This window comes from Mesoplodon bidens, assembly GCF_964165515.1.
Source record: "Mesoplodon bidens genome assembly, chromosome: 19".
Classification (NCBI taxonomy): Eukaryota; Metazoa; Chordata; class Mammalia; order Artiodactyla; family Ziphiidae; genus Mesoplodon; species Mesoplodon bidens.
In genome coordinates this window covers 52,308,956-52,447,443 of record NC_138179.1, presented here as the reverse complement: position 1 = coordinate 52,447,443, position 138,488 = coordinate 52,308,956, and the positions used below count along the sequence as shown (strand labels likewise).

Genomic DNA, 138,488 nt, shown 5'->3' with positions numbered 1-138,488 from the left:
CTGTCTGCACAGAGTGTCCCGTTGTGGAGAAGATCTCAAAGTGTGTGGTAGGAGTCCTTCTTGACTTTGGTTTTTAGAATTCTGGGCCTCCATCAGTCTATGTACTCTGGTAGACTTCAGTTCTCTACTAAGGGCAAAGTCTCAACAGTGGGGAGAGATGGCAAACTAGATGCTTTAGTGAGAAAGGGAGGGTGGAGTGAGACCCTTTGCACCTTAGGGGTGTGTATTCACACAGTCCTCAGGGCTCAGTCTTGGAGGTAAGTGGAATTAGAGGGCTCTGCTTTTCTTTACATCCTTTCTACCACACCCCTTCCAGTTGCTGTGGACCAATGCATCTCTCTAGAGGCAGATATCACCCAGCCAGCGGTCTTCCCTGTCCTTCGCAATTGCTCTTCTCCATGTCTTTCCTGCTACAAGTGTTTTAGATGTTACTACCTTGTTTTCCCTAAGTTTTGCTCCTGTCCTTGCAGACAGAGGACACCACACCTGGGCCTAAAGCCTAAGGAAGCCGGTCACTTTTCAGGGCAAGGGCTCCTCCCTCCTTTCCTTCTTATCTATGGCGCTGAACCACTCCCCTGCCGCCTCTTTGGAAGAGATTCCTGTTACTGCAGCACTTGTGACTGCCAGGGGTAACTTGGCCATTGTCCCTGTCCTTCTACAGAACCTGAGGGAGAAGGTGGCAGCTGTGTCTCTCCCCAAGTAATGTCACTAATTCTGTTCCTTCTCTTCAGCAGCTGGCTTAACCACTCTGAGTCACAGGGGTGGGAGGGGAAAGAGGCACTCAAGCTGTAACCCCCAAGGAGGAAACAACTAAGAGATTGTTTCAGGGGTGGCTGATGGTTGTGCCTTTTGTAGGCTGTTCCCTTTGCCTTAAACCTGAAGATGTCTCCTCAAGCCAGTGGGCCACAGCCCAGATTCCCAGACCTTAAGACACTGTGACAGTTGTCTGTGTTGGTCCACTGTGTTTTGTTGCAAGAGTTTCTCCATGTATATTGTTCTTGTTTGTTACTGTTTTAAAGGGTGCACATATGTGATTGGCATTGTGACTTGGAGAAAATAAAATTTAGACATGTAAACTTGGCTCCTTTGCCAGTGTTTTGCATGAGTCTTGACTTGGGAGGGAGGGAAGGGGACCCCCTGATCCCCTAGAGTCACAGTCCCAGCTTGAGCCAACTCAGAATTGTGAAATGGAAGCCCAGAGAGGTGAGGACCCCTATGAGGCCACAAGTGACTGTACTCCCTATTAATTTTCTTAACCCCATTGCCACATAGACACCAGGATGTGCAGTCTCTTAGATTGGAAGCGCAAGGGACAAAAACTAGTGAGATGTTGTTTTACCTACACGAACAGCTAGTAACCCTCATGCCTGCCTTTGTGCTTGGCAAGTAAGTTTCCCAGGGTGATGCCCCACATGTCAATACAACTGTACCAGATCTTGGATGAGGGGAAGATGCAAATAGCTAGCTGTCCTCTTGAAAATTTGCGCTGGCACTGAAGTATCAAGGACCACAGTCTAAGAGAGAGGCTCCCATCAGTACAAGTAAAGAAGAGGGGCAATTGAAAGGCCAACTCTGGCCCATGCTCCCAGTTACCTAGGCCACTGGGTAGCTAGCTTTGAGTGGACTATTTCCTCCTCCAGATCCTCCAGATCCTCGGTGGTGTGGAAGTCGACTACAGAGGCTACCCCTGGTGTGGGGAAGCGGTTGGCTTCAGTGTGGAGCTGGCAGCATCTGTCCTTGGGTCCCACACGCCTTCACGTCTGTACACTGGGGACGTGGGCATCGCGGTGCATCTCAAGGTGACCGTTGGGACCCCCTCCTGTACCCTTCGGCGCCGCTGCCACAGCCGGAGAGCCGTGGGCTCTTCTGACCCTCAGCCCTAATTCCTCTTCGATTCGTGTCAGTTTACTTACCTTCTCCCCTGCAGAGTGATGGGTAACTATGGGCCTGATCTCTTGGGGTCATCCAAAGAATGCCAGCCAGCCTTGGGGGTGTCTTGCTGGCAGGAGGAATGAGCATGATATTGCCCCCTCACCCCTGCCTCTTGATTCTCCAGTCCTGCAGTTAGAGCCCATTGCTCTCTCTGTTGCCCTGGTAACCAGCTCAGCAAGAAGAAACTCAAGCTCAGCAAAGCCCCCAGGTTCTCTGCCCTCCCGGCCTGCCTCTCAGTGGGCAGAAAGAAGGCGAGTGTTAAGGGGCAGACGGATCAGCCTTAGGTAACCCTGCCCTATCCCCTTCCAGAAGTCCATGGGCTGGGTTCTCACAGTTTTTTGCCTCCGTCTCCTCACAGGTGTTAATATACCACCCTCTCTCCCTCTATTTCTTCATGGAGTGTAGATGCCCTGCCAACAATCCTCCCCACAAGGTCGACGCACAGGCCTTGTGGGAGACTCAGAAGAGCCAAGGACGTAGAATCCCCAAGTTGTCTCCCAGCATCTGCAGCCCACTTAGGTTGGGTTGTCCCTCTAGGGCAGTGAGTTTCAACCCTAGCTATATGAATCACTTGGGGATCTTTTAAAAAAATACCATAAACCTTGGCCCTACCTCAGAGATCTGATTTAATTGATTTGAGGTGTGGCCTGGGGAACAGTATTTTTGAAAAGTTCCCTGGATTACAGTGTGCAATTGGGGTGAGAACCACTGCTGTTCTAGGAGGACCATAACTCGATGCTGGTTTTCCTCTCTGATTCAAGGTCTTGAACTTAGTCTATGTCTGACATCCTTGAGTAGTTGGAGGGTGCTGAGGTCCTGTTTCCCCACATTCCAGTTTCCAGAAGTCTCTTTGACCCTTTTATTTGCAGCCCCTACACCCTCCACACTGCCCAATTCTTCCCCCTTCCTAGCCGACAATCCCAAATCCTGCCCAGAGAGGACGTTACCAAGGCAACCAGTTTAATCTGGTAACTGTGGCATGTGCTGGGAGTGGAGCCCTCCCCTCTTCTTACTTGGTTCATAAAATGCCTGGGGAGCGCCAAGCCACTCCAGCCAGTTTCCCCTCTTAACCCCAGGGATATTAGGGTATCCAATAAAGTGGGTCCAGGAAACTGATACTTTGATCTTTATTCTAGCTTCTTAGCCAAAACTGTGCTCTCTCTTTTTTTTTCCTGTTCCTTTTTGCAAATCCACAAACAGATGGGTGTGCAAAGCTTTATTTCTGTGAACACATGCTCTTGTACACGTAGGACCAGATAAGCACACACAGTGACACATGTGTAATACACACCCTATTCAGTTCTACCACCACTCCCAGCCTTTAGCATTCCTGTCCCTGCCTGGTCCGTGCACGGTAAACAGAGGTGGGGCACTGTCCAAGGAGCCTCGACCCGTCTGTTGCCTGGTGCTACTCTCCCACCTTGTTACCTTAACCTTGTGCTTACACTGCGCGTGTCTCTATACACCCCTCCTCCTGGGACAGTGTACCCTTAGGGACAGAATGCTCTGGGCCTAGGATCAGAATAAGGATTATTTGGAGTGCAAATTCGGTACCACTTTCCCCACTCCATGGTTATGTCACCTCTGGAGGGGCTCTCTATGCCTGATGCTGTTGGATGGCAGTTCTAGAGCTTGTCACCCATCTCCAGGGCTCTGCTTTCTCCTGCTGCCAGTAGGCTCAGGTGCCCTTGTGCCCCTGGTCTCCTCCTCCACCTGCCTACCATCTCTTCTCTTCACCCTAATTAGACCTGCCACAACCTGCTGCTCCCTGCCCGGCTCCTACCTGCCTGCCAGTACCTGCCTCTCATAGGCCAGGCCCTCACCACCTATGGTGCCCTACCAGAAAGGGCAGATAGGTACCGCCCCCAGTTCCAATGCCAATCCACCCGAGGCCTTCCCATCCCTTCTTACAGAAGCAAGGTAAAGACCACATATTCCAGTGAGTATGGCAGCAGAGCACACAATCGAGATCGAGACTGACGGACACCCAATCAGCAATTTTTGTAGGCCTCACCTGAATACAGGTAGGTGAGTCAAGGTTCAGCCTGGTTCTTTGCAATGATACCAAGAGTCCTCGTAAGCCTCGAGCCAGGAACCCCCTCTCCATTGGTAAATTACTCCCTCACCCTTGTCCTTAATGTCTGCGTCTGCTCTGAACCCAATGCCAGTCAGCCCTTACTGCTTTCCTCGCGGTCAGCCCCAAGTTGAAGCCTGGCGCGGCCCAGGGGGCGGGTCCATCTAGGGTAGGGGAGGGGACTGGGCGGGGACTGGAGGAGGGGGCGCGGTCTCAGTTCTGCCACCTTCCTCCGGGCCGGGAGCGCAGCCGCCGCCGCCGCCGCCGCCGCCGCCGCCGCCGCCGCCGCCGCCGCCGCCGCCGCCGCCGCCGCTGCGTCCTCTCAGCCTTGCACTCCGCCCGCTGCCTCCGCCGCCGCAGCCCGGCCCAGGAGCGCAGAGCCTTGGGCACCGGCCCCGCAGCCTAACCACCCTTCGGGCCGCGTGCGCTGCGGCCAGCATGGGGGGCCACTAAGAGCGGGCACTCCTTCCCTCTGGCACCTCCCCCGGTCCCTGGCCACTGGACTCCGGCCAGGGCACCTCGGGCACCTCTGGCCCCCAGTCCGGCGCCTGGCACGGCCCTCCGCTCTGACCCTCTGGCTCTGAGCACCGTGTCCCCACCCCCCCGCCTGTGCCTGGGACACCTGGGTCCCCCGGCGGCCCCGAACAGAGGGGCGGGGGGGGGGCATGAAGCCGCTGGAGAAATTTCTGAAGAAGCAGACGTCGCAGCTGGCGGGGCGAACGGTGGCGGGAGGTCCCGGCGGGGGTCCGGGGAGCTGCGGCGGGCCTGGAGGGGGTGGGGGACCTGGCGGGGGCGGCGGTCTAGCTGGGGGACCGCGGCCGCTGCAGCGGCGTCAGAGCGTGTCTCGTCTACTGCTCCCAGCTTTCCTCCGGGAGCCCCTCGCCGAGCCGGGTCTGGAGCCGCCCCCAGAGGAGGACGGAGGAGAGCCGGCGGGGGTCGCGGAGGATCTCGGCAGCGGGGGGCCCTGTTGGCTGCAGCTGGAGGAGGTGCCGGGGCCCGGGCCTCTCGGGGGAGGGGGTCCCCTGCGCTCCCCTTCCTCATACTCCTCAGACGAGCTGTCCCCGGGCGAGCCTCTGACTTCCCCACCCTGGGCCCCCCTGGGCGCCCCCGAGCGGCCGGAGCATCTTCTGAACCGGGTTCTGGAGCGGCTGGCCGGAGGGGCCACCAGGGACAGCGCCGCCTCAGGTAAGGGGTGGCTGGCTCATCCATCCCGGAGTAGGGGGTTGCCACCTGGTTCCTCTTCCTTTGCCCTTGGACGGTGGGTGGGGGTTGCCCTATGCCGAGCCTCGGCGTGGCGGGGGCGGGGGGGTTGAGTGGTCAGCTGGGGGCCTATGGGAGGAACAGACCTTTCTGCAGCAGAGAAGTGGCAGTGCCACCTTCCTCCCTATAGCAGCCTCATCCACGGCTGCAGAAGAAGCTGACCCCCTTTCTCTCCTTAAGCCACCCTTCCTCTCACCTGGACATTTCATCTAGACCCTCATGGGTCCCTGATGCTGACTACCTCCTTCTGTGGCCCAAAATTAAGGCCTGATACACTAAGATGGAAGCCGCCCAGACCAGTCAGTGCAGCCCCCTAGAGGTGGCCAAGCCCCACAAGACCTTCCAGGAGTCCCCGATTCCATTTAGAAGCCCCAGAGCAGAGGGCTGGCCCACTCAGTGGGGCAGTGCCAGACAGGCACACGGCCCAAGCTGCCTTTTGGGCTCCGGCAAAGGGATGCATTGTCCTTAGCAGCTTGGGGGGAGGGAGGTATTCTAGTTGGGGGCTGACTCAGAAGATATTTGTTGGGGGAGAGGCAGCTAGGCAGACATCAGGGCCCTGCAGCATCCCGGGGGGTCTGAACCTCTCTGACTCCCACCCTTCCGGTGGCAGGCCTCAGCACATGGCCTCTTTAAAAAATAACCGCACCCTGAGAGGCTTATTCCCTGAATGATGATGCTATTTTGCCACTCCCCACCAGCACCCCTACTAAGGGGATTCTGAGGAAACTGAGGCCTCAGATTGCTGGTTAGTGGCTGAGGTAGAAGACCGGAGGGTCTTTAGGGCTAGCTCTCGGCATTTCACTAAGCCCAGCAGGGTCTGAGGATTGGGAGCTCTGGTTGAGGGCCTAAAGATGGGGTTTCATGCTTTACTCCCAGACCTTTGCAGAGAGTCCTAACCCAGGTGTGTGGAATGGGGCTCCACTCCCCTAGATTTTTCTCAACACCCAGCTACTCTCCTTGGCTCAGGTTGTAGTTGCCCTGGGGAGCTGACACCTTTTGGATTTAATTAGAAAAATATCAGACACACACAGCTCTCTTAACCATAACTTCCCGCCTACACCACACACCCTATGTCTCTATGACACATTCCCTGGGGAGGCTGTACATTGGCCCAGAGCCTGCCTTGGAAGAGACAGACGCCAAACTGTAGCCCCCATAGCAGCATCTCCCCCACTCTGCCCCCATGTTCCTCTTCCTTTGCTCTGTTTAGCTCTCCTGTGAGATAAAGAGTAGAGGAAAGATTTTGGGCATCCCTATTCCTCGTCGCCAGCCCTGGAGCTGAGGGTCAGGGCTGGGGGGCTCAGACTCACTTTAAAAACTGGGCAGAGAGGAAAAGGGAAAAACTGTCTTTCCCCTTCCGCAGGGGCGGGGGCCTGGTGCCACAGACGCTGCTCAGTCTCCCCCGGGGAAGGACTCTTGAACTGCTTGTCACCGTATTATCTGGACTGGCAGGCTGGATCCCCAGATTAACTGCTTTGGGGAACCCCAAAGCAGTCCCAGAGTGAATGAGAATCAGCTTAACCTGCCACTCTGATATTCTCCAATATAACCAATGTTCTTAAGCCATCTCGGTTCCCTCCCAGGGCGTGTGGGCGGAGGGGGCTTACAGAAGGTACCCCAAACTAACCAAAGGCTCTCAAACGGCGAAGCAGCCCCACCTGCCCACTGCACTCTGACGCTCTGCTCGCCTCAGGCATGGTGAGAAAAGAACAAAGACTCAGGAGTCTGGGTTCTTCCTCCAGCTCCAGGCAGGTCCCTCCCAGCTCTGGGCCTCAGTTTCTCATTTGTGAAATGAAGTAGTTGAAGTAGGGGATCTTGTGTTCATTCTCCGGCTCCACCTTCATGGCTGGACTTGGAGGCCAGGGGATGGTGAGCCGGGGGCCATCAGAAGCCTTGGTTTTGCCCTGGGACAGTACCTGGGGACCTGGCCCTAACCTGTCCTGGTGAGGACACCTGGCTCCCTCCCCGAACCCTGCCTGTCTGTGTGTGCCAGGCTGCCCTGCCCCACCCCAGGGCTGGCTGCAAGTCAGGGCGACCTTGTACCTGGCTGACTGGCTGAGCCAGGCCCAGATGGGGATGTGGAGGGGGAAAGGGTGGTGTAAGGAACCACTCCCCTCCACCCTTCCATCATTAACTCTTCCATCCCTGGGCATCCGGAGGACACAGGCTTTCTATTTAAAGGCTTTGGGATCAAAGAGATGGCAGTTGCTCCCTCTCCCTTTGAATGGGGCTGGTTCTCACCTGCCTAGTTGGAACTCAGATCTGTTAGGTAGGGAGTGAGGAGGGGCGGAGGAACACACATACACACACACACACACACACACACACACGCGCGCGCGCACACACACACACACACACACACACGCTGACCCTAACCTCTGTGCTTAAAAGTTCTCTTTGTCTAGAGACACTTCTGGGGGCTACCTCTTCCTCTTTTTTTCAGGCAGATCTCAAGCTTGGTGTCTTAACTGACCAGCTTCCCACACACATTGGAGAGAAGTGGGCGTGGCCATGCAAGCACGCCCCCTCCTTCTCTCCAGCCGCCTTGGCAGCTGGCAACCCCACTCCCGCAGGGGCTGCCCAGAACCTTCACATGTGTGTGTGTGCGCGCACGTGTGTGTGCAGAGCGTGACTGGGCAGGTGGCTGGGGCTCCAGCCTGGCTAAAGAGAATTTGCCCTCGGAGGCAAGAGAGGGGGCGGTGAGTGTCAAATTGGGTCCTGGAAGTGCCCTCCCGACATCAGTGGTGGCAATTGCTCTCTACAGATATCCTGCTGGATGACATCGTCCTCACCCATTCTCTCTTCCTTCCCACGGAGAAGTTTCTGCAGGAGCTACACCAGTAATATCCTTTTGTGGAGTTTGCAAAAGGGGAGGTCAGGAGGGAGCCACCCCCCTCACCCGACATGTGATGTGAGGGTCTAAGCTCTTCCCTAGAAAACACACCTGGGTTTCAATTCCAGGTTATTCATTCACTCACCAGCTGTGTGACCTTGGGCAGCTCACCTAACCTCCTGGGGCCTCAGTTTCCTCTTCTGTAAAACAGGGGTAAATAGCACCTGCCCTGCCTCTCTATGGGGCTGCTGTGGAGACCATTCTGACAGCAGATGTGGGAGTGCTCTGGAGACTGCAGAGCCCTGTATAGATGTAAGGTGTTATTACTCTATGAAGAGTGCCTCTCTCCCCACTGAATTATTGCTCTAAACATCTGGTTGCCCAGTGAGTTATTACAGGGTCTGATGTAAACATCAGGTCATGGCCGTGCTTCAGTAGGGTCTACTAGAGACAAGCCACTGGCTGGGCTGTTCATAGGGCCTCTCACCAAGTTATTCTCGGACCTAATTGTAAACGTCAGACCAGTGAGTAGAATATCATAGGCTCTCTTAGAAACACCAGGCCTTACACTGAAGTATGGTCAGGCTTGTGCTTAGCACCATTGGCCTTTATCAGCCTGCTGTATGCTCCAGGCTGTGGGCTGATCAGGGGTTGGGTGGGTCCAGGCAGAGTAGCTGCTAGTGAATTTTCTCAGGTGAAATTCAAACAGGCAGGGGCAGGAGCTGGATGTGGTCAAGTGAGTGCCATCCCTACCTACTCTGGCAAAAACCTGGGCTGGGGCATGAGGTGGTCTTGGTTCCAAGGGCCCTTGGAGCCCCTTTCTCCGTGGCCCCAAACCTAGAGAATTTTTAGGGGTAGCCTTGCCTCCCATTGCCTCCCATACCCCTTTCCCGCGTCCTCAGGTCTGCCTGCCCAGGGCTTTTTCTTAACTTAGGGGTCAGCTTTGTTTGGGCAGGAGGCATGGAGGGCCCCGAGGGGCTTGGCCGGAAGCAGGCCTGTCTAGCCATGCTCCTTCATTTCTTGGACACCTACCAGGGGCTGCTGCAGGAGGAAGAGGGGGCTGGCCGCATCATCAAGGTGGGCCTGGGATGAGAAGGTGGGTGAGCAGGCTGTTTGCTCTGGAAGGGGGCCCCTTTGAAGGAACCATACTTCTCAAGCTGGGTACCTGGAAGGAAATGATGCCAGTGAGCCTTAGCATGTACGGTTCTTCTGTGCTCGAAGGCATGGAGACCCTGCCCCGCCCTTGCAGAGAGTGATGCTTGAGACCCCTGCCCTCACCTTCTCTCTCCTCATCTCTGCAGGATCTGTACCTGCTGATTATGAAGGATGAGTCCCTTTACCAGGACCTGCGAGAGGACACACTGAGGCTGCACCAGCTTGTGGAAACAGTGGAGCTAAAGTGAGGGGAATAGGCTGGGGGAGGGGACAGGAAAGAAATCCCCCTTGTTCCTCTATTACAGGGCTGGGTGCCTGTGGCCTTTGGGCTCCAAGATGCTTTTATTTCATTCCCTTTCTCTTACTGGAGAGTAGCACAAAGCACTGTCTCCAGTCATTTTTGGGGTCCATTCTCCCATCCATTTATTTGTCAATCCAATGGTGTACTGATAAATATTGAACAATCAGCTCTTCAGGAAAAAGAGCCCTGGTTTATAGCTTTTGCTGATTCCCATGGTGTAAATTCTCTCACTGTGGTTGATTCCACGCTACCAGTATGACATCACTGAATGTGAAGTTGGGAACAGATGTGCCGTAGCAGGCCATTAGGTACTATCTTCACCATATAAGTCCAACAGACGTTTGGATTTGTTTATTAACCTGAAGAGCATAGATAAGAGTGAAAGGTAGTGAAACAACTAGGAAACTACTTTTTGGGTAATAATTTGGCCGTAAGTTTATAAAACATATATATATATATATATGTTTATATATAATTATATATTTTATATATATGTAAGTTTACATATCTATGTATAATTAATTTTTGAATGGCTATGTTTAAAACCAGTTGGCAAAACTCCCCCAAATTTAACCATCTGCTTTCATGAACCAATGTGAGCTGGCTTCAGGACACTACTGCATCCATCCCTCCATCTTTTCAGCCCTTTCAGCTTCTCTCTGCTCCATCCCACCATCATAACCCTCATTTAGGCGTCATTATCTCTCACCTGGATTATCGCCACAGCCTCCCATCCAGGGCTTCAGCTTATGGTTTTGCGTCTTTCTTATGCTGACCCCAGAGAGAGCTTTCAAACTTGACAACATTGTGCTTCCGTTCCAAAAATATCCACAGCCCCCCATTGCCTACAAGATAAAGTTGCAACATCCTAGACTCTCTCTTTCTGCCTCCTGGTCATCCTTCCCATCTCATCTCCCACAACCCCCTTCACCCGTGACACTCCCTATACGCCCCACCATTCCATGAACACCTTTGTGTTCCCAACTTCCTGCTGTCATTTATGTGGTTCACCCCAGCGTGCCCTCCTCCCACCCCCTTCTCTTCCTGTTGTCCTTCAAGGTCCACGTCAAATGCCATCCTCCCAGTGAAGGCATCTTTTAGCAGTAGCTGTCCCTCCCCCATACCAACGTAACTCTTCTCGTACCTTTATTATATCGCCTAACACCTCCTGCCTCGTGTTAGATGTAGCTGTATGCACGTCTGTCTCCCTCCCAGACTGTGAAGTTCTTTTTTTTTTTTTAATTTATTTTATTCTTGGCCGCGTTGGGTCTTCATTGCTGCGCGCGGGCTTTCTCTAGTTGCAGCGAGCGGGGGCTGCTCTTTGTTGAGGTGCATGAGCCTCTCATTGCAGTGGCTTCTCTTGTTGCAGAGCACAGGCTCTAGGCGCACGGGCTTCAGTAGTTGTGGCACACGGGCTCAGCAGTTGTGGCTCGTAGGCTCTAGAGTGCAGCCTCAGTAGTTGTGGAGCACAGGCTTAGTTGCTCTGTGGCATGTGAGATCTTCCCGGACCAGGGCTTGAACCGTGTTCCCTGCACTGGCAGACGGATTCTTAACCACTGCACCACTGGGGAAGTCCCCCAGACTGTGAAGTTCTTGTTGGCAAAATTCAGCAAACAGCTGATGACCTACACCTACCATGTGCCAGGCAGTGTGCTAGACCTGTAGGATGAAAATAAAATTCAGTCAGCTCTCAATCTTGTAAAAGAGATAAGACATTAGCCCAATGTCCTACAGCTATTAAGACAAAATGGTGACCTCTCCTGGTGGGTGGGATGGATAGAGAAGAATTCACGGAAGAGGTGGCATTTGATTTGGGTCATTCAGACAGTTGTCCCATGCTGGCCATTGTCCTCTCTTCTTACCCCCTTCACCACTCTCTGAACCTGATGCCGGGGCATCCTTGACCAGTTCTGATATCCCCGATGGATGTTGCCTGCCTTGCATGCAGTATGCCTGGCAGGACTTCCTGATGCCCAGCTGTGTCCACACCAGGATCCCGGACGAGAGCCAGCTGCCCAGCAAGCAGGTGAAGCCACTCTTCCGCCACTTCCGTCGGATAGACTCCTGTCTGCAGACCCGCGTGGCCTTCCGGGGCTCCGATGAGAGTGAGTGTGGACCGTAGGAGGGGCAGGGCTTCCTTAGTGGCTCCAGGGGCCCTGAGGGGTCTCCGGATCTCGGGCACCCTCTGTGGAGTCTCCCTGTGTCATAGGACCAGTCCTTTGCACAGCATATTTTTCAGAGGCCAACCAATTTCAGGTTGGGGTGGGGTGGGGAACAGGGGTGCCCAGGAGGGAACTGTGCTGATGCTGCCGTTCTGCCCACTGGTGAAAATCCACCTCCCGGTCTCTATCCAGTCTTCTGCCGGGTCTATATGCCTGACCACTCCTACGTGACCATACGCAGCCGCCTCTCAGCATCTGTGCAGGACATTCTGGGCTCTGTGACGGAGAAATTGCAGTACTCAGAGGAGCCTGCGGGGCGTGAGGATTCCCTCATCCTGGTAGCTGTGGCCTCCTCAGGAGGTGAGGGTCGGAAGGAGCTGGGCTGGGGAGCGGGGGGCACAAGAAAAGAAACTCACAAGCCCAGTGCCTTGGGGCAGGAGTAAAGACTGAATTCTAGGCCCTGGCTGCTACTCCAAGTGTGGTCCTGGGACCAGACACATGAGCATCACCTGGGAGCTTGCTAAAAATGCAGTATCTCAGACCCCACTCCAGACCTGCAGAATCAGAATGTGCGTTTTAACAAGATCCCCGGTTGATTCCTATGCACGTTAAAGTTGGGGAAGCAGTGGTCCAGGACACTTGGATGCTCCCCTGGGTGCTTGCCTCTTACTCACATTGGGATCTTGTCCTTTAACTTCCACGAGCATCTAAGGATGCTACGTTTTTGAGGCCAAAGACACAGGGTGGGCCTCCAATCCCGGTAGGAAGGCAAAAGCCCTGCAATGTAGTCATAGCCTTATTTTCCTCTAATTCAGAAAAAAAAATTCCTGCTTTCCCAGTGTCACAGGGATGATAGACTAAGAGAAGAGCTATAAAGAAGGTTGGGAGCCAAAAGGAGGTTATAAATGCAAGAGAACTCATTTTTTGAAAAATGTCAGATAAATATGGCATAATCTGGTGATGATATGAGTGAGTCCTGTTAGTCTAGAACATGTCTGGGCAGGATTAGGAGTTTCTGGAGGGGACAGCGGTGGTGGCTGGGGTGTGTGAGGGTACAGGGGCCGGGGCTGAGGCAAGGCAGCTCGTTCTCCTGCAGAGAAGGTCCTTCTCCAGCCGACGGAAGACTGTGTCTTCACCACGCTGGGCATCAACAGCCACCTGTTCGCCTGTACCCGAGACAGCTATGAGGCCCTGGTAAGAACTCCTTCACAAGCCTTGGCTGAGAGGGAGGGCTGAGAGGGGCCGGGAGCAGAAATTCAGAAGCCCAGCCCCATGTCCCTGCCTGCCACCAGGTGCCCCTCCCCGAGGAGATCCAGGTCTCCCCTGGAGACACAGAGATCCACCGAGGGGAGCCTGAGGACGTCGCCAACCATCTTACTGCCTTCCACTGGGAGCTGTTCCGCTGTGTGCACGAGGTGGGGATTGAGGCCGGAGCTGGGCTGAGGGTCCGGAGGGACGGAGGGAGGCAGCCTCTGGGCTGAAAGTTCTGGTTAGGAACGCTCCCTTGCAGCATGCCCCGGGGCAATGTGCCACCAGAACCTCTCTAAGCCTTTGTTCCCTTTATCTTAAAAAAAAAAAAAAAAAAAAAAAAAGCAAAGAGAGAGGAAACACCCTGCCTTACCCGCCCCCCTCCCTGGGTGGTTGAGGATCCAATTGCTGCTTACACAGAACCTGACCCACGGTTAGAATTTGTAAAATATTCACTATTAGAAAATAAGGTAAGGACAGTAATGTCGATCAGATGGTTCAGGCGCCTGGCGCCGGGTAAGTGTTCAGTAGATGGTAGAGCGTTAATAACGTTGGTTGTCTTTTCTCCACCCTCTCCGTTGCATCCTGTCCTGTCCCGGTTTCCTTCTATTTTCCACCCCTCCCGCCCCCGTCCTCCTGCCTTACCCTGCTCACCGCGCCTCGACGGCCCTCTTCCCACCCGCACTCTCCACGCCCTGGCGGCCCCTCCTGCCACCGCGGGTGCAGCTGGAGTTCGTGGACTACGTGTTCCACGGGGAGCGCGGCCGCCGGGAAACGGCCAACCTGGAGCTGTTGCTGCAGCGCTGCAGCGAGGTCACGCACTGGGTGGCCACCGAGGTGCTGCTCTGCGAGGCCCCGGGCAAGCGCGCGCAGCTGCTCAAGAAGTTCATCAAGATCGCGGCCATGTGAGTGCGGCGGCCGCGGAGGGGGAGGCCACGGCCAGCCGCCCCCCGCCCCCCGCTGACCCCGCCTCCTGCCCCCGCAGCTGCAAGCAGAACCAGGACCTGCTGTCCTTCTATGCCTTGGTCATGGGGCTGGACAACGCCGCGGTCAGCCGCCTGAGGCTCACCTGGGAGGTGATGAGACCTCTTCCCTTTCCTCTCCTCCCACCTGTGCTGGCCCACCTCGGGGGTCTTGGCCTCCACCCTCAGTCTTGACATCCCGGGCTCACCCCAAAGCGGCCTCCCGGGACCGCTGCTCGCCTCTGGGGAGCCTTTGTGCCGATTGGAAGGAGGCGCCCTCTTCTGGCAAATACAGCCCCGGGGCACACAGCAGGGCTGAGGGACCCGGTTCCAGGGCAGATTAGTAGAGGCGGATTCCCCTGGGGGTGGGGGGGGTGGGGTGGGAGGGGGCAGTCCCGGCCAGGTCGCAGCCTTGGCTCTTGGATTTCAGACAGCACCCAGTGAGGCCTTGTACGTGGCACGTGCAGCTGCAGAGGCCTCCATTTCTCCAGAATAACTCATTCCTCTGGGCCGCTTCAAGCTCCCCAGACCCAGCCCAGGGCTGGTTCTACTTCCCCGCCGGCCAGCTTCCCAGCCCCCTGGGAGACACTCAGGCCCTTTCCCCCTCTAACACCTGGGGATTAGTCAGGAGATCCCATGAAACCCAAGGAGCTCCGGACTCTGACTGACATCTCTTCTTCCTTCAAACTGCAGAAGCTGCCAGGGAAATTCAAGAACTTGTTCCGCAAATTTGAGAACCTGACAGTGAGTGGGTTTGGCTCTTGTATCTGCCCCTGGACTGGCACCCCAGAGAATTTCTGTGCCCATAAACCTTTTACCTCAAGCTTCCCTTTCAAGGTTTTTAGTGCCTGGGTCCCCCCACCCCTGGCCGCCCTTGCCCACCACGCTGGGAGGGAAGATGGGAGGATTGCTGCTCTGTTATCCCTGGGGGAGAGGGGAGAGCAGTTGAGCCCCAAGCAAGACGCCCAAACACACCCCTATCTGATTGGAGATATTTCTAGGGCCGGGGCTGAGGGAGGGAGTGGGGGATGACTTTGGGGTACACTGGGCCTGTCTGTCCCTTTATCCCTCTTCTGTGGCATGCTAGGACCCCTGCAGGAACCACAAAAGCTACCGAGAAGTGATCTCCAAGATGAAACCCCCTGTGATTCCTTTCGTGCCTCTGATCCTCAAAGGTAAGAGTCACTTCCAAGCTACGTTCTTCTCTCCACACCCTCCATGCCCCATTCTGACCCTGCGTCCCCTCTGAACTCAGCTCTGTGTGTGCCCACCTAGAGAGGAGTGGCCCCAGATGGAGTGCGGTCGGGGGGAGGGGAAAGGCCCTTCGGACCTCCTCTCTTACCCATTTGCTTCTCTCCCCATCCCTAGACCTGACTTTCCTGCACGAGGGGAGTAAGACCCTTGTAGATGGTTTGGTGAACATTGAGAAGCTGGTGAGTGGCACTGCCAACCTCAGTCCCATGAGTGGGGGAGGGCTGGCATCCTCACCCTCTCCTGGAATCCCCCCTAAAGGCGACAGCCTTCCTCATGGCGCCCAGCTTGCCTGACAGACTCCTGTCTCCCTGGGGGTGTCACTGTGACAACCTGCCCACGGGTGGTAAGACTGACAGGCAGCTCGGGGTGGGGGGGCAACTCTGCCTTCCCCTCACCTGGCACCCTATTGTACCCCTTCTTTGGTCCTTTAGAGACCCTCCAGAGCTGGGGACTGGAGGGAGTTAAACCAAGAGAGTTGGAGATTGGAGGAGGGAGAGCGTTAGAAGGGGGAGCATCTTTCTGTGCCCTTTTCAGGACTCATTCCTTGTCATCTCCCAGCATTCAGTGGCCGAAAAAGTGAGGACCGTCCGCAAATACCGGAGCCGGCCCCTTTGTGAGTAACCCGCGGCGTTTTGAGAGCGTTGCAGGTAGAGCTTTGACTGAGCCGGGAGGGTTCCTGGGAGAAGTCCCCACTCAAATGTTTATTTCCTTAGATGGGTCATTCCTCCATTCTCTCCCTGGCCTGCCCGGGGGCCCTCCTGCCCAACACCTGTCCCAATCCACACCTTCTCCTCTGGCTGGTATGTGTGTAGAGGAAGAAGGGTGGCCAGCACCCTGACTGCCTCCCTGTCCTCACACCCCCAGGCCTTGACATGGAGGCCTCCCCACATCACCTGCAGACCAAGGCCTACGTGCGCCAGTTCCAGGTCATCGACAACCAGAACCTCCTTTTCGAGCTCTCCTACAAGCTGGAGGCCAATAGTCAGTAAGAACGGAGGTTCTGGCTGGCCTTTCACCAGGGTCCTCGGGCACCTGGCCCTCAAGCACTTTGCACGACGTCCCAACCCACGGCTGACCTCTGTCCCCGGGAGCAGGAAAGGGTTGGGTGGACTTAGCCCTGGACTCATAAGCCTGTTCCTCCTGCTGAAGTCCTCTCCGCCTCGCTCCTTCAAGCCCAGACCACACTCTGCTGGTGCCTGCCCTCCCAGGGAAGGTGGGCAGAGGGCTCCTTCCCCAGCCCCTCCCACAGAGGTCTGTTCCGGAGATGCGGTTCCCAGCCTCCTCTTCCCAAGCAGGCAGGAAAGCTGCCCCCCTTCCCATCTCGCAGGCTGGAGTTACGGGAGGGATTGGCGTCCTTCCTCTCCACCGCCTGCCAGGCTTCTCCATGGTCTCGCTGTGACCCCCTAGCTGGACCCCCGAATATTATATTTACCTTGTGTCCGTGTGGGTGTGTGCGTGCGTGTGGGTGTGGGTGTGTGCGCCCCCTCTGAAGGAGCAGGAGTGCGTCTAGTAGTTGAGGGAGGGTGTTGTGTGTGCCGGGGAGGGGGTCCTTCTGTTTGGTGCTACCCTTGTCTACTCTGCCACTGGGACAGTGGGGGGTGCTTTCGCCGCCCCACCACTCCCTGCCCAGCTCCTCTGCTGCCCTGCATGTCCAGGCTTGTGGGTGAAGCTGCTCGGGAGGGCAAGGAGAAGCGGCAGACGGGAGGGTTACCCATCAGCCCTTAGGATTTCCCCCCCTCAGGCCTCCCAAAGGTCCCTGGGTGGGCTCCCATGAGAGGGTAAAAGATGCTCAGGGAAACACTGGCCTAAGCTGCCTATTGGACCCTCCGTCTGCACTGCAGTGGGGTGAGGTGTGGCAGCGTCAGGGTTGGGGTGCCTGCTGTCCATACTCCTGCTGTTAGGGTGTCTCACTGCTAAGCAGGGAGTTGTCATCTCCCTTCTGGCTCTTCTGGGGGATACCAACACATGGTCTCATCGTCCTCCCTGTCTTGACTCCCCCTTGGTCCTACCCATCAGAGCTGGGGGGGGTGGAACCCTGTACCTGGGGCAGGCAGCCCCCCAACGTGGGGAAGGAAACGGCAGAGACTGGACAGGCAAAACCGGGCTCTGGCGACGCCTTTATTACCTGTCCGTCTCCCCTCCGTCTCGCATCACGGGCCTCCAGGGCTGAGAGGTGCAGGGCTCCCGGCAGCTACGGTGTGAGGTTTCCCGGTGCAGCCTCGCCCTCCTTTCTGGCACCACCTCTTTCCCTTCCGAAGGGGCAGCGGCCACAGCAGCCACAGCAGCTGCCGTTCCTGTTCTGAGTGTATATATTTTTTACCAAAAGCTCGGGTATTGTACATTTATTTTTTAAAACTCAAAGAGGGAAAGAGCCTTGTATCATATGTACACAGTGTATCATAGGTTATGTTGTACAGTCCCTTTTATACAGCGGTCTGTCTTGCTCCTGCCCCCCCACCACATGTCTATAGACGCCCCACCCCCAGCACATTCACAGGCGCTGTGTCCCGCCCCCTCCAGCCCTCACAGACGGGGACGTCTGTCTGTCCACTCCTCCCTGCTCCTGCTGAGGTGCCCTCCTCTCCCTGCAGCCTCCCTTCCTCCCGTTCCTCCCGACCCCCCTCAGCAGCCTTGTCACTCCAGCTCTCCTCCTCCTCCCCAAACCCTGGGGCCCACTGGTCCAGTCTCGGCTGCCGCCTGCCCCTAGCCTGGACGCCTGCCCTGCTGCTGCCCAGGGGCCTCCGGGATGCCTTCCTGTGCCCCACAGCTTTACCAGAGTGAAACGTGTGTACTGTACGCGCTCGGTTGTCATTGCAGAAACCTCCCGGTGGAGTAAAAGCTGATAAAAGTCTATGAATCAACCCGCCTGCTGTTCTCCATTCTGTTTCTTTGAGCCTGGGGAAGGAAAGGCCGAGGGAGGGGAGAGGGAACCACCTCTCGGGGCTCTGGGCTGTTCTGGAGTGGGTGAGAGGAAAAGGCGCTAACCTTGGGAGGAATGCCACCTAGCGCCTGGGACTTGCAAGAGTGAATGTTTTCGTTCTTCCGCGTTCCAGGTGCCATGGAAATGTGACCCCATTTAATTCTACACTGTGAGGTGGAAGCTGGAAGCTGGGCAGTCCCAGCATAAGGTCCAAGTTACAGGGCGAGCGAGGGGGCAGAACGGGGCCCCTAACCCAGATCTGTCCACTGTAGACAGCATGCACGTTCTCTAGCCCAGGGGTCCTCAACCCCCAGGCGGCGGACCGGTGGTGGTCCGCGGCCTGTTGGGAACCGGGCTGCACAGCAGGAGGTGAGCGGTGGGCGAGCTAGCGAAGCTTCATCTGCCGCTCCCCATCACTTGCATTACCGCCTGAACCATACCACCCCCCTTCCATGGAAAAATTGTCTTCCACGAAACCGGTCCCGGGTGCCAAATAGGTTGGGGACCACTGCTCTAGCCGCTACCCAGACAGCATGCACTCTGCACACAACCAGTACCTACCAGTTATACTAAGATGTGGAGAATCTAGAGCCTCTAATGAGAGCCTGAGCTCCACGAGACATCATATACTCAAAGAGCTACACGTGAGCCCTTGACCGTCCCTCATCCTGCGTCAGTTACTCCCTCAGTCTTCTGCATCTCAGAAAATGGTCCTCTCATCCACCCAAGTTTTCCAGGCAAGAATCTTAGACTCACCCTCGATGCCTCTTTCCCTCATCCCTCACTCATGTCATCGGCCCGGCCCGGCGGCTACAACTCCAGAACACAACCTGATCAGTCCACTTCTCTACGATTTCTCTATTACCACCCAGTCCAGACACTTTCATGTCTTCCCTGGACGACTGCACTAGCCTCCGACCTGGGCTCTCGGTTTCCTCTCTCCAACCTGCTCTTAACCCCACCAGCTGGGTCTCCACCCTGCAGCCAAGGCGCTCTTTTACAAACCTAAATCAGATAATGTATGGCTAAACTTAAAGAGCAGCGATACCAGGTGTCAGTGAGGATGCGGAGCAACTGGCACTTTTATACATTGCTGGCGGGAGTCTAAATTGGTACAACCAGTTTGGAATACTGTTTGGTCATATCTACTAAAATTAAATGTACACCACACCTGTGACCTAGCATTTCCATTCCTAGGTGTATATTCATGATAAAGAAGTTGGAAAAAACCCAAGTATCCTTCAACAGGTGAATGGACAAATCAATTGTAGTATATTCTTATAATGGAATATTACATAGCAATAAAAAGGAACAAATGACTACTACCTGTGTAAATGAATCTCATAGACATAATAATGAGTAAACAAAGCCAGACATATAGACTACACACTGTATAATTCTGTTTAGAGAAGTTAAAAGACAGGCAAAATTATGGGGACTGGAGTGAAAATAGTGGTTACTCATGGGGTGGGAGAGAGTACTGAAGGGGTGTGAAGAAGCCCTCTGTGGTGATAATAGTGTTCTGTGTCAGGGACTTCCCTGGTGGTCCAGTGGTTAAGGATCCGCCTTCCAATGCAGGGGATGAGGGTTCGATCCCTGGTGAGGGAACTAAGATCCCACATATTCTGCGGGCCAACTAAGCCCTTGTGCCACAACTAGAGAGCCCGCGTGCTGCAACTAAGACTCGACACAGCCAGATAAATTAATAAATTAATTTAAAAAAATATGCCCTGGGAAATTCCCTGGTTTAAAAAAAAAGTTCTGTATTTTTTTTTTTTTTTTGCGGTACGCGGGCCTCCCACCGTTGCGGCCTCTCCCGTTGCGGAGCACAGGCTCCGGACGCGCAGGCTCAGCGGCCATGGCTCACAGGCCTAACCACTCCGCGGCATGTGGGATCTTCCCGGACCGGGGCACGAACCCGTGTCCCCTGCATCGGCAGGCGGACTCACAACCACTGCGCCACCAGGGAAGCCCTGTATTTTTTTTTTATTGAATCATAGTTGATTTACAATGTCGTGTTTAGTTTCAGGTGTACAGCAAAGTGATTCAGTTATATATATACACACATACATATATACATATACATATATGTACGTATACATATGTATATATATATGTGTATATATATATATATATATACTTTTCCATTATAGGTTATTAAAGATATTGAATATAGTTCCTTGTGCTATACTGTAGGTCCTTGTTGTTTATCTATTTTATATATAGTAGTGTATATCTGTTAATCCCAAACTCCTACTTTATTTCTCCCCCACTTTCCCCCTTGGTAGCCATAAGTTTGTTTTCTATGTCTGTGAGTCTATTTTTGTTTCGTAAATAAGTTGCTTTGTATCATTTTTTTAGATTCTACATATAAGTGATATCATATGATATTTGTCTTTGTCTAACTTACTTCACTTAGTATGATAATCTCAGGTCCATCCATGTTGCTGCAAATGGCAATATTTCATTATTTTTTTATGGCTGAGTAGTATTCCATTGTATATATGTACCACATCTTCTTTATCCATTCATCGGTTGATGGACATTTAGGTTGCTTCTATGTCTTGGCTACTGCAAATAGTGCTGCTATGAGCATAATGTTCTGCATCTTGACCTGGATGTGGTTACACCTGTGTGTGTGTGTGTGTGTGTGTCCATTGAGATTTATACATTTCACTGTAATGTTACAGTTCAACTAAAACAATTCCGATTATTATAACGCTCCTCTGTTTTTGATAACACTTAGATGAAAAATCAAAATTCTCTCTCTCTGATCTCACCTCCTCTCCCTTCTCTCACTCATCCCACTCCAGCCACGCTGACTGCCTTACTGTTCCTAAAACACATAACACTCATTCTTGTCTCAGGGATTTTACCTTTGCTCTCCCCTGAGCCTTTCCTGACTATTCTGATCCCACCCCCGCACACCCCCCACTCTCTCTCCCCTAATCCTCCTGTGTTTTCTTCAAGGCTCTCATTGCTACCTGACGTCATCTACTCTTCTTTGTGTATTTGCTCCTCCAGCCCCCAGAATGTTAGCTCCATGAGTCTCTCTTGTTCACTCTTCAGAACCTAGAACAGTACTTGGCACCAAGAAGACACTCAATATGTATTTGCTGAATGAGTAAATTAGGTTGTTTGAAATAGGAGCCGTAAGAGGGGGACAAGACACAGGATGATAAATGCTCTAGGAGTTCAGCCAAGGAGATTCACTACTCGTCTGGGGATAGGGGGGTGGGGGACAATAAGAGAAAACTCCTTGGGGGACTTCCCTGGCGGTCCAGTGGTTAAGACTCCATGCTTCCAGGGACTTCCCTGGTGGCACAGTGGTTATGAATCCGCCAGCCAATGCAGGGGACACGGGTTCGAGCCCTGGCCCTGGAAGATCCCACATGCCGCAGAGCAACTAAGCCCGTGCGCCACAACTACTGAGCCTGCGCTCTAGAGCCCGTGAGCCACAATTACTGAAGCCCGCGTGCCTAGAGCCCGTGCTCCACAACAAGAGAAGCCACCGCAATGAGAAGCCCGCGCACCGCAACGAAGAGTAGCCCCCGCTCACCACAACTAGAGAAAGCCCGTGCACAGCAACGAAGACCCAGTGCAACCAAAATAAAAAACAGACTCCGTGCTTCCAATGCAGGGGGTGTGGGTTCAATCCCTGGTCTGAGCACTAAGATCCCACATGCTGTGGGGTGTGGCCAAAAAGTACACACACACACACACACACACAAAAAAAAAAACAGAGAGAGAAAACTTCTTGAGAGAGATGACCCAGTCCTTGAAGCAGGCAAAGGGTTTGATGGGCAAAGTGTGGACATGGGAGCATCATTGCTCAGCGCTGAGAGCTGCCCCTCATGACACGAGGTGGTCAGAGAGCCCTGTGGGCTGTATGGGGAGAGGATGAGCTTACTTAATAATGTTTCACCTCCTAGGCTGGCTTAGCAGTGAAAAAAAAGTGGAAATAATTTAGCGTGTAATAAATAAGATGTAATAAGATGCTCTCTGGATCTGGTGTACAGTGAAGAATTTAAGCAGTGCCCCTTGAATCCACTAGGTGTCGCCACCAAGATTATGTCTCACCACGCTTGGGAATAGGGAGGAGGCCTGGGACGGGGAGAGCTGGGTAGAATCTTGAATCTCTCAGAGGGTCTATCTCCAGGCATGAGAAATTTGACCAGAATAAACCATATCTTTCATTCCCTGCCTTTCTACTGGCTCTTTCCCATTACGCGTTTAAACCCCTCTCAACTCTCCATTTTTACAAACTTTTTTTTTGTGTGTGGGGGATCTCAGTTCCCTGACCAGGGATTGGACTCAGGCCACGGCAGTGAAAGTCCAGAATCCTAACCACTAGGCCACCAGGGAACTCCCTACAAACGCTTTCCTTCACCCGACATACCCGCTCTAGCTTCTGTACCCCCTTACTTCCAGTTCTAGGCCAAAGTTCCTGAAAGGGTTTTCTCTACCTCCTCATGTCCCATTCATTCCTTTTTTACTTTGCCTTGTTTCCCCAACTTTTCATCATGAAAGATTTCAAACACAGAAAAGTTGAAAGATTAGTACAATGAATACTTAGATCTTTCTAGACTCTATGATTAACATTTTGCTAAATTTGCTTTTTTTCTGTCCACACACACACACATTTTCTTTTGCCAAAGCTACTTGAAAGTAAGTTGCAAACATTAATATCATTTCATTCCTAAAAGCCTCAGCAGAAATCTCCTAAGAATAAGGATGTTCCCTTACAGGTCTACCACACCATTATCACACCTAAGAAAATCAACAGTTGTTCCATGATATCAGCTAATATTCAGTCTATATTTAATTTTCCCAGGTTGCCTCAAAAATATCTTTAAGAAAACTTTAAAAAATCCGGATTTAATCAAGGTCCATGCGTTGCATTCGGCTGTTATATTTCTTTAGCCTCTTAATCTAGAACAGCTTCTTTTCTTTTCGATGACAATGACTTTTCAAAGTCTAGGACAGATGTCTTGTAAATTCTTGACTTGTCTGATTGTTTCCCCATGCTCTTGTTTACTTGCATCTCCATCCCCTCTATAGAGTATAAGCTATTAGTTCTGTCTAGAGAGGAGTGTCCAATACAAATATAATGTGAGCCATATCTGTAATTAAAATTTTTCTAGTAGTCACATTAAAGAAGAAACAAGTAAGTTAATACTTTATTTAACTCAATATATCCAAAATAATATCATTTCAACATGTAATCAATATAAAAATATTGAGACATTTTACATTCTTTTTTTTGTATTAAGTCACTGAAATCTGGTATGCATGTTATACCCACAGCATATGTCAATTCAGACTAATAACTTTTTAAAAATTTATTTTTTATTGACGTATAGTTGATTTACAATGTTGTGTTAATTTCTGCTGTGCAGCAAAGTAACTCAGTTATACACATATATACGTTCTTTTTTTAAATAAATTTATATATTTATTTATTTTCTTTTTTGGCTGTGTTGGGTCTTCGTTGCTGTGCGCGGGCTCTCTCCAGTTTCGGCGAGCGGGGGCTACTCTTGGTTGCGGTGTGTGGGCTTCTCATTGCGGTGGCTTCTCTTGTTGCGGAGCACGGGCTTCAGTAGTTGTGGCACGTGGGCTCAGTAGTTGTGACACATGGGCTTAGTTGCTCCGCGGCATGTGGGATCTTCCTGGACCAGGGCTCGAACCCATGTCCCCTGCATTGGCAGGCGGACTCTTAACCACTACGCCACCAGGGAAGCCCTACGTTTTTTTTTTTTTTTTGCGGTACGCGGGCCTCTCACTGTTGTGGCCTCTCCCGTTGCGGAGCACAGGCTCTGGACGCGCAGGCTCAGCGGCCATGGCTCACGGGCCCAGCCGCTCCGCGGCATGTGGGATCTTCCTGGACCGGGGCACAAACCCGTGTCCCCTGCATCGGCTGGCGGACTCTCAACCACTGCGCCACCAGGGAAGCCCATGTGTCTTTTTTTTTTAACTACGCTATTATATTTATTTTATTTTATTATTTTAATTTTGGTTGCCCTGGGTCTGTTGCAACACGTGGGCTTCTCTAGCTGTGGTGCACGGGCTCAGTAGTTGTGGCGTGTGGGCTTAGTTGCCCCGCGGCATGTGGGATCTTAGTTCCCTGACCAGGGATCAAACCCGTGTTCCCTGCATTGGAAGGTGGATTCTTAACCACGGGACCACCAGGGAAGTCCCTGTATGTATGTGCTTTTGGACAAGATAGTTAACTTTCCTGTGTCTCAGTTTCTTTATCTGTAAAATGGAGGTAACAATACCTACTTCAGAAAGTTATCGTGAGGATAAATGAGTTATGACATGTGAAGTTATGACAGTGCCTGGCGCATGGCAAGTATTGATAAATGTCAGATGTTATGATTACTTCTTCGATCAAATTTCTTGCCTCTCCCATAAGTTCCTGCTCTAACTACATCAAAATGCTTTCAGTTTTTGGAATGGGCCATGATTCTTCCTGTTTTGTTTGTATCCTCCCTCTGCCCTGGAATGCTTTTCCTTACCCTCTGTGCCTGGCCAATTCCTATTTACCCATCAGGTCTCACTCAGATACTACTTTCTTTATGAAGCCTACACCTATTTCTCCAAGTCTAGGTGAGATGTTCCTGTATTGCACCCCAGCGGATGCTCTTATCATGGAGTAATGTGATAAAAAATGGAGGGCTTCCATTAGCTATGGTGGGCAAGGAAGGAATGCCCTCTGAGGAGGGGACATTTGAGCTAAAGCCTGAAAAATGAGGAACAGGCAGAGCTCAACCAACACAAAGGCCTGGAGGAAGCACTTGGTGCGTTGCAGCGCTAGAAAGCGGGTCTGGGGACTTCCCTGGTGGTGCAATGGATAAGAATCCACCTGCCAATGCAGGGGACATGGGTTTGAGCCCTGGTCCGGGAAGATCCCACATATCGCGGAGCAACTGGGCCTGTGAGCCACAACTACTGAACCTGCATGCCACAACTACTGAAGCCCTCGCACCTAGAGCCCGTGCTCCACAGCAAGAGAAGCCCCCACTCGCCGCAACTAGAGAAAGCCTGCGCACAGCAACAGAGACCCAACACAGCCAAAAATTAATTAATTCATTAATTAAAAAAAAAAAGACGTGGGTCTGCACAGTGTATAGTGAGCGAGGAGGGGACAGAATGGAGATGAGGTGAAGAGCTGGGAGTTTAAATCTACCGTGTGTCCCTGGTCCAGTCACCCCGCCTTCAGGCATATAGGACTACATACCTGAAAATCTTTATCTCTGCACCTACTGATCCCTATGCCTGGAATGTGTTCCCCACCTTCTCTGATTAGCAATAAAATTCTACTTCTCCTTCAGGCTGAGTTCAAACCATTTATGAAATCTTCTCCCATTCTTTAGCAGAAAATAAGCACTCCCTTGTCTGAGGTCTCACAGCCCATATGTCCCCATGGTACTCATCACATGCTGACTTGTATCTCAGCCAGCTGTTTACATGCCAGTCTGCCCACCACCCAGTGAGTTCCCTGAGGGCAGAGGCTCTGTCTTCATCACCACTGTAGCCATCGTCTGATGCCTAGCTCAGTGCCTGGTCCACAGCAGGCACTCAGTGAATGTTGTGACATTTACTTGACTAGTGGGTGGTGCAGAACAGAAAAAAAAACAAAAATAATAATGACGTATGGTTTATCACGTGCTTTCCTATTCATTACCTCATTTGAGCCTTCCAACAACCCTATGAAACAGCTGGGACAGGCATTATTATGTAGACCCATTTTACAGATAGGGTAGCTGCGGCCCAAGGCCACGCAGTAAGTAGTGAGAACTAAGTCCCAATTCTATCCCCTTACTTCGGATTCAGCGGAAATAAGGATGATGGAGAGACCCAAAGGACATTGTGAAGATATAAGACAATGGGGTTGACTGCAACGTAAAAGCATTTTTGTGGGTGGACTAGGGAGGGATCCTTAGTCAGCTGGGACCGAGTTAACAGCAGCCCCACCAGGGAGGGCACAGGATTCCTCTCCCTGACCGAAGCAGCTGGGAGTCCGCAGCACCAACCCCCAGCTCTGGAAACTGAGGAAGCCCAGGCCCGGTAAAGAGGAGACGGATGTTCACAGGTGTTCGAGTCAGGCAGCTAAGATGCCGTTAAGGATAACTTGTTAACAAGGCCTGCCTCTGTTGCCGTGACAACCGGAGCTTGACTACTGAGCCCTTGCAAGGTTGACTGGGGCGGGTTCTTCGTTAACTCGAAATTAGGAAAGGACATTTATGGGGGGGGGGGTGTGCGCGCAAAAAAAAAAAAAAAAAGATGAAAAAGATATTCAAAAAGATGTTCAGCTCAGTGATTCTCCACCTCCGCAACATGTTAGAACCACTTTCGCAATTTTAAAAGTTCCGATGCCTAGCCATACACAAGACCAATTAAATCAGAATCTCTGGGGTTGGAACTCAAGTATCACTATTTAGTCAAGTCTTACCAGGTGATTCTAATCGCAGCCAAAGTTGCGCTCCCTGCTTTTAGCTGCTAAACCAAATTCCTGCGACCTTCTCCAGATGGCGGCCACCCGCCCACTTCCGCCTTTACGTGCCCTGGCAAGGGGCGGGCTTTCCAGGGGCGCATGCGTGTAGCATCTCTTCGCGCTCTGCTCCCTCCTCCTTTTTCCCCCTCCTCCATTTTGTTCGCGGACGCTGGGGACAGTGGGAGCAGATCCATTTCCGGGTTGGCAAAAGGGGCGGCGGCGGCGAGAAAGGGAGCTTGCCGGGGGGCGAGCAGGACGGGACGGAGCCGGAGCGGAGGTGGCGGAGGATTCGCTCCCGGAGCCGCTGTGCCCAGGTCGGGAAGAGGCCGGGGAGGGTGGGTCCGTCGCTGAAATGACCTGAGGACCTGAATGGGAGGGAGAGCCGGGGGAGGGGCGATTGGGGCGGGGCTTGAGGAGAGAGGGGGACTTTGGAGGAGGGGCCTGTGGGAGAGAGGGGTCCTGGGGGCGGGACCTGAGGGGAGGGCGAGTGGGGGCTGGGTCTGAAGAACCTGGAGAAGTGGGGCGTGGGGAATCTAAGTAGGGAGGAGTGGTCGGGAATTGGTGTGGGGCGAGCGCTGACTGTGAAAAGGGGAGAAAGGTTATTGAGAGTAAGGGATCCTGAGGGTTGGGTAAGGTGAGTAAGACGACAACTCAGGGTGAGGAACGAGGTAACCGTGCGCAAAAAGGGAGACGGGGAGGGAGGACCTGTTGGGAACAGGTAATTAACAGGATGCTCCGGGTGAGGAGGCCGCCGTGACGTTTTGGGAGTTGATGAGTGAAAACCAGTGGTTGAAGGGGTAACTGAGGAAATTGCTTACACTAGAGGGAATCTGGAGAACGTTAGTTGAAAAGGAATCAGATTTGAGTTAAAGGTTGGATTGAGAAACGTTGGGGTTCGCATGGGATCAACCTGCAGTTGAGGGTTCAGGTTGGAGTGATGTGAAGTCTTAGTTCTGGGCACCTCCAGGATCCACCTCCTTTTTCATGGTGTTATTTTTGCCCTATGTTTGTTTCTGAATGACTTATGGCATGTTTTGGGTGACTTTTTTCTCCTTTTACAAACCAGAACAGAACCTCAGGGAACAAGGACTCCTAAGGATTTACTAAGTAACTTTGAGGCAAATCATTAAACTGTCTCATTTTTTCCCCTTGGAAATGTAGGTTTGATCCCTCTCTGCTTCTAAAAGATTGTGTTAACCAAATGGGATCTTTAAAGTGGTTGCAAAGAAGTGATCCCCGAAAATTGGATTGAGATATTGATATTTAGAAGACATGTCTTTCCCAGTTTCTTCCTCTCAGCCTTGCACATTTGTGTGTGTGTGTGTGTGCCAGGGAAGAGTTGGTTTTGATTTGATACATGTCCAATTTTTAAACTTTTCTCAGTGTCAACTTTTAGTAGCCACAAATTTCATATTGTTGTGTTACATTATATTGGCTGCCATCAAGACCGAGATGGGGAAGTTAGAATTGGGAATAAATAAGGTTGGTTGATGGAGAATGTGGCAGAATGCAGTATTTTATTTCTATTTTATTGTCTTTGAGAATTCACTGAAAAATAGTGTTGTAGACAGTTGAGCCTTTTGCTTTGGTCCAGTCACTTTGGCCCTTTTTGCCAGTTGTTGGGGAAGCAGTGCGCTCGTGGACAATTTTAGCTTCTTTATTCTTAATCCTTTAGCATCTTGACTGTTCTAGCTTTTTCTTTGGGCATAATACTCTATAAACACTTTGGCCTTAGGTGAATTTGTTTAGCTTAGGAGTGTTCCTGAAGGTCTTGGCGTTTCTGAAGTCTGATGTGGATTTGCTTAAGACGGGGCAGGTTCTAACTCACACTTGATATCAGAGTAGTGTTTACCTTCGTTGGTACTGATTAGTTAGGTGATGTCAGCACAAAGGTGAAATGCAGAGGAAAGTGGAAGGTGTTGAGAACTGTGCAGTCTTCTGGCTTTACTGATGGCTTTTAAGAAGGGAAGGAACGAGTCCCGTTTCTTTTGAAGAGAAAATTCTCGGATGTTCTTTCTTGACTTCTTGGGCTCTTTGATTGAGAGAGTAACCTGGTGGACTTGAACCTGTGTTCCTATTGTTCGGAAGTAATTCTGAAAACCGTGGGCTGCTGATTCAGGCTGTTTCAGCAACCCAACCCCAGGAAGAACTGCAGGTGTGAAGGGTATACAGGTGGTCCCTGACTTACCGTGGTTCGATTAAAGATTTTTCAACTTCACAGTGGTGTGTGAGTGATATGCATTCAGTGGAAGATGTACTTCAAATTTTTAATTTTTTTTTTTTTTCCCGGTGCGCGGGCCTCTCACTGTTGTGGCCTCTCCCGCTGCGGAGCACAGGCTCCGGACGCGCAGGCTCAGCGGCCACGGCTCACGGGCCCAGCCGCTCCGCGGCATGTGGGATCTTCCCGGACCGGGGCACGAACCCGCGTCCCCTGCATCGGCAGGCGGACTCTCAACCACTGCGCCACCAGGGAAGCCCCGAATTTTAAGTTTTGATCTTTCCCTGATTTGGCACCATACTCTCTTGTGGTGCTGAGCAGAGGCAGACAGCCGCAGCTCCCAGTCAGCCACACCAACTGATACACTTACAACCATTCTGTGCCCATACAACCATTCTGTCTTTCAGTACAGTATTCAGTAAATGATGTGAGATATTCAACACTTATATATTATAAGATAGGCTTTGTATTAGATGATTTTGCCCCACTGTAGGCTAATGTAAGTGTTCTGAGCGCATTTAAGGTAGGCTAGGCTAAGCTATGATGTTCCGTAGGTTAGGTGTATTAAATGTCTTTTCGAATTAACAGTGTTTTCAGTTTACAGTGGGTTTATCAGGATGTAACCCACCTGTACACTTATTTGGGGGTAAAAACTTGCTTAATATTTTGCTGTCATTTCAACCTACAGTGTGTCTTTTTGGTTTGCTTTTAAGGTATTGAAATAAGTTGTGGAGGCTCAGAGCTCTGGGCAGACTTTTGGTACAGCCTGCTTCTTTCACAGAATGGTTTTCCATTTTTCCTCTCCTGTCATGCGTTTCCATTGCTCTACTGGAGCCAGTCCCAAGTGGAAAACGGCAAATTGCACACTTTCTTCCTCCTTTTCAGTCTCTGGTGGACATCTTGTCTGTGTCACAGTTTGATACCACCAAATTGAAAGGATTTTTGACCGCTTCAGATGGGGAGGGTGGGCAGAAGCTGAGCTGGGTTTGCTGGGCCAGAGAATGGCCTCTGTCAAAGCAAAGAATAGTTGCAGAAACACAAACCAGGACCTTGAAGCTGTGACTAACGTTTTGGCAACATGCTTCCCTTTGCCAAGTAACTTCTTTTCTTCTTGAGTGTGATTGTTGATCTCCTTCTCAAAGTAGGCTCTTGTTGCTACTGTTCTTTACACAGCTCCCGAGCAGAAGTTGGCAGAGTTCCGGTTGACTGTCTCTTGAGGGATGTGGCCCGGATTAGAGTGGATGGGGTGTTTCATGTCAAAGTGAGGTTTATTGGCAGATCCTGAGAGCTGCTCTGCAAGGAAATGGAGGCGGTACTCTTTACTGAATGTCCTTACACGCCTTCATGTTTCTCCTAAATTCAAATCTGTTACTTATTCATCTGGTGATTAAATGCAGAATCATTGCCTTTGCCTAGCTTTGAAAGTCCAAGGCATTGCGGAAGAGAGAAGGAGTGTTTCCCACTTTTTTTTTCTGCCTCACTCTCACTCCCAAGCCTTTTGAGCCTGGGGAGCCACAGGCTAAACTCACGAGCACGTCTTGGTATTATTATCGAGGGGTATTTGAAAATGCTGAATAGAACTTTATGGAGAAAAACAATGTGAGTAGGGAAAGAAGGTGATACATTTGCTAATGTCTGTGTCAGTCTTAGATCTCTTAATATTTTGGCTTACCATGCCTGTGGAGGCAAATAGGTTATCAAATAGGGGAGCCAGGAATTGGCTTCTAACTTGCCATTTAGGCTTGGCAAAGTTACAACAATTTAGTATGACTACATTGAAAACTTTTTTTTTTTTTTGAAGATTGGGGATAGAAGTTTATTTATTTATTTATTTATTTTTGCTGTGTTGGGTCTTCGTTTCTGTGCGAGGGCTTTCTCCAGTTGTGGCAAGCGGGGGCCACTCTTCATTGCGGTGCGCGGGCCTCTCACTATCGCGGCCTCTCTTGTTGCGGAGCACAGGCTCCAGACGCGCAGGCTCAGCGGCCATGGCTCACGGGCCCAGTTGCTCCGCGGCATGTGGGATCCTCCCAGACCAGGGCTCGAACCCGTGTCCCCTGCATTAGCAGGCAGATTCTCAACCACTGCGCCACCAGGGAAGCCCTACACTAAATACTTAATGCTACTTAGTAAGTGTCCTTTTCAATGTGTTCTACTTAGTGAATACCCCGCTTTTAAAAAAAATATTTATCTATTTATTTGGTTGTCCCGGGTCTTAGTTGCTGCATGTGGGCTTCTTAGTTGTGGCATGCGAACTGTTAGTTGCTCCACAGCATGTGGGATCTAGTTCCCTGGCCAGGGATCGAACTCGGACCCCCTGCATTGGGAGCGCGGAGTCTTAGCCACTGCGCCACCAGGGAAGTCCCTACCCTTTTGTTTTTCAGGGGATAATTATTTGAAGATAAACTGTGTCTCCATTAGGTCTTGGAATGGATTATGAAGATCATTTCTTGCAGTGTGTGACAGTGGCCCTTGTAACATTGGAGATAACCCCAAAACAAATCCTCTTCTTGGTGGCCCTGGATTCACCTTTCTCTTGTCATCGTTAGTCCAGAGTATTCTGTTCCTGATATGCAGGTTCAGAGCCAAAGCTTTTGACTCTGGTCCAGGGCTTTGATTGTGGCAACAAATATGATTATTGGAGTTGTGTTCAGCCTAGTCTCAGGTCTTTCTTTCCTGAAGCGCGTCTTGAAGTTTGGCACATCTGTATATCCAAGGAACATGTGTAGATGTCCGCCCCATTTTAATAATTGGTTTTCAAAAAACTTTTAGTTTCTTAAACTTCGTGGATTCATATTAAGCTCCATTTAGATTGAGGCCCCTGAGGGAAAGTAATTTGTTTTTAGTTGGTATTTATGATAATTCTTTGGTACAAATTCATAAACTGGCTTTCTGTGCTTATAGAAATGCTGAATCCAATAATCCCTTTTTTTTTCCTCCCAATAATCCCTCTGACTGTGAAACATTCTCCATAAGTCCAGATTGGAACAACTGGTTGTTTAAAAAAGAAAAAAAGGCACTTTCTAAAGTGGTACAGTCTACTATGGGACAAGCTGCTGAGATTTGTAGCTAGTGAGTTTTCCTTCTTTCTACTTCTACCTTCCCTGTGCTCAGATGTAGGCAGGGTGTTTGTCATCAAAGATCCAGGTATGAGATTAATTTAAACTCTTGCTATCACTGTCTTATAGGGACAGGACTGTCTTTAACAAATATTATTCTTTTTTAAAGTACTTTATTTATTTATTTGGCTGCGCCAGGTCTTCATTGCAGCACACGGGATCTTCGTTACTGCGTGTGGGCTCTTTAGTTGCAGCATTCGAACTGTTGGTTGCGGCATGCATTTTGGATCTAGTTCCCTGACCAGGAATTGAACCTGGGTCCCCTGCATTGGGAGCATGGAGTCTTAGCCACAGGACCACCAGGGAAGTCCTCACAAATATTATTCTTTTAAATAGATAATACACTCACGTGGCCCAAAATTTGAAAGGTAAACAAAACAGTATACAGTCAGTCGTCTGCCCTCCACCCTTGTCTACTCTTCATTCCAGTTTGTCTTCCCAGAGTCAGCTAATATTATCAGTTTCTTGAGATCCTTCCCAGACATACTGTACATGTAAAGCAAATACATACATTTCTTGCTTTTTTTTTTTTTTTTTTTGCGGAACGCGGGCCTCTCACTGTTGTGGCCTCTCCCGTTGCGGAGCACAGGCTCCGGACGCGCAGGCTCAGCGGCCATGGCTCACGGGCCCAGCCGCTCCGCGGCATGTGGGATCTTCCCAGACTGGGGCACGAACCCGTGTCCCCTGCATTGGCAGGCAGACTCTCAACCACTGCGCCACCAGGGAAGCCCCATTTCTTGCATTTTTTTAAACGAGTGTAGCACACTGCTAATTCTGTCTGCAGTTTTTAAGAAACTTATTTTGACCATCATTCCACATGAGCAGTAAAGAGAGTGGGCACCTGCCCTATCCTGGTAGATATTTAATGTTTCCAGTCTTTTGCTGTTACAAACTGTGCTCCAGTGAATAACTATATGTATTTGGTCCTTTGCATGTGTGACTATATCTGTAGGGTAAATTATAAATAGAATTGCTGAAGCTGCTTTTTTTGGGCCCTGTCATTCACTTATGTGACAATTTTTGAGCTCCTGCTGTGTGCCAAGTACTGTGGTAGGTGCTGGAGATACAGCAGTGAACAAAACTGACTCAGACCTTGCACTCATGCGGTTATGGTCTAGTGGGGGAAACATCCATTAAACAAATAATTAATTACTCTTGCTATAAGTGCTGTGGAGAGAGCTAATGGGAAGCCTAACCCTGGTTCATTGGGAAGGCAGGCACTCAGGGAAGGTCCCTGAGGAATTGACTTCTAAAGCTGAAACCTAAAGGATGAGGGGAGGAAATGGCATAGGTGAAGGTCCTGAGGAGGGAAAGAACTTGGCCGTTTTGAAGAATTGAAGGAAGCTCCAGTGTGTCTGGAGCTTAGGGAGTGAGAAGTAGAGAGATAGGAGGCAAGGCTTCAGAGAGTGTAAGCTCTCCAAAGATACAGATAAATGGCATAGTGAATTTTGAGCTCAACCTTTACAGTAGACACTTTTTCCTGCCACTTCTTTCCACATGTAGTAGTTGACCAGTGTTGATGCTGAAACCATCAATATCATAAAGAAGTATGATGCCTGTACAGTGGAACTTGTTTTCTAAAAACTTTCCTGGGTAAAGCCTATTCTTTCAATCTTGATTTCTTTTAGGTCCTGCAAATTAAACTTGCGTGGCTGGATTAGGACTTAAAATTTTGGGCTCTCGAGAACTGGTTTGGAGATTGTTGGGGAGCAATTCTTATATGGGGGATGATGGGATTGTTAGTTTGCCAGACCTGCTTATTTAGGAAACAGAAAACCTCTTCACTTCTGGAGACTATTGACTGTTTTTTTGGGGTTTTTTTTGTTTGTTTGTTTGTTTGTTTGTTTTTTTTGCGGTACGCGGGCCTCTCACTGCTGTGGCCTCTCTCATTGCGGAGCACAGGCTCAGCGGCCATGGCCCACGGGCCCAGCCGCTCCGCGGCATGTGGGATCTTCCCAGACCGGGGCACGAACCCGCGTCCCCTGCATCGGCAGGCGGACTTTCAACCACTGCGCCACCAGGGAAGCCCTGACTGTTTTTTTTGTAAGCCTCATGGGGCTGGAGAGAGAACACAGATGTTCTTATTGTGAACTACTGAATATAATTTGTCATACCCATCATCTAGGCCATATGTCTTAACATGATGCCTACGACTTATTGGACATGCAAATGAATCAGTAGCTCAAGGGCCATTATAACTCTGAATACATGAAAACATTTTTATCTGCTATATCTGCTGTATATATATTTTTTGTTTGTTTTTTGGGTTTTTTTTTTGCTGTACGTGGGCCTCTCACTGTTGTGGCCTCTCCCGTTGCGGAGCACAGGCTCCAGACGCGCAGGCTCAGTGGCCATGGCTCACGGGCCCAGCCGCTCCGTGGCATGTAGGATCTTCCTGGACCGGGGCACGAACCCGTGTCCCCTGCATCAGCAGGCGGACTCTCAACCACTGCACCACCAGGGAAGCCCTGCTGTATATTTTATATTGGTGTTTGTTCAGGAATCACAGTACTCTTCCCCAAAGCCCAGGTGGTCCTGTTTGATTTAGTACCTTTCTTGTGTAATTGGATCAGCTTGCCCTGTTTTCATAGCTCAAAGTAGACTCTTGGTTTAGCAGACCATCACTAGTGATCAAGGAATGAAAATGTGCAAATTTTTCTAGCATTTCAGCAAGGAGCATATATGTATCTGATGGCTTAAGGGTGTTACAGCGAAAGAGACTCTTCAGTGAAAGTCATAGCTTTGTTATAAGATTATCTGTGGTGAGTTGGGACTTAATATATTATCTTTGAAATGAGGCATGACACTTCTCTCCATGTTGAGTCTGGATCAACGTTTTATGGAGCATCTGCTTAAATTTTCTTTCAGGCCTTTTTTAAAAAAATTAATTTATTTTTGGCTGTGTTGGGTCTTCATTGCTGCATGCGGGCTTTCTCTAGTTGTGGCGAATGGGGGCTACTCTATTGTTTGCAGGCTTCTCATTATGGTGGCTTCTCTGGTTGCAGAGCACAGGCTCTAGGCGCGCGGGCTTCAGTAGTTGCGGCACATGGGCTCAGTAGTTGTGGTTCGCGGGCCCTAGAGCACAGGCTCAGTAGTTGTGGTGCATGGGCTTAGTTGCTCCACAGCATGTGGGATCTTCCTGGGCTCGAACCCGTGTCGCCTGCATTGGCAGGCGGATTCTTAACCACTGCGCCACCAGGGAAGCCCAGGCCTTTTCTTAATGGAGACTGTCATCACTGATTTTCCTTACTTCTGACTGTTCTGTGTATAAGCTTTCTACTTTTATGTTTGGGGTGTGCAAATGAAGGAAGGCACACAGAAGTTGAGGGCTGGTACTATGAGATGGCCAACCTAGAGTGAGAAGAGCTGTTTTTTGTCGTCAGTGACTAGGTTTCAGCCTACCTGGTAACAGTCTTTTAATCTCATTAACAGTTTCTTAGAACTTCTAAAGATATTTTGACAACAGATGGTTATTTTTGTTTTTCAATTAGTTGCATTAAATTGAGGAGAAGACCTTTTAAAAAGGGGGCTAAGGTAATTGATTTTAAGATTTATCCCTCTATTTTTGTGCTTACCTTTGCAGTTAAATTTTGGTCACGAATTCTCATAGTGGCCTGGAAGTTCCTCCCATATTTGACCTGTGGTGCAGTGAACTCTGGGGTGGTGAACATTGTTTGGTTACACTCAGGCTGTGCCAGAGATTCGGGTTGCATTAGGCAGCCTGCTTCCATTACAGTTGAGTGAGACACGGGTTATTTTGGTTTGTTTGGGATTTTCTACTCTCTTTAACTGCATTGGTAACAGATCCAGTACTGACCTCATTTTTTGAAATTTTGGTCAGTCTGAAGCTTGGTTTTGCTTATACGGTATTAGATTTTTTTGATTTTTAGTAATTAAATTTAAAAAATCAATATAGTAAGAATACATCATTTAAAGAGTCAAATAGTACTATAAGTCTTACAATTTAAAAAGCTGCTCCATTTCTCCTTATTTGTCCTCAATCACTTTGAATACTTCTGGTATTTTTTTCCTGATGTATATTACCTTCATGTTTCTACATAGTATACTCACACTGTTATGTCTTGGTTTTTTAATTCTTAGATATTATCTATTGAATTTCTACTGTGGACACTGAACTTTGCATTCTTATGCTGCTTTTCAATTTTGCATTCTTACGCTGCTTTTCACGCTCAACCCTTCCTGCTATCTGCCTAATAGAGATATATCACAATCTTAATTAAATCAATATTTTGTATATTTTTGTGTTATATATCAGGATTCAAATAGAAAAACCAACCATTCTTGATATTTCACAGATTACCAAATCATTGGAAGGCCAGGGGAGCATAGGTCAGGGAAAGCCACTTGCGGGGATTGTAAGAAACTGCAGCCATTAATAATCTTGGCTGCCTTAAACACCAAAGCAGGCAATTTACAGAATATTGAAAACTGCTGCAAACCACATGTCTGTCATCTGTTGGAGGCCACACACCTGCTCATTGCTCCTGGAAGGTCAGTAATAGCATCTACCTTCCTTCCATCTTCCAGATCTTGAGTGAATGAGTTGTGTCAGTGGAATTTAAACCACAGCCCCGTTGACAGGGGATTCTAGGAAAAGTAGTTCCCAGACCTCCAGCCTCCCTCCTCTCCCATGAATCCAGAAGGGAGAAGATGTGACTGTTATCAAAAGAAGGGAAAAAAAAGGGCTTCCGTGGTGGCGCAGTGGCTGAGAGTCCCCCTGCCGATGCAGGGGTCGCAGGTTCGTGCCCCGGTCCGGGAAGATCCCACATGCCGCAGAGCGGCTGGGCCCGTGAGCCATGGCCGCTGAGCCTGCGCGTCCGGAGCCTGTGCTCCGCAATGGGAGAGGCCACAACAGTGAGAGGCCCGCGTACTGCAAAAAAAAAAAAAAAGAAGGAAAAAAAAAAGCATCCAGTATATTGACTGTGTACTATGATTATATTTCCTTCTTTATACTTTTTTTCCCTAAGTATAATAATTGCCTTTTTTCTTTCTTTTTTTTTTTTGCTTGATTTTCTGAGTGTCAATCATTAATTCGTCCCTAAACTCGGATGAAAGTTTCTCTTTTCAGTACACTCGAACACGTTAGTAGAATCTCTTCCGGGTTTATGAAAAAAGGTCTATAGGAGGGGGTGCATTTTTTGAGGTCTTGCATGTCTGAATCATCTCTTTTCTACCCTCACGCTGGTTGGTAGTGTGATTAGATGTAAAATATTATGTTGGGGATCATATTTCTTTGGAAATTTTAAGCCTTTGTGGTTTTCTAACTTTCAAAAATCATATTGTGAAGTTTGATGCTATTCTGATTCTAGATTCTTTGTGTGGGATCTGTTTTTTCTCTGAGAGATTTTAGCGTCTTGTCTTTACCTGCACCCCCTGGAAGACTCTGCAGCGGAAGCGCAGAGTCTGAATCACTGGACTGCCAAGGAAGTCCCATTTAGGGTCTTGTCTTTATCCCTGGTATTCTGAAATGCAGTGATGTGCCTTGGGATGGTTATTAGAATTCATCATGCTTGGGAATTCCCTGGTGGTCCAGTGGTTAGGACTCCACGCTTCCACTGCTGGGGGCCCAGGTTTGATCCCTGGCCAGGGAACTAAGATCCCACAAGCCCAGTGGTGCGGCCAAAAAAAAAAAAATCATCATGGTTGACCTTCAGTGGGTGTTTTCAGTCTGCAACTTATTTCCATCTGTCTTGGGAAGTTTTCTTGTATTAACATCTTTTATAATATATTCTCTCTCTGATAATTATTTCTCTCTTCTCTCTTTCTGGGAACCCCTTTCTGGGAATCCAGATGGTGAAACTCCTAGAATGGCCCTGTAATTCTTTTTCCCTTGTGAATTTTTTTTTTCATTCAATTTTCAGATAGCCTTAGTTTTTTCTTCCAACTCTTCTATTGTATTTTTAATATTTGCTATCGATTAAAAAATTATTTATTTATTGGCTGCGTTGGGTCTTTGTTGCTGCATGCGGGCTTTCTCTAGTTGCGGTGGCGAGTGGGGGCTACTCTTGGTTGCGGTGGCGAGTGGGGGCTACTCTTGGTTGCGGTGTCCGGGCTTCTCATTGTGGTGGCTTCTCTTGTTGTGAAGCACGGGCTCTAGGTGCACGGGCTTCAGTAGTTGTAGCACACGGGCTCAGTAGTTGTGGCTCGCAGGCTCAGTAGTTGTGGTACGCGGGCTTAGTTGGTCCACAACATGTGGGATCTTCCCGGACCAGGGCCCAAACCCCTGTCCCTTGCATTGGCAGGTGGATTCTTAACCACTGCACCACCAGGGAAGTCCTTGCTATCAGTTTTTTTAATTTCCAGGAAATTTCTTTGGAATTTTATATATAAATATTTTTGCATGTTGTCAGGAATTGTGTTTTGTTTGCTTTGATTCCTGTCTTTCATGTTAGAGGTTTTCTTGAAATGTCTGATAATTCTTGGCTATCTATGTCTATTCATTTTTAAGGATGAGGCACTAAAAAGCTGAGTGTGGAGCCCTGGCTCGTCAAGTGGTGGGCACCATTTTAGGGTGAATTGGCACTGGTCACTTTCCTCAGAGAGGGCTGCTCCAGTCTTCTGCCTAGAGAGTATAAGCCCAGCAGCAGGTGTTTTTGGAGCCAAGTGGGAGAAGAGAGCTGGGGATGGGGGAAGAGGTCTCATTGTTGAGTACAAATTAGACTTTCACTTGATCCCTCTGTTTTCATTATGGCTCTGCTACCCTTAGCTGTGACTGGTCCCTTGGTTCAAGAGGCCCTCTGGTTCAACTTCTCTCATCTTCTGCCAGGCATCATGGGGGGAGGGGACAGAGAGGATGGAAGAATCTTATTTCTTATACAGACTTTCAACCAATTCTGTTTTAGCCCCTCCTACACTCCTTTATCCAGAGGTATTAGGTGCCTCCAATTTCTGAGCCTTTTCTGAGATTCTGTGGTAGGAACCTGCTTGCTTCTTACTGCTGCAAGCATTTAGCTTTTTCCTTTCTGTGAAGTTATTTATCACTAGTGCATCTGCTTTCCAGCTTCCAAAATTTTGTTGACATCTCTCTTTTTTTTTTTTTTTTTTTTGCTGTACGCGGGCCTCTCACTGCTGTGGCCTCTCCCGTTGTGGAGCACAGGCTCCGGACACACAGGCTCCGCGGCCATGGCTCGCGGGCCCAGCCGCTGCGCGGCATGTGGGATCTTCCGGGATAGGGGCACGAACCCGTGTCCCCTGCATCGGCAGGCGGACTCTCAACCACTGCGCCACCAGGGAAGCCCGACATCTCTCTTTATGTTGTCTCCTTTCCCGTTTTTTTTTTTCTTTTTTGAAGTTTATGCCTTAAAAAATTCCTTTGCTTGGGCTTCCCTGGTGGCGCAGTGGATGAGAGTCCGCCCGCCGATGCAGGGGACACGGGTTCCTGCCCCGGTCTGGGAAGATCCCACATGCCGCGCGGAGCGGCTGGGCCCGTGATCCATGGCCGCTGAGCCTGCGCGTCCGGAGCCTGTGCTCCGCAGCGGGAGAGGCCACAACAGTGAGAGGCCCGCGTACCGCAAAAAAAAAAAAAAAAAAAAAAAAAAAATCCCTTTGCTGTAATTTTGATGGTGTTTATGTGTGATAAATGCACAGACATATTCATGTTTAACCAGCGTATTCATCACCTTTTCTTCACTGAAACCCATTCAGATAGCAGTTGATTGCTAATGCTCCTTTAGAGCACTGTTTTCCAGACTTCCCTAACACCAAGAATACTTAAGGTGCTCATTGAAAATACAGATTCCCAGATCTCTCTCCTGCCAAATTTCTGATTTTAGTAGGTCTGGATTAGGGCCCAGCAATCTTTTTTGTGTTTGATTTTTAAACAAATGCCCTAGGATGTGTCTTATCTTCAGACAAGTTTGGAAGCTCTGTTTTAGAAGGATCTTCTAAACCATTTATTGCTATCTTAAGTTGCTTTTGTATTCCGACTATGTTTTAGTCTGTCTAGCTTTGGTCTGGATTTCTAAATTAGAATGTGTGTCCTTCATCTGATTAACTCCTCTCTTCTGTAGTTAAATGCTGGCTAATGGTAATAACTTTGGCCTTGTATGACTCCATTTTTTTAGCCAACATTTGTAAACCCACTGGTTCCTGGGATATGTGGGTGGGGAGGAAATATTAGTTATGAACATTGAGCTTCTCTGCATCATTTCACTATCCAAATCCAGGAATCTGTTTTTTGTATTTGAAATGGAAAATTGACTCAGGCTTTAAAAACAAATATACTAATTATCTGCCTTAGATTTATGCAGCATCATTTTTGGAGATGTTAAAGCACTGTGATTTGAAGTTTGTTTTTAACTTTGACAATATGAGAGGGCACATTCTCTTCTTTTTGTGTTGTAGACCCCTAGGCCTTGGAAGGAAAAACAGTTATCTTTTATTGTTGGTATGTAAAACACCTAGAAATGAGGTGTTTGCCGCTGCTCCTTGGTTGCTGTGAGTCGCCTGGAGATCAGGAGCTAAATAGTACCTGTCCTAGCTATGTTGTAGAGGCCAAGTGTAGTACCCTAGTACTCAGGTGTTGGAAGTCTTGCTGTTATTAGCTAAAATGCAGCCTGAGGAAGCCATGTCGGCTCTGACATAGATTTACATTCTAAGATGAACAGCTCTATCAAAACAGCTCTAGTAGAATTTTACAGGTTTCATTGAAACAGTTTAGCTGAATGAAGTCACAAAAAGTGCTAAATCTAAAGTGTTATTGTCTTGGGAGTTCCCTGGTGGCTTAGTGGTTAGGATTCCAGGCTTTCACTGCCATGGCCTGGGTTCAGTCCCTGCTCGGGGAACTGAGATCTCGCACGCCGCACGGCCAAAAAATAAAACTAAAGTGTTATTGTGTCATTGACTATGAATCACTGGCTATGTTTTGAAGCACTGCAGCACTCTGAACTATTACTGATTTACTGCAGTTGACTATTTTCTATATATGTTCCCCCACCTTCCCAATACTTCAGTGCTTTCAGGATAGTAGGATTTTCTCTTTGCTTTGAGGGCTGTGGTAGGGGCCAGGGATGTTTGGTGAGGTCATTCCCTGATCTCTGTTTAGGACGATTTTCAGGTACTATGTTTACAGTTGCTCTTGCATTAGTTATCTCTAGCCGTCTTTTTAATGAAGCCGTTTTTCACAGATGTGGTTATTTGATTGCACACAAGAGTAGACTTCTCATTGATTTGTGATCATTTTAGATGAGAGGACTTGGCTGCTGGGTTGCCCTGTAACTGGGAATCATAACCTGTGGTACCTAATATTTACCACATCAAGTCGTCTATGAGTATGTAGGCTTCTGAGTTTATGTTTTTCGGGCTTTTGAAAAATAATCTGAGACAAGAGGAAAGAGTCATATTAGGGGGAAAAGCTGCGTTTGGGGATGTATACTTATGCTCTTATTAGGAAAATTATATTTGAAAGGATTTCATCATATGATTTCATCATATCTTTCTTTTGCCTCTATCCTTTTCTCTTCTAGGGTTGTGTTCTGCTTGTAACAGTGAAAAATCATTGAGGTAAAGAGTAAAACATCCAGGTTTAGTTGTAGAAGTCTAGGACTTTCAGTTTGAATTATCATGGTGTGCGTGTGATTTTTTAAAAATTAGTTTACTTATTATTTATTTTTGGCTGCGTTGGGTCTTTGTCGCTGCGCGTGGGCTTTCTCTGCTTGCGGCGAGTGGGGGCCACTCTTCGTTGCGGTGCGCGGGCTTCTCATTGCAGTGGCTTCTCTTGTTGTGGAGCACGAGCTCTAGGCGCGCGGGCTTCAGTAGTTGTGGCTCGCGGGCTCGGTAGTTGTGGCACGCGGGCTCTAGAGCACAGGCTCAGTAATTGTGGCTCACAGGTCCAGTTGCTCCGCAACATGTGGGATCTTCCCGGACCAGGGCTCGAACCCGTGTCCCCTGCATTGGCAGGCGGATTCTTAACCTCTGTGCCACCAGGGAGGTCCCTTTGTGATTTTTTAAAAAATTACTTGTTGGATCAATCAGATTTGCTGCAGAGTTGAATTTCCATGATGGAATATGCGTGCAGTTGGAAAAGTGATTTTTTTTCCCTTCATGGAGTAACCTTGGAATTTTAATTAATTCCATTTCTACATGTGATAGAAATCTGTTTCACCAGGTTTGACTGAATTGAATTTCAAGGGGGAGGGAGCACCTTTTCCATTGAGAGACGAGGGCTGTAGATTATTTTCAGACTATATAAAGCTTTTTTGTGGGGGGGAAGGGTGGTAAAATATGAATAACAAGAATGTTACTCTAGTCTGTTTCCTTGTATTTTAGAGAAACCAAAAATGCTTTAGTGGAAACTCTCTGCTGTATTCTGTCCTAGAACGCGTGGAGGCGTGTTCATAGTTCAGTGTTGACATCAGTTCCTCTGTAATTATAGGAACCTGTTTGGCTCCTGCTGGTCGTTAGTCTCCTGCAGTGGCATGCGAATACTCTTAGGCAGTAGCCCCTGGCTGTTCTCCCATGTGGGGTTCTGTGACTTAGGAACTGGATGCCATTATGCCACTGTGGTAACGAGCCCCTCCTTCCCCATACTGTGCTGCTTTTCAGGAGCAAGGTTGACGGGCAGGTGGACAGGTAGGCAGACTGCCATCAGGGGACTTTTAACCCTGGAAGGCTTCCAGTTAGTACCTAGGTCCCTAGCTGTACTCAAGCCAACGAGAGATGAGGTACAGTCTGTGGGATTAGTGAACGAGATAACTGATGGAACTTGTTTACTTTGGGTGTGAAGCTGTTGGTTTGTTTAGACTTCTTTGGTATAATAGGCATATTGGATGGAGAAGGATACTACTTTTGGGTTTGGAGGATGGCCTACAGAGGCCTCAGATTTCATCTCCTCTCACTCTTCACCTCACCCTGTTCTAGTTACTCTGGCTTTTTCACTAGTTCTCTAACATATCAAGCTCATTACTACCTCAGGGTTTTTTTTCCCTTTGATGTTTGTGAATTCTTTTTGGAATGCTCTTTCCCCAGATGTTTCTAGGGCTTGGCTGTTCATGCAGAGACTTCTTTGGAGAGCCAGCCCCCGGCCCCCAGACCTCTCCTCATCTAAGAGAACACTATACCCTACTCCTGCACTCTCCCTTTATGATTCTCTTTTTTTCATTCTTTTTGTCAGTAATGGAAATGTTGAGATTATATTTGTTTCCTTGTTTATCTTTTCCTCTAGAATATAGGCCCGAAGATTGTAAAAAATTGTCTAGTTCAGCCTCTAGAACAGGGTTTATCAACCTCAGCATTATTGACATTTTTGGACGGGAAAACTCTTTGTTGTGGGAGGTTGCCCTGTGCACTGTAGAGTGTTTAGCAGCATGCTTGTTTTCTGTCTCCTAGATGCCCGCAGCACCTCCTAGTCATGACAGTCAAAAATGTCTCCAGACATTGCCAGCTGTCTCCTGGGGGACAAAATCACCCCGCTTGGGAACCATTGTTATAGAACAATGCCTTGGCACCTAGTGGGTGCTCAGTAAATGTTTGTTATATGACAGATGGATTAATGAATGAATAAATTCAGCAAGTTAAGCAAGTTAAGATTTTTTGGAACACTGAACTACACATGTGTATATAGCCTTGTGTTTCTTCCTTACCTCTTTTCTTGTCTTTTCCATTTCTGGCACATTGATCCATCCTTCACTGCTTTTTTCCTTCAACTCAGACTTGCTTGCTCTTTCAGACAATGCTACTTTTAAATTTGGTTCGGTTCAACAAGTGACAGATGAGCCCCTACTCTGTGCTGTAAAATAATAGGAAAGAGCTATAGAAGGATACGGTGCTGTCTGTGCTTAAGAGCTCATTGGGTAAAATGGACACAGATACATGAAATGTTCCTCTAAAGTTTCTTAGTTCAGGGTAATGTCTAAACTGGTACCAGGGCCATTATAGGGTTCTTTGAGGAATAGTTGTTAAATGAAACGCTTATCAGAATGGGGTGATTGCTGTTGAATTTCGAATCCAGTTTTAACAAAAACCTACCCATTCAGGGAATTCCTTGGTGGTCCAGTGGTTAGGACTCTGCACTCTCACTGCCAAGGGCCCAGCTTCGATCCCTGGTCGGGGAACTAAGATCCTGCATGCCGCACGGTGTGGCCAAAAAAAACCTACCTAATCATTTTCTACTTATTTTCATTGTTGCAGTTACCCTTGGTTTCTTGCTATTGATTCTGTGAGTAACATGGTTGAGAAATATGAAAAATGGGCTTGCTCATTTTGCACTTGTTTGATGGGAATGTTTCTAGGGTTGGTTATTTTGGTAGTGAACAGCTGATTCATCAATGGTTCTTTTTTTTTAATATCCGTAAAACCTTTTTTAAAAAATTATTTATTTACTTATTTATATTTATTTTGGCTGCGCCGGGTCTTAGTTGCAGCACATGGGATCTTCGTTGTGGCATGTGGACTTCTTTAGTTGTGGCATTTGGACTTCTGAGTTGCGGCATGTGGACTCCTAGTTGCGGCATGCATATGGGATGTAGTTCCCCGACCAGGGATTGAACCCAGGCCCCCTGCATTGGGAGCTTGGAGTCTTACCCACTGGACCACCAGGGAAGTCCCATCAGTGAGTTTTTAAACGAACGTCCTTGCTTGGAAAATCTTGCCACCTCTATCCACCTGGTATGAAAATTCACCAAACAAAAACCCCATTGTCTGTTATGTGACTTTTCTTTGTCCTAGAGCAACTGATTTTTCTCTTTCTGCTGACTATTTATGTTCCATTTCTCATACTGTGAGAGAGGTGTTTTGTTTTGTTTGTTTGTTTGTTTGTTTGTTTTTTGAACTATGGGGTCAGAAGAATTCCATTGGGGGAACATTTGGAACCTTTTCCTCTTGAAGACACAACTGTCTTCTCTTTAGATGATCTGGAGACAGAGTAAGTAGACAGAGCTAAATGCTCTTTCAGTGAGAATCTTGAAACGTCTCTTTTAACTGTTTCTCTGGTTCTTTATATTACGAAGGGGTTTAATATGATATTAAAGAATTGAACATGTATTTAACAAAGGAGAGAGAGTTTTCTTGTTGACATCCCAAATGCCTATCCATATGACTGAGTCTTGTAAGATAGAACTAAGGCCCTTGAGACTTTGCTGAGGGAGATGGCCTACTTAAAAATGTTCAAGGTCAGGGGGGTTTTTTTGTTTTTCTTTTTCCCCCTGTGGGATTTTGTTGGGTACTTTGGTACAAAAACTGTAATTTACTCTGTAATCAAAGCTGAGATCAAAGGAGAGTGCTGTTACCTGAGGTCACTCAGCATGAAAGTGGATGTCATTAAGATTTAGATTTAAAATAAAAATTTTTTTCTTTGTAAAATAACTTGGTATTGAAACCTGAGTTTTATAACAGCAGAATACCATTTGAGTGAAGCCCTCAAATTGTAATGGTAAGTGGAATACCTCTTAGATCTTTTAAAATATATGATAAAAAGCAACAACTAAATTGGATGCTTCATTTAATCAAATGTAAAAGGAAGTCGTTTCTGTCTTTGTCCTCAGGAGGTTTCCTGCTCCTAAAGTGTAGGAATATTTGAAAATTGAATAGAAAAATAGGTTTTGTCTTCTGAGGAATAGAAGAAAGCACTTTTTTTTTTTTTTTGCATTACGTGGGCCTCTCACTGTTGTGGCCTCTCCCGTTGCGGAGCACTGGCTCCGGACGCGCAGGCTCAGCGGCCATGGCTCACGGGCCCAGCTGCTCCGCGGCATGTGGGATCCTCCCGGACCAGGGCACGAACCCGTGTCCCCCGCATCGGCTGGCGGACTCGCAACCACTGCGCCACCAGGGAAGCCCAGAAAGCACTTTTTAAAAGTGCATTGCTTGAGTTTTATGGAGACTTATCTCTGAATTCTGTGATAAATTTGACATTAAGAAGACTTGAAATAATGCTCTCTGATCTTTATTTCAGAGAAACTGACTCCTGAGGATGTGAAAAGCTATCATGGTTTTTAAGTGGAAAGGCTTAAGAAGGGAATGAGAATTTTTCTGAAAATCAGGGACTCTGAAGAACACAGATGGTGAGGTTTGTAGTTCTAATTTAATAGATCAGAAAGGAAAGACTTAATTCCATGATGAACCCTCTTTTTTCCTTTTTTTAGTTTAATCTCAGGTTTAACTTCAGGGATGTTAGATTCTTTTTTTAAAAAATAAATTTATTTATTTTATTTATTTTTATTTTTGGCTGTGTTGGGTCTTCGTTGCTGCGCATGGGCTTCTTCTAGTTGCGGCGATCGGGGGCTACTCTTCATTGCTGTGCGCGGGCTTCTCATTGTGGTGGCTTCTCTTGTTGCAGAGCATGGGCTCTAGGTGCGTGGGCTTCAGTAGTTGTGGCACGTGGGCTCAGTAGTTGTGGCTCGCGGGCCCTAGAGCGCAGGCTCAGTAGTTGTGGCACACGGGCTTAGTTGCTCTGCGGCATGTGGGATCTTCCCAGACCAGGGCTTAAACCTGTGTCCCCTGCACTGGCAGGTGGATTCTTAACTACTGCACCACCAAGGAAGCCCACTTCATTTGTTCTTAACCGAAAGCAGTTCTCAAAGCAGACCCTCTGCATTGGGTTAGTGCTTGTAGTGCCGATCCTGAATTGGTTTGAATAAAGCTTCTTTTAGGGAACCTTCAGGGCAAGGAAAGTTGTGTTAATTTAAATAAATTGGTTTGCCCTTGGAAAATATATAGAGAGATCTGTTTGTATTCCATCACTAAGATAGGAATTTGGAGTGGGTTAAGTTTTCATTTAGGAAAAATAGTAGAAAATTGCTAAACCCAACCAACTTGCAGGGGAGATTTTTTTCATAGTGATTGGTGAAATAGAAAGGGATCAGGAGACCAGAGTTTGAGTCCTAACTCTGCAGTTTACTCCTGAGTGATCTGGGGGGTCACGCTTAGCTCAGTCAGTCTGCCTCTCTCCCTAGTGTGCATACACGTAACCCCACTCCTCGAGCTTCAGAGTCCTCACCTGTAAAATGGGAGTGAGAATACTCTACTGTAGTGTATCATTGTTTGCTCAGTGTCCCTGGTAGGAGGGTGTCATGCCTGCAGTCTTTGTGGAGACAGAAGAAAAGTTGAGAGCCACTGCTGGTAGTCAACCATGGTGCTGGTAGTGATTTTTTTTTTTTTTTTTCGGTATGCGGGCCTCTCACTGTTGTGGCCTCTCCCGTTGCGGAGCACAGGCTCCGGACACGCAGGCCCAGTGGCCATGGCTCACGGGCCCAGCCGCTCCGCGGCATGTGGGATCTTCCCGGACCTGGGCACGAACCCGTGTCCCCTGCATCGGCAGGCGGACTCTGAACCACTGCGCCACCAGAGAAGCCTCTGAGCCTATTTTAAGAAGGCATCTTTAACTGCATAATGTATTAGTGGTCTTCTGCAGTGGGTGACTTTAAAAAAAGATTTGCCTTGCTGGAGAACTACTGCCTTTGCCTAATAAATGACTCTAACTGTCAGACTTATGTTTGTCCCTTTAGGTCATTTCTTACTCCGTAGCATGTAGATTGGGTCAACTGTGGATCTGGAAAGAACTAGGGACTTGTCTGAATCTCTTTTCCGGGTCATTCTAGGAGACCATTTCAACTGTGGCAATGGCCAAAGTAGGTAGAACTGGAAACCCAGAAAAGGTGGGAACTGAAGTGACTGGAATTAGTTGAAAATGTTTGTTTCTGAATAAACTACTATTTTCCTTATTCTTGGGCTGCTAGCTTTAAGACTGCTATGGGGACTTGAGTGGAATGGTCCTAGTGAACCCACAGAATTTAATAGAAGAAAGTTTTTTTCTTCTTCTCCACGTGTTTCTTTCACTTTAACACCCCCCCACGCCCCGAGATAGATGTTCTGCTTATGAGGATTTACTATTTTGATCAGTTTTTCAAGCCTAGTATGTTAGATTCCTGGCAAAGAAAGACTAGACTTAATTTTGAAACCAGAAATGAGAAGGTATTTCCCTTAGAGGGGAGTCAGCTGCTCGTTCCTTGAAGTGAGTTCAGACATCATTCCCTGTGGGAACCACCTAGCCAAAGTACTGTCCAGTTCTTTGTGACTGGAGCAAAAAGCTCTGTTGGCAGCCAGCCTAGAGTGGCATTCCACTGGAAGGAGCTGGGATTTTGAAGATGTTAACGGTCGTGTTTTTGATCAAATTTACTACCTACAAAGGTCCTTGGTCTTATAGAACCTTTGGAATATTTGCCCTTTTATCATTCTCAGGGCACTGAGAGAAGTGTTTAAGTGGTTACTTCTTTATTCACAGAGAGATTTTGATCACCCATGTAAAGAGTTTAGAACCAAACCTCTGCAGTTATTTGGCTTTGACTTTTGTGGGTTCAAGAAGTGGGATTTCCTTGGGGTGACTTTTGGGGGGTATTGTTCTTGAGTTTTAGTTTTATCCTTGCCCCCTGCTTCAATGTCTTATGAAGACGAAAGTTCCCTGGCTTTAGTCTCATTTGTGAAATGAGGATCACTTACAGACTGTAATAAGGAGACAGCTGTATACTTTTTGAGTGTTAAGTATTAAGCCACTGATAACTGGATAAATTCTCACGTGGTATTTACGCTCTTATCAGATTCCAGTGATGTGACTATACCAGGGGTCAGTAAACTGTGGCCCATGAGTCAGATCTGGCCCATGGTCTGTTTTGTATGGCCCAATGACTAAGAATGGTTTTTACAACTTTCCTTAATAAGTTTATTTATTTATTTTTATTTTATTTATTTATTTTTGGCTGCATTGGGTCTTCGTTACTGCACGTGGGCTTACTCTAGTCGTGGTGAGCAGGGGTTGCTCTTTGTTGTGGTGTGTGGGCTTCTCATTGCGGTGGCTTTGTTGTGGAGTTTGAGCTGTAGGCATACTGGCTTCTGTAGTTGTGGTGCACGGGCTTCAGTAGTTGTGGCGCATGGGCTCAGTAGTTGTGGCTCGCGGGCTCTAGAGCGCAGGCTCAGTAGTTGTGGCTCACGGGCTTAGTTGCTCCGTGGCATGTGGGATCTTCCTGGACCAGGGATGGAACCCGTGTCCCCTGCATTGGCAGGCGGATTCTTAACCACTGCGCCACCAAGGAAGTCCCGGTTTTTACGTTTTTTAAATGTAAAAATCAAGGGAATGAGAACACAAGCCACAGACTAAGAGAAAATATTTGCAAAAGATACATCTGATAAAGGACTGTTACCTAAAATGTACAAAGAACTCTTAAAACTCAACAATAAGAAAACAAACAACCCGATTAAAAAGTGAGCAAGAGACCTGAACACACACCTCGCCAAAGAAGATATATAGGGACTTCCCTGGTGGTCCAGTGGTTAAAACTCTGCGCTCCCAATGTAGAGGACCCGGGTTCGATCCCTGTTCGGGGAGTTAAGATCCCACATGCCGCAACTAAGCCTGCGTGCCTCAGTGCAGCCAAAATAAATAAATTAATTAATTTCAAAAAAAGAAGATATATAGATGGCAAGTCAGCATATGAAAATATTCCAACATCATATGTCATTTAGGAATTGCAAATTAAAACAACAGGATACTACTACACACCTGTTGGAATGACCAAAATCCAGAATGCTGGCGAGGATGTGGAGCAGTAGGAACTCTAATTCATTGCTGGTGAGAATGCGAATTGGTACAGCCATTGCGGAAGGTCTTCTGGCAGTTTATTCCAGAACATACTCTTACCATATGGTCCATCGGTCATGCTCCTTGATGTTTACCCAAATGAGTCCAAAACTTATGTCCTCACAAAAACCTGCACAAGGATGTTTATATCAGCGTTATTCATAATTGCTAAAACTTGGAAACATCCCAGATGTCCTTCAGGAGGTGAATGGATAAACAAACTGTGTGGTACATCCAGACAGTGGAATGTTATTCAGTGCTAAAAAGAAATGAGCTATCAAGCCATGAAAAGACGTGGAGGAAACTTAAATGCATATTACCAAGTGAAAGAAGCCAATCAGAAAAGGGTACTGTATGATTCCAACTATACAACATTCTGGAAAAGGCAAAACTATGGAGACATTAAAACGCTCAGTGGTTGCCAGGGGTTCAGGGGTGGGGGCCAGGGAGGGATGAATAGATACAGCATAAGAGATTCTTAGGACAGTGAAACGATTCTATATGATACGACATTGGTGGAGAGTTGTCTGTCGTTAGACATTTGTCCAAACCCATGGAATGTACAACACCAAGAGTGAACCCTAATGTAAACTGTGGATTTCGGGTGATAACGAGGTGTCAGTGTAGGTTCATCAATTGTGACAAATGTATCACTGCAGGGTATAGATAGTGGGGGACTTTGTGTGTTGGGAGGGACAGGGGTTTTAGGGGGACTCTGTACTTTCTGCTCAGTTTTGCTGTGAACCTAAAACTGCTCTAAGAAATAAAGTTTATTAATTTAAAAGGTTGTCAAAACAAAACAGAAGAATAATGTGCGACAGAGGCCATATGGGGTTTACAAAGCCTAAAGTATTTTTTTTAATCTGGCCTTTTACAGAAAAGATTTACCGAGCCCTGGACTATATCACAGTGCGACTAGGAGATGAGTGCCTAGTTTCTCTCTGGTGTCATGCTCAGTCCTCTGGTTCTCCTGGTCCTCAGTGTCTCTCATGGCAAAGTTGTTCTCATGAATTTATTTCTGTTTCACTTGCAGGTATATGAGTGACCTAAAGCTGCAGATTAAAAAGGAAAGAGAGCAGTGCCAACTGCAAACAGGGCAAGGATGCCAATTCCTCCTCCCCCTCCACCACCCCCCGGTCCTCCTCCACCTCCCACTTCTAATCAGGTAGGTAGTCCATCCACCTGGCTATCTCAAGACCTGAATGGATACTTAGGGCTTCCTGGTATAAGACATAGTGTACTCAAAGACATGTGGTGTAGGAAGATGGAGAATAAATAAGTAAAGTCTGTCTTCCTCAATTCGTTCTGATTCCTGAGAAGTCCTCTTAGGACCATAATGGCTTGTCTTGGTTTTTTTTATCCTGGTTCAGTCTAAATGGAGATTTGGGCAGGTGGCATCAGAGTAGGAACTAGTGTGTCTTCCCTAAAACTATTGTAGTATAAAGGTCAATGTGTCCTTTCCCTGCATCTTTGAGAAAAGGGATGGCAATTCCTAGTTGTTGTTTCTTGCTGCCATTTCATTTCCTTCTTTTCTACTCCAAATCAGTTCACTTTAAAGTCAAGTCCATCAGGTCTAAAAGTCCCCGTGCCCCATATCAAGAAAGAAAGGAGTTAATGGAATTAGGAAGAAGACTAAAGGTTCAGTAATGGGAAGAAAAAAAAAAGCAATGTGGCTTCTGAACCAAGGAGACAGCCACTTTTACTATGTCTGAGTTGTGATACCTGGAGTCACATGAGAAAGAAGGAAGCAACCTGGGTGATTCGTCTCGTGTGTGTGTGTGTGTGTGTGTGTGTTGTGTGTGTTGTGTGTGTTGGGTGTTTAACAGATGAGAAATTGTTCCCTAAAAGAGGAAAGGTGACTTAACCTAGCTAATTTGTTTCAGAACTAGGACTAGAGTTCAGGTCTGCCAACTTCTGGTTTTTTTCCTGTAATTTTTGGGGTGTGGTGGGAGCTGAGGCTGGAGGTGTAGGTGGGGGGTTTGGAGTTTTCTCTTGGTCGTGATGGGGAGATGCTGAAGTCTCTTCAGCCGCAGGAGGAACCTGCTTGGGTTTATATTAGGAAAGTTACTCTTCACAGTGTGGACGGTAGGTTGGGAGTTGAGACTACAGACAGGGAGGTTGAGACTGGAGACAGAAGCCTGTGGCAATTGAAAATGAGAGTCTGGACCAAAGCAGTGAGGATGGAGAGTGGAGACAAGAGACAATGACAAAGTAAAATCTTAAGAGTCTGATGACAGATGGAAGAGTGAAGAAGAGGAAGGAGATTGGAATGACTCTAGTTGGGGGATTGATTGAATGCTGGTGCTATTTACAAGAGAAACAGGTTTGTGGGGGAGGATATGAGCTCAATTTTGGACACGCTTAGTGATATTTTTCTCTTTACAAAAGTAATATGTCAAGAAATTTATGAACTGTGGTTAAGCAAAAAGGAGCAGTTACCCATAATCCAACCATTCATAACAGTTTTGTGTCTAGCCTTCCCCTCCCTCCTTCCTCCTTTTGTATCTGTCTACCTTTTTAAAAATAATCATTTATTAATTTATTTATTACTTTATTTATTTTTGGCTGCATTGGGTCTTTGTTGCTGCACACGGGCTTTCTCTAGTTGCAGTGAGTGGGGGCTACTCTTCGTTGCGGTGCGCGGCTTCTCATTTTGGTGGCTTCTCTTGTTGTGGAGCATGGGCTCTAGGCACGTGGGCTTCAGTAGTTGTGACGCGTGGGCTCAGTCGTTGTGGTTCGCGGGCTCTAGAATGCAGGCTCAGTAGCGTGACGCATGGGCTTAGTTGCTCCGCGGCATGTGGGATCTTCCCAGACCAGGACTCGAACCCGTGACCCCTGCATTGGCAGGCAGATTCCTGACCACTGCGCCACCAGGGAAGCCCGTCTACCTTTTTTTTTTTAAAAAAAGGCTGTGCTTTATATACATACTGATTTCTGATTGGCTCTTCTTCCTCATTAATACATCATGAATGGCTTGTCATGTCATTAAATGTTTAGTGATATCATTAAAAATTTTTTTACTGCACTAAAGATCCAGAAAAAACTAGAGAACACCAATAAACATAGAAAATGTTAATCTATAGTTAACCTTTGTTAACATTTTGTATGTTTATTGTAGGTGAACTAGAAAATACAGATAAACATAAATAATTATTACCCCAGATTAACTTTTGCTAGTATCGGTGTATATCCTTCTAGAAATTTTCTGTATGTGTGTACCTTTTTTTTCTTCACAATATAAGCTGGCTACTACTTATTGAACTCTTACTATACACCAGGCACTGTGCTAAGCTCTTAAAAAGTGTTGTCATTTAATTCTCAAAACTACGCTATGAGATAGGTCCTGTTATGACTCCTGTTGAAAACTGGAATCATGCTATATATTGTTCTATAATATTTTTTGCTTGATTGTGTCAGATATTTATTTCCATGAAAAGATGCTTATTACTCCTACATCTTTAAGAGCTTAACTGGCATCCCACTGTATGATTATACCTTCGTTGTTCTTTTCGGTTGACCTTTTAGATTACTTCAGCTTTATGCTATTATAAACTGTTTTTTGCTATTATTATCGTCTTTGGGCACGTCTCCAATTATTTTCTTAAAGTTAATTTCTGGAAGTAGAATTCTTGTGCTAGACTTTTAAAAGGTGTTTGATACATAAATTACTTTCTAGAAAAATCATACCAATCTGTCCTACCACAGGTAGTAGAAAAGAGTACCTGTTTTCCTGGATCCTTAAGATCACCATAGGGCAGTTTTTTATTCTATACATTGTTTTGAACATCTTCAGTGTGCCAGGCACTGTACAGGCAGTGGTCCCTGCCTTCACAAAGCTAGCAGTCTCTTTGTAATTTTAACCTTTACCAGTATCATAGGTAGATAATGATAGTTTTACACTACATTTTTTTTTATTATAGTTGATTTTTTTTTCGTATTTGTTGGCTCTTTTGACTTCTTTTTTGTGGTATGCGGGCCTCTCACTGTTGTGGCCTCTCCCGTTGCGGAGCACAGGCTCTGGACGTGCAGGCTCAGCAGCCATGGCTCACGGGTCCAGCCGCTTCACGGCATGTGGGATCTTCCTGGACCGGGGCACGAACCCGTGTCCCCTGCATCGGCAGGCGGACTCTCAACCATTGCGCCACCAGGGAAGCCCTCTTTTGACTTTTTTATGCAGTGTTGTTCATATCTTTTGCTTATTATCCCACTGATTTCTAAGTCATCTTTATATGTTAATGCTCTATAGATTTAGGCCACTACCTTTCTATCTATCATATGTTACATTTGTCACTGACAATTTTTCTTCCAGTGTGTCATCTGCTTATTTACTTATATTCCTAAGTAAATAAGTTGTAATAAGCAAATCTGTCGATCTTTTCCTGTATTTTGGTTGTCTTGATTAGCAAGTCCTTCCCATTTCCTATATTTTTGCATATAGTACTTCTGTGGTTTTATTTTTTTACACTTAAATTTTATAATTCAGCTAGAATTTATTTGAGAGTAAAGTGCTACGGTAGGTATTTAACTTTATCATTTTTTTCTAAAAATTAACCACTTGTCGGACTTCCCTGGCGGTCCAGTGGTTAAGACTCCACACTTCCGCTGCAGGCGTGTGTGCGATCCCTAGTTGGGGAAGTAAGATCCTACATGCCTCCCGGCATGGCCCAAAACATTAACCACTTGTTATTAACACCTTGTATTTAATAATCTATCCTTTCTGCACTGAAGAAATATACTTTTATTATTTCTATATAGACCTGGGCCTGCTTTATGGATTTTCTGTTTTGTTCCATTTATCTAGCTGTCTGTCCCTATGCTCCTGTTGTTGTTGGTCATAGGAATATTTCAGGATTTAAACAAGATAGTGAAAGTAATGTGCTTATTATTAGCACAACGCCTGGGATATAGTGGGGACTCAATAAACGTTTGCCTTGGTGGTGATGCTACAAATAAAGTGTCCGACACACAAGCCTAGCACATAGGTGCTCAGTAAGTATTGGTGCAGGCCTCTTGTCAGAAGCTTCTGAACAGGAGGAAGACCTATACCCTTCACAGAAGGTACAGCATGAGAGAAAGGTCTAAAGAGGAGGATAATGGACATTGATACTGTCGTTTGGCACATGTATCTTACTAGGTTAGACAAGCATCTCGTGGAATCCAGTTTGGCTTAAGGCATTTATCCCGAGCTTGTGATGAAGGGGATATTGAGGGTGAACTTATGTTTCCCTCTTCCTTCAGGCCAACACTGAGCTGCCCAAGCTGAGTAGAGATGAGCAGCGGGGTCGAGGTGCTCTCTTACAGGACATCTGCAAAGGGACCAAGCTGAAGAAGGTGACCAACATTAATGATCGGAGTGCTCCCATCCTCGAGAGTGAGTCTGAGCTTCATCTCCTGATGAACCGCTGGGATCCCAGGGTTGACTCGGGGACTAGGCTTGGCTGTCTTTTTTTTTTTTTTTTTTTTGCGGTACACGGGCCTCTCACTGTTGCGCCCTCTCCCGTTGTGGAGCACAGGCTCCGAACGCGCAGGCTCAGCGGCCATGGCTCACGGGCCCAGCTGCTCCACGGGACATGGGATCCTCCCGGACCGGGGCATGAACCTGCGTCCCCTGCATCGACAGGCGGACTCTCAAACCACTGCGCCACCAGGGAAGCCCTTGGCTGTCATTTTTATTGTTGGGTCGTGAGTGGGAGAGTTTTGTTTTTTTTTGTTTTTTTTTGCAGTACACGGGACTCTCACTGTTGTGGCCTCTCCTGCCGCGGAGCACAGGCTCCGGACGTGCAGGCCCAGTGGCCATGGCTCACTGGCCCAGCCACTCCGCAGCATGTGAGATCTTCCCAGACTGGGGCATGAACCCGTGTCCCCTGCATCGGCAGGCGGACTCTCAACCACTGCGCCACCAGGGAAGCCCAGTGGGAGAGTTTTGTCTTGGGATGTTCTTTGGCTGTCTTCTCATCTGTTCATTTGAATACCTTAGAAATTTCTTTTTGACCTTTGAGAAGCATTCTCGGGGTCTTAAGCCTCCCATCTCCTACTATAACTAGTGCTTGTTAGGGCATATCCTTGGCTTTTCTCTGAGAAGACCACCACAGTCCTAAAAGCCTGTAAGCTGAAGCCAACGATGATTTTATAATTGCTACAAGTGTTCATTCTGAAAGGCCTCTGGGGGTTTTCTCACACCTGGGTCCCTGAGCCATTAAGCCCCCTCACCATCTGGGACTTGGAGAGGAAAGCCTCGAGAACTCTGTTGAACAGGTCTTCATCCTGGTTACCGCTGTGCCCTAAATAAAGGAAGACTGGCTCCTCGTTCCTTTTGTTTTCTCTCTTTCATCACAGCACAGAGTTTCATCCCCACACCTACATGAAGCTGTGGAGCAGAGAAGCCCAGCTTTCTATTTCAGTGGAAAGGCAAAAGCAGTATCGGTTTGTTTGCAAATTAAAGCCCAGGTAGAGGAGGGGTTTCTCCTCAGGATTGACTTGGTCACCAGCCTCAGAGCATATGAAATGAAAATCCTAATGGTGTGCTTTCCAGAACCCAAAGGAAGCAGTGGTGGTTATGGCTCTGGAGCAGCTGCCCTGCAGCCCAAGGGAGGTCTCTTCCAAGGAGGAGTGCCAAAGCTCCGCCCTGTGGGAGCCAAGGACGGCTCAGGTATGTGATAAGTACTTCCTTAGGATATTTCCCAAGCGCGTTCATTTCTGACTGGTCCCAGGTGGGCCCCCTGGGGTTGAGGAGTGTGGTAGAGATGGGAAGGAGGAGTGGGGGCAGGGCAGGGGTTATAAAGTAGAATAAAGCAAACGCTGGGGGTAAATAAGAGTGCGTTCAACTTGCATCAGTAGTATTTGTTAATGGGCCCTGAGCCTGGAACCAGGTGAAAACCCAGAATCGCACAGGTATTTGCCCTGCTGCCGTGCAGGTTGCACTAAGGAGGCGGGGTGACGTGGAGATACCCAGCAACATAGGTCCAGCTCCGCTGACCCTGTGCTGTCTGGTGTATTTGTAGAGAACCTAGCCGGCAAGCCAGCCCTACAAGTCCCCAGTTCTCGAGCTGTTGCCCCAAGGCCTCCGGGGTCTACAGCCAGCGGGCGTCCTCAGGATGATACAGACAGCAACCGAGCCTCACTCCCAGAACTGCCCCGGACGCAGAGACCCTCGTTACCGGACCTCTCTCGGCCTAACACCACCAGCAGTACAGGCATGAAGCACAGCTCCTCCGCCCCTCCTCCGCCTCCCCCAGGGCGGCGTGCCAACGCCCCCCCTACGCCTCTGCCTGTGCACAGCAGCAAAGCCGCAGCCTACAACAGAGAGAAGCCCCTGCCACCCACACCTGGACAGAGGCTTCACCTTGGTCGAGAGGGACCTCCCGCTCCACCCCCAGTCAAGCCGCCTCCTTCCCCTGTGAATATCAGAACAGGACCAGGCGGCCAGTCTCCAGCTCCTCCGCCGCCGCCTTACCGCCAGCCTCCCGGGGTCCCCAATGGACCCTCCAGTCCCACTAACGAGTCAGCCCCTGAGCTGCCACAGAGACACAATTCTTTGCATAGGAAGACGCCAGGGCCTGTCAGAGGCCTAGCGCCTCCTCCACCCACCTCAGCCTCCCCTTCTTTGCAGAGTAATAGGCCACCTCCCCCAGCCCGAGACCCTCCCAGTCGGGGAGCAGGTAAGTGCCTGGAAGCACCTGATTTTTCCTACCATACTGAGACTGAGTTTATCCTTCCTCTTCACCCTCTTCCCCAAAGCTGTCCTTCAGTGCTTGAAGTGAATACTCATTCAACAGGTTTATTGAATGCCTTTTTACGTGTCAGACTCTGTTGTTAGGAAAACAGCAGTAAATAAAAAAGACAAAAAATCCTGTTCTCCTGGACAGTTAACAAATTAATTAGTAAAATATATATATATATATATATATATATATATGTACATAGTATATAGATGCTGTAGAGAAATACAAAGCAGAGAAAGGGAATGGGATATACTGGAGTGGGGATGAGGTAATATTTTAAATTACAGGGGTGAGGGTAGGGATGGGGTCAGGGAAGGCCTTACTGATAAAGTGACAGTTTGCAAATACCTGAAGGAAGTGAGGGAGTACGCTACGCAGGCATTGAGGGCAGCAAATGCAAAGACCCTGAGACACTGGGGACAACAGGGAGACCATTGTGGCAAGACCAGAATGCGTGAGGGGAAGAGCGGCAGGACGTGGAGGTCAGAAAGCCAGGTGCAACGGGAGGACATCGGAGGACTTGTGAAGACTTTGGGTTTTACTCTGTGTGAGATGGGGAGCCACTGGCGGGGCGCGGGGGGTTGGAACACAGAAGTAGCTTTGATTTACCTTTTGAAAAGGCAGATGGCTGTGTTATTGAGAACCCACCACAGGAGGACAAAGGGGCCAAAGGAGACCACTTAGGGGGCTAGTGCAATAATCTGAGTAGATGGATAGGAGGATCACAGCAGGTTTGGGGGAAGGTGGGTGTTCAGTTTTGGATGTCAAGTTTGAGGTGCCTGTTAGACATCCAAGAGGAAATAACCGATTATCGATTGACTCTCAGACTCTGAAGTTCAGGGGAGTGGTCTTGGCTAGAGAGAGAAATTTGAAGGATATTGAGAACCACATGCTGGGGTGAGATCACCTGGGGAGTGAGTATAGAGAAGAGGAGAGGTCCGAGGCCTGAGGCCTTCCTACATGACAGGCGAGAGTGATGAGAGTACTAAGCAGAGAAAACTGAGAAAGGGCCTCTAGTGAGGAAGAAAGGAGGAATGCCAAGAGAGTAATGGAGAAAGTCCAGGATAGAGTGAGTGAGCAACTGTGGCCTGTTCTGCAGGTGGGTCAGGTAAGTTGAAGACTGAGAATGACATTGGTCTCAGCAACGTGGGAGTCATTTGGGGGACCCCCAAACTACCCTTCTAAGTAGTTTCAGTGGAGTGCTGGAGGGAGCGTGAGGGTGAAAGTCTAATTGGGGTGGGTTCAAGCATGTAGGAATAAGAGAGGACTTGATGAAGATAGCAACAGAGAAACTCTAGGGAGTTTGCTGTAAAGGGGAGTTGGGGGTACAGGTATGTGGAATGGGTGCTCGAGGAGGATGAGAGATTGAGGGTTGGTTCCCCCCGCCCCGCCCCACCCCACCCAAGACGGAAGATATTTCAGCATCTGTTTGTGCGCTGATGGAATGATCCAGTAGAGAGGAGGAAATTGCCTGGATAGTGTCCTTGGGGAGGCAAGAAGGAATGGAACCTGATCCCCAGGTCAAGGGTTGGCCTTAGATAAGAACACAGTTCTTTGTGGTGACGGGAGGGAAGGCAGAGCATATAGGCAAAGAAGCAAGTAGGTAGGTGGGTGTAGCGGTAGGAGCATGTGGAAAGTTTCTTCTAAAATTTTTTTTAAATAAATGTATTTATTTATTTATTTATTTATGGCTGCGTTGGGTCTTCGTTGCTGCGCGCGGGCTTTCTCTAGTTGCGTGGAGCGAGGTCTACTCTTCCTTGCGGTGCACGGGCTTCTCATCGCAGTGACTTCTCTTGTTGCGGAGCACGGGCTCTAGGCACGTGGGCTTCAGTAGTTGTGGCACACAGGCTCAGTAGTTGTGACTCGCGGGCTCTAGAGCGCAGGCTCAGTAGTTGTGGCACATGGGCTTAGCTGCTCCGCAGCATGTGGGATCTTCCCGGCCCAGGGCTCGAACTCGTGTCCCCTGCATTGGCAGGCAGATTCTTTAACCACTGTGCCACCAGGGAAGCCCCTTTTTTTGTTTTTTTTTTTTTTTGCTTCTATATTCTGGGTGAAATTGAAAGCAAGGACATACGCTGTGAATGAGGGTAAGGAAATAGAGGGAGATTTGAGGAGAGAGGAAAGAGGGCACAAAATGGCCATCTGGGCGTGCAGGAGAATGAGTGGAGGAGAGAAGTGTGCTAGGATGACCAGCATCACGGAAGGCGCGCTCGAGCTTAGGGGCCACACACTTCAAGTGAGATTCCTCAGCTCGGTGTGTGTTCAGCTGTGCCTCTGCAGGTACTGAGTTGGAGGAGAGTTGTATTTCACCAGGTTAGCGTGTTTTAGGCACGTGCGACTGTAACGGAGAGCAGGGCAAGGGAGTTACGGGCGTGTGTAAGGGAGTGCTCGTAACAAGGGACCATGGTCCTGAACTGGGTAAGGAGGGAATTAAGGAACCTTCAAAAAGGTGGGAGAGGTTGTGTCATCCTACAAAATAGCCTGACTGAAAGTAGAGAGTGAACGAGGCCATGCTGGGGCCTTCTCAGACCCAGGAATTTTGGCTCCTGTATTCTCTTGTTTCACTGGGCTTTGAGCCGCAGCCTCCACAAATGGCTTTTGAACTTTGATTTTAAACAGTCCCTGCAGGTATAGATGAGATCATCGATTAAGCAGGTATGTCATCGGGAAGCATGTATTAAAGGCCCATAAACTGGTACTGCTGCTTGATTAGGTCCAGAGACTTGTATTCTAGGAGCTGGCGGTAACATCAGGCGGTCACACGGGAGCCTGGTATGTGGCCGACCCTGTATTTCCCTGGCTGTAGCCATAAGGATGTAGTCCTAACGTGACCTTTGACTCTACAAAGTTTAGGTTAAAAAGAAAAAATTTTTTTTAACTTAGGGATTTTTTAAAATGACCCTTTATCTGAGCAGAGCCCATATCTTTCTGAAGCCAACCAGGAATAGAAGCGGAGAAAAATGTAATTTCTGTGGGTTGAACTGAGTCGTTTTAAATGCCTGCAGACTTCTTGCTTCCCACTTCTCAGTTCTTTTTTTGTGATTTCTTTAGAAAAATGTGAAGTTATGAGCCTTGTTCTTCTGTCTACAGCCATCACCAACTTCGAGGCCTGACATAGGCCTCAGCCTGCTTTCTGTATCAGTAACCAGAGCAGCAGTTCTCAAGAGTGACACTCTGAAAAAAAATTGAGATACTTTAGTCAGAGATCTTTCAAGTATTGGCTCCACTTGTTCTGTGACATTGGGCAGATGACTCTGATTCTCTGAGTTTGTTTCCTCGTCCAGAAAATGGTGTTCACAGTACTTTTCAGAGGTGGTTATAAAGAAAATAATGTGTAAAAGCGCTTTATAAACTGTGGTGTGCTGACGAATTTAGTGGTTTTATGCAGAGGACTTCTAGGCAGTTTTCATGGTCTTATCTCTGTTAATAAATCATATGGTGTGATAACATGGGATAATTTACTTTTGTTTCTTTATGAATTATTTACATTTGAATGAGTATGTAGTCTTTTACCCTCCCCAGGGTGCTCAGAGACCGAAAAGTCCCTTATTATTGGTCCATAAGGTTTGTTTTCTGAATTTTTCCTTTGCAGAGTAAAACACTATTAAAAAATATATATATATATATACACACATATATATATATATTTATTTATTTATTTTATTTTGGCTGTGCTGGGTCTTAGTTGCGGCATGAGGGATCTAGTTCCTTGACCAGAGATCAAACCCAGTCCCCCTGCATTGGGAGCACGGAGTCTTAACCACTGGACCACCAGGGAAGTCCCTAAAACACTATTTTTTTAAGAGAATTTTTTTCTTTTTAAAAGAGTTGAGGATGGAGTGGGAGGTTGGGTTTAGCAGATGTAAGTGATTATATATAGAATGAATAAACAACAAGGTCCTACTGTATAGCACAGGGAACTATATTCAATATCCTACGATAAACCATAATGGAAAACAATATAAAAAAAGAGTATGTATAACTGAATCACTTTGCTGTACAGCAGAAAGTAACGCAACACTGTAAATCAACTATACTTCAATTAAAAAAAATAACATCATGCTTTCTTTAATACAGGTTTATCTTGGATTACAGAAGTCAGTCTTCCTACCCCAGGGTTTCTTTTGCACACTGCTTGTTTCTTGGGGTCCTTGGGTTCTGGCTCTGTCACTTGAAAGTCTTAAAACTGGATGTGACAAAGAGCTCAGAAACTTCTTAGAGATGGCAGAATCTGGTCAGGATGACCGGCCCTGAGGGAGGGTGCTGAGGGAGCCCAGCAGGTAGCTCTTGGTCCTGCTCCGTTTTGCCCATCCAGGGTGGCCCTCATCACTGCCTCCCGCTCAGAGTCTAGCTGGTGTCCTTTTGAGCCTGACGGACCCTCTACCTTACTCTCCCTGGTCCCGCCCTCACAGTAGATGCAGACTCTCAGGGCCCTGAGAAATCTGAGTTTTAGGGAAATATTTTGAGGATGACCTGAAAGAGCTTCGGTTTGGGCAGATTTGGAGTGAAAACAAGGTTCAGGGATCTGCTGGGAGGAGTTAAGGAGATTTCTCTTTAATTATGACCTCTAATGTCCCCGTCCATACTTATACAGACCTTGGAGAGTGAGGGAGAGTTGACATTCTGAGTGTGTTTTATGGGAAGCTAAAACTAACATTTACTGGGCCTATGGTGCCAGACTTCTTGTCTCTAAGCATCATCCCAGGGACTTCCCTGGTAGTCCAGCGGTTAAGACTCCACGCTCCCAGTGCAGGGGGCCCAGATTCTATCCCTGGTCAGAGAACTAGATCCCTCATGGCACAACTAAGAGTCTGCATGCCACAACTATAAGATCCCACACGCCACAGCGAAGATCCCTTGTGCTGCAACTAAAGACCCGGTGCAGCCAAATAAATATTTAATAAAAACAAAAACAAAACAAAATCATCCCATTACTGTTTCATTCTTAACTATGGTTACTCTATAGAAATTCTGACAGTAATTCAGGAGGAATGATATATACTCTTATTACTAAGACAGTGTTGTCTGTTAAGCCGTGTAGTCTCCATGTACTGTTTGGTAACATGGCCCAGGTACCAAAAGACACATTGCCATCTCACTGGGTTATACATTTGTTCGGGAGATATTTAATACTTGAGGTTGTTGTGAAAAGCATTGTGTAGCAGTTTTCTTACTATGGAAGAGCAGACGTATGCTGGGTCTGTTAGATCTGTGACCTTAGACAAATAGCCTGAGTCCCAGTTTCCTCATTTGTGAAATGGGGATAATGTCTCATACTTGTGCAGGGGTGGCTACAAGAATTTTTAAAGATTTAATGCATATAAAGTGCCCGGGACAGTGCCTGGAACATGATGGATATCAAATAAATGGTAGCTGCTAGTATTCTTAGTGCAAAGCATAGAAATAATCTAACTTAAACACATTCGAACCTATTCCAGTGATGTCCAGCATGCTTTTTTTTTTTTTTGCGCGGTACGCGGGCCTCTCACTGTTGCGGCCTCTCCCGTTGCGGAGCACAGGCTCCGGACGCGCAGGCTCAGCGGCCACGGCTCACGGGCCCAGCCGCTCTGCGGTATGTGGGATCCTCCCCCCCGTACCCGTGGTCCCCTGCATCGGCAGGCGGACTCTCAACCACTGCGCCACCAGGGAAGCCCCAGCATGCTTTTTATTTATTTATTTTTATTTATTGGCTGCGTTGGGTCTTCATTGCTGCACGCAGGCTTTCTCTTAGTTGCGGCGAGCAGCGGCTACTCTTCTTTGCGGTGCTCGGGCTTTTCCTTGCAGTGGCTTCTCTTGTGGAGTACAGGCTCTAGGCGTGCGGACTTCAGTAGTTGTGGCACGTGAGCTCAGTAGTTGTGGCTCGTGGGCTCTAGAGCACAGGCTCAGTAGTTGTGGCACATGGGCTTAGTTGCTCCGCGGCATGTGGGATCTTCCTGGACCAGGGCTCGAACCCATGTCCCCTGCACTGGCAGGTGGATTCTTAACCACTACGCCACCAGGGAAGTCCCCCAACGTGCTTTTTTTTTAAAATTTATTTATTTTTGGCTGCATTGGGTCTTCGTTGCTGCGCGTGGGCTTTCTCTAGTTGTGGCAAGTGGGGGCTACTCTTCGTTGTGGTGCACGGGCTTCTTATTGCGGTGGCTTCTCTTGTTGCAGAGCACAGGCTCTAGGCACGCGGGCTCCGTAGTTGTGGCTCGTGGGCTCTAGAGCGCAGACTCATAGTTGTGGCACCCGGGCTTAGTTGCTCCGCGGCATGTGGGATCTCTCCCCGGACCAGGGCTCGAACCTGTGTCCCCTGCATTGGCAGGCAGATTCTTAACCACTGTGCCACCAGGAAATTCCCCCCCCAACATGCTTTTGACATACCTTATGCTTGGTGGCAAATTTTGTCTTTTTTTTTTTTTTTGCGGTACGCGGGCCTCTCACTGTTGTGGCCTCTCCCGCTGCGGAGCACAGGCTCCGGACGCGCAGGCTCAGCGGCCATGGCTCACGGGCCCAGCCACTCCGCGGCTTGTGTGATCTTCCCGGACCAGGGCTCGAACCCGTGTCCTCTGCACTGGCAGGCAGATTCTTAACCACTGCGCCACCGGGGAATTCCCCCCAACATGCTTTTGACATTACCTTATGCTTGGTGGCAAATTTTGTCTTTTAAGGTGAATTTGATTTTCGAAAATGGCCAGAAATCAGAGTCCGACGTCGGTATGACTTTCTTTGGTGGTGATGCAACCTCAGACATGAGCGGTGACCGTCATATGGTTATATTTACGGGTCTGTCTGGCAACCCGGGTTTGGAGGCAATTCCAAAAGAGGTGTTCCCGATTTCTTTTGAGCAATGAGTCTATCATTGGAAACATGTAACTTCTGCAGATGAAATTATTATACATAATTTGAACATCACTCAGTCCGTACTACTAAGTGTTAGAATAAGTGACATAACCTGTAAATGCTGTGGGAGAGCAAAGGAGGGAATCAGATTAGAGTGGATTGCTTTGGAAAAGCCTTGAGAAGATGGGACTTGAGTTGAACCTTAAAGAAAAGTAGGATTTGATAGTAAGGGATGAGGGGTGGTATTTCTGAATATTTTGGGGGAGTCACAAGAGCAAAGCATATGGAATTTGGTTTATTTAGCACGTATTGATTGAAGACCTACCATGTGCCGAGCTTGGGAACTCAGATGAACGGACACTGCTCTGACTTTAAGAAATATACAGTACCCTCGGCAAGAAGCACGTGTAATACAACATAGTAGTGGTAGAGAGAGACAGAGTGGACAGGCAGGACAGAAGAGTGGTACCTAATCCAGTGTAGGAATCGAGGAAGAAAAGAAGGTGCGATCAGGCTGACTGATGTGGTAGGGTACTGTGTAAGAAAGGAAAAGGATTGGGTGAGACCCAGTCAGTGTGGAAGCTAAGCATTTGAAACTTCACGATATGGGAAATGCAAAGCCCTTGGAAAAGTTTGAGCTAGTATTTTGGGGAGATTAGTGAGTTGGTGGTATGCAGAATGGATTGAAAGGCTAAGAGATTAGAAGCAAGGAAAACATTTGAGAGGCTTTTCTCAGTAGAACAAGATAAAAATGAGAAAGCCCTGACTTAGAATTGTGGAGGAAGGCATGTGAAAGCAGAGAAAAAAATCATCAAGGATAAGTGGAATTCTTGACTGACTTGTCACGGGAAATGAAAAAGGGTCATAAATTTATTCTGAACTTCGGTATTGAGAAGAATGGTGATGTTGTTAAAGAAATAGGGATGAGGGGAGGGTGAGTATGATATTTAACATGATGCCCAGTGGTTCACAGGGTCTGGTTCTTTGGGAAAGCACCGAGCACTCTTTTGGCCCATGCCTCTCAAATCCCTCCGTCCATCACCGTCTCTACGTCCAAACCTAACTGCTTTGAACTTTAATTGCAGCTCCTCCACCCCCGCCACCCATGATCCGAAATGGTGCCAGGGATGCCCCCCCTCCCCCACCACCGTACCGAATGCATGGGTCAGAACCCCTGAGCCGAGGAAGGCCCCCACCTCCGCCCTCAAGGACGCCAGCTGGGCCCCCCCCGCCGCCTCCACCCCCCCTGAGGAATGGCCACAGAGATTCTATTACCACCGTCCCATCTTTCTTGGGTGAGTAGCAATAGCTGTTTTAGTCTCATAGTTCCAGCGGTGACTTCACTAATTCCAGTGGCCGCTGTAGAGTGGCAGTGGTTGCTTGGTGTCCTCTGTTCACTGCAGTTCCTCTCCTGACCTTCGCTCAGACTCCTGGGTCCCATCCATGGCCATCTCCTTCCTTAGGCAAATTCTAGGCACGATTCCTTTGGAATAGATGGGAGTAAAATCAGCAGGTGTTTTGCTAACTCTAAAGCCAATCTCTTGCTCCCCAAGGCTCATTATTTGTGGTTAGCTTTCAGGTCAAAGACTGGATCCTCTTCAGGATTATTTTATTTATTTATTTATCTTTTGCGGTACGCGGGCCTCTCACTGTTGTGGCCTCTCCCGTTGCGGAGCACAGGCTCCGGACGCGCAGGCTCAGCGGCCATGGCTCACGGGCCCAGCCGCTCCGTGGCATGTGGGATCTTCCCGGACCGGGGCACGAACCCGTGTCCCCTGCATCGGCAGGCGGACTCTCAACCACTGCGCCACCAGGGAAGCCCTCTTCAGGATTATTGAGACAGGAATTACGTATCCTCCTAGGAAGAAGAGCTCCTTTCTGGACCTTTGAAAACAAAACAACACTGTGTACACAACTTTTATCTAGTAATCCAAAGCCACTGACTAGTTGTGTTACTTTGAAGAAGTCACTTCAGTTTTTTGGACCTCACTTCCCTTATCTGTGAAACAAGGAGACTGACTAGCTCAAGAGTGTATCGGATTAACTTTTCCAAGTTTATAAATGAATCTTAGACCCCACCTAAGAGATTCTAATTCATTAGGTCTGGGATGGAGCACCAAGTAAAGATTGTCCAGCAGGTATTGTTACACCCTCTGTTGAGGAAGTCTGGAAGGATCTGCACGGTCCCTTTTAGCCTGAACACTGTAGATTCTTTAATGGTTGACCCTTCTCTGGCCCTGCTCTAGTCTGTTCCTGTTAAGTGGACCAGTATTTTTGCTTGGAGGATATGCCCTTTGGAATGTGATCGAGCCACACCCATAGAACATTTGAGCCTTCTTGTAGAGGGGCCATGGAAAGTGGGAGTGGGAGCCATGACATGGCCATCCCGACTGTGTTGTAGAGCTCAGTGAGGGGAGCCTGGGCCAAAAGGGAATCTTCTGGTCAGATCGTTCCCTAGCTGGTGGCATATAGTCCCATTTTAGATTAATTTCTACCAATTTGTGGATTCAGTTCAGTTGGTTTCCCATAGTGATAGTCTCTAACATGCCTATGTTACCGAAACACCGAACTATATTTCCTTCTCCTGCCGTGCAAACAGCTGGGCTCCTTTCCTGGTATGTGCCCGGTTTGGGGTGGAAGGATTTAAAGAACCAGTTCAAAGGCTCATTCCTTAACGTAAAGAGCCTTTGAACACACTCTGTGTGTACGAGGCGCGGAGAGTAATGCTGTTGCTGCCCTCACGAACCTTGCTTTAGAGGGCAAGGCAGGCCCTCATGGTACACGAGGAAGCCCAGGAGACTAGTATGGGGAGGGTCCGAAGTGGCAGAGAGGTGTGGGAGCATGAGGAGGGGTGATGTGAATGAATATTGTTCCTTTTGCAGATGATTTTGAGTCAAAGTATTCTTTCCATCCAGTAGAAGACTTTCCTGCTCCAGAAGAATATAAACACTTTCAGAGAATATATCCCAGCAAAACAAACCGAGGTGAGAGAAGAGAATCATGGAAGGTCTTCCATAATTGCATAAGCTGTAGCATCGGTGTGTGCTTTTCTTAGCTTAATATTTGCTTCTCCTTGTCTGCATTTTCTTAAAGAGACAACGAAGCCTTGTCCCAGATTTTAAAGGTTAGCTTGAAGAGCCTGTCTGTCTCTCATTTTAGGAATGTTTGGGTTATTCAGGGTCTGGTGGGTGACCTCGCGTATGTGGTTTTTATTTATTTTTTTCAGCTGCCCGTGGAGCCCCACCTCTGCCACCCATTCTCAGGTGAAGCCTGGCTTGGTCCTGTTCCTCAGGAAAAGGATGGACCCTCTCCTCTTCTCAGATGGTCCCTTCCATTCTCCCTGAAACCTGCATGACAGCTCCTAACGTGTTTCTCCAGTGCAACCAACCTCGAGACTCCAAGCGTCCACCCAGCTCACCTCCATCTATGCATCTCGTCTCTGGACTTGGTGACCGGACTCTTTACATTGACAGTAGGGTCTCAAACCCTGCATCCATCCCTCCTCTTGCAAGCCCTGCTGGCCAGATGAGGAAAAAGATTCCGTGTCTCCTGCTTTCCTCTGGGGAAAGGTGCCTTGTTGTGATGAATGAACTCATTGTCGGGGCGGGGTGGAGAGTGGTACTCCTACCTTCTCCTACCCACTGTGGGGGGAGCTTGGTGGGTATATTATATTTCATCATTTTAGGAGGCTGGCATGGCCAGGACTTCTGGGGGTGGGCATTTTTAGTGAAATGGGAAAGGAGTTTGCAGAGAAGTGATCTGTTTTAAAGGTCAAGTTTAGAGCATGGGCAAGGAAATGGGTCTGCTTTATTTTTCGGGGTATTTTGGTTTTGCCCTCACCCCACCCCACGCTCATACCCAGAAGTAGGTTGGATATAAACACTAAATACTAATCAGTTGAACTAAACATCTACTAAAAAGAGAGGGTGAAGTAAACTGGGGGTCCTTTTAGAGCTAGTCAGTTCCTCTGCGGCACAGGGACCAGGAGCCATGTGAGCCCTCTGGGGCTCCCTGCTCCGTTTCTTCAGGTGCTGAGGCTGAGGGATGTTTTTCCTCCTCTCACCACCTATCCCCTCAAGAGAAAAGTCCCTTTCATTCATTCATTATGAATTCAGAAACCCCCAAAACCTCTAGTGAGAGATAGGAAGATAGGACCTTGGCCTTGGCCTTAACCTTGACCTTGAGGCTGCCTCAGTCTTCTCTGCTTGGCCCTGAAGGCCACTGGCCCTTGCAGCCCTGTTCAAAAACTTCAACCCCTGATGGGTGCTCCAGGATGACGAAGAAGGGAAGGGTGAAGCACCTTGTGGAAGGGACCAGCTCTGCGGGCTGTGAATGGCTTTAACTGAGGCCCGCTCGTTGTGAAGTTCATAGCCCGTCTAAGTGAGCAGGCTCTTCCTGTTCAACCCCAAGACTGCAGGGGTTAACACAGCAGAGTAGAGAAGGGTGAGGAAGCTTATGGGGGTAGTCAAAGATTCCTCTGCCAAAAGCACAAAGACTTTGGTGCGGTGTGCCTCAGTCCAGTTGATCTTCCCTGGCAGCCAGCAACATGTTGTTTCGTCTTCCAGGTCCTAGTTAAAGAGCACAGAGAAAATGGAGGTTCCCAATCTAGGTAGGAACTGAGCTTGGATCATGGTGTAGGGACTTCCCCTTCTCCAACAGCATGATGGAGCTCCTGGGCTCCACATCCAGCTGGTTTGGTTTGCTAAAGCTCTTGTCAAGTGCAGAGGCTGCTCAGAGCTTGAAGTGAGAGCAAAGGAGCTTTCATCAGATACATCACAGGATTAAACTGCCCTAGCGACCTTTCCTATCTGTTGGATCACAGACGAAGGATCTGTACATGGTGCCCAGTGAAACCCAAGTCTTCCCAGTGCTAGATGAAAGAGCTCTCGACTTGGGTTATTTATCTGGGGTCTGCGATCCTTTGCCATCCCCTGGACCATATTGACTGTTGGGGCAAACCATGATTAGGTCTGTGACCACGCTTTTTCTAATCATTCTTTATTTATCATTCTTATTTTCAAATCTGTTAGCAGTTACCTCCCGGCAGTATCCCCCCAGCATCCTGAAGCCAGTGGAGCTTAGAGAGAGGATGCTAGTGGAGGGAAAAGGAGAAAGTACAAGACTTGATACTGCAGCAGAGTTCTGGGGTAGATGCTGACCCCAGTTACTGAACTTGGACTGTGAAGTCTTCCCATTTATTTTTGAAATGGGAGTTGATGCCTTTTGTACAATGTTATCAAAGCGTATCTCTTTTCCCCTCACTACTCAAACATAGAGCATTGAACTGAGCATCACACGTAAAAGCCAAACCCCAGCTTTTCATTGGGGCCACTGTCTTCCTCCCGTATGACCTGCCCCTCATATTCCCCAGCATTTGGACTGTGTCACGTGGGTATTGACTGTATTTTCATTTTCTTGGCCTCATGGAAAAAGGCTTGGGGCTAGATGTAGTCAGATGGATTTTCTTCTTCAGAGCATGTTGATGACACAGTACCTATTTAAATGTCTTTGCCTTATACCTTATTTGGTCCCTGTGTTAATAACAGATTTATTATCATGTATATTTACTATTGATGAATGGGAATGTGAGCCTCATAGTTATTGATCTATTTTGTATGCTGTAAAAAGCTTGTAATATAGGTTTGAGGTGGGCTGGCTACAAGAGCACTAAAACTTCTCACCTTTTAAACTGCTCTTTTTATCTGCTTGTGGGAATGTCATCTCTTCAGCGGAAGATTGGGTGGTCTCATGTTGAGGCTGTTGCCCAGTCCCATTAACCCCCTTATCCCTTCCCAGAAGGAAGAGACATTGCCCAACTAGGCATCAGGAAGCTGTGTTAAAAGCCCTTGTGTGGGTTTGGTTTTATGATGTTTTTCTCGGGTGGGAAAAACTTCATAGTTGTTTCTTACCGCCCTTTCTGGGAAGCAGGCCAGTGGTCTGCAGGTTTTTAAATGAGCTAGATGCCCCTCTCCACCTCTCCTCTGGTCCCCAGACCTGGATCGTAGCACTGTGGTGCTCCAGGTGTGGTTTGCTCTATCGGGGGGTGGGGGGGGGTTTCCTCCAGCTGCAGAGGCCCAGCGTTTTCCCAGCTGGGCCTGCAGAGCGAGAGCACTTAGGGGCTATCCCACCCAACGGACAGGAGGCTCCTGTCTCCAGAAATTCATCCCAGCCCTCCGAACTGGCAAAGGCAAGGAGACTAGCCACTGACCATTGCCCTGGGGGCATCCCCTCACCCCATAGCTTCCCCTCTTGAAACCTAAATTTACCTCCAGGGAGAGGTGAGATAAAATTGTAAATAGACTTGCTACAGAGCAACTCAGGGTTGGGGTGTGTTTTAATTCTCCTGATCACTTGAAATAATCTGTAGGCTGAGTGCTTATGGGAGTGGGGGTGAAGTGTGACTCCAGGGTCCTTCCCTTCTGCAAAGCTCTGGGGGTGGAGTAGCGGGCATCTGAGGCCCTTTGATGGCACTACACTGAGCTGTCTGTTCTTCTGGAAACCCAACCTACAATCTACTGCAAATCAGATGCCTCACATTCCAGTTGTAGTCTTTCCCTGTTGAATCTCAGCCCCTGGCTGTGCGTGGTCAAGGTGGCTTTCTGTGAGCCACCCTAATTTAGGGAATGGGAGGCACTACAACTCTGCCTTCAAGACTCGTCTCTTAAAAGCAAAAAGAAGCAAAACTACAACCACCTTCAAAATACATACAAAGAAAAAAGGATAATTTTAATCGAAGGGTTTGATTCCATTCAACTCCACATTCATTGTGCCTTTACTTGTGTTAGATTTCTGTGCTTTCTTCCTCTCTCCCTCTTTGAAGCAATTAAAATCTTCCTTGATAACTGCTGTTTCCTTCTTTCTACTCTCGTCTGGCAACTTAGTGGGTTCCCTCTCTAATTGTCTTAAATCTCATTCCACTGGTGGCAGAGGGGCCGAGCCTTCTTTTCTCACGTCTAACCCTTGTCCTTTTGCACGGCGACCAGCATGGGAGCCATCGTCAACACTGAATAAAAGACTAGAGTGACGTGTGTGAAGAGTGTATGTATGTATGTGTGCGTCCATCTTTGTCTGCGTGTGGATTGGTTTCTTTTCTTCTAAAAACTAATTTATTGTATGATTTATTTTGGAGTTGTTTCTGATTACAGTGCTCCCTCTCCCAATTAGCATTGATTTCTTTACCCCCTTCTACAGTGTATAATCCGGTCTCAGGTTGGTTTCTTTGGTACATTTCTTTCTTCTGGATGCCGTGCAGTTTAATTAAACCTTGCTTAAAAACAAAAGCAAAAAACCTGAAAACTGTGTAGTCTTGTCTGGAATACCACCACAGGTGGTGGCCTAGAGGGGAGAAAATCTGTTGCCTCCGGTTAGGGTAGTGGTTTGACTCCAGATCCCCCTGAGAAAGTAGAAATACTAACTTGGGCAGAAGCATCTGCAGCTTCCTGAGAGTTTTCTCTCCTCCTCTCCTGCTGTGTTTTGAAAATCACAGTTCCAGTTAGCCAGGCTGACTGGGTGATTCTGATAGAGTTGGTCATTATTTATATTTGCCACCTAACCTCCCCTTTGCCCATGATTCCAGGGAACTCAGGAGACCCACTGGCCTTGTGTCCTTTCCTTATATCCCTAGTGCTTCTTTCCACCTGTGTGTGTGGTAGATTCTCACACTGAAGTGTGAAGAAAAGGTGAGGTCAGAACACACAGACTGTGTCTGTTTTTATGTGGGTGTTGCCTTTTTTTCCTCACTGCTTAAGTTGAAATCTTAGCTGGCTTTCTTGAACTTTGACTATAGACGTCAGAATTGAACCAGACACTCTCTGCTTACTGTGGTCAGCTGACATAATCACCACTAAGATTTAATGAGCTTAACCTACACTTTCATCAGTAGCAAAGGTCTTGCAATTATTTCCCGTACTGGTTCATAATAGGTGTGTGTATGAGTCACTCTCACACAGTTTGATATAAAAACCTATGAGGGTGCGGGAGCGAGGGGAAAAAAGGGCCTCCTTTCATTTTCATCCATATTTGCCAGGTTGGCTGAATTCCTGATTCTTTGACCCATCATTGTTATTAATATGATTAATAAACTACCTATTTATTGATTTAATTGTTCCTCCTGTGACTTTGAATAGCCCTCAAATAGAGCTTGCCTAAATGACCCTCAACTTCCTAACCCTGTAAGCTTTCTCTGTCCTGTTGGGATGGTATTGCTAGTCTGTGTTTGTGTGCACGTGCCCGACAATGCACACGAGCACGCGCACAGACACATAAGGATGCCGGACAGGTTCTTCCTGTGTCATTTCGTTCCTTCCCCCATGACACCGTGTATGGATTAGCAAGTGATAAGGACACTAGTTTGCCCACTTTAATTATTACCAAGACATAGCTGCTTATGGTGAATGTGCCTCTTAAGTATTTTCTGGCCCAGCCCAGCCACTAACTGCAACTTACTGCAAGGAAGCTACCTGTCTCTGACTTCCTATTACTTACTCTGCAGACAGAGGTAAGAGAACTAAAATGTCAACCTCTGGATCCTAACCACCCCAGAGGATAACTATGGGGAAATGCTTCGTCTTTGACATCACTGGAGCCCAGTCTGGATTGTTTTTACACATAATTGAATTCATTCTCCACTCCTAGGTTTAGGGCTGTGAGATTTAAAGGACTGTATGCTGTCTGACCACAAAAAATGTTCAAGCAAAAGATGGATATCCTCCTGGCAGGAATGTCCTTTCCATTCATTCAGCAAGCATTGATTGCGTATTTTACTCTGTGCCAGGCACCGACAATATGAAGACGAATAGGACATGGTCTTTGCCTCCAAGGAGCTCAGAGTCTAGCAGAAGACTTCAGGACAGCCACCAAGGGAAACCTTTGCGGGGCATTAAAGGCTTTATGGTGATTAGCCAGGGCAGGAGGATGGTGACTGGCATTCCAGACGTAGGAAACAGCAAGGACAAGGCACAGAAGCGAGAAACAGTATGATGGTATGCTCATCATGTTATTGGAGTAGTGAAAAGAGAAAACTTCAATTAGGTAACATTTTAGAGAACTTTCAATCTGGACATTCTGTGATTCTCTGCCTGCTTCCACAATAGTTACTTATTCCTGTAGGCTTTTCTTGGACCGGTGCTATATTTCCTGGTGAATGCTTTCATAGGCTCCAATATGCACGTTAAGTACTCATGGCTTCCTCTGCCCCCTGTGTCCCACTGTAACTGAGGTAGTTGTTCACCACCATCCCTTAAAAGCTGGCTGGGCACTTGTTACCATTTCTGGTTATGAAGGACAAGTTTTAGGTGCCCAAGTTATAAAAGTAAATATGAAGAGTGAAAGTTGCTTCTTTCTAGGTTCTGTTCCCCTGTTAAGAGATCAGAAATACCAGCTGGTAAAAAAGTCTCCATTCTGTGGTAACACTTCCTCCATTCGTGGCAGCCTACGCTCTTCACTCTTGTAGTTTTCAGCTCCTAGAAAGCCTTCCCCAGATGTGCTCCTTCGCCATCTCTCCCACTAAAACCTGCATCTGTCTATTCCCCCTCGGTATGTTTAAGTGGTCAGGAGTTTGATCTCCTGTCAGACCCCCTGAGTTTGAATTCCAGTTCTTCCACTTACTAGTTGTGGGACCTTGGGCAGATTTACTGAACCTCTCTATTTCAGTCTTCTCATTTGTGAAATGGAAATAATTCCAACTTCATGGGGGTGCCTGTGGGAATTAATAAGGTGATATAGGTAAAATACCAGAGCTCCGTGCCTGGCACACACACAAGCACTCAGTATTGGCTTTTATCTCCTATATGAATGAACTACAATTAAGTTGATTGTAATATTGTTTCCCTATTTCTCGGCTTGCTCTATTTCATTTGATACTGAAGGATGACAGATACATGCCTACCATCACCTAGAATTGGGTTTGGGTTTTTAGTGGAACCTGGGTTATTAGCATTGGAAGCTGGCCTGTAAATTACTGCTCTAATTTGTATTTTTCATTAAAAGCTCAGATTGCCACTCCATCTGTAGTGGTCTTCTCTGGCCCTGAAATCCTTGTATTTAGCCATAAAAAAAATATTTTAAAATTAAGGGGCCATAAGTCTCTCCACTCCCCACATTGTGTGGATTAATGGGATTAATGATAGGAAGGTGCACAGAATATCGTATTCTTATCTTTAACAAAATAAAAGCAAAGGCCTGGCCCTTTTTCTCACCCTTGAAACACAAATCAGGGAGATACTGTGATGAAGTGCAGTGTATTTATGTATGTATGTAGAACTTTACAAAGAAACATTGCTTTTGGTGTCAGGAAATGGTCCTAGGCCCTTCGAGGCCACCAAAATTCTGTGACCTCTAACTAACCCTCGGCACATTTGCTTTGTGTCTTGCAGTGTTGAGCATTAGATATGTAAAGCGCCTAGCATCATACCTCGCACCTAGAACCGCCCAAATAATGGTAGGTGTTATGTAGTAGCTCTCTGAAAATCTAGCCCATTAGGGTAAGGAAAAAATGGGTACGTGCAGCAGTGAGAAGGGGTATTGAAGGAAGGGCGTGGGAATACAGTCGCGAGCGGCAAAGACTACAGCTCCCGCCGGGCCTCACTCAGTCGGCCCCGGCGCAAGCGCGCGTCTTTCCGCCGAGGCCCCGGATGTAGACTGCCCCTACGGCTCGGTGGGCGTGGCCTCACGGTGGCGCTGAGACCTGAGGCTCTCTTACTGGTTGTGCGCCTTCCCGCTTGATTGGTTGTGAAGGAGGGGGCTGGGGCCAAGGCGTGCGGCGCTCTGGCGACAGCCAATCAGAAACGTGGCCGGGCTTTGGCGGGAGGCGGGAAAGCTGCGGCTGTGCAGATTTGGCGCGAGCGAGTCTGGGCTTTCCGGCTGACGGTGTGGGTTTTGTGCAGGATCCTGTCGTGGGCAGTCCCTTTAGTCTTCTGCGGGAGACGTGAGAAGGCGCCGGCACTGAGGTGACGCAGCACTGTGAAGTGGAAAGGAGAAGAGGCCCGGGTCCTGGGGGGCGGCGGATTTGGGTGAGGGGCTAGGGCGAGGACCGCGGGTTCCGTAAGAGGAGGAGAGCTCAGACCGCGGGAGGGTGAGAAGGTCGGGGTAGGGAAGGGAGACGTGCGCCCTCGGAGTGCTCTGGCAGTTGTGCTGAGTGCGGCAGGAGGGAGACGTTCTCCGAACATCTGGGGCTATGCGGGGCCGAGAGTTGGGTAGAGCGGGGATTGAGTGCGGAGTGAGGGCTTGGGGAAGCCTGTAAATGTGGGAGGCTGCTGGGCTAAGCTGGTGTTAACGATGTACCCCGTGCCTGGAGCCAGGGGAGTAGAAGTACTATGGACGCCAATTAAGATCAACTTGTTATTGCACGTCTCGAGTGGTTAAAAATTTGGGCTCTGGAGCCAGAATGCCTGGTCTTATATCCCGCTTTGCTGTGACGTTGGGCCTCTCTGCCTCTTTTTTTATCAGTAAGATAAGGATAATAGTACCTACCTCTAAGGTGGTTGTAAAACTTAAAGGAGTTAATACCTAAAATGTTTATGACAGCCTTTTACGCGTCGTAGGTGGTGTTCGCTATTGTTGCATAGATTCGGATATGAAGCAGAATTAAATGCTAAAATATTGTTACAACATAATCTACTTATGAAATGAATTTCGATCTTCTGTATAAGTTACATGTTATTTGTTTTTTCTTCACTTTTACATATTGACTGGCTGTCCTGTTCTCTTTTTTGTACACAGCTGTGTTGCCATCATGCCTCAAACCCGCTCCCAGTCACAGGCTGCGATCAGTTTTCCAAAAAAGAAACAGCCTCGGACATTGGACAGATCTAAAAACTCCAGTGACACCAAACTAGAACTGACAAAAGTCCAGGCCATACGCCGTTCTCCTCGTGCAAAAATTCTGCCTCTTAGCCCCAGAAAACGTCTGGGTAAGCTAGCCATTATTTGAGTACAACTTTTTGACTGGTAGCTCTCGACCTCTCTTTCTCAATAATAAGATGCCTTTGAAACAGCTTTCTGAGTTCAGTTAAGACCACTCAGTTCCCTTTGGTTATTTTCAGAATGGTTGCTACGTACTTACTGAACTTCAGAGTTAAGCTACTTATTGAGATCACTTTCTGAACTACCTAATAGGTCTTATCTTCAGTTCCTTAGTACTGAACTTGGTTCTGTCAGTGTTTTAAACGACCTTGCAGTTAGTTATATAGTATTTTGAAACTTGCCTCGTTAGTTGTGAAATTAGTAAAAACAGGTGACAATTCTTGTTTTAGAACAGTGGTTGGTAATCCTTTCTTTTTCTTTCCTTTTTTTTAAAAATTATTTTTTGTTTGTTTTTTCCTTTCTTGTTTTAAATCATCTGTTTTTAATGAGGGGTGATTTGGTAGGATCTGGAGACATTTTTAGTTGTCATAACTGAGGGGGTGATACTGACATAGTGAATAAAGGCTGGGAATGCTGCTCAATATTCTGCAGTGCACAGGACAGTCCCCCACAATGAAAAATCACTTGGTCCAAGATATCAATGGTGCCAAGGTTGGGAAACCCTGTTTTAGAGCAATCCTAGAATTTCATCCCATTAAAAATAGTAAGACTCAGTGGTGCCATCTGGTGGCCACTATTTGCTTCTGGATGAGAGGCATTTTATTTTGGTGGTTCTGACCATGATAGAAATTCATCCCCCTTTTTGGGGGGGGCGGTGCAGAGATCTTTCCAAGTCCTTTTACTGTCCACTGCTATGAATGACCACATTTTGATTTTAATGTTTCAGGTGACGACAACCTGTGTAACACTCCCCGTTTACCTCCCTGTTCTCCACCAAAGCAAAGCAAGAAAGAAAATGGTCCCCCTCACTCACGTACATCCAAGGGGCGCAGATTGGTATTTGACAATCAGCTGACAACTGAATCTCCTAGCAAAAGAGAACAAGCCAGAGTTCACCAAAACAAAATACGTTCCTCGGTTCCAAAAGGTCAAGACATCGCAACAAATTCTGAGCAGAGATGTTCACTGGAGAAAGAATCTGCATGTCTGAGACTTCTCAAGCAAGAAGGTTGGTTCTTACATGGCAGCTGTTAGTGCAGCCTCGTAAACAAGGCTGGTGGTTCCAACTGAAACCTGGTGGGTCTTCTCAGTCACCTCTGTTGTGTCTAATTGTCCTTTCATGTCTGGCACAGGCACTTGCTACCAGCAAGCAAAGCAGGTCCTGACTACAGCTGTCCCAGATCAGCTGCCTGCCAGGGAAAAGGAGATGGATGTGATCAGGAATTTCCTGAGGGAGCACATCTGTGGGAAGAAAGCTGGAAGTCTTTATCTTTCTGGTGCTCCTGGAACTGGAAAAACTGCCTGCTTAAGCCGAATTCTGCAAGACCTCAAGGTACATTGAGAGTCTGAATTATGATGCTCTTGCCAAAATGACACTTGGTTATCAAGGGTTAAGAAAAAGTAGGAGTGCTTAGGGGACTGCAGTTTTCCCCAAAATAAGACATTTTTAATTTCACTGTCTAAATCTTTCCAAATGAAAGTGGACCTTATTCTCTTGTATGCTGTTAACTCTTCAAAGACACTTCAGGTTCCATCAAACCTTTATCTGAGGCCAAAATAACTCGCATGTTTGCATTTTTCTAGAAGGAACTGAAAAGCTTTAAAACTATCATGCTGAATTGCATGTCCTTGAGGAGTGCCCAGGCTGTATTCCCAGCCATTGCTCAGGAGATTTGTCAGGAAGAAGTATCCAGGCCAGCTGGGAAGGACATAATGAGGAAACTGGAAAACCATATGACTGCGGAGAAGGGCCCCATGATGTAAGCACTGCTCTGCTGCATGTTGCTCTGTGAAAATCTTCAGGATCCATTGCCCACAAACTCACATTCTTGTCTCTTGAATTTATCAGTTTGCTCATAAAAAGAACATTTCCTGTATTTTCTCTCTGAGGGGTAGTTACATAAGCTTAAAGGGAGAGAAAAAAGAAAAAACAAAAACCTTCTAATTTTAAATTGGGGGAAAATGTTTTTAAACTAATTACTTGAAAAACCTGTATGTTACTTTCTGGTGATGATGGGGGTATCATCATAACAGTGACTGGAGGTGGGACAGATTATGATCTTCAAACTGGTCTTCGCTGTAGGAATGTGACCTAGCATCAGCCCGGATCAAACAGATTGGAGAGTTAAGGTGAACGTGGATACTAATTGTTTCTCTTTTTTTGTAGTGTGTTGGTGTTGGACGAGATGGATCAGCTGGACAGCAGAGGGCAGGATGTATTGTACACACTGTTTGAATGGCCATGGCTAAGCAATTCTCAGTTGGTGCTGATTGGTTAGTGCTCTGTTGTTGATGTTACATGGTGGTTCTAAAGACCTCTTTTTAATCTCTTCAGTTTATTCATCACGTATTTTGTTTTGTTTTGTTTTTTAGCTGTGCCATGCAGCTTGCGGGATCTTAGTTCCCCGACCAGGGATTTAACCTGGGCCCCAGCAGTGAAAATGCTGAGTCCTAACCACTGGACCACCAGGGAATTCCCTTATCAACTATTATTTGATCTTACACTAGCTTTCTGCTTTCTTACCAAAATAAGAAAGTTACTATAAAATAATAGGAACCTTAATCTAAGTCAAATCAAGTTTGTTAACTCTGGATAGAAATGACATAACGCTGCATTTCAGAGACAGTTGATTTGGGGAGTATCTGATCCTGCTTATAATTGAGCAATTCTAAACCTAACTTGAAAAGAGCATTCTTCGATGATTGTACACATCTTATCTAATGGGTATTGAGGGTGGGGGGCGGGGGAAAGTACGAAGCAACAGTTGGAATGCTGGATTATAACTGGAAGTTTTATTCAGTTTTTTGGTGGGTGTTTTTTTAATATTTATTTATTTGGCTGCGCTGGGTCTTAGTTGCAGCGTGCGGGATCTAGTTCCCTGACCAAGGATCGAACCCGGGCCCCCTGCATTGGGAGCGTGGAGTCTTAACCACTGGACCACCAGGGAAGTCCCTTATTCAGCTTTCAGAGGGTTTAGTTTTCCTTTTACGATGATTTGACCAATGATGCTTAGTGTTATTTATCTCCTCCTCAGGTATTGCTAATACCCTGGATCTCACATACAGAATTCTGCCAAGGCTTCAAGCTAGAGAAAAATGTAAGCCACAGCTCTTGAACTTCCCACCTTATACCAAAAATCAGATAGCCACTATCCTGCAGGATCGACTTAATCACGTGAGTGCCAAGCATTGTACCAAGCTGAGTGTTCCTTGTATCACCTGTGAAGATGGTTCAAAAATATTTTGCTTTGATTGCATTACTAAACAGGGAGTTCCTATAGCCCATTCATTTTTATATGAATTTCTACTCTTGGCTCCATTTTAGATGCCTTAGTGTTGGAGTAAAAAGAGTTAGAGGAGTCACCCAAATGCTTCTCTAATGGCCTTTTAAAATAGGACCTATGGGGACTTCCCTGGTGGCGCAGTGGTTAAGAATCCACCTGCCAATGCAGGGAACACGGGTTCGAGCCCTGGTCTGGGAAGATCCCACATGCCGCGGAGCAACTAAGCCCGAGCGCCACAACTACTGAGCCTATGCTCTAGAGCCCGCGAGCCACAACTACTGAGCCCACGTGCTGCAACTACTGAAGCGTGAGTGCCTAGAGCCCGTGCTCCACAACAAGAGAAGCCACCGCACTGAGAAGCCCGCCCACCGCAACGAAGAGTATCCCCCGCTCGCAGAAACTATAGAAAGCCTGCGAGCAGCAATGAAGACCCAACACAGCCCTAAATAAATAAATAAATCTATAAAATAGGACCTATGAAAATACTTTCTCTATTGAAAATGACCAAATAGATTTTAGCTTAGTTTAGTTTTGCTAATTTAAGTTTCAATTGCTTTTTTTTCCCTTTGTGAACCTCTATCACATTCCTGCAAAATGCTTAAATGTATGAAATCCCCATTTACTTCTAAGCAGAAAAGGCATCTTAGACCCTAAAGGTTGGTCAATCAAGTCTGGGACCTAAATTGCAGAGGGGAAGTCTTATAGTTCAAACTGTCATCTTCTATGTCTTGTTCAAAGGCGTCTAAAGATCAGGTCCTGGACAACGCTGCCATTCAGTTCTGTGCCCGCAAAGTCTCTGCTGTTTCGGGAGATGTTCGCAAAGCGCTAGATGTTTGCAGGTGAGTTATGGCACTGTTGGCTACTTTTATTTAAAAAAAAGAAATGCTGTTAATTGTCTCATGCAACTCAAGTGAATGTGGCTTAAGAGGCTCCATTCTGCCACTTTTTACGCTCAGAAAGGAGGACTTGTTTCTCAGTGGGGAGCTCTGCATTTCCACCGTGTTAATGTCTGAAACATTATCAGTCCATTACCTACAGAGGGAGAAACAAATGAGATGTTGCTGGCACTCCCTGTGGTGATTATAGATTGGTTAATTACATTTGTATTAAAAAAGACTCCAGTTTACTTTTCCATTAGTTGGTCTCAAGCAGGTTTATTTATGGACCTGAACCATCTTTGCCTTTAGACTTTTTTTCCCTTCCTTTGCTTTTGTGAGCACCCCTTCCTCCAGTTGGTGGTCCCCCACAGTTGTACTCCAGACCTCTCTCTCCCTTCCCGTCCCCCGGCCCCTCCTGCTGGGGAAAGCCTCTGTGCTGACTGATGAAATTTCTTCCTTCCCAGTAGGGACACTTGGTCCATTAAAATGATACTTGCTGTGTTGGCCCGCTGGTCCAACTTCCCCCTACTGCGATGCAGAAGATCCAGGTCTGGCTTAGGGCTTCCTGTGGGCAAAGTACTTTGGAGAGAGCAGTGGGAGAGTAAGCTCTTCCTATTGCTAGATGGTGTGATCCTGGATTTGAAAGTTTCCCCTAGTCAGCAAACTACTTGGGTCATATGAACAAGAGTCAAGTAGGCCAGTGTGGTTTTAGCCTACACATATCCTGTGTATAGATAACTGAGGACTCTCCTCTTAGGTCTGGTGTGTATGGGTGGTACTGGCTCTCTTAGTCAAGCACCCACACTGTGTGTCCTCTCTCCCATCCATGACGGGCTTTCCCTGTCCAAAATGTTATCATTGGCTCAGTGTACGATGACTTACTCAGCCTCTGAAATAGGAAACCATGTAGTGTTGAAGTTTCTCAGATTCCCTGGTCCATGAATTATTTCAAGGCAATTAAGTCCCCTGGAGCTGAGACATAACCCAGTTTTGTCTGGGGGCTTTAAAATTATAAAACATGTTGCTTTTTGTTAATGTGCCTGTTTTTGAGCTTGGTGGTTTGGTGTGGTGTTTGGTTTGGCTCAGCCTAAATTAATTTTAGAAATATTTTTTTTTTTTACAGGAGAGCTATTGAAATTGTAGAGTCGGATGTCAAAAGCCAGACTATCCTCAAACCACTGTCTGAATGTGAGTAGTTTATCTCCTTTTTGTCTTCCTTTATAATTGGAAGCTTAACTTCTCTGAGGAAAGAGAGAGCTGAAATGAGCAGAGTTAAATCCACACTCACCCATTTGTGTACGGGTGTCGTGTTTTTCATCAGTTTCATCCACTTTATTTCCATCTTGCCTGCCAGTACTATAATCCATGTGTTACTGGAAATGAGTTCTCCAGGGTGTTACATGAATGGTTGGGACAGAGTCAGTTTTCTTTCCAAGCTCTAGGAATGAAAACTAGACAGTAAGGTTGGATCAGCTTCTCTCTGGGTACTTACGTTGAGTGCACTTTAGGTCTCAACATAGGTGAAAGCAAAGCCTGGGAAGTAAGAGAGTCAGACGGGAAAGAATTGAGTTCAACTTGAGATATCGCAAGCCTTTAAAGAAGTCTAGGAGGATGGAGGTACAAAGATAGTATTGCTACAGTAAAATGCAGCCTTTTACAAAAATGACAAAATTAATTTTCCTTTCCCTCAGCCTTGTTCTCTTAGCTATGGCAGATGTAAAATGGCCATGAACTACATATCTTGTGTTTAATATCCACTCTTAATCTTTAGAAACAGGACAGTCTGATTTGATTGTTTCTTCCTTCACTCCTGCACTGGTTGAGTGTTACTAAAATCTTTTCTAGCACCATAGTTCCACAGAAAACTTTTTTTCATCAACTTGTTGAAAGAAAATTAATAAAAATATTTCAGAATTAGCCAAACTTAGTGCTTAGACTGATAGCAGGTAATATTTGCCAATGCATAGACTAGATACTGGTTTCTCTTCAACTTTTCACACTTTCCTTTTTTCCCTTACCACTAACATTTAGGCTTGTCAGTGGACCCTGTGAGCACCGCCCGCACACACACAACTAAAAGGGGTTGTGAATTCCTGTTATAAATTATTAATCTAATTCCTGTCTTTTGACCTCTGTAGGTGTGGTTAGCTTTTAATAGCTCTAGAAAGCTATAGGGAGACTGACTTGAAATAAATATAAGAAGACACTTTCCATAAATAGCACTAACTGGGCTTCTTTGACACAGTGTGGGTACCCCAGTGTTGAAGATACTCAGACACAAGCTGGATAGGTGACCACTTTTTTTTTTTTTTTTTTTTTTTTTTTGCGGTACGCAGGCCTCTCACTGTTGTGGCCTCTCCCGTTGCGGAGCACAGGCTCCGGACGCGCAGGCTCAGCGGCCATGGCTCACGGGCCCAGCTGCTCCGCAGCATGTGGGATCTTCCCGGACCGGGGCATGAACCCACGTCCCCTGCATCAGCAGGCGGACTCTCAACCACTGCGCCACCAGGGAAGCCCGGTGACCACTTTTTGGGATTGTTTTGAAGAGACTCAGCTTTTGGTAGGGAGTGAGACTAGACCTCTAAATTCCTCTCAACTTTAAGATTCTGCTTGTTTGATCGCTGATCTCCAGTTTCTCCATGACAATTAGTCCTCGGTAGCATCCCATTTGTGATCATGAAATAGAAGCAAACTCTTGTGAGACAGCTGACTTGGTCTCAGGAAGTAACTTTAGGCAAAGGTTGTTACAGAGCAAATTGCTCCTCTGTCTTGCGATTCCTGCGTCCAAACAATGAGGCCACAATCCTCCGAAGCTTGTTGGCAGTTTCCCAACCTCCAGACTCTGAGATGGTGCTATCTGCTAAGATATCCAGTGACATTTTCTCAAGTGTTGCTCTCCTGGAGATCAGCTTGGGCAAATGAACCCAACCTCAAAGGTCATTTGGGGAGGCTATCTAGAGGACTCAGGTAGGATTGTCCACGTTTAGCCACTCTTTTTTTTTTTTTTTTTTTTGATGTGGACCATTTTTAAAGTCTTTATTGAATTTGTTACAATATTGCTTCTGTTTTATGTTTTGGGTTTTTGGCCGTGAGGCATGTGGGATCTTAGTTCCCCAACCAGGGATTGAACACGCACCCCCTGTATTGGAAGGTGAAGGCTTAACCACTGGACCACCAGGGGAGTCCCCTAGCCACTCATTTGATTTGAAATATTAGGTTAATTTTTTGAGCCTTTAAAAATGATCAAGGACTTCCCTGGTGGCACAGTGGTTAAGCATCTGCCTGCCAATGCAGGGGACACGGGTTCACGCCCTGGTCCGGGAAGGATCCCACATGCCGCGGAGCAACTAAGCCCATGTGCCACAACTACTGAGCCTGTGCTCTAGAGCCCGCGAGCCACAACTATGGAAACCCGTGTGCCTAGAGCCCGTGCTCTGCAACAAGAGAAGCCACCATAATGAGAGACGCCCGCACCACAATGAAGAGTAGCCCCCGCTCACCGCAACGAGGAAAATCCTGCACGCAGCAACAAAGACCCAATGCAGCCAAAAATAAATAAATGAATTAAAAAAAAAAAAGACCAGGCCCAGCCATCTTTGTTTCAAGGTTCTATCCTTCTTTGCCTTTGAGATATTAGGAACCTTCCAAGGCTGAGTACATTGGTTCTCTCTCTGGTCCTTATTCTTTCATGAGGTGGATTTCGTCGCTCTGACATTAAATTGCACTCTACAGGATAAAATAGCTCACCGTTCTGCCCAGAAAAAGGATAACTCTACTTTCCAAGTCATGTCACACTTTGGCATCTTTCTAAGGATCACATTTTGTCTCATCCTTTGGCTTCCAGTTACAGAATTGGAACTTCTGCTTTGCTCTTGAATTTCCTTCTGCTAAAACTTAATATCATCTGTCTCAATACCCACAATATTTAAAAAATCTAATTAAGCTTGATTTATTTACTTTATAGGTAAATCACCCTCTGAGTCACTGGTTCCCAAGCGGGTTGGTGTTGCTCACATATCACAAGTCATTTCAGAAGTTGATGGAAACAGAATGACTTTGAGCCAAGAAGGAGCACAAGATTCCTTCCCTCTTCAGCAGAAGATCTTGGTCTGCTCTTTGCTGCTCTTGACCAGGCAGTTGAAAATCAAAGAGGTCACTCTGGGGAAGGTTAGTTGGGAATCTCAGCAGATGGAGCTGGGGTGGAGATGAGAATCTGCTTTGCAGAGCAGATATTTTCCAAAAGGCCTATCACGCTCCAGCTGATGTGAATTAAAAATGGATTTTAACAGTAAGAATAAGTACTGGTATCATGTAAAAGGCAGCTGACTTTATTTCCCTTGGGTTGTGGTTGAGACTTTACCATTAATCTTCTCCGCTTTATTTCTGCCTCTCCCTATGAAATATATAAAGCCCCTTTCTTGCATTACAGTATAGATAGGTTTTTGGCAGTATCTCCAAAATGCCTTCTCAAGGATTTCATTGAAAAGGGAGAGAATTAGGGTATTCAGATAACTATTTTGCAAACCCAGATTCACATTCTTTTAAAAGATTACAGGGTTACAAGAGATATGACTTTTAAGCAACATTTGTTCTCCCTTGTTTCCTCTCAGTTATATGAAGCCTATAGTAACGTCTGTCGCAAACAGCAGGTGGCAGCTGTGGACCAGTCAGAGTGTTTGTCACTTTCAGGGCTCTTGGAGGCCAGAGGCATTTTCCGATTGAAGAAAAACAAGGAAATGCGCTTCGCAAAGGTACAACGAACTGCTACTTTGTGACATTGCTTTTAACTGTCCTGCTTTGGCGAGCTTATCTTTTGCTAAAGTAAAGGTGTAAAAATGACCACAATTAGATAAACAATTTTTTTGTTAGGTAGGGTTTAAGGTGTGTGAAGATAGGGCTGTAGTATGAATGAGATTTTTTTTTTTTTCGGGCTATTGCAAAAGCAGTGTTTAACTTGTTGCCTCTTGTGAGAAAAGTTTAACACGGTAGAATTTTGTGTAATAAAAACTGCTTTTGTGAGTTCTCCACCATGAAAAGTCCTTTTCTGTCCTTTGCAGGTGTCTCTGAAGATTGAAGAGAAGGAAATAGAGCATGCTCTGAAAGACAAAGCTTTAGTTGGAAATATCTTAGCTACTGGATTGCCTTAAATTCTTTTCTTTTATACTAATACTCCGCCTAAATGTATCTGGCTGGCATTTGGAGAGGGATGGAATCTTCACTTTATTACTTTATACACTTAGGTCTGAAAGCAAACACGACCTTTTTTACTTAAAACTGATAAAATTTAAGCTATAAATTTTGTGAATATTAGCACAGAATTATATATCTTTGGGTCTTATTATGTTTATGCATTAAAAACTACCAAGTAGACCCTTTTTAATTACATTCACTGCCTCTACCTCTAGTGTGCCTCTAACCAACATGCTTGCAAGTATACAGACTTAGGCTGTGGGAAGTTTATATATTTATCTCTGTTTCCTCAAACATTGGTGTATTTTAAAGAATTTTTGGACTAGAGGAAGAAGAATGAAAAGGGGGATGATGCAGGAAAATAAGTCCACGTGGAGATCTGGAGGACACTTTGATCAAAGAATGTCCTTCTGTTTGGAGTATACTGTGTTCATGTTGCAGATACTTCCACGTTGTGACATTTTAAAGACTCACTGAGTGTCTTGGGCACTCCCAAGCTTGTGGAGGTGGTAAGGAGAATGTGACTACAGATTGTGAATATATTTATTTTCAAGTTGCATTCTTTGTCTTCTTAAGCAATCACATTTCAGGAGAGCTCAAACTTTCAGAAGGCAATGTGAAAATTGTGAAAATCCTCCCCAAACTGTCCCACTGTCCTAGCTGCCCTCAGATGAAGCCACTTGTTTCAAGATGCCTTCGTTTGGGGCTGGATTTTCAATGACACCTCATTTTCCCAGTCTCCCAGATAAATGTATCCATATGGTTACTCAAGTCTCCCCTTTTATGTGGGTTTGGTTTCCAGTGGCATTAAATGGCAATTTGTGACGGGGACACCAGAGGGCACCATTATAACACTGACTGCCTTGAAAGTGCAGGCATAGGGCTGGGGTAGTTTTGAGAGAAGGGGAAAAGAGAAACTTAAGTTTGCTTCATTTGGGAGGTTGCTGTACTTTTATAACTCGAGCAAATGCTTGGAATGCAAACCATGTGCGCTATGAATGGCCTGAGAGCCAGTGACCAAGTCTGCTGCTCCCTGAGCTCTCCTGCCTCCTCCCGCCCTCCCGACATGGCTTGGGTTTGAGAACTTGATACGTGTACAAATGATCTGTTGGCCGCTGTTTCGTTCATGCTGCCCACTGTATCCTTGCAATGTGATCTGGGCTACGGCAGGTGGTATGGGATAGAAGGGCACACAGAGAGAGCCCTCTGAAATGAACACTACCCACCGGTGTGTGTAGCAGCGCATAGTCTATGGACAGGAGTCTGACTGTCTCACCGTCACACTCCTTTACCAGAGCGTTCATTCCCTCTGAGAGCAATTTGGGAGGGGAGGACACAGTTCTATACCTAGAAGCTTGGAAAGTGTCTGGGGCTATAAGGGTTAACCAGCATAATTGCAGAGATTGTCCGAAGGCTGATGGAAAGCAGAGACTGAATGGGATTGAGAACAGATGCGAGGCTTGATTTAAATTACATTTTATTGGATGCTGCAGCCTTAAGAGACGTGACTGCTTTACAGTTTGTTTCCACACTGTGGGCAGCTGCTGTCTGTTCTGTGTCCACAGTAGGATCCTGCCCAAAAAGGAGCAGCCTCCCCACCTCGTTGTGTTGGAGGCTTGGCGCCTTCCTCTTAACTGCAGGGCTGGAGTCAGGAACATGGCTTGCCTCGCAGTGGGGCTGCTATGCATCCTCCATGGCTCTGAGCCAAGATCGCGTTTGCAGATTCAAAGGGGCCAAATTCCTTTCCCCCCCTACCTCCTTTCTCTTCCTTTCCCCTGGTATTTGGAAATCAGGTTTTCTGTGTACTGGTGTGTTAGTTTCCTTTCCTTCGGTTCTCCCCACACTGTCAATTTCTAGGTCATTGATGCTCTTAAGACTTCAGCAGTTGGAACAGGGTTGGTTCTGTCAGTGATGCGTGAAGCTGACTTAGAGTCCCTGCTTGGCTTCCGCTGCCCTTGTGGGAGCAACACCTGATGCATGTTTGTCAGCGAGGTCTTCAGTGTGATTCAGACAGCTGGAGCAGACTGAGAGGGGGAAGAAAGTTCTTTTCTCACTGAAGCTGACAGCTCTGGGAAGGTGGTGGGATTTTTAAGGGGCTGGGCTGAGCCTGTGGTTACTTGTTTTTTGCCAGGAGCATAGGCTGTTTCGCAGGGAGTAGTGGCAGAGATGCTGACCTACATTCTTCCTCTTGAAGGTGGTGGGCTGTGTGTCTGTATCCTGGTTTATTTATTTTTCTTCACAGTAGCAGATGAAGCTTCCATAGAGTGTTGGTGGGTATTGCCATGGAACGCACACAGACACAATAAAATTGGCGTGAGTTTCAACCCCAGAGCTGCAACTGACATTTCTGGCTCAGTGAAGACCTGCCTGTGGCTGGATGACGGGCAAGAGAGTGTGAGGTCCAAGCCATCCAGAGATCCAGAAAGTCGGCAGAGCTCTCTGTCTCTTCCCCTTCATTGCTCCCTGCCTTTATTCAGTGTCCTTTTAAGATGCAGCAGTAAGAACTGGGAAGGAGGAAAGAGATACGACTTGGGGCTTTTAAAAAATATCTGTGGAGAGGTTACCTTGACTACGGAGGGGGACCAAAAGAGAGCCGAGATGGAGGTTTTACTTATGTTTGTATCTGTCCCCAGCACTTTGTACAGTGCCTGAGACCTGGGAGGTATTCCATAAACTTTTCTTTTTTAATTAATTAATTTATTTATTTATTTTTGGCTGTGTTGGGTCTTCGTTTCTGTGCGAGGGCTTTCTCTACTTGCGGCAAGTGGGGGCCACTCTTCATCGCAGTGCGCGGGCCTCTCACTATCGCGGCCTCTCTTATTGCGGAGCACAGGCTCCAGATGCACAGGCTCAGTAGTTGTGCCTCATGGGCCTAGCCGCTCCGCGGCACGTGGGATCTTCCCAGACCAGGGCTTGAACCCTGTCCCCTGCATTGGCAGGCGGATTCTCAACCACTGCGCCACCAGGGAAGCCCTCCCTAAACTTGAGTGAACAGATACGTGACCGAGTGAGGTGCTGCCTCTCCCTCCGTCTTAGAGACAGTTCTAATCTGGAGGCAGACATTGCTCGTGCTTTTGCACCTAGGTGGAGCAGGCCGTTGTGAAAGAGGGGTGCTCCGTCCTACAACATGTGTCAGCACAGCATTTATCGGCCTCACAGATGCGTTCCAGTGGTTCCCTCTGATGTGGTATTTTGCTTGAGGCAACTTCCGCGTTGCTCCCAGGAAGCCTTGGCTTTGGGGAGAGAGTCCACCTACAGGCTTGGAAGAGGGGGTGCCTGTCTGGATGTTCCCTAATGTCCCTAGAGATGGGCCAGAAGCTGTGCTTCTAGTTGGCAAGGGATCGGGGAGGAACCCACCTCTGATGTCCCACTTTTTTTTTTTTTTTTTTTTTTTTTTTTTGCGGCACGCGGGCCTCTCACTGTTGTGGCCTCTCCCGTTGCGGAGCACAGGCTCCGGACGCACAGGCTCAGCGGCCATGGCTCACGGGCCCAGCCGCTCCGCGGCATGTGGGATCTTCCCGGACCGGGGCACGAACCTGCGTCCCCTGCATCGGCAGGCGGACTCTTCAACCACTGCGCCACCAGGGAAGCCCTCTGATGTCCCACTTTTTAACTTCTGGGGAAAGATGGGATCTCCGGTTCCTCTCGAAAAGATCAGGTGCCCTCGAAGACGTTTCTGTCTTAAGCTATGAACAGCAGCAGGTCTCCATCTCCCAGAAGAGGTGGTTCTGTAGAGGAAGAAGCCTTGCCCTCTGGCCTCCGCTTGATTTCAACCCCAGCCCAAGGCGCTGGCAGGAGAAGCTAATTGGGTGCAAGGGGCCTGGGTGAAGGCTGTCTGAAGACTGGCGAAAGGAGAGAGCCAGCTCTTTTTTAAAAGAAGCTCTAATTGAGTTCTGAATCAGCCTGACTCCCTTTGATCCCTCCTCTGTTTCCCACACTGCCTGAAAGAGCTAGATCAGCACTTTATAACAAGGGTGCGTCTGCTCCCCACACCCACCCACCCACCCACCCCCGCGCTCTCTGCTGCCGCCATCCACTGCTTGTCTCCTTCAGTTAAGATAATGAAGATGCTGAGAGATAAAATGTGTATTTAATAAGGGTGGGGGGAGGGAGGCGGGAAGGGGCAGCCGGGGCCTTCCCTAGTTTGGGGCCCCGCCAAGACTCAAGCTAAAGGCAGTCGAAGCCAGAGTAGGACTTGGCCCCAGGGTGTAGGGGTTTCCGGGCCCCGATCCCGCTGACTTCACTGCCTGCTGCTTGCCCTAAATTCCCCCACCTCCACCCTCTCAGCCCCATACTCCTTTCTTTCCTCCCTGCTCGCTCCCACTGGCAAAAAGGGAGTCTTGCTTCAACCTTATTTTCAGCTGCTAGCTTGGCCTTTGGTGCGGTGCCCCCCACCCCAGAGTCAGCTGCAAGGTCGGGCTAGGGCAGCCCCTCCAGCCTGGGCCTGTTGAAGCTGTGGGTTCACAGTACGGGGTGGGGGGGGCGTTGAAAAAAGCTGGAGTTAATGAAGACCAGCTTGAGCCTGGGTTCTGCCCACAGTTAGCTGCAGGCCAGCCTTTGGTGGCGGTTGGAGGGATGGAGGTGTGTGACCTCCATCCCCGGGCACAAGGATATCCTGTGGCCGCTGAGGCTTGCGCTGCTCTGTGAGCGTGGCTTTATCCTCCGGTTGTAAGGGAGTGGTCTGATTCCCTCTTCCTTTACACCTCCCCTCCCCAGATGACACTCAGCCCTTACTAAGCTTTATAACTGTAGTGGTGGCCCAGCTGAGATTTGAATATCTCCAGGCTCTTCTGTAAACACTCATTAACTGCCTGGGAAGAACCGAGAGCCCTGTTTAACAGCTGGGAGAGAACTGAGGCAGATGAGGGTGAAAGGCTTGACCTGAGCTCACCCCATGGACTCCACCCCGGGGCCCTCCAAACTTCCCGTCCAGCTCCTTTCCCCAGTTCCTGCCAGACAGATGAAGCGGTGGGGGCAGTGCTGCTGCGCTCTCCCCTTCTAGGAAGAGGCCATGCCCTCTCCCTTCCCTGACTCTGTCCCTGACTTCCCCTGGCCCTTCACCCCGTGACGTTTTCCCTGCCCTGCTGCTGGAGATATGTGCAACCCTCCTTGCAAAATCTTCTCCACCCAGCCCTCTGCAGCCTTCCCACCCACCTTTCCCTGGCCCACCTGGCCCACCAACCCTGAGTTCTCCCTCTGGAGAAGCTGGGCTATCCTAAACGGGGTCTGTAACCTTGAAGTTGATCTAATGGTGCCTAAGAGGGCCTCTGCCGCCCTATGTTTATCCTAAGGCGTACCTGGGAAAATATTCTTTCTTTTGCGTATTCATTCTAGTAAAGTCTCAGGATCCTATTAAGGGCTGGGTAGGGGCCCCAGTTGACCCCTAGGTTCTGCATCCCCTTTGTTCACTGACAACTGCCATGTCTGCTAATGGATGTAACCCAAAGTCCCCCAGCCCCACCTGCTTATACTCTCACCTGGCTCTGTGTATCTGCACACACTCCCAGATCTCAGGATATAAAACTGCCAGTTTCCAACTGCTATCCAAGTCATACAGCTCTTTTAATTGCTGGAAATCAGGACTTTTTTCCCACTTGGCGTGGCCTTCTAGGCAGTTAGGAATAGTGGGGGAGAGATGGGGAGACTGTGCTCTGTCTAGGAGGCGGAGGGTAGAAGTGAGCTCCCGTCCAAAATGAACTCCCCCTTCCCCAAATTCTCAATAGCCAAGCTACTTGCGAGTGATTAGGAAAGCGATCTGAACCCCAGCTTCAGTCCCAAAGCCCAAATTCATCGGGTCAGGGCAGGCAGAAGAAATGTCTTCTCCTGTCCCATAATATCCTCAGCTAAAATCAGCCATGTGCTGTGTATTTGACACTGGGGACTCTTGCTGTCCCAGCCCATGACTCAGACCTCGTCTTTCTACAGTGAGTTCTTTCTGCCCCATCAATTCAGCTCTGCATCCGCTGACCCAGTCAGGGACGGTGGGAGAGGGTGGGGAGAGCCTCCTGGTTGGAGGGTGGGCTTTAGGACCCAACGGGAACCCGTGCCTCTTGCAGCAGCCTAACCCAGAAGCAGGGGGGAATCCTGAATCGAGCTGAGAGGGCTTCCCCAGTTCTCCTGGGAACCCCATCGCCCCCCGCCGGCACGCACCTGAGCAGGTAGGACCACGCACACCCCTTCCCAATTCTCCCTGGGCCGCCTTCCGCCTGGCCTCTCCGCTTCTGATCTGGTCTTTTCCCTCTCGGCAGTTCAGGCTTTCCCCATGCCTCCTCCCCCACTGCTCGCTGTAGTCCAGGGAGGTGGGAGCCTGGGAGCAGAAGGGTGTCTGGAAGCTTAGAGCCCCTGCGCCCTCCGGCGCCCCTGCTGCACGCCCCTCGAGGCATTCCCGTTCTCTAGCTAAGAATGGCAAGTGGGGGGAAGGTCCGCCCAGGCCCCAGCCCCTGCACCCTCCTTTGCAGTATTGCCTAATCCCCCTTCCCCCACCTCACCTCGAGGGGAGAATTGGCAGAGCTGGGGTAACAGAGAGCCAGACAGGGAGCCGGATGGGGACCCGAGACTCCCTGGGAGATTTCTCTCTTGCTTCCTCTCTGCCCCCCCAGCCCTAAGAGCTCAGGACTTTGCCCCCCACTCCCTACTCACCTTGGAGAACCAGTGCCCCCTTCCAGGCTCATTGCACATTTGAGTGGCCAAAGGCTTTGCTGGAGGGTAGTGGAGGTTGTGAACAATTCTGTGTGTGTGTGTGTGTGTGTGTGTGTGTGACCTTTTTCTCTGGGGAAAGTTCTTTCAGGTTAAAGAGCTGTCTTTCCCATCTCTGCCAACACCTCAACACCTATGAAAAGCGCCCACCCCCGCACCGTGTGTGTGTGTGTGTGTGTGCGTGTGAGTGTGTACCATATGGTTGTAAGATCTATAATCTTAGGATGGAGGTGACTGGGTGCCTTGAGACATCCCAGAGTGTGGCCCAGGCCAGAACAGACTCAGCCCAGATGGCTGGGGAAGGGGGTGTGGACCAGATCAGGGAGGCCGCCCAGCCATGCCAGCTCCCTGGGCTCCTTGGCTTTCAGAGCTCAGGCTCCTGGTGTTACCCCAAAGCTTCTGCCCTCCTGCAGGCTCTCTGGGAGAGGGTTGGATGATACCTACTGTTTACAGTGACTTGTTTGTCCCTCTCATTGGGGGCTGACAGGCATTGTTCTCTAGGGCATCTAGGGCATCTCATTCTGGCTTGGTGGGTTTGCAGGAGGGGTGTATGGCTTGTCGGGGTAACTGTGTTTGTAAGTGTGGGTGTTGCCTCTGGGCGTAGCAGACTGGGGTGGGGAGCAATGGAAGAGATGGGTCACATTTTGAGGGAACCCCTCTAGCTCTCTGTGTGGTAGGTGAGTGGCACATCCCTATCTGGTAACTCTGTCTGGGTGTGGGGTGTGTTCTGTATCCCTCCATGACTCCCCAGATCCCTGAAGGGTTGGTTTTAGAGGAAAACTTGGATAATGGCGTGACTTCATTCTGCTCTTGACCCAGGAAGGAAAGTAAATTCTGAGTGTGAGCCGTGGACTGAGAATCAGGCCTGAAGGTGAGACTCAGCTCGCTCTTTTAACTACGTGCATTTATACAGCTCTCTAAGCCTCTGGTTTCTTCACTTATAAAAATGGCTATAGTAACAAGACCCGCTTGCCTAATAGAGATACGGCCATAAAGACCTCATAAAGCAATACCCTACAGCCCAGTGCAAATGGTAGTAATGGCGTGGGGTGGGGGCGGGGGGGGTTTCTAGGATGGGATTCTCTTTCTAATCTAGGTCATCTCTCCACCTTCAGTTCCCTTCCCCCATCCTTGCCCATCTGGGGGATGGAGGAAGCAGACAGGGTTTTTGCCCCAGGGGCTGCAGAATTCCCCTAATGTAGGTTGTAGCTGGCCACCAGCTCTCTTCCTCTGGGGTTCCACACCTTCTCCCCTGAGCCCCGTCTCCACCTTCCTCCTGTCATTCCTGCTCAGCGTCCTTGTCCCTGTCTCTCCCCTGCCCAGTGGCCTCCTTGTCCGGCTCACTGGGCAGGAGCCCTAATCGGATTCGACAGCTGAGATATGTGTGGCGGCTGAGAGCAGGCAGGAGGGAAGCCAGTGGGAGGATGGTATGAGGGCTGCCCCTGGCACTGCCCAGGCCTCCTAGGCACCACCTTGGGCCTGCTGACTCCTGGCTTGGCTTGGCCCCAGGGAAGGGGTGCCAGGGGAAGCTCAGGAACGAACAGGCTGGGGTCTGGAGATAAGGGAACTGGAGAACACACCTAGGACCCCAGGACCTCTTTGATATTTAGTGCCCTTAACCTTAGCATTTTGGACTCTGACCGGGAGGAGAGGAGAGTAGGTGAGAGACCGGCTGGCCTGGCCCCCTCCCCATCCCCAGGGCTCTGCTTTCTTCTCTCTTCTTGTTCAGAAATGTGTTCGCTTGCCCCAGCCAGCCCCTCTGGCCAGTTCTTCCTTAAGGGCCACATCTGGGAGCTGCTGGGGCACCATGTGTCTGCCTCACTCTGGGCTGTTTCCTCCACTCCAAGGTATTTCTCTCATTCGCTCTCTGGGCCGGGCGCCAGGACTCCTGGGTTTCCCGCCTGCCTCATGGTGCAGGGCTGCTCTGCAGGCCTCCAGAGAATCGCTAAGCTGGTTTCCTTCCTCCTGCGTGGGGAGGGCCTTCTCCCAGGGCTGGGAGGCGTCAGAAATCCCAGGTGGGTTAGGGGTGGGGGCACTGTAGCCCCTGGTGCCCCAGCACCCCGGCCCCTCCCTCCTAACCTCTGACTCAGCTTCAGGGCAGCATCTGCCCAGCCCGGCAGGCATGGCCTCTTCTTGCCTCCAGGCTTCCATCTTTACGTGTGGGAGCCAAGATCTAGCCTCTTGAGCTTTTTTCCCATGGTATCTGGGGGGGCTACCGAAACCCCTCTGTCTGCGCCCACACGTTTGGGGGAGCAGGGGATTAGCGTAATTGAGGCTGGGGCACTATTTTGTCTTCCTTCCAGCTGGGCCAGGATGAAGAAAACCAGCACAAACTTCCCCACACCAATTCCCTCTGCCCTCAAAAGACCAGTCAGTGGAGCCAGGCCCTGCCCTCTCGGTGCCCACAATGTGGTTGGCACTGATTCTTCAGAAATTGGGAAGGTTTCCCTCTAGACCGCTGGCCTCCTCTCTCCTCCTCCCGTGGGGTAAGGACAGCTCTCTGATTGTAAGCACTTCTGGGCAGGCCTCCCCCTAGAGAAGGGGTGTGGGATGCCCCCGAGATGGCCAAGTTGGCACTAGCCCCAGGCTGGAGGGCTGGACCTGATTTGGGGCTGGGAGTCTGTGGGGGAGAGCAGGACACGGGCCTCCCTGCCCCCCTCATTTCCTGCTCTTTGGGCAGCTGTGGGCGAGAAAGGCTGCAGGGACTATTTTTAGTTGGTCTGTCCCCTGGCAGGAGGGACGTGCAGAAAAGCACGGGGCAGGCAGAGGGGCTGGCCAAGGTGAGGGTAAGCAGGCGGGTGGGGGAGTGAGGCAGAGCCGGAGGGGCAGCACGCAGGGCAAGGAGGCGAGGCGGGCAGGGGTGGGACCTTGAGAGGGGGAGAGGGTCCTGACCTGGTAGATGGGCTGGACTGGGCTCTCTCTGTCCAAATAGACTCAGCACCAGAAGGGGCTTTAGAGGCGCCTGGACCATCCCTCCCTCCCCCTTACAGAGGGTGAGGCTGAGGGCATGTGACTTGCCCTAGGACCTTCAACGAGTCGTTGGCTGCACTGGAACCCCAGCCCAGGCCCCTTGCACTGTTTGTTTTTCTCTTGTCATGGTCTCTCCCCCGACCTGGTTGTGCTCCCTCCCCTCCTGCACCAAGGGCTGGGTTCCTGGTTTGTTTCCCTCTCTGCTTGTTTACACAGGGTCTCCCGTAAACCCCAGCTGGGTGTGTTTATAAGTCTCCACCATGTGGAGAGAGTCTGTGTCCAGGCTGGAAGGAGGTCAGGGCTGGGGTTTGTTTAGGTGGCCTGTGGCCACTGATGTGAATCAAGGTGCTGGGCAGGTTCCAAAAGTCTCACAGGCTGGCGAGCCGGGAGCTTGGAGACCCCTTTGAGAAGGGGCATCTCGGTCTAACTCCATTTTAGAGACTCAGAGAGGGCTGGGGGTTGTGCCTACAGTCCCAGGATGAGTTAGGGATAGACCAAGGGCTAGGATGCAGCTTTCCAGACTCTCTAGAGCCTTTTGTGAGCACCCATCCTGCCGTGCCTAGGTCAAGGTGGTTGTTTGCCAATCCCCCTCAACAAAGGAAGGGGGTAGGTGCGGGGAGATTGCTGTTGGCTTCTGATCGCACTCAGAAGTGAGCCCTTCTGAGGCCTAGAGGCAGAGGCAGCTGGTTGGAGGTGCAGGGGAAGAAAGTTCAGTGCAGAAACGTGGTTCCTCAGAATTCAGCTTCATCCCCAGGGCCACCATGTTGCACAGCTGCAGGGGGCGCCATTCCACAGACCAGGGTATGAAAATGGCACCCTCTCTCTCGAGTTGTTCAGAGCCCTGCCTGTGTAGCCAGTGATGGTGCTTCTGTCCACCACTTCTTTCTTTTTTCTTTTTTTTTTTTTTTGCGGCACGTGGGCTTCTCACTGTTGTGGCCTCTCCTGCTGCGGAGCACAGGCTCCGGACGCGCAGGCTCAGCGGTCGTGGCTCACGGGCCCAGCCGCTCCGCGGCATGCGGGATCTTCCCGGACCGGGGCACGAACCTGTGTCCCCTGCATCGGCAGGCGGGATTCTCAACCACTGCGCCACCAGGGAAGCCCCACCTTTTTTCTTTGAATCAGCTTCAGATGCTGCTGGAAGGAGGTGTCCCAGACAGGCTTGAATCCAACTCCCCACCCTCCCTCCTGCCGCTCGATGGCTCCTAGTCCCCTGCCATGGTCTCAGTGGGTCACAGATTGGGCACAGGGGCCCCTCCCCCCTCTCCGCTTAGTTTCTATGTCTCTGGGGGGCTTACTTATCATCCACGCCCCCATCAGGCCGGCTGCAGTATATGAGAAATCAATAGTGCAAATGGATTGAGGTTGTCCAGCCGGTTGGCTCCTCTTGGGCCCCATCAACTCTCCCAGGACTTGGGGAGTTACTGAGTCCACTTCTGGCTCAACATACGCAGAGATACACACACCTAGTGGTTGTAGCCTGGGCACTGAGCACGGGAATTATTCTTTCTGTCCATCGCTGTCTTCTCTCTCATTCTCTCTCTCTCCCTCTCTCTCAGATACTGGGCTGGTCTTAGCATGACAAATACCCTTGAACATTTATTGTTTTCTAGCTTGGGTGGAGTCCACTGCCAGCCAGAGGTGGGAGGGGAGCAGGTGGGTGAGGCAGGCTGTGCCCAGGGAGGAGGACGAGCTGGGGAAGGGATTGGGTGGCAGCCCACCCCATCAGCCTCTGGTAACTCGATCCCCGCACCCCACCCTCCCGATTCCCCTCCTGCTGAACAACTTCAGCAGCTGCTGGCAGAAGTGTGTATGAGTGCATGTGTGTATTTGGGGGGGGGCAGATGGTGGTGAGAGGGGCTGTGGCGGCAGGAGGTGTTGCCAAGACATGTTAAAGGAGACTCACAGCCTGGGTACAACTTGGGTGGCAGGCGGAGGCGGGGCTGGGAGAGTGGGTGGTGAGTAATGGGCAAGGGGCAGGCTTCAGGGGAGACGCAGGGCAGCCCAGGGGGTCTCACAAAGCTTGTCTGCACTGGAGCAGGGCCTGGCGTGGTGGGGGTGAGCAGTGGGGAGGGGGCGGGGGCGGGTAAGGCCATGGCTGGCCCCAGGAAGCCTGTAATACACATAACCATGGAGGACACAGCCTGCCCCTGTCCCCAGTCCCTGGGCTGTGCCTGCTGGGTATCACAGTCTCGGTGACTAAGTCACTTCTGTCCTGGGGCTGGCAAGGTGCCAGGCTCAGCTCTTCTCGGTAGGTGAGTCACTGCCCTGGCATCTCCCCCGGATGCAGCTGAGTCACTGGCCATGCCTGCTGGGCAGGTGGGCATCGTGCTCGCGGGTGGGGTTGGGGGCTATGTGTGTAGCTCCCAGCATCTTCTCTGATCTCTCTCTGGCATGTCCTGGCCCCACCCACAACTCTGCAGAGCCAGGCAAGGCTGGTGTTTCTTCCATATGCTCTGCTGAGAGGGTAAAGGAAGACAGAGCAGGATACTGGAAATACATGGAAATGTATTTCGTTCAGAGTAAATGGGAGGGCGTGTGAGGAAGGGATTGTGGGTTTGAATCTTAGGTCTGCCACTGACAAGCTGTATGACCTTGAGCAAGGCAATCCCCTGGTGGAGCCTCAATTTCCTCATCTGTACAATGGAAGCAGGAGCCCTGCCCTAGATGACCCTCCAGGACCGTGAGAATCAGATGTGGGGAGCCATGAGGGGGCTTTGGGGATGAGCTGGGTGGCTGGAGAGGGGGAGAGGAGTCTGTTGGGGTCGGTTCGGGTTCCAGCAGACACCTCCACCCCACCTGCATCCAGATGGTCAAAGTTTCCCATCCTCTGTTCCGATGACCAATGATGCTATTCTCCAGGAGTTCCCCACAGGCCATGAAAGGGAGGCCTTGTTTTGGGGCAAGTGTGGGCTCTCCCGGGGTGTTTCACAGCTGTTTTGTATCTCCTTTGTCTGTGTGGGGGGCCTGTCACCGGCCCTGCACCTATCAGGGCTCTCTCAGATTTCCTCTAGTGGGAAGAGGGATCCGTGTCTTGGGAAGCCAGCTGCTCAGGCTCCTCCCCCAGCCCATCTCCTTCTGCCTGCAGCAGGGGAAGGGTAGGCCCCAAGAAGGCGTGTCTTTTTTAAGAAGTGAGGAGCACCTGGGACTGTGGCTCTTCTCCCTCTGCCAGTCTCCTGCTACCTCCTTCTCCCTCCTGCATGAGGGTCCCTGGAGGGTGGGGCGGTGGGGACACTGGAGTGGGCCCAGAACAGCTGGAGTTCAGCTGGGCAGGGAGGGAGTGCCCTAAAGGTGTGCAGGCTGTATGCTTGCATACCTGGGTGCCGATCTTCTGTGCGGGAGCGACTGCCCCCTGTGGGGAGCAGGTTTGTGGGTGCATGAATTTCTTCCCTCATCTGCCCTTGGGTCTACTGCTCTGTCCAGGAGTGTGCCACACCCTCTGCTTCATGACCTTGTGCATGCACAGATGCCTGTCTTGTATGTGCTTGTTCTGTGTGCATACATGTGCATACATATGTGCATACAGGTGTGCTCTGAACGTGCACATGCGTGTGCACATATGCATGTCCTGGGTGTGCACTTGCACACCTGCATCTCCGTGTGCGCGAGCGCACCTGACCCTCCGTGCTGGCAGGTGTACATGAAGGCCACCCTTCGTGGGAGGCAGTATGCCTGTGTTTGTGCACACTTGTATTTCTGTGTCTGTGATCCTTCCCCTCTAGCCTCCGCGGGAAGGAAGACTGGTAGAATGTAGGCCAGGAGGAGCCTGTGCGGGCTTGGGGGTTGGCTGGTCCCTCATCTGGGCGGCGCCCCCTGCTGCTGGCTGGACTCAAGCTAGAACGCCTTTGGGTGGTGGTGGTGGGGAGCTGGGGGGGAAGGGGTTAAGCGTCGGCGTCCACATCTGGGAGCCATTGGCGCATTCCTGCCCGCTGAGCGCATGTTTGCGGATGGATCTGGACGGGACAGGGTGGGAGGGGCTGGGCGGGCGGTTCGCACCGGCGGACGGAAATCCAGACGGGAGCGGGAGACGGCCAGGCCCAGCAGGCGGGAAGGGGCCTGGGGAAGCGTTGCCCGGACGCTCTTCCCCTGTGCCGCCGGACCTCAGGGCACAGCGTCCCGCCGACCCTGCTTGTCCTACCTCACCCAGGCTGGGGCCCCAAAGCTGGAGAGAGACAATCAGATACCTCAGTCCTAGACCCGGCTGTGCAACCGGTGCCAGGGTGATCGGGGACTAAACCCGTGTCCACTCTCAGCCTGCGGTTCCTTGTCTATAAAGCGGGGGCCGTCGGGCCGGTGGGTTTGAGAGCTCTGCCAGCCGGGTCAGGCTGAGTCTCCTCACTGGGGTGGAGGCCTGGGAGTGTGGCACTTCCCCTTCCAGTGGGAAGTCCTGTGGGGGCACTTGTGGCTACTTCTCTGACCGGGGACGGGGAGGGGGGTGTTCCCTATTGATTCCTCTTTCTCTCCCCCAGTGGACTGCTAGAGGTGGGGAGATGGTCCTCCCAATCGGCGCAGCAGGCTGGGAGGGGGCTTGTGGCTGTGTTGGGGATTGGGGTCTCTGCAGAGGGAGAGTGATTCAGATCCTGCCCCGCTGGAACAAGAATGCGAGCTTTCCTGGCTCCTCTAGCCTGGGCCAGGAGAAAGAAGCTTGGGTCTGAGAGTCCCATAGCATGTAGGGGTGCTCCTGGGCGCCCCCTACTCGGCTCTTGGAAGATCACAAGAGCCGCTGTCCTTTTTGGGGGAGGGTTCTGGGGTTTGCTGAAGGGTTGGGTTGGGCCAGAGTTCCTCCGACCCACTTGAGCTGGAAACGTGTTTGGGGGAGACGAGGAGAGCAGGTGTACTTGAGGGCGGTCTACCTGCTTTTGCACTCCTTTTTTGCCAGTGAGAAAATTAGAATTTAGAGAGAGGAAGCGACTTGCTCAAGGTCACACAGCTCTCAGTTTCAAGGGGTTCCTGGAGGAGGATTATAATTATGGGAGTCAGGGGCTTGACAGATAGGGCCGGAGTCACTGTATTCGCTTCCATATTACGTCGCAGCCCCTCTAACCCCGGTTTAGGTGTGAGGGGTGTGTGCGTATGATCCTTGCCCCTGTGAGTGTGGGTGTGTCGTTGGAGGGAAGGGAGTGTGATACCGCACCCTGCAGTCCTTTCCCTACCGAGCCCTCCTTCCATTTTTTGCGGAGAACTCCCCCTTCTCCCTCTGAATCTCTCCTTTTGGGGCAGAGGGAGGGATTTACCAGATTCCCACGGTCCAGCCTTCTGCTAGGCGCGGCTCCTTTAAGACTCGCCCTTTCCCGGGTCTGTTAAGGGAAGGGGGGCGTGATACTGTGGGCCCGCCCCTTGTTGGTGATTGGTCGGAGAGCGGACGGGGGCGGGCCCGAGGGTGAGGGCCTCCCCGCTGCTCGGTACCCTCCGCCCCCCGGTCTGGGGCTCCGGGTAAAGTTTCAGCCTCCGCACGTGACTCGCCATGGCCGCTGCTTTCGCCCCGCGCCCCTGAGCCGCGGCCCCCCAAACCGCTCCTCTCCCTGGACCCCGCAACCCCTGACGCCGAGCGGCTCCAAGACTCAGGGTCAGGGCAGACGCCGTGCTCGCGGGCGACCCGGACGGATTGCTTCCCCCTACTGCGAGGTAACCTCTCCCCCGGGGATTTTGGAGAGCCTCCGGCTCCCGCAGGCATCGCGGCCCCTTGGCCTTCTCCTGAGAGGACCCGTGGGCGGGGACCCGGTGCCGGGCGGGTTCCGACGGGAACCTGGTGTTTCCTGGGCTTCCCAACCCCGCGCCACCGTGCTCAGGGTGGGGGAGCCCCGTCTGTCCGTCTGTCTGCGCCCGTGTCTTCGCGCGAAGCCGTGAGGCGTCTGGGGCCGTCTGCCGCGCGTGTCTCCGGCGCCCGAGCTGTGGCAGAATCGCCGCTGGGAACTCCTGCTCTCTCTCACTTTTCTCTTCACAAACAAGCAAAACAAAAAGACTTTCAAACCTGTTTGGGGAGAGATCAGATGCCCAACGGACTAGCCCCCTCCTTCTTTCCCTCCTGTTATCTGAGCCGCCCTGTGGTTTGGGGAGAATCAGCCCGGGGGCCCACCCCCACCAGAGGCAGCCGGTTGGGGGGCGGGGCCCATTCAGCTGGTGTCCCCCGTGGAGCACGGAGAGCCGTCAGAATTGGGGACGGGAGCCAGTGCAGCCAGGGAGGGATGTCTCAGGGTCGGGTGGCACCATGGGGTTATGGAAGCTTTTGGGGGCGTAGGGAGGAAGGAATAGATTGGTCGTCTTTGCTCTGCCGAGGGTGTCTGGGACCTGGTGCCACCCAGAAGGCGGGGAAGCTGCTAGCCAGATGTGTATGTGGGAGGGGGGCGCTGGAAAATCTGCTTGGCAATGCCCCTTCTCCTCTCTGGACATTGCCCTATTGTCAGGCTCCGTGAGAAGGAGGCCAGGCCTCCAGTGTGCTAGGCTGGGGATGGGGACTAACTCATGTGGAAATCAGATAAGAAAAGCCCCCCGGTCTTGGAGACGCTTTTCCACCGTTCATCCTACCTTGGATAGGTTGCCCACGTGCTGGCATGGAGGGGTACCCTTGGCCCCCACTAGTGCTAGTTCCCTCTTCTGTAACCAGATTGCCTTCTACCTGCGAGATGAGTGCACGTGTGTGTGTGTGTGTGTGTGTGTGTTTTCAGAGGAACACTCCCCCACTCCCCCACCCCATGCTGCTTACCCCCAACCCTCACTTCCGCTCCTAACTGCCGTTCCTCCTCCAGTTTCCTGGTTAGGAGATTCAGGGATATGTCTTGTCCCCTTCCCTGGCTGCAGCGGTCGTAGGGCAGGGTTCTGGGGAAGTGGTTCAGTAAGGTTGCCAGGTCTTGCTAGGAAATGGGCTCAAGCCCCAAACTCTCTTCCAGGGCTTGTGCTTGATGGGGAGGCTGGGCTGGGGAAGCCCCAGGTTGCAGTGTGGGGTGGTTTGGAGCCTTGGGGCTTCCCCTATGAGGGGTGGAGATGAGTCTGGGGGAGGGAATAAGAGAAAGAGTATTTGGACCTGGAGGAAGAAGAGGGGTAGTTGTGGAATCAGGGAGTTTGTGGCTATGAAAGATGTTGGTGCAGTGGGAGGGGCTAGGCCATCAGTCCTGCCTGGGAGTCTGGGCCATGTCAGTCCTGAGACAGAGCGGTCACTAGGGTCAGACTGGGGTTGACCCTTGGGAGCTGAGGATCTTGGATTTGGAGGGTGTGAATGCGTGTGCATGTGGTGGTCACCTCAGGACTTGCCCTGCCATACTGATGAGGGCAGTGCAGATGCAGTGGCAGTTCTGAGAAGACCCTGGGCTCGGAACTGCTTAATCCTGGCCGCCTCCTCTTATAGCCCCCAAATCCCCATCCTTCAGGTTGACCCTAAATGCCCCTGCTACCACTCTGGGAAATCTCTCTGGTCCCCCGCCTACTCCCAGCCATGTGGCAGCCTGGCAGGAAGCTAGCTGCGGGCAGCCCCATCCTGATCTCCCCCATGCCGCCCTGCTAGGCATAGTCACCCACATGTACCATGACGTGGTTCCTGCCAGCATGTCTATTGTGGGGGGAAAGGGCATTGTCTGAGTGGCCCTTAAGGTCTGTTTTGGGGGTACTGACCCAGACCCCAGTTAATTAGCTCCACTTCCCCTAAATCATTTGGTCTTGGAAGCTGGCTCTGCCTTCTGGGAACCCCTCCACCCCCACCCTTGCGCCACTCCTTGCTCAGACTTGAGGGTATTAGGTGGGTTGTCCTCAGAACTGTGTGACAGGGTGGGGCCTGCCCCCAGATAAAACCTCAGGGCCCCATTCCCTGTCCTCTGGGTGGCACTGGCACGGGCAGGGCAGGACCCAGACTGGGCTGTACGGGTGGGTGTGTTTGGGACTCTGTGGGGTCCATTTAGGAGCTCTGTCTGGGTTTGGGGGTGATGGGCATCTGGGGAGGGTAATCCTATCCCTGTGATGAGTAAATGGGGTGATCTCCACTCACCCAGCACCCCACACCCTTTCTAGTGGTGGTGGTTTGGGGAGTGTGGGAAGCTGGCAGGGCTCCTGGCAAGATGGCCAGGGTTGTCTTGACTTACTGGGTTTTGGGAAAGGAGTGTGGCAACTGATACCCCAGTTCCCAGGGCTTTGGCTCCATGTCCTCTCTGACGCCTGCTGTCTTTCCTCCCTCGGTTCCCCTCTCCACCCTCTGGCTGCTGTACGGAGCCCACAGGGTTTGTGGGGGGATGTGGGGTGGGAGCGAAGGCCTGGCTCTCCGTGGGTGTCCAGGGAGTGTTCTGGGGATGGGCAGGATTGGCTGAGGGAGTCTGGGTGTCCCTGCAGAGTGGGCGGCACTCGGGGACCAGGCCCAGAGTGTGAGAATGTGTCAGTGTCGGTGTGTCTGTCCTGTCTGGCTTGGGCGTGGGCGTCTCTAGCTTCGTCTGGATCTTGCCTCCCGCTCCAGTCCCCGCCCCCCTCCCTCTCAGCTGGGACCGCCTGCTTGCTCTCTCTGCAACTGGAGCCTCCCTTGCCTGTTCCTGGAATTTGGAGAGGAGGAGGAGGAAGAGGCAGGCAGACAGACCTCCCACGCTCTAGCCCGCCCGTCCTGGCATCGTGGGGAAATGAAATAGGTGCGGTGGAACTAAGGTTTCCCTGCCTTCCCCAGACCTTCCAACACACATCACAGAGTCCAGGGGGCCAGGTCTTACAGAAGGGGCCTGGGCTGCCCCCTTCCCACCAGGCAGCAGTGCCTCCTTCTTTTACCCGGCATCCTGCTGGCCAGGGCCCCTTCCTGGACCTCAGGCACTACCGTCAGCCTGGGGAGCGGGTGGGGGATTAGACTGCTGCCAGCCTGGCCAGCACCTGTTGCCAACCCCCAGCCCTGTAACTGGAGCAGGCCAGGGAGGGGGGCTGCAAAATGACAGGTGGAATTTCTGCAACCAGGCAACCCCCCACCCACTGGATATGCCTTTCCCTTCCGGCCCCGGAACAAGGAAAGCCTAACCACCCCCCCACCCAAGTGTCAACCTGATCTCGTGGGTGATGTCCCTATCCTGCCTGTGGGGGTTAGGGCCCGGGAGATGGGCAAGGGGATGAGTTTATTGCTATTTGCCCGATGACCGCCAGCCGCATCGCTGGCTGCAGGGCTGGGCTGCCCTTGTCGTGTTTTCTGAGCTCTGCTGCTCTGGCTGGGCTGGGGGGTATGGGGGTGTGTGGATGGGGGTGGTTCTCTGTTAATGTTTTAATTGCATAAAAACTGGGAGCTCAGCTCCGGGCCAGTGGGGAGTCTGGGTCTGGCTAGCCGCCCGGTTTGGGCTAAATATAGTCTGGGACATCTGCAGAGAAGGGGAGGGGGGTGGCGGGAGGTTCCATTCCCCCCGCCTCCGGCCAAGGTGCCCTCGTCTGGGCGAGCACCTTGGAGCAGGGAGGGGGATTCCTCAGCACGAAAGGCAGGGGAGAGGCGGTGGGGGCTGGGCACTGTTGGGACCTCGCCTGCCTGGAGGCCAGGAGACGCCTGAGCTGAACCCGGAGGATCAGGAACCGAGCTGGAGTGGGGCGCGCCGGGGCGGATCCAGTGGCCCTGCTCGCTTCCCCCCAGAGCTGCCTGAGGTCAGGCAGTCTCTGTGTGTCACTGCGCCCGGTGGTGTGTCACCGTGACCCACTCACTCTATGTGTGCCTGTGTGTACACACCTACCTCGGAGTAGCTGCCTCCCGGCTCCTCCCCTGGAGCCTCTGTCCCCTGGGTCCTACCGCAGGTCCCCAGCCCTCCTTCCTTGTGTCCCTCGCCCCACAGTAAACCTTCAGCCCAGGAATCGAGACTTGAGAAGGGGAAGCTGCGGTGGGGAGTTCTCTGATCTCCAGTCACGGCAGGAAGTGGAAGGGAGGGGGACCCAAAGGGGAGAACCGTGAGTGGCAGGCGGGAAGGGAGGGCCCGTCAGCCCTGCGGCCAGCTGCGCACACTGCAGTGGGGTTGGGGGTGTATGTGTGGCCACCTTCCCAGCTGACCTCTTCCCTCCAGTTCCAAGTGGGGGAAACTTAGGGGACAGCTGCTTCCCCAGGGGCTGCTAACAATCTTCCTCGCCCCCCCCCACTGAAAAAAACTGTCTTCCTGTCACGTGGCTGTCACTTCCTGGCCCTCTGTGGTTCCCGGGATGTTTGTTGTTGGTTGCCATGGAGATGGCCGCCTTGGGCACTACCCTGGTTCTTGTGGGGAGGGAGCTGCCCCTCCCCCTAGGCCCACAGTTTGTTGGGGGGGATTGGGGGGGCATGCCCAGGGGGCTGTTTCAAGCTGAGTGTGTGTGGTCTCCGATGCCCCAGATCCCCCAGGGCCCCCCAGACTTCTGTCTGTGGGAAGGAGTCACAGCCACCTACTCAGACTGAGCGTCGGGGAGACTGTGACCACGTCTGGCTGTGCTTGGCTGTGGCTGAGTGTGAATCTGACCGATTGTGCAGACCCTGTCCCCTCCAGCCTGGGTCCCGCTGTCCCAGAAAGATGCCCGTTCTTGGAACCTCCGCTCCCTGTCCCCTTTCCCTTTGGAGCCTTCTCCCGTCCTGTGTTCTCATGGAAACTACCTTCCCCAGGGAGTTTCTGTGGTTTCTTGGGGTCCAGGCTGGAGTAGGGAGGGCCTCTGGGCAGGATCCCCAGTTGTGTGTGTTTTGGGGCCGGGGAGGTGGTGGTCCGCAGGGCCTCCTCTCCCCTCCACACACAGCCTGCACCCGCTTCGCCCTGATCCCGCAGGCCCTGTGCTTTAAGGGGCTGGTCCTGGGACCTTGTGACCATCCGCCCCACCCCCTGGTGGGCTTCCCTGTTCAGCTGGGGGTGGAGAGGGGAAGAGATTCCCCCTAGTTCTAGCCCCACCTGAGTAGGTGGGTGTGGAGCGTGGGGAGTAGGAAGTTCCTGGGGGTCGCTGGATGGGGGGTGTGGGGCGGGGCACAGGCTGACTCAGGCCTGGTCTGGGGTCAGAGCCAAAAGGATATCCTGAGGCGGGAGGGGGGCGGGGGCGGGCGTTCCCGGCTTCCCTGCAGCCCGGGTCCCTAGGGAAGGACGCCGGGAGGGGGCTGGTAGCACTGGGTCGTGCCCACAGTCAGTCCGCCCCGGGCAGGGTTGGAGCCGAGTTGAGGGGTTGGGGGAGGCGGGTTGCAGCCGCGCAGCCGCGCACATACCTGCTGCTCTGTGTGCTCGGCAGCCCCCGCCCCTTGTGAGAGTTATGCTTCCTGCACCGCGGAGAGGGGGGACAGTGGTGAGGGGGCAGCTGCCAAGGTGGGGGTGGGGAAAGCCCCGTGCCAGGCTGGCTGTGAGGACGGTGGTTTCCAGGCTGGGGGGCTGTCCCCTTTTGTCTGTGCCCCTTCGGTCCCCGACCCGGACAGAGCTGCCTTTGTGTGGTCCACACACTCCTGTGGTCTGGCTGTGGCCTCGGCAGCCTCGTCTCTTCCCCTTCCTGTTTTCTTCCTTCCCCGTGGGCCCATCCCTCTCCTTGAGGCCTGGACTGCCCCCTGCCCTTTCACCTGCTCTCTGCTCCAAGGGAAGACTGGGTGGGAGGCTTCAGCTCTGGTTCTGGGTGGGCCCCTCAGCCACCCTGGGCTTCGGAGGCCCTGGGCACATCTCCCAGGGGGCTCTGGGGTGCAGTCCCTGGGGTGCGGAGTCGGGACACTGCCCTGACCAGCAGACATCCCCGCCTCCCCCACTTCCTCCTCCCAGCACCTGGCCTGTCCTGTCCTGGGCTTGGGTTGTCCAGTTGCCCTTTCTGCCTGGTATTCAGTCACTGCGGGGATGATGGCCCGTGGAGGTCAGGCAGCCCTGTGTAGCTGGGGCAGAAGCTTGGGCGGGTACAAGTTGGGGAGACATCAGATCGACTTTTCTGGGACTAGGTGCTGTGTCTTGAGGCCGTGGGCAGTGGCAGCACCCAGAGGCCAGACGCTGGACTTCAGCACTCCCCTGACTCTCTCCGTAGATATGCTCAGGCCCTGCACGTGCTTGGGGCAGGTTTTCCAACAAGTCCCGGCTCCAGCGAGGCGGGCCTGGGCTTCTGAGGACTGGTGGGGAAGAGGTGCCCTCCACCTGTCCCAACCTCACCCCGCTGATCCTTCTCAGGCCCTCCTGGGGTGGTCTCTCTCAAAATGTGGCTGGCCTTGCTGGCTTCCTGCAGCCCAGAGCCTGGAGAGCAAAAGGTAAACAGAGGACCAGAGTGGCCGGGAGGAGGAGAGAGGGGCCTCTGGAAAAAGGGGGAAAAGGGAGTAATGTTCATCTGAGGAGTATGGGGGAGGGGAGAGGTTTTGGCTTTGTGTGTGTGTGAGTGTGTGTGTATTTTTCTGGAAAGTTTATCAATAGTTCCAGCCCACTGTTCTGGTTTGAGATCTGCCCTGTCCCGCCCTGCCCTGCCCTGCCAGCTCCTGACAGGGGAGGGGGTCCAGAGGGGCTGGGTCTTTGCTTCCGTCAGGGCTGGAGTCCCTGTCCCCCACCCCCAAGTTGAGCTTGAGCTTTGGGTGTCATTTGCATCTGATTCACTGACTGTCTAGAATGCCTAGGAAAGCCCCTGTCCCCCCTTGTTTTAAGCTCCCCAATCCTTATCCCCTCCTCTCAGCCCATCCGGGACTGCCTGGCTTCTATTCCTTGGGAGCCATGGTAGTGGGGTAGCCTGGGAAGCAGAGAGGAGGGAGTGGATGAAGAAGCGGGGCAGGGCCAGCTGGGTTTGGGGACCCCTGGCTCCTCCTCCCTGAGGGCAGGGGGGGAAATCGTCTATTCCTCTTCCCCTCCTCCCCTCTCCACGTCCAAAGGTTTCCCTTTTTTGGTTTGTGAAATGAAAGAAGGGAATTGGGGAAAGGGTTGTGGTCAGGCCTCCACCCATACCCCGAATATTCCTCTCCCCACATTCCTGTCCTCAGTCTGGGGGGAAGCAGACCCTGGAAAATGGGTAATTCTCCCGCCCAGCCCTGTCAGCAGCTGCTAGCCCTGGCTGGGGCAGGGACAGCAGACCTACTGCCCAGGGAGGCCCCGAGGTGGTGTTGGCAGGTGCGGGGGAGGGAGGGGACCCGTTGCCCAGCACCTCCTGTGTGCTGGGTGGGCGCTGTGCTAGGTGCTTTCCAGGACTTTTATCTCTTAAATCACACAGCCCGTTGTTGAGGTAGGCAGTTCACAGACGAGTAAACAGTTGCTTAGAGAGGTTAAGTGACTTGCCTAAGGTCACCCAGAGTGGCAGAGCTGAGATTTGACCCTTCAGACTTCTGGTTCTTTCTACTGTCTTCACAGCTCGGCCAACATTTGCCTTTTTCTCCAGATGTGTGACTCTGGGGACATAAAGAACAGGTAGCTGGGGACACCTGACACTGGGGGAGGGATCCTGGAGCCTTTTGAGGGTGAGGGAGGCCCCAGCGGGCAGGGGTGCCTGGCTGGTGGCAGGTGCTCCGGCCCTCCCCCCCACCCCCCCTTTCTGCTGTGCGGAGGCTGGGCTCCGGGTATGGGAGGTGTGGGCCTGTGGTTTTTCTCTCCCTCAAGAGAGGGTGCCCACGGGCAGTGGAGGTGGCGGGCATAGGGTGGAGGTTGGATGTGGGTAATTTGTTTTCCCTTTCTTTGGTGCTGGTTTCGATTCTCTGACAGTGTCTTCTCCACCCCTGGGTGCAGGGGGCCAGGACCCAGGCATCTCCCCAAGGGTCGTGGTTCCAGAGGGACCTTCAGAGGCCGGGCCTGTGCTCTTTGGCCCCGCCCCCATCATCCCTGCCCTTGCCCATCCCTGTTCCCTGGCCAGCCTGGCCCTTGGCCCATTTCTGTAACCTTTGCCCCCTCCCTTGGCTCAAGGCCCTCCCCAGGGAGCTAACCGCACTGAAGTTTGCAGGCTGAGCTCCTTTGGTGAGGCTCCAATGGGGGTGGGGAACACCTTCCAGCCTCTCCCTGGGGTGTGTATCTGTGGCTGAGGTTTGAAGTATGGTCCAGTTTCAAACTCCTCAGGGGCAGAATTGAGGCATAAAGGTGGCTGTGGTTAATCTCTCCTCTGGGGTCAAGGGTCAGCTCCAGAGGGTCCAGACCGAACCTCCTGCCGCCCCCCAGCCCCCAAAAGCTGGGTCAGGAGGCCTGGGTTCTGGAGTGAATGGCTTCCTGGGCCTCACCTCAGAGAGGCTGGCCCCCATTTGGACCTGAATCCACCGGCGTGCTTCTCTGTGTCTGTGGACCCTGCTGTGTACTGGGGGGCCGGCCCGCAGGAAGGCAGGTACAGAGGCTCGCCTGGCTGGGGGAGGGCCAGGGTAGGTGCAGTTTGGGAAACTCTGAGGCTGTGGTTGTGCGTCTGTGGGGAGCTGTGTCCCGGGCCGGGCATGCAGGCCTGGAGCCGGCTTCACTATCTGTGGAGCCCAGGTGTGGAAGGATCGCATCTCCGGGTTCCCTCTCCTCACGTGTCACGTGCGTGCCCGCACGCACCCGGGCTGGGTGTGCAAGCACGCGTGCTCTTGGCCACCGGACGCTTTCCCTGGAGCTGCGCGTGAGAGTTTCTGCAAGTGGGTGTGCACGTATGTGAGGGTCTGACTGTCAACGCTGGTGAGGCTCAGCCAACCCCTCCCTCCCTTGCTGGCTCGAGTTCCCCTTGTGTGGCGCCCCTCAGGGTTGTGGGGGGCCAGGGCGGCAGCTGGCCGACGGGTGGGGTCCCTGCTCCTCTGACGTCAGCCTCGCAGCCCGGGAGGGAGTTGGCAGGGGCCTGGGGCAGGAAGGGGGCACCTCGTTCAGGAGCAAGGAGAGAGGCCCGATGGTGGTCATAATTAGTCACAGTCAAAATCGTGCTCGTTGACAATAGGGGAGCTGCCCCCGCCTTCCTTGCAAGTACCTGTCCCCCTCCCCCTCCCTCAGCCCCGCACAGTCACAGGCTGGCTGGCCGGCCCGGCTGGGCCCAGAAGTCCTGGCCTCGTCCATAGTGGCCTTGGCAGAACTCCCCCATCCCAGGCATGGTCCTCAGCCAAATGCTGGCCATGTGTGTGTCCTCTGGACTCCAGGTCTGAGCCTGGAGCCTGGAGCTTGGAGCCTGGCACGGCCTGCGCTTGGGGAGGAAGGGCTTGGAAAGGGAGGTAGTCCTTATTTGGGATCTCTGTGGCCCTGTTTTCTTTTCCCTCTCCTTCCTCCCCGCCTTTCTTTCTTTCTTAACAGCTTGATGGAGGTATAATTCATATACCATACAATTCACCCATTAGAGTGTACAATTCACTGGTTTCAATATAGTCACAAGAGTTGTACAACTGTCACCACAATCACTTTTAGAAAATTTTCATCACTCCAGAAAGAGCCCCCATACCATTCAGCAGTCACTTCCCATTTCCCTCAAACCCATGCCCCAGCCCCTGGTAACCACAATCTACTTTCTGCCTTTATAGATTTGCCTATTTTGGACATTTCATGTAAATGGAATCATACAGTAGGTGGTCTTTTACAACTAGCATAATGTTTTCAGGGTTTATCCATGTTGTCGTGTATATCGGTACTTTGTTCCTTTTTATGGCAGAATAACATTCCATTGTATGGATGTACAACTTTTTATTTATCCATTCATCAGTTGATGGACATTTGGGTCGGTTCTACTTTTTGGCTGTTAGGAGTGCTGGTATGAACATCCACACCCAAGTACAAGTTTTTGTGTGGACTTACGTGTTTTTTTTTTTTTTTTTGCTGTACGCGGGCCTCTCACTGTTGTGGCCTCTCCCGTTGCGGAGCACAGGCTCCGGACGCGCAGGCTCCGGACGCGCAGGCTCAGCGGCCATGGCTCACGGGCCTAGCCGCTCCGCGGCATGTGGGATCTTCCCAGACCGGGGCACGAACCCGCGTCCCCTGCATCGGCAGGCGGACTCTCAACCACTGCGCCACCAGGGAAGCCCTGGACTTACGTTTTAACTTCTCTTGGGTAGATACCTAGAAGTGGAATTGCTGGGTAGTGTAACTCTTGTGTTTAACCTCTTAAGGAACTGCCACACTGTTTTCCAAAGCAGCTGCAACGTTTTACATTCCCACCAGCAATGTCTGAGTGTTTCAATTTCTCCGCATCCTCACGTACTTGTCGTTATCAGTGTTTTTGATTATAGCCATCTTAGTGGATGCAAAGTGGTATCTCATTGTGGTTTTGCTTGGCCATGTTTCTTTCTGTCTCTTTCCTTTTGTCTCTCATATATGTCATGTGTGTGTATACACACACACTCATATATAAATACGTGCATATTTATTGATACTGTTTACATGTATCCTCCTGGACCTCTTGTGGATGCTTCTCTTTCTCCATCTCGTTCTCTGCTCTTGTTGCTGCCTGTCTGTCTCACTGTGTCGTGGAATTTCTGGGTTCATCTCTGTCTCTTGCTACCCGTGGTGTTTTCTCTGCGTGTCCTCGGGTCCCAGCTGTTCAAACAGGGTATGGATTTGTGGATGCACTGGTGGAGGGGCATCTGGCCTTTCATCTTCTGCCCACCTCCCACCCTCTCCAGGGAGGTTGCTTCTGCAGACAGAGTATGTGGGTGAACTCTGAGATCGGTCTCCCTTGCCCCTCCACTGCCTGGGAGTAGGGGGCTTCCACCCTGGGCAGTCCCTGCCCATCATGCTGTTAGGCAATGGAGGTGATACCCAGGAGTCCTCGGTTCCCATTTCCCTATTTGTACGTATGTAAACGGGCCTCCCCTCTGGGCCCGTGGGACAGACCCATCTGGGGTGCTCGGGCTTGGATTTGGGGGGGAAGTGGTGTAAGCGGGGCCCCCTGGCTTAGGAGTCATTTTTCTGAGAAGTGCCACCGCTTTAGGGAAGCGGCTTTTCCTCCCCCTCCCTCCTCCCTTCGAGCACACGTTCCCTGCATCTTGACCTCAGGTAACCCGCTTTGGGGGAAGGAGGGCCAGCTGCCTTCCTCTGCAGCAGGAATCTTCCTTTCGGGGTGGCATGGCACCGGGGACCCTTTCCTCTCAGGATTGTGGGTGAGAGGCCCTCCTCGGCTCTGGGCTCTGTCCCCGTCTCCCCAGCCTGGCTCTGCTGTCCTGCCACCCCCAGCAGTGTCTGGGCCCTACTCCCAGGCCGTCTCTGCCAGCCAGGCATGGTGCCAGCTGTCTGCTCAGCCGGGTGCCACGGGAAAATCTCCGGCCGCCCAGGTTGGGGAGCTCCGCGGGGAATGCCCGTGCGCCTGCTCCTCGGTGCCCACTCACCTGTCTTTTTTCTCTCTGCAGCATCACAGGACATGGCCTCCCCCGCCACCTAGCTGGGGCCCACCTAGGAGAGGGATCCTTTCGGCGTCCTGAAGGCCAGCTCTGGACCTTCCTGGGAAAGTGCCAGCTCACAGAAGTGCTTGACCAAAGGACCGGCTCTTGGGACGTCCCCCAGCCCACCTGGCCCCCAACTGGAGTGGGGGCTCCAGGAGGCTGAGGTCAGCCTGCTAGCCTTGGACCGCAGCTCCAGGACAGAAGGGGGGGGGTGGGCTGACCACCCAAACCCCCTCTGGGCCCAGGCCCCATGACCCGAGGAGAGGCGGCCTGAAGCCTGCCAGAGCCTTTGGCCAGACTGTCTGCCTGCTCTTCTGACTGTGGCTGCTTGGCATGGCCAGTAACAGCAGCTCTTGCCCGACACCTGGGGGCGGGCACCTCAGTGGATACCCGGTGCCCCCCTACGCCTTCTTCTTCCCCCCCATGCTGGGTGGACTCTCCCCACCAGGCGCCCTGACCACTCTCCAGCACCAGCTTCCAGTTAGCGGCTATAGCACGCCATCCCCAGCCAGTAAGTGGAGTGGTGGGCACGGTGGGAGGGGCGGTGGAGGGCGGCAGGCCGAGGTGGGCCTCTAGGCACATCTCTTCGGCAGTGGCGAGGGCTCCTCCAGACACGGGGGATCGTCGTCTGGGGGGCTTGTAGGCTGGTGGCCGTGGTTGTGTTTGGTGTTGGGGGGACAGAGGGAGAGCTGAACAGTGCTGTCCTCCGGCGCCTCTCACGCCCCCCCCCGCGCTCTGCCGTGGAGGGCCTTATAAATAGCTCCAAGGACTGGACACGGAGGCTGGAGGCGGGTAAACAAACCTCTCGACATTTGGTGGAAATGGCAGCTCTACTGAGAGCAGCGCCCCACCTCCGCCCCGCCCCATCCAGTGCCTCTGGGGGAAGGGGCTTGGAGGCGTACAATCCCCTCCCCTCGCCTTGGCCAGGCTAGGTGGTGCTTCCCTTTGTGGGGAGGGTGAGAGGGAGGGGCCCACAGGCAGCCGGGTGGGTCGGGGCAGTGTCCCAGGAGGGGGCGCTCAGCCTGGACTCCGGCTGTGGACGCAAGCCTGCTCTTGGCAGGGCCTGTGTTTTCTCTCCGCCTCCGCCTTCTGCCACAGGGGTCGCCTGTTGGCTGGGTGGGGGTCTCGGTAACCTTCCCTGGCTGGCCGAGCCAGGTAGTGGGAGGTGGCGGCAGCTATGGCCAGCTGGCAGAGTCCAGGCCTCGGGCCTGCCAGGACGCTTACAGTAACTCTGGCCCCCAGGGCCCAGCTGGGCGCCGGGCCAGGGCTTGGCGGGGGGCGGGGGGGGGAGGGAGCTGGGGCCTGGCCTGGGGCGGGAGGGGGTGGGAGCCGCAAAAGGGGGCCGTGGACGGCGGACTGGCTGGTCAGCTGCTGACCTGGGAAACGTGTCCCACCTCTCCTGGCGGGCAGGTACTGAACACCCTGCCCCGGGCACCCACTGCCTCTCCCGTGGCCACTGGCAAGCTGCCTGGCGCCGCTGCCCTGTGCGCCCGGCTGGGCTGGGTCAGTGCCCCCTTCCCAGTGTGGGGGCAGCGGCCTCTCCCCGGAGCCAGGGAGTCTCTTTGTCCCTGGGGCAGGCCCTGGCTGGGCGCCTCACTGCCCACACTGGCCGGCTGCCCACTGCCACCACTGCTTCCTGGCTCACCTCCTCTGGCTGCACGGTGGCCCCCTCCCTCCCAGGCCCCACCAGCCACTGGGAGCAGGGGCTCTAAGTCTGTGCTACTTTAGGTCCCTACCCTTTGTGCCCTGGGGCAGGGGGCAGGCGGATGCTGCCTACTTCAACCTCCACCTTCTCTTTCCTCCCTTGGAGGTGCGCAGCCGGCAGCACTTTGACCTGGGAGTCGGAGTCGGAAGCCCGATTCTGGCCTGGTCTTCAGTCTATGCTAGGTGATGGGGGAGGCCAGTGTCTGGGTTCGGGGCTGCCGGGGAAGGGGCGGGTGTGTCTGTGTGGGGTAGTGCCTGCATCCGTGGGGACTGGGATTCATATCCCAGCTCCAGTGACTGGAGTGTCTGCTTCCTGCCAGGGTGGGGTTTTCAGGGAGGGAGACATCGAGGGTGCTCAGCCTGGTGCCGGTGGACAGCTTGCTCTTCCCCAGGTGATAGGAGCAGAGCCCCAGACGCTCTGTCCACCTGGGGCCTGGCTCACGGAGGGTTGGATGGGGCTGGGCCTGACCCCTGACCTTGCCCTGTCTTGTGCCGGACAAGCAAATGTTTTGCCCTTCTTTGAATGTTGCAAGCTTCTTCCTCTTTCTTAGAGGTGGGTGGGGAGGGTTTCCGGGTACCCCACTTCCCATCCTGCTAACCTTCATCCCCCAGGGTGGGGTGCCCACACTTCGGGTTGGGCAATGCCCCTTCCTGCCCCCTCCCTTTGTGAGCCTGTGGGTTGCCCTGGCCCTTCCTAGTAAACAACAACAACTTCTCTTCCTACCCGGGCCCCCAGCCTCTGAGCTTCTCCCCGACCTTCCCCTTCTCTGGGACCAGAGGTGCGGCCAGGAACCTGAGGGAGCCCTGCATCTCCCTCCTTCTTGGGCAGGGCTGAGGGGCCTGGAGACCCTGGCTCTCAGCACTGGGTAGCGAAGCATGACGGATCAAAGTGCAGGCATGGGGCTTCCCTGGTGGTGCAGTGGTTGGGAGTCCGCCTGCCGATGCAGGGGACACGGGCTCGTGCCCCGGTCTGGGAAGATCCCACATGCCACAGAGCGGCTGGGCCCGTGAGCCATGGCCGCTGGGCCTGCACGTCCGGAGCCTGTGCTCCACAACGGGAGAGGCCACAACAATGAGAGGCCCGCGTACCGCAAAAAAAAAAAAAAAAGGTTCAGGCATGGAGGCAGCCTCGCCTTTCCCGCTCTCCCCACCTGGGGGCTGGCGCGGGGGGTCAGGCAGTTCCTAGGAGGGGTGGACATCTGTGGCCCCCATTCCTGTAAGGAGCGAAGCGATTATATGCTCTGGCCCTCTGCCACCCTTTCTGTAGGCAACCTGGCACATGAGGCTCCCTCCTCCCACTTCCCACCAACAAAGGTGTTTGGATGGTCCTCCCTCCACCTCCCATTCCTCTCCCCAGGTCAGGAGGAGGCTGGACCTTGGGTGTACCCTTCAGAGACCCGGTGGCCTGTGGAAGGCCAGAACTGTTCTCCAGGTCACTGGGGACAGGTGGGTATCTGTCCTGCTGTCTCCCAGGGAGCCGGAGTGGGAAGCTCCAGAGATGGGACAGGATCCCTGCTCTAAACCAGCCCCTGGGGCGTGGTCTCTGAGGACTGTTCTTTACTGTGGAGGGCTGGGATTCAGTGTGCCTTGGGGGGAGGGTCAGGGTTGGGTGTGTTTTAGGGGTGGGGAGGCCAAGGTTGGGTGTGTGTTGGGGAGGGGGGTCGATGGCTTACGTGTATTGGGTGAGAGGGTCAGAGTGCGGATGAGGAGAGTCAGACCCAGAGCCGGGGAGGGGTGTCAGTTTGTGTGCTGGAGGGGGCGGTGACTTAGGGCACAGAGGGTGTACGGGGGAGGCGTCTGTGATTGTGTCGTGTGTTTGGGGAGGGAAGGGTCTCTATTTCTTATCGCTGGTCTAGGCTGGAGAGGAAACGAACCTGCCTCTTTTGTTGTTCCCCCTGGGAATTCCACGGGGTCAGGGGCGGGGTGGGGGGAGGTGGAGTAGGCTGTGTAGCGAGTTCTGGCTTTGCCACTTACTAGATGTGATAACCTCTCGCTGAGCATGGGTCCTCGTCTGTAACCCAGGGATCTGACCAGAACCTCCCTCAGAGGGCCGAGGTTTGGCGAGAGCATTGCTGTAATGCACTCTGCTGTTCACCTTGCATGTGATCACCGCTGTCTCCTTGCCGTGGTACTCCGTGGTGTTACGACAGTGGAAAGGGACCCTGGCCCTTTCTGGGTGGGGGCTGGAGAGAACGGGAGGCTAACATCTGTGGAGCACCTACTGTGTGCCTGGGACTTTATCTCTGTTTTACAAATCTTAATCCGGACAATCCTGGGAGAGGGACATTATCTCCATTTACACATGAGGAAACAGCACCGGTGGTTAAGTGGCTGAGCTAAGTGACCTTACAGCTGGGGTGTTTTCTACCATCCAGATAGGCAGCTGCGGGAGGGTATTGTGGGGAGCCCTCCTGGACGTGGGGAGCTCACGGCCATGGTGAAACCCCCTCCCATGGCTGAAGCCCCCCGCTTCTGCCTCAGGACCTTCTGCTTTCACCCAGTAGGGGGCGTAGGGGAAGGCCTCCCCCCTAGCCACGCCCCCTTTTCTGTTTTTGATCCTGAAGGCTGGAGGGAAAGACCGATAAGAGGCCTGGGCCAGATCTCCATCCTGTCCTGGAAGCTGCGGATACAATCTGTTCACACCCATCCCCGCCCCCAGATCAGCCCACTGCAGCCCGGGGAGTTTGCAGAGCTCAGCGGGCACCCTCCCTCCATCTCCATCCAGACAGACACTGTAGGAACAGAGTGTAGAAGCTACCGTTCTTATTCTTATTTTGTTTCCATTTGTGGAGTGGGGGCAGGGGGTTGGAAGCTCTCTGTAGAGGAGCTGGGGATGGGAGCCCCGAAAGACCGGGTCCAGACGTTTCCTTTCCATCCACACATGTGCTGTGTGGCCCTGGGGTCTGGGGGAGCCTGGAGAGACTGGAGGGGGTGAGCCCTTCTCCTTCCCCGCTCCTCTGCCGCTCCCCTTTTCAGTCTGTATCCTCCCTCCCCCCGCTCCTGCCCACTCTTTCCCTGGACAATAGGAGGGACAGCCCAGGGAGAGGGGGGCTAGCAGTGCCCTCCCGAGGGTCCAAAATGCAGAGTCAGCCAAAAGACTGTTGGACAGGGTTTTGAATGAAAATGCGGCCCCCTCACCCTTTAGCTCCAAGCATTGATAGTGCACAGGCCCCCCTCAGGGCAGGATCCCAGCATGGGCAGGGGGAGGGGACTCAGGGAAGGAAGCCTGTCCTCTTAGGCTGGCCAAGACCTGAGACACTGTGTCCGCCCGTGCCAAGGGCCCTGTGCCCATGGGGATGTACCAGTGCAGGCCCTGACTACCCTTTGAGGGGTAGTGTCTGAAAGAGGAAGTGTTTCCCTTTTTCCAAATCCCTTTGGGGCGGTGCCTACAACGCCTTCCTTCTCCTCTCCGTTTTCAGTGGTGGGGCACAGCCCATGGAGCTGGACCTCCAGGGTAGACTGGAGGCCCTCTGCCCTGACTAGATCAGAAATAGAGGCCCTCCCCTCCCCATTTTGACTTGCTGGGAACCTCAGCCCACGGACCAAGGCCCCCTTGGCAGAAGTCTTAAAGGACAGCTCTTCCTGCGCAGCCTTGGGCAGGTCACTCAACCTCTCTCGATCTGTTTCCTCCTCTTTAAAGCAAGACTCCTGATCTGCTGCTTGCTGGGCAAGTTGCTATGAGGCCACGGTGACCTGCTTGCTGGTGAGGGCCTGGGCGAGCTTCAAGTACCCTGCAGAAGCAGTGATGACGAGGGGTGGGTGGAGCCGGGCATTGTCTTGGGGGATGGCCACCCTGTACTGGGACCCGATGTCCGTCTGGCCCTGGGTCTCATGATTTCCTGTTTGTTATCCCCTCCAGATGGGGTTGGGGACTGGAGGGACCCCTGCCTGGCACAAGCAGAGGCCACTTCAGTTCTGCCCATACCTGCTGAGGGCCTGCTAAGCACACAGTCCTGGAGGAGTTGTGGGGGACACGGCAGAGGAGGACGGGGCCCCAGGCCTGCCACTCGGTCCTCCCCACCTCCCCCGCTGCCCCCCCCAGGCGGCCAGAACCTTCCTTTTTCCCTCTTCTCCCATTGCCCCAGGACACTGTGTTCTGCTCTGACCTGCCCCGTGACCTTGCTGTTGCCCAGAACAGGCATCTCACCCCGACTTCTCCACTTCTCCAGCTCCAGAAATCCTATCCATCTTTCAAGGAATATCTCGAATACCGCCTCTTCCCAGAAATCTTCACAGATGTTCCTGCTTCCTTGCTCACTCGCTCCCTCCTTTGAAGGCCCGCAGGTCCTTATTTTTTCTCTTAACAACACTCATCTCTCTACCATGAAGTGACTCCTCTCCACCTGGTACCTGCAGTGAGCTGCATCATTTGGGAGATCTTTTACTGATCACCAGGTCTTTGATGGCAGGGACAGTCCCAGATCCCTTAGTACCTTGAAGCTGTGAACACAAGGCCTAGCACATAACTGGTGCCCAGGATCTACGTCGTTTGGGAGGAGATACCAAGGGCTGTGGAAGCAGTCTGCCCTCCTCCCCAGCAATCTCATCCACAGCCAAGGCTTGCACCCGTGCCCTAGGCCCCAGCGTTCCATCTGCAGCCCAGACCTCACTTAGGTGAGACCTCACTTTGGAGCCCAACACCCACCCATCCACCCGCCCGGTAGACTTTTCTACTTTGCACTCTTGGAAACTTTGCTGTAGCACAAGCCACACACCAGAGTCCTCTTTGCTACCTCCTTTCCCACACTACCCACTATCCGTGCCCCACCCCCACCCCCACCCCCACCCCCACCCCCCCCCCGGCCACATTGATTACTTTCCTCTATCATCACTGCCAGTCTCCTGGGCTGTGCTACTGTTGTGTGCTGCCTGGACTGTGCTAACTGGTCTCTCTTGCCCTCCTACCATCCATTCTTCATACAGCTTCACACGGCTAAATCTGATTTGTAACACTGTAAATCAGATCTTGCCTCTCCCTTGCTTGGAACCTTTTTGTGGTTTCTCCTTGCATTTGAGATACAATCCAGCAAGCTCACCTGGTCTGGCCTCAGCCCACCTCTCCAGCCTGGTCCTCCGCTCCTTTTTCTTTTGAATTTTATGTTATGTCCTCTGTTAGTTCCTTGAACGAACTCACCAACTTCTGTAACCCCAGGACCCTTGCACAGGCTCTTTTACTGGGATTCCACTCCTTCCTACTCTTTTTTTTTTTTTTTTTTTTTTTTTTTTGCGGTACGCGGGCCTCTCACTGTTTTGACCTCTCCCGTTGCGGAGCACAGGCTCCGGACGCGCAGGCTCAGCGGCCATGGCTAACGGGCCCAGCCGCTCCGCGGCACGTGGGGTCCTCCCGGACCGGGGCACGAACCCACGTCCCCTGCATTGGCAGGCGGACTCTCAAGCACTGCGCCACCAGGGAAGCCCTCCTTCCTACTCTTTACCTAACTTCTAAACTTCTACTCTTTCTTTAGGTCTCTGCTTTGACCCTCCAACCTAAATTAGGTGCCTACATTAATTCTCCTTTAAAGCATACTTTATGTGCTTACTTGTGTCATAATACCAATTATCTCAGTTTGCAATTATTTATAATATGCAGTAATAAACAGAAATATATATATTTGTGATTATTTGCTAAATGGCTGTTGCACCATAAGGTCTGCAAAGGCAGGCTCCCCAGGGTATCCACCTGGGAGGTGCTCAGAAAATAGTTTTCCTTGAATCGGCCTGGCATGGTGGGAACATGGGCTTTGATGGCATAAAGTTCAAATACTCACTCTACTCTTTAATAGCAGTGCGATCTTGGACAACCCACCTAACCTTGCTGAGACCTTAGTTTCTTTATTTGTAAAATAGGAATAATACCACTTATCTCTTAAGAGTTGCTGTGAGGATTAAATGACCACATATGTTAGGAACCTGGCTTTTAGAAGACTATCCTCCGGAAGCACGTAAATTCCTATCAAATGAGGGAGCTCTGCTGCAGGGTCAGAGGGAGCAATAAGATACTCTCTTCTCCTGGGGCATTCCCCCCCGCCCCCCCCCCGCGCCTTCCTGGACCTACCCAACCCAGGTCTTTCTTCCAGTGAAACCGGCATCCCGAGGGCTTCCGGGAGGAAGTGGTCAGCTGAAAGTCACCAGCCCCTCCTTTTCTCTCTCCAGGGCTAGACGGTGCGGTGGGGGGCCCATGCTGGTTCCGCCTGTGGGACACACCCTGGGCGGGGCTTTGCTCGACTGAAGCACGCCGGGCGTTGCGGGGAGAGCCCCCTCTGCACGCGTTTGTGCCAAAGCACCCGAGCTGCCGCATCGGGTTCCGGCGGGCGGGCGGCCGGAGTCACACATGATGTCACAGACAATGACACAAGCCGGGTGTCTCATTCTCACGCGGTGCCCGAGCTGCACAATGTCACACCCAGGACACCCGGCACGGCGCTAACACTTGGCCACACGCACCCCAGACCTTCGCCTCCTGCCGCCATTCTCCGCGTCTCCGGGGGAGCGGCCCGACCGGGCAGGGGGCTGGCGGGTGAGCCCCGCGGGCAGGCTGGCGAGCGGGTGATGTCACGGGCAGCGGTGGGTGGGTCACCCGGAGGTGAGGCGCCGCCAGGCGAGTTCAGAGAGAGTTCAGCCGCATTGCATTAGGCAAATGAGGCCCGGGCTGGGTGGGGGGGGTGTTGGGGGAGGACAGCGGGACCACCCCCCTCCTCCCGCCCACCACCTCCCTCGCCTTGGCATCGCGGGGCCGGGGACTGACCAAAGCACGGGGGAGGCTGGGAGCCGGAACTGGGACGGGGGAGGCGCCTGCCCCGCTTCCGTCCTGGCGCAGCCCCCTCCTCTCCCGGTACCCAGCCTCCGTCAGTTTTCCGTGAACTCCTCCTCTCGAGCCTTTTACCCCTTCCGTCCCCTCTTCTCTCCTCCTCCTGCCCGGACTGCCCCCCACTTGCCTTCCATGGCCCGCCTCTCCCTCTCTGTTCCCGGCTTGGCGCCCGCTGCTGCCGGACCCGCCGGGAAAGGGTTAAGGCAGGGGCGGTGCCTGGACGGGACGGGGCGGAGGAAAGGGGGTGGGACTGCAGGGGAGGGGGCGCGTAGGCCGGGGTTGGGGGCCCGCGGCGCGCACCGCCGGAGACCGAGCGCAGGGCGGCAGCCCCTTGCCTGGTGGAGGCGGAGGCGGGGCCGCGCGGTCCCCACCCCACCCGGAATCCTCGCCCGGGAGAAGCCCGGGAGCCCCGGCTGGGAGGAGGAAGTGCTCGGTGACCCCCCGCCCCGCGCCGATCTCGCCCCCGGCCGGCGCACTCGGGGAGCCGCGGGACGCTGCCTCGGACACCATGAGACTCGCGACGGGAGCCCCCTCGAGGTGAAGACGCCGAGTTACCGGGCCTCGGCCGGGCGTTCCCGGGGTCAGCCGAAGGACCCCCCCGCCCCCCCGCCCCCAGTACACACAACTTCCCTGCTTTTCACCTGGGACTCGCAGAGCGGCCGGCCGACTTGGACGCGGGACTAAGGGCAGAGGGCGGCCCCCGGCGCGGGTCGCCAGTCGGGGCGGGGGGGACGTGCCCCTCGCCCCCAGCAGCTCTCGGATGGCGCCGCCGGCTGAGTGAGGGAGGCGGCGCGCAGGACTTACCCGCCCGGACTTCTTGTCTTCGCGGGGAAGATGTACGAGAGCGTGGACGTGGGGGGGCTCACTCCCACCCCCAGTCCCTTCCTGGTGGTGGATTTTTATAACCAGAACCGGGCCTGTTTGCTCCCGGAGAAGGGGCTCCCTGCCCCCGGTCCCTACTCCACCCCGCTCCGGACTCCGCTTTGGAATGGCTCAAACCACTGTAGGTACCGGCCTATCCCTCCTATTGTGGGAGCTGGGGGGTGAGGGTGGGAGCTGGGGGGTGAGGGTGGGCTGTAGGGCTTCCGCTCCACCAGGAGATGCAGGCCTGGGGGCGTAGTGAGGGTCTTGTCTCTACCCTCCACTCTCCCTTGTCTGTCTTGCTGAAAGTAGGGTGCCCTTGTTGGACAATTGGACTCCCCCGAGTAACCCTGGGCGCTATTTCTGTTGTATTTGGACTGAGGAACTTTGGGGGTTCCTCCTTTCAGGAAACGTTTGTTCATCTCTCCGTCCACTTTTTGCAGGGGAAGTGAAGCCCCTTGTCCCCAGTTTATATTCTTCTTGCTTGCAATCCGATAGCTTCACAGCTGAGTGGTCCTTTCTCCCACCCTGAAGGGTGGGGTAAAGGTCCTATCTGTGGGCTTGTCTGCTTCTAGGAGGAGGGACCGCCTCCCCAGATCCCACCCCTGCCAAAGCCTGGGGGAGAGCCTGTCCTGGGCGACAGCTGCTGCCCCCAGCTCTTGGGTGTCAGGGGAGCACTCCATGTCTTTGGTGTTGGCAGTGGGGTGTGGCAGGAAGGGGCAACTCCATCAGATACCCGTCGGCCATCCTAACCGACCCGTAACACCTTGGGGAAGGGCACCTGTCCATCTGAGGGTTGTCCTGGCCCTAGACACTTGGCTGGCACAAGCTTCTGTGCCAGGGATGGAGGGGAGAAGCTACTCTGGTGGGAAGAATCTCCCTCCCCATAATCCTAATACGGTTTGTTCTCTGGAGGATGAGTTTGACATTTTTGTGGGTCTGGGGCTACTCTGGAAATGAGGGCTGCATCCCCTCCCTACTCAGCCGTGTCCTTTTGTTACCGTGTTTTCACCTGCGGATGGGGCGGGCACTGGGCTGTCCCTCCTTAAGAGGGCCGCTGCTGATGAGAGCCCCGGAGTCCTGGCACCTCCTCTCCTCGCCGTCCTCTGGCTGGGTTCAGGCTTCCCTGGAAGGGAGAGGCTCTGTACACTGGCGGGAGCTGTGAGTGCCTGGGGTGCACACCTGGGCATGTTTATACCCAGCTGTGAGGTAGTGTACCTGGTGGGGGAGAGCGGTGCTTAGGGGGTTATTGTTACTTGGCTCCGGTTCCGTCCTCTTCCCTGGGGGGCTTCTCCCACCCTCCCGGCCTGGCTGCCTCTCTCCTGCCTGCCAGGGAGGAGGGGTAGAGTGGGTCTCTGGGGGCCTGGCAGGTTGCAGTAGGTTGAAGGGCCACCCGCAATGCCTTTGCTCTAGGAAGAGAGACCTGAGGTGCAGAGACGCCCATCTCTGCCGCTTTCAGAGCCACCTCACCCCCAGCCTTTATTGTCCGGCCCCCTGACCTTTGCCTCTGGGGCAGATTGCCTGGGAGGCTGCAGACCGTGGGGGGGCGGGCGGTGTGCGCGTGGGTGGACGTTAGGAAAAAGGGGTCAGGCGACAGGTGTGACACACACTGGGACCCTTCTTCCCATTCTCCCAGAACTGGAGGAAGGTGTCCCCTGCTAAGTGGGATACTTGGGGCATGGCTGCCATGGGCACTCCCTCCACAGCCTTGGCCGCTTTTGCCAGAGGACTGGGGAGGAGATGGGATCCGAGGCCTTGGGCTCCAGCCCTTGGGGGCAGCTCAGCTCTTTCTGGCCCCAAACTGGCCAGGCGAGGTAGGGGGACGCCTGGAGGCCCGCGGGCGATGGGGGAAGTGGAAGCCTGTTCTCCCGCACCGTGTGTGGGGCAGCGTGGAGCCAGCAGCCCCGGCTCCCCTGTTGCCATGGTGGGAGTGTCGGGTCTGTGGCAGTGGGCTCAGCCCCCAAGGCTTCGTGGGCCGGGAAAGTGGCGGGGAGGGTTGTGGTGGGGTACAGGCTGGGAGGGCCTGGAGGCTGGGGGTGGTGACTGGAGTGTGTCTGGAGTTCACGGGGTCATGACCGAACCCCTGGGTATGTGTAGGTCCTCTGGTGCCAGGAGCCCTCCTGCCCCCTCACACCGAGTCCTCCACTCTCCGCTGCCACCTCCACCAAAGGTGGGAAGAGACTGCACGTGGGCTGGGGGAGAAGAGCTTCCCGATCCTGCAGGGCCCCGGGGACCTTGCCTCCCTCCCCCAGAACCCCCGTTTTGGGGCGCCAGAGGACAAGGGGTACACAGGATGTGGCTCTCCATCTGTCCCCCACCAATCTCGCGGCTCACGCCTCCGCCCGCTCCCAGACGTCCAAGAATGTGAAGCACGTGGATGCCCGTAGTGGGGGGAGGGGGGAGATGCTTATCGGCGGCCGCTGGGTAGGGGCCTTCTTCCGCCGCCGCCGCCGCCGCCGCCGCCGCCGCGCTACACCCAGAGTCACCCCCACCCTCCTCTGGGGTGGAGGAAGGGCGGGGCCCAGCGCCGTGCGCCCCCTCTCCGCCCCTCCCCGCGGGCTGCCAGCGGAGCTGCGGAGGAGCGGGCGCCAGCAGGATTGGGAGGGGAGCCGCTGGCCGGGGGCCCGGCTGATTTCCTGCTGATCTCCTCCAGGAAACCGCCCCCTTGTGCGGGCCTGCGAGCGGCTCTGGGGCGCGGGGACTCCGGAGCGTTCTGCCCACCAGGAGCCGAGCGGGGGCGGGGGAGGGGCAGCCTGGCAGCGCGGGCGGGAGGGGACGCCTGGCTCCCTGGGCCGGTGCCATGCCTTCGCTGGGCGCTGGAACTTTTGAGCTGAGAAGGTGTGGTGCTTCTCCCGCCTCGTCCTTCTGCAGGAAGAGGAGAGATTTGTGGGCTGGGGCCTCTGGGGAGGGAGGTGAGCGGGAAGGGGCCAGGCCGTGGCAGTCCTTCCCCCGCTGGGTGTGCAGAGTTAAGGCTGCGTCCTGACTCTTGCAGAGGCTGGGAGCGTCCTAGAGTGCCCCTGCTCCCCTTGGCTGCTGGCTGGTGGCCCGGGAGGTGGGGACTGGGCCGGGGCTCTGGGTTCAAAGGGCACAGTGGGAAACCTTAGAGCTGTTACCTGGGTGACAGGTGGCGATGTGCTGGGCGTGGGGCGTGCAGACCAGTGTGATAGCCTCAGAGGCAGCCAGCTGCTGTGGGGTGGGCCGCAGGGAGGCCTCACTGAGCCCAAACTGTGTACCCTCACCTTCGGTCATCTCCCCCCCGTCCTGCCAAAAAGCGCAATTTAAAAAGTACATTCTTCCAGTTTCATAAACAGCCTCTGGACTTTGCCTCAGCTCCAAATTTCTACAGACCTTTGGCTCTCCACTCAGTCCCTGGTCTTAAGCTGCCTGTCCCTCATCTGGGTATCCCCTGTATCTCCCCACGGCCCCCTCCCCTCTCTCAACCCCACTCCATACCCCAAAGCTCCCTCTGTCCTTTCTCCCCCTCCCCTCTGGTCCATTTTAGAGGTCGGGCGTTGGGGGAGGTGGGTCCAGGGCAAAGACTGGATGTGGAGGGAGGTCGGTCAGAGCCTTCTTCCTCTCTGGTCGGAAAGCTGACTGGGATTCTAGGCCATGGTCCCTCCCCACACCCCCTTGTCCTTGACACCCCCCACCCCCCACCAGTCTGGATTGTCTATTGTGACTCCTTTTACGTCTTGGAAAAAGTTAGCACAACAAAGGGCTCCTTTGTCGCTCACCCCTCTGCCTCCTGGCCTCACCCAGGCCCCCCAACCCCGCCCCCCCCCAGCAGCTGTTCTCAGGCCTCTCGCCTGTCTGATTTGCTTGTCTGGCCTCTGGGAGAGTGAGGTGGGGAAAACCAGGCCAGGACAGTTCGATTTGGGGTGAGGTGCAGAGGGTGGGGGAGGTCAGCGAAGAGTCTGGGTCGGTGGGGGTGTGGTGTCGGCAGCCACTGATCCTTTGCTGCAGGCTGCTCTCTGGGCAGGGACAGGGACAGGGACATGGGGCCACAGCAGTGCTGGTCAGCCAGGCTGACCAGGGAAGTGGTGCCCAGGCCCAGCTAAGAGCCAGGAAAGCCCTGCCAAGGTTGTTGGCCTGGTTCCCTGTCACCAACCGCCTGGCAGTCCCTAGTTGTGTTGTGCGGGTAGTAGGCATGCAGCTAGCCAGCCCCCCACCGCTCTCCGCCCCCATCCAGGTGTTTCTTTTCTCTGTGCCTGGACTTCGGGGCCACATGAGGTGCTATGAGGTGCTTGGGCAGGAAGTCTGGGCCCCTTTGAATTCCAGAACCTCGTGTGCTGGAGTTTGGGGTGAGACTAGATAGAATTCTGGGGTGTGGGAGGAGGCAGGGATCTATCTCCTCAGGGAGGCGTCCCTGCCCCTCCTTGGCCCTGGGCAAGTGGTCTTGGCAAAGCCTCAGGAGGGTGCTGGGTGGCCCCTTGGGAATCTGGGGTTGACTGGGTCACAGTTCTCATCCCAGCACAGTACACCCCCAGCTGCCCTGGCTTCGGGCACAGACAGCCCCATGCAACCCAGCCCTGTTCTGCCTGGGGTGATGGGCATGGGGCCAGGCACTGGGAAGGATTTGTAGGGGGAGCTGCCCTTGCTGGCTAGGTCACCCTCCTGGCTGCCCTCTTAGAACTGAATAACAGGAGGGGAGGGGAATAGTAACCGGGGCATAGGACATAGTATCGTATGGAGGCCAGACAGACAGAGCATTGATGGGAACAGACCCCCTTTGTCATGCTTTTCCCCCCAGACAGGGGGCACCCAGAGCAATGGGCTTCCGGGGCCCATAGGGACGCTTCTCCCTGTCTCCAGGGGGGTCCCCCTGCTTATCTCAGGGAGTCCCACCTGCTGTGCCCCAACGTTTGTGACTCTGCACACCCTGCCTTGGGTCCCTGGCCAGGGGATTGTTTGGGTGGAGGAGGGGCTGTGGCTGCTGGCAGAGGGGGTGGGGGGGGAGCGGAAGCAGAGGGGGTGGGGGAGTGGCCGGCTTTGAATATCCTGTTGACCCCAGTTTCCTCTGTCCCCAGCTTGTGTCCTCTTCCCTCCCTCCTCATCAGGCCTTAACTCCTTCCTAACGTGGGGGAGATGGGGCCGGGCTGCCCAGGGTCCGGGGCTATGGAACCAGGCTGACACCCACGCCCAAGCACCAAGTACAGCCACATCCGTGTAGAAATCTGATGGTTTATTATCTGCTCTTTCTGGTTTTGAAGGTGGGGTCCTGCGGAAGTAGGCAGGACAGATGGGGTGCTGGAGCTTCACGGGCAGCCTCATTTCCCCAGTCGGGCTGGGAAGTCCCAGGTTTCCTGAGACTGTGTCCCTGCCCCAGAGTTTGACTCCTGGCAGCAGTGGGGTGGCTGGGAGAGGCTCCTGGGAGAGATCAGGAGGCAGGGTGGGCACCGTATGAAGGATGGTGACCTGGGTCTCTAACCGCCCTTCTCCTCTTGTCTCTCTAGCCATTGAGACCCAGAGCAGCAGTTCCGAAGAGATAGTGCCCAGCCCCCCGTCGCCACCCCCTCTCCCCCGCATCTACAAGCCTTGCTTTGTCTGTCAAGACAAATCCTCAGGCTACCACTATGGGGTCAGCGCTTGTGAGGGCTGCAAGGTGAGTTGAGGGGGTCATTGGGAAGGATATCCCTGATTAGATAAGTGGGGTGGTCCCACTGCCGAGGGCTGGGACTGTGCCGGCGGCGGTGGTGGTGGTTGTGGTGGTAGTGGGTGTCCCTGAAGCTGCTGATCTTACTTCTGTGCGGAGGGGGCGGCAGCCTTGGAGGAGAGGAAGCCTTCAGCAGAGCCTCCTTCCCCGTCCATGAGCAGGGGTCCCCCAGACCAGAGGTCCCCCTCCTGCCTCAGCTCTCTTCCCCATCATCTCCATCCTCCAGCTGGCAGGGTGTACACCCGCTCTGCTACCGCCGCCCGGGTTGTCATGGGGAGCTAGCTGCCGACTGGCTCTTGGCTGGGGACCCAGGAGGCCTGCCCTCTGTGGCCCTGCCTGAACCTCGCCATGGCAGCCTGGCAGGAGGCCGTTAGGAGCAGGCGCCTTGCCTTGGCCTCTCCTTCAGGTGCCCAGGCTGTGGGCTTCCCAGAGTCTGGCTGGATTTCCACGTGCCCATGTTTGGCTCCAGGGTGCAGATGTGGCTGCCACCTTCCCAGCAGCTGTGGGCATGGCCTCTCCTCCTCCTCTCCCCAGGGCTTGAGCCTCTGTACCTGTTTCTTCCCCAGAGATTGGGGCTCAGAAGCGGCACAGCTTTGAGGCTTGAGGCCCTGGGCTGCCCCTCGGTGTGGGGCAGAGATCAAGGGCAAAGCACCAGGCCTTGGACTCTGTGTCTGCCTGTCCTGTCTGGTTGTTCTTGGTCTGCCTTAGCCTGTCTGTCAGTCTCTCTGTTAGCCCGTGTGGGCAGCCCCTGACCAGCCTGGTCTACCTGTGATCAGTCTGTGCGCATCTGCCTGGTTAGTGAATGCGTGTTTTGCTGCTTTGCTCTTGAGCGCGCTCTCCACCTGTCTGGCCAGGCTGTGTGTGTGTCTGTGCGGCCCCTCCTGCTTGCCTTCTCTTCCTGTGCTCTGAGCCCAGGGCTGTGGGCTCCAGAGCTCTGCCCCTCTCTCATCTAGCCCCATCTGCCCCTTTACTTGACTCACCAGCAGCCCGAGGTCCTTTTCCCCAGGAGAGAGGAAGCTGGGTCTATGCGTGTGGGTTGGGGGAAGCCCTCTGCCCACCTGCCGTGTTCAGGCAGCAGGTATTGGGACTCTTCTCGGGGTATCCTTGTAGGCGGACCCTTCTCTCTGCCTTATCAGGTCTACTCAGGTAGTTGATGGCCAAAGCCCTTGGGGGCAGCAGCCACCTGGCCCTCTGCCCCCACGGCTGAGGCCACAGGCCAGCGCTGTTCCTACTGTGGGTGTGGCTGACCTGACTCCCTGCCCTCCATACCCAGGGCTTCTTCCGCCGCAGCATCCAGAAGAACATGGTGTACACGTGTCATCGGGACAAGAACTGCATCATCAATAAGGTGACCCGGAACCGCTGCCAGTACTGCCGGCTGCAGAAGTGCTTCGAAGTGGGCATGTCCAAGGAGTGTGAGTGCCATGGGCAGGGCGGGGCCATGCATTGGGCAGGGCACGAGTGCCTGGCCACTAAAGCTGGGTGATCAGGGGCATGTGGATGTGTGTGTGGATGGGAACGGGCGTGCTCGTGACGTGGTGTACAGGCTGGTGGTTGAGGACGGTTCACCTATAGCTGCAGGGACCTGTCTGTCTGTCTCACTAGTTGTGTGTCCATGTGCGGACAGCCCTTCCTGTTCGAGTGAGGCGGGCTGTGTGTGCTCGCTCACGTGTATGCATGTGTCTGCGCCCGCTGGCTTGCTTCCAGGCCCTGGTTGGCTTTGGGGTGGGGCTCAGAGGCATCCCTGAGTCCCGCTGGATTGTGCATCTTAGGACAGGGGTGCTGCTGGGTATGTGTTGTGTGTGGGGGGCGTGGGCGGAGGAGGTGCTGCAGGCATAGGGATCTTAGAGCCTTTGTCTGGTGGAACCTGGGACCGGGAGTTGGAAGAGAGAATTGGGACTTCTCTGATCCCAGAGGAGCGGGGGCTTCCAGTTTGGGCTCAGCTGAGGCCCGATGGAGGGAGAGAGGGAGGGCTGGACAGGGAGACCCTCTTGTGTTGAAATCATGGGTGTTGCCGTGGTGACCGGTGATTGATGATGTCAGAGATAAATGACGCTGACAGACGCCTCCTTGTCTGCGTGGCCGTTGCCATGGTGCCTGAGCCGTGGGGGATGGGGTGGGGGAGGGGGCTGCAGGACCCTCTAGCCCTTTGTGGGCAGGGCAGTGGAAGAAGGAAGCCGGGAGGGGACGAGGGGGGGACACGAGCAGCCCCAGACAGGAGCAGAGGGACCCTGCAGCACCCGGCCACCTCCTGCCTCAGGGGGAAGGGGCTGCGTTGTCCGGAGCCCAGGAAGTGCCTGCTGTGCGCCGCCGCGGAGCGGGTGATAACTCGGGACCCGCAGGCCTGGGACCCTTCCCTGCGGGGCCCAGCACCTCCTCCTCCCTCTGTTGCTACCACCTTCCGCTCCCAGAGCGTTTCATCACAGAAGGACCGGGGTGGGGACCCCCTCTCCCTTCCACCACCAACTCCCCCTTTCCCTCCCTCCTCCTCCTCTCTGGCTGCTCTGTGCCCCGGAGCTGAGCAGCTGCCATTTCAATAGAATTAAAGCTTCCGAATGATAAACGTCTTGTCACAGCTGCAATTTTCTCTTCCCAAATTATCCCCCCACTCTCTCTCTCCCTCTCCCTTCTCTCCCTTGCACTTTATTGAATTTGCAGAATCGACATGAGTGATCTCCAAATTATGCCTGCCCCCCCCCACCGCTGCCCCCCCGGGCCCCCCACCCCCACCCTCTCTTCCTCCAGTGTCAGCAGCCGCCGCCACTGGTCCTGTGAGTGATTGTGTGTCTGGGATAATCGGCTGGTAACGACCCCATCGCTTCTTTAAAGCCGAGTGGTGTGTGCGGCTCAGCGCCCCCGGTGATTTGTCAGCTCCCCCGGCTAATGGGCCGAGAGATTCTCCCACCCGGGCCCCCCACTCTCAGGCTGGGGAGCCCTACTCTTCGCCTGGCCGCCCAAAGAGCTCTCCGAGCCCGTCCCCGGGACCCCAGGGAGACAGCTGCCCGGAGGTCTGGGGGATGGTGGAGGCAGGAGCCGGTCCTCCCCCGAGGCAGGGAGGCCGAGCACAGACGTGGGACACTGTGCACACGTGCCTTCAGCCCTGGACCCCCGCGCGTGCGCACCCGGAGTGTGAGCTGGAGTAGATGCGTGGGAGAGCAGGCGTGCGTGCGGTGGTCACGGGGCCCTGGGGCAGGCCTCGGTGTGTGGGCCGGGTGGGCACGGCGGGGGGCGGGGGGGCACCGTGTGTCGCCGTCCCGCCAGCCTGTGCGCTCGCGTGTGTACGCATTCATGTGCGCGCCCCCGCCGGGTGGCCTCCTTCGCAGCCGGCTGCTCTCGGTCTGGTGGGAGGGGCTCGGGCTGGGGATGGACGGGCTTGGGGACGAACCGCCGGCCGCACTTGCCCTCTAACCGCGCGGCCTGGGCCCTCCACAGCCGTGAGGAACGACCGAAACAAGAAGAAGAAGGAGGCGCCCAAGCCCGAGTGCTCCGAGAGCTACACGCTGACGCCGGAGGTGGGGGAGCTCATCGAGAAGGTGCGCAAAGCGCATCAGGAGACCTTCCCCGCCCTCTGCCAGCTGGGCAAATACACTACGGTACGGCCCCCCGGGTCACCCCTTCTGCCAGGCCTGCCCCTCCGCACCCCTGCCTGGGCCACCGCCGCGTCCCCCCCACCTTCCCCCCCCGCGTCCCCCCCACCTTCCCCCCCCGCGTCCCCCCACCTTCCCCCCCCGCGTCCCCCCACCTTCCCCCCCCGCGTCCCCCCTCCCCACCTTCCCCCCCGCCTCCCCTCCCCCCCCACCTCCCCTCCCCCCCCACCTTCCCCCCCCGCCTCCCCTCCCTCCCCACCTTCCCCCCCCCGCCTCCCCTCCCTCCCCACCTTCCCCCCCCGCCTCCCTTCCCCCCCCACCTTCCCCCCCGCCTCCCCTCCCCCCCCACCTTCCCCCCCGCCTCCCCTCCCTCCCCACCTTCCCCCCCCGCCTCCCCTCCCTCCCCACCTTCCCCCCCGCCTCCCCTCCCTCCCCACCTTCCCCCCCCGCCTCCCCTCCCTCCCCACCTTCCCCCCCGCCTCCCCTCCCCCCCACCTTCCCCTCCCCCCCGCCTCCCCTCCCTCCCCACCTTCCCCCCCGCCTCTCCCCCTCCCCACCTTCCCCCCCCGCCTCCCCTCCCTCCCCACCTTCCCCCCGCCTCCCCCTCCCCCCTTCCCCCCCGCCTCCCCCCCTCCCCCCCTTCCCCCCCCGCCTCCCCCCTCCCCCCTTCCCCCCCGCCTCCCCCTCCCCCCTTCCCCCCCCCGCCTCCCCTCCCTCCCCACCTTCCCCCCCCCGCCTCCCCTCCCTCCCCACCTTCCCCCCCCGCCTCCCCTCCCCCCACCTTCCCCCCCCCCGCCTCCCCTCCCTCCCCGCCGCCTCCCATCAAGGAGCTCTCAGGAGGTGAAGGCAGTAGGGGGCAGGTCTGCGGGGGCTGGCGGAGCCGGGCCGAGAAGGCGCCACGAGGGGAGGCCCTCACTCTCCCCCGTCTCCCCAGAACAACAGCTCAGAACAGCGTGTCTCTCTGGACATTGACCTCTGGGACAAGTTCAGTGAACTCTCCACCAAGTGCATCATTAAGACTGTGGAGTTCGCCAAGCAGCTGCCCGGCTTCACCACCCTCACCATTGCGGACCAGATCACCCTTCTCAAGGCTGCCTGCCTGGACATCCTGGTGAGGGTCTGCACCCTGTCCCCCTGGGCACTACCCCCGTGTCCTTGGAGGATGTCCTGCCACTCAAATAGCCACCTCCCTAAACATCCATCTGGAATCGACCTGTCCAAATGCCCACCCACCCAAATAGCCACCCTTCCTCTCCCCCATGGGTCCACCTGTCCACTCAGCCACTCAGCCCCCGGATGTGCACTGGGTCACCCGTATAGCTGTACACGCGTCCATCCACCCTCAGTCCGTCTTTCCATCCGACCTGCCTTCCAGCCACCCATCTTCCCATCTATTCAGTCTAATAAAGATTCACCTGGGACCCTGTGTGGCCAGGCCTTGAACTGGGTGTCAGGAACAGAGCTGAACACACCACTGTCCCCTTTCGAAAACCTCCTATTGGTGGAGGCAACAGATATGTAAACAGAGCTTGCAAAACTGTGATAAGCGCTGGCTGGAGATGGGGGCGGGCTGTCCCCTCCCTGAAGGACAGAGAGCCACACTGCTGGACCCTAGGGAGGGCGCCCCAGAGGAGGTAGTATCGAGGGGTTTGTAGAAGGGGCGTGTGAACCGCCTGCTGGTGCGGGACCAGCTGGATTCAGGGGACTGCAGGGCATCTGGTGGGGCCAGAGGGTGGGCCGGACTGGAGGCAGGATGGGGGCGGATGGGATTGTCAAATCCAGGGCTGGAGGGAGGACTGTCCTCCCTGTCTTCCCTGATGGGCTCAGCCCACCTGTTCCTTCTGGATCACCTCCAAGGTGGTCGAGATGTGGAATGTTGTGTTGGGATGTGACCAGGCTGCTCTTCCTGATAGGGGTGGGGTGGGAGGTGGGATGCAAGAGGCAGGATCAGGGTTTGAGAAAGTTGAAGACAATATACATTTATGGAGCTCTTGTTGCGTACCCAGTCCTGGGAACTGTAGACATAAATCTACTGTGGCCTTTGCCTTCTTGGAAATTCTAGTTTCCCTCTTAATTCTCTGCATGGAGGCAGGATGAGCTAGATCAGCTGTCTAATATGGAGGCCACTGGTCATGCGTGGCTCTTAAAATTTAAATTAATTAAAATTAAATTCAGTTCAGTTTTTCATTTGCACTTGCCACATTTCAAGTGCCCAGCGGCCACACTGTGGCCGGTGGCTACCGTATTGCGCGGTGCAGACGTAGAACGTGTCCAGCATTGCAGAAGGTTCTATGGGACAGCACTGGTCTGGCTGCCCGCCAGGTGGTCCTCGGGGGTTGCTGGTGCTAGAAGTGCTGGGGGACGTGAGTTCCTGAACTCGAGAACCCTCTGCATCCAGATCCTGCGGATCTGCACGCGGTACACGCCCGAGCAGGACACGATGACCTTCTCGGATGGGCTGACCCTGAACCGGACCCAGATGCACAATGCCGGCTTCGGCCCTCTCACGGACCTGGTCTTCGCCTTCGCCAACCAGCTGCTGCCCCTGGAGATGGATGATGCTGAGACTGGGCTGCTCAGTGCCATCTGCCTCATCTGTGGAGGTGGGCAGGGGGCCTGGGTCTGGGGGCCAGGCCCAGGGTGGTGGTACGACCCCCAGAGCCTCTCCCGGGGAGAAGCTCAGGGACCATCAGATCAGAAAGGGACCTGTCAGACCCTTGTCAGACCCCTGTTAGAGGGGGAAACCGAGTCCCAGAGGAGCAGGGTCTGGTCTGCGGCCACACGGCAAGGGAGTCGTGATGGAGACCTGGATTCTGGTTCCGTTTCCAGGCAGTGCTCGTTGTAGGGGGCTTAGGAGTGAGGACTTGAAGGTCAGACCACCCAGGTTCAAATCCTGGCCAACGTGTGACCTTTAACAGGTTGCTGAACTTCTCTGAGCCTCTATTTCTGTAAAATGGGGGCAGTAATGGTCTTCCCCTCATAAAGTTGATGGGAGGATTAGGAGGTAATAAATAAGGCACAGTGTGCCCAGAGCAAGACCCAGTAAATGTTGGCTGCTGTTATTATTTTATTATTATGAGTTCTACCTTATCAGGCTGGTGTCCAGAATAATGGGCAGGAGTGGGAGACCTGTCCCTACTTAAGGTGGCACTGCCTGTGTTCAGGGATCCCACCTCCATGAACTGGGCTCTCAGGGCGACCTTCGGGCAACCCCTGTCCCCAGCCCCTCTTTGCTCACATTTGAGAGCCTCTTAGGGCCTTTTTGTGTGGGGACCACCCCCGCCCCCCAGCAGAGAAGCTCAGCCTGTGGTCTGGGCAGGCATGCCCCCTGGTGGTCAAGTCTGGAAGTGCAGCTGTGTTCCTTGCTGGGCTAGGGCAGCGACTCAGCGGGCATCTCTGCTTCCTCAGACCGGCAGGACCTGGAGCAGCCAGACAGGGTGGACATGCTGCAGGAGCCGCTACTTGAGGCACTGAAGGTCTATGTGCGGAAACGGAGGCCCAGCCGCCCACACATGTTCCCCAAGATGCTGATGAAGATCACAGACCTGCGAAGCATCAGTGCTAAGGGTGAGGCTCCCACACCTGGAGATGCCCCATGTGTCTGCTGGGGCTGGGCCCCAACACCTGGCCCAGGACCCACCGTCCACGTTCAGGGGGTCAGGCCTCCTGCATCTGAGCTGACACCCCACGTCTTTGTGCCCATGTGATGCCCCACTCACCGGACCCCACCTTGCCTAGGTGACCCCCGCCTGTGAGCCCCAAGGTGGCAGTGTCATCTTTGCGTGGTGGTTAAGGGTTCTGGAAGCAGACTGTGTGGGTGTGTGTCCTTGAGCAGGTCAGACAACAGCTCTGAGCCTCAGTTTCCCATCTGAGGAGTGGGGATAATGATGGTGTTTACAGAGTTGTTTCGAGATGTCAGTAGGAGAGTCCACAGCACACAGCGCATAGGAAGGGCCCAGTGTCAAGCCCAGGTGGTCTGACCCCAGAGCCCGAGTTTGGAACCACTTTGCCCTGCTGACCCTCAGCCGTGGGGGCTTAGGAGGGCTGCCTTATGTCAAAGAGCTGAGCCCCGAGTTCAGTGCACGGTGGAAGCTGATATGGGTAGTATTGACCCTCCCACCCCCTCCACCCTCCCTCCTGGAGCCACACTTGCTTGTGGGGCTGGAGGAGCAGGGCGGGCATGCTGACCTCTGTGCCTCCTTTCCTGCAGGGGCTGAGCGGGTGATCACGCTGAAGATGGAGATCCCGGGCTCCATGCCACCTCTCATCCAGGAAATGTTGGAGAACTCAGAGGGCCTGGACACTCTGAGCGGACAAGGGGGGGCCGGGGGGCGGGATGGGGGCGGCCTGGCTCCCCCGCCCGGCAGCTGCAGCCCCAGCCTCAGCCCCAGCTCAAACAGAAGCAGCCCGGCCACGCACTCCCCGTGACTGCCCGTGCCCCGTGGACACAGCCCTTGCCCCGTGCCCTGGCTTTTCTCTGCCTTTCTACCGACCATGCGACCCTTGCCAGCCCTGCCCCCCACCTGTCCTCCCTTCCCTGGGGGACCGGAGGGAGGCGGCGGCGACTCTTCGGACAGAGGCCCGGGCCTGCGATGGACTGCCCGCTCCTGCAGATGTCTGGGCTGACACCGGGGGCAAGAACTGAGTGAGGACCCCCGGTCCCGGGCCTCAGGATGGGCCCCGGGGCCTCGTGTTCATCAAGACACCCCTCTGCCCACCTCTCCACATCTTCATCACCAGCAAATGCCAGGACCTGGCTCCCCCATCCTCAGAACTCGCAAGCCATTGCCTCCCCGTTGGGGAACCCCCCTGCCTCGGTTGGTGACAGAGGGGGTGGGCCGGGGTGGGGGATTCCCCCTGTACATACCCTGCCATACCAACCCCCAGGTATTCTTGCTGGTTTTGTTTTTATTTTAATTTTTTTTTTTGGTTTTGATTTTTTTAATAAGAATTTTCATTTTAAGCACATTTATACTGAAGGAATCTGTGCGGTGTATTGGGGGGAGCTGGATTCAGAGCTGGAGGGGGGTGGGTCCTGGGGGAGGGGAGTGGCTCAGAAGGGGAGAAGGGGCTCCCCCTCTCTAAGTCCCTGTGCCCCCTAAGCCCTCCTCCCCAGCCTTTTCCTCTTCAGTTTTCTCTTTAAAACTGTGAAGTACTAACTTTCCGAGGCCTGCCCTCCCTTCTCCCTCTGCCTAACCACTGGGCGTGGACAGTTTCCCGGCAACCCCTGGAAGGAGGGGGCTCCCGCAGGAGATGGGGCAGGGGCGAAGCAAGGGGGCCTCAGAACATAAAGGCGTGTGTTTCTCAGCCTCGTGTCCTCGGCAGAGCTGCCTCCCCATCAGAGCCCACGTCATCGAAGCCCTCCAGCCCCCCCACCCCGAGCCCCATGAAGGGGCTGGCCAGGGGGTCCGAGCTGCCCCTGCCCCCCAGCCTCACAGCCACCAGCACCGCCCACAGGGCCCCCAGACACACACACACACACACACACACACACACACACACACACAGTGGACAGACGGGCCGGCAGACACTCGTGGCCTGAGTTCCTCCGTTTCCCTGGCCTGCCCCACCCCACCCCCGTGCCCCCTCCTTGCCCCGCAGGACGGGCCTACAGGGGGCCCCCTCCCGTCACCCCTGCACCCCCGGGTTTGGGGAGCTGGCCCTGCCCTGCCCTCCTTGCCCCGGGGTTGGGGTCTCACCCCCCCAGAGCCCGCTGGTGCACCTGTTACTGTTGGACTTTCCACTGAGATCTACTGGATAAAGAATAAAGTTATATTTATTCTACACGTGCCTCAGAGCCTCGCTGCCTCGCCGCATTCTCTCGGTGTCTGGGCAGGGGCTGGGGGTCCGCTGTGGGCACTGGGGGGGCCAAGCCGCCTTCAGAGCTTGCCTTGCTGTGCTGGAATCTTTGGAGACCCAATGGAAGGAGATGGCCTGCCCTTAGAAAGCCAGCCCTTGGTCTAGGGGCTTTCACAGCCCGTTAGGGACCCCAGTGTGGAGTGGGGGCGGGGAGAAAGGGAGAGACTACCTGCACCTTCAGGGAGTCCCCAGTCCGAGGGAGAAAGCCACCTCGGCCCTCAAAGCCCCTAGCCCTTGGGAAGCCAGAGGTTGAGTCCGGGGGGTCACTTAGTGGCAGAGGAGTTCTATTTTTGGAGTGACCACAGATGACCTTCACAGCAGGAGTGGCAGTTGGCATGGGGACCTGGGTCAGGGGCTCATTGCAAACGAAGAAGAGCTCAGGATTGGGATGGAAACTTGGGAGGCCAGCCCTCTTGTCCCTCTGCCTCCAGGAAGAATTGTCCTGCCCTCCCCTGTCCACCCCTAAGCTCACTTCTGTGGGCAGGAGGCACAGAGGGCACAGGTGACAGGGCACCCGGATGCTCCTGGTTGAGAGGATGGAGTGTGACAGGCCTTGAGGGTCCCCAGAAGCCAGTTCCCCCCTCCACCGCCACTACACATCAAGGCCCAGAGAGGGCAGTGCCCTTGCCCATGGTCACACAGCAAGTTAGTGGCAGATTGGGGAACAGTACTAAGGGCTCCTACCTCTCAGCCAGGGCTCTTTCCCGGATCCCTGAAGCCCTTGAAGAAGCATCAATCACTGAGATCTTGGGGGCGGGGGCGTCTGGGGAGGTGGCAGTGGAGGCTGCGTTTGGGGAGGGTTAGCAGGGCGCCTGGGCGAGAAGAGATTCCTGGGCGGGAAGAAAGAGTTCCTTCCACGGGGGTCCACCTGCCATTTCTACTTTAGCCATCAGGTGGCGCCAGATCCTCACTTATGTCACAGTCTGGCCCAGGCTGGAGAGGATGCTGAGGACAGGCTCTCTTCCTCTAGCAAATATTTTCTAACACTTTCTAACAGGTTTCTTTATGAACCTGACATAATTCAACCTAACATACCAAACACATGCTTTAAAAAGTCACCATGCTGGCACGCTATATTGTAAAGGAGAAATTCAGGGAAAGTACTGTGAATTTCCATGTGTCAATGCTTGGGCCCAATCATTGGGCAGATAGATAGGACACAGTCCTACGCTTGCTTCTATTTTTTAATGAACATTTGGATTTAAAAGAAGTAAGAAGGTCAGAAGCTATTCTGTACAAGGAACCCAGGAAAATTAAAGAGTATGGGGTGGATAAAAACCAATAACGACTAATAAAACCATGCAAAAAAAAAAATCCCAAACTAAACCCTTAATGTTTTATATGTAAAACAGGGTCAGGTTTTGGGTTCAGGTAATTATAAAGAGGCTGTTCACTATGTAAATGTCAGTGGAACATTCTAAAGGAGTGTGTGACAATTCTTTATTGTGGGGGGACATTGGCATTCTTAGCCCCTACCGGCCAAATGCCAAGAGGGTGCCCCTCATCGTGACGACTAAAGCAGTGATGCCCACACTTACAAAGCGCCCCCCTTGGGATAGTAACTTTGCTGCTGGGGCTTGAGGTTGCTCTGGATGGTTCATGGTTCACTGTAGAGCAGAGTTTCTTATCTACGGCACAAGTGACATTTTGGGCTATGAATTATTTGTTGCGAGGGGCCATCCTGCACACTGTAGGATGATTAGCAGCAGCCCTGGCTTCTATCCACTCGTTGCACCTTCCCTCAAGCT

The 138,488-nt window shown here is 52.1% G+C and overlaps 5 protein-coding genes across 12 annotated transcripts in view; all 5 read left to right on the top strand.

Moving 5' to 3' along the window:
* CASC3 (CASC3 exon junction complex subunit) overlaps nucleotides 1-1,087 on the top strand; it is a 20,642-nt gene extending 19,555 nt beyond the window's left edge. The window contains exon 14 of the mRNA XM_081220324.1: nucleotides 1-1,087. This exon is cut by the window's left edge and continues 621 nt beyond it. The gene's annotated coding sequence lies outside the window, so the exon portion shown is untranslated.
* A 3,317-nt stretch (nucleotides 1,088-4,404) lies between these two features.
* On the top strand, nucleotides 4,405-16,220 carry RAPGEFL1 (Rap guanine nucleotide exchange factor like 1). Its single transcript, XM_081217970.1, has 15 exons — nucleotides 4,405-5,191; nucleotides 8,031-8,106; nucleotides 9,041-9,176; nucleotides 9,401-9,498; nucleotides 11,548-11,660; nucleotides 11,910-12,077; nucleotides 12,814-12,911; nucleotides 13,010-13,132; nucleotides 13,692-13,870; nucleotides 13,951-14,041; nucleotides 14,621-14,671; nucleotides 15,015-15,102; nucleotides 15,296-15,360; nucleotides 15,740-15,794; nucleotides 16,046-16,220. The coding sequence occupies exons 1-15, from the start codon at nucleotides 4,672-4,674 to the stop codon at nucleotides 16,168-16,170; spliced, it is 1,986 nt and encodes a 661-aa protein (XP_081074096.1). The 5' UTR covers nucleotides 4,405-4,671; the 3' UTR covers nucleotides 16,171-16,220.
* Nucleotides 16,221-26,767: 10,547 nt separating this feature from the next.
* WIPF2 (WAS/WASL interacting protein family member 2) lies at nucleotides 26,768-67,450 on the top strand. The gene is made up of 8 exons (XM_081220181.1): nucleotides 26,768-26,912; nucleotides 50,550-50,681; nucleotides 54,755-54,887; nucleotides 56,049-56,165; nucleotides 56,518-57,174; nucleotides 65,148-65,357; nucleotides 66,945-67,046; nucleotides 67,289-67,450. The coding sequence occupies exons 2-8, from the start codon at nucleotides 50,619-50,621 to the stop codon at nucleotides 67,327-67,329; spliced, it is 1,323 nt and encodes a 440-aa protein (XP_081076307.1). The 5' UTR covers nucleotides 26,768-26,912; nucleotides 50,550-50,618; the 3' UTR covers nucleotides 67,330-67,450.
* A 7,450-nt stretch (nucleotides 67,451-74,900) lies between these two features.
* Nucleotides 74,901-86,223, top strand: CDC6 (cell division cycle 6). Of its 2 annotated transcripts, none has more exons than XM_081220169.1 (12): nucleotides 74,901-75,008; nucleotides 75,781-75,971; nucleotides 76,811-77,092; nucleotides 77,217-77,416; nucleotides 77,668-77,843; nucleotides 78,251-78,357; nucleotides 79,119-79,258; nucleotides 80,106-80,206; nucleotides 81,369-81,433; nucleotides 84,210-84,412; nucleotides 84,856-84,996; nucleotides 85,303-86,223. In XM_081220169.1, the coding sequence occupies exons 2-12, from the start codon at nucleotides 75,794-75,796 to the stop codon at nucleotides 85,390-85,392; spliced, it is 1,683 nt and encodes a 560-aa protein (XP_081076295.1). In that variant the 5' UTR covers nucleotides 74,901-75,008; nucleotides 75,781-75,793; the 3' UTR covers nucleotides 85,393-86,223. The 2 variants fall into 2 exon arrangements, with proteins under 2 accessions (XP_081076295.1, XP_081076294.1); XM_081220168.1 differs by having other exon boundaries at nucleotides 74,918-75,071; nucleotides 85,303-86,222.
* Nucleotides 86,224-91,482: 5,259 nt separating this feature from the next.
* On the top strand, nucleotides 91,483-136,665 carry RARA (retinoic acid receptor alpha). 7 transcript variants are annotated; one of them, XM_081220172.1, is made up of 9 exons: nucleotides 91,483-91,593; nucleotides 112,236-112,779; nucleotides 127,095-127,243; nucleotides 128,568-128,709; nucleotides 130,727-130,887; nucleotides 131,816-131,992; nucleotides 133,280-133,484; nucleotides 134,290-134,448; nucleotides 135,092-136,665. In XM_081220172.1, the coding sequence occupies exons 2-9, from the start codon at nucleotides 112,602-112,604 to the stop codon at nucleotides 135,307-135,309; spliced, it is 1,389 nt and encodes a 462-aa protein (XP_081076298.1). In that variant the 5' UTR covers nucleotides 91,483-91,593; nucleotides 112,236-112,601; the 3' UTR covers nucleotides 135,310-136,665. The 7 variants fall into 7 exon arrangements, with proteins under 7 accessions (XP_081076298.1, XP_081076297.1, XP_081076299.1 ...); XM_081220171.1 differs by lacking the exon at nucleotides 91,483-91,593 and adding an exon at nucleotides 100,499-100,723; XM_081220173.1 differs by lacking the exon at nucleotides 91,483-91,593 and adding an exon at nucleotides 107,215-107,237.
* The last annotated feature ends 1,823 nt before the right edge of the window (nucleotides 136,666-138,488 follow it).

Excerpts from the sequence above, each read along its gene's own strand:
- RAPGEFL1 (XM_081217970.1), top strand. The coding sequence starts at position 4,672 with ATGAAGCCGCTGGAGAAATTTCTGAAGAAGCAGACGTCGCAGCTGGCG. Across the intron at positions 15,103-15,295 it reads CGTGCCTCTGATCCTCAAAG|ACCTGACTTTCCTGCACGAG; the intron begins GTAAGAGTCACT and ends CCCCATCCCTAG. Across the intron at positions 15,361-15,739 it reads TGGTGAACATTGAGAAGCTG|CATTCAGTGGCCGAAAAAGT; the intron begins GTGAGTGGCACT and ends GTCATCTCCCAG.
- WIPF2 (XM_081220181.1), top strand. The coding sequence starts at position 50,619 with ATGCCAATTCCTCCTCCCCCTCCACCACCCCCCGGTCCTCCTCCACCT. Across the intron at positions 65,358-66,944 it reads CACCGTCCCATCTTTCTTGG|ATGATTTTGAGTCAAAGTAT; the intron begins GTGAGTAGCAAT and ends TTCCTTTTGCAG. Across the intron at positions 67,047-67,288 it reads TCCCAGCAAAACAAACCGAG|CTGCCCGTGGAGCCCCACCT; the intron begins GTGAGAGAAGAG and ends TATTTTTTTCAG.
- CDC6 (XM_081220169.1), top strand. The coding sequence starts at position 75,794 with ATGCCTCAAACCCGCTCCCAGTCACAGGCTGCGATCAGTTTTCCAAAA. Across the intron at positions 77,844-78,250 it reads GCGGAGAAGGGCCCCATGAT|TGTGTTGGTGTTGGACGAGA; the intron begins GTAAGCACTGCT and ends CTTTTTTTGTAG. Across the intron at positions 81,434-84,209 it reads CCTCAAACCACTGTCTGAAT|GTAAATCACCCTCTGAGTCA; the intron begins GTGAGTAGTTTA and ends TTTACTTTATAG.
- RARA (XM_081220172.1), top strand. The coding sequence starts at position 112,602 with ATGGCCAGTAACAGCAGCTCTTGCCCGACACCTGGGGGCGGGCACCTC. Across the intron at positions 127,244-128,567 it reads GCGCTTGTGAGGGCTGCAAG|GGCTTCTTCCGCCGCAGCAT; the intron begins GTGAGTTGAGGG and ends CTCCATACCCAG. Across the intron at positions 128,710-130,726 it reads AGTGGGCATGTCCAAGGAGT|CCGTGAGGAACGACCGAAAC; the intron begins GTGAGTGCCATG and ends GGCCCTCCACAG.